Genomic DNA, 114,533 nt, shown 5'->3' with positions numbered 1-114,533 from the left:
TAGCAAGATCCCTTGAAGTAGGAAATGGGAACCCACTCCGGTATTTCATGGACAGAGGAGCCTGACAAGCTACAATCCATGGGCCTGCAAACAGTTGGACACAACCTCACCACTGAGCGCACACACACCTCTCCCATGAGAATTTTTTGCCCCAGCCAGACCGATGCTTCATTATTCACCCTGTCCTGCACTTTATACCTGGTAATACCTCACTGCTTGCAGACATTTGGCTTGGGGGGCACTGCTAAGATGAAGATTGGCCTGTGCTTGGCAGAGCTTTTAATTTGCTGAGATCGCCTCTCATTATCCACAGTTATTATTGAAAACCTCAGGCCCGGCTCCAGTTCCTTTGCTTTCAGCCAATATGCTTCTTAGAGGAAGTAATTTCCCTGCCCAGCCAGCCTTCTACAAATTTTGCGACTTACATAGGAAATTTTTAGAGGAAATGCTATTAGCTCCTCTTATTTATATTGTCAAGCAGTGTTTCTCCTGGCCTCCACTTTTTCTCACTCTGTAAGCAAACTCAAGTATCTCCTTGTCTTAAAAACTTCCCTTGGGAATTCCCTAGCAGTCTAGTGGTTGGCTTCCCTGGTGGCTCAGTTGGTAAAGAATCCGCCTGCAGAGCGGGAAACCTGAGTTCAATCCCTGAGCTGGGAAGACCCTCTGGAGAAGGGAAAGGCTACCCACTCCAGTATTCAGGCCTGGAGAATTCCATGGACAGTATAGTTCTTGGGGTCGCCAAGAATTGGACACGACTGAGCAACTTTCACTTTCCAGTGTTTGGGACTCTGAACTTCTACTGCACGGAGCACAGTTCAATCCCTGGTTGGGAACCTTAAGACCCTACAAACCATGTAGCGGAACAACAACAACAACAAAAAAAAATCTGGCTTTGACCTTGGGTCCATATCTAATTTATGTTCTGCCTTTATCTTAACACAACCTAGTTTCCTGAAAGGCTCTCTCCTTGTGTGTGGTATTAATAGATTGCATTTTGGTTCTCAATTCTTCATCTCTTCCTGAAAATATACATTTCACCATGTGACTACACAGCATTTCCATGGAGGCGAAATATATTTCTCTCACACCACTGATATTGGACTTGGTCTTGTGACTTGCTTTTGCCAATGGAATGTTAGCAGACATGATACAAAACAGGTCTTAAATATGCTGTAACAGTTAACTTGGACTCTAGCCACAACTTTCACCAGGAGAACATCCCAGGTAGTCAGTTGCTTGGCTAAGGAGAGTCAAAGACACATAGAGGTGGCCTGGACCCACTCACAGCTAGAAGTCAGCCCAGCCCAGTAGTTGTTGTTCAGTTGCTAAATCCTGTCCAACTCTTTGCGACCCGTGGACTACAGCATACCAGGCTTCCCTGTCCTTCACCATCACCCGGAGTTTGCTCAAACTCATGTCCATTGAGTCGGTGATGTCATCCAACCATCTCATCCACTGTCACCCCGTGCTCCTCCTGCCCTCAATCTTTCCCAGCATCAGGGTCTTTTGCAATGAAGTCAGCTCTTCGTATCAGGTGGCCAAAGTATTGGAGCATCAGTTTCAGCATCAGTCCTTCCAGTGAATATTCAGGGTTGATTTCCTTTAGGATTGACTGGTTTGATCTCCTTGCTATCCATAAGACTGAAGAGTTTTCTCCAGCACCACAATTCAAAAGCATAAATTCGTTGGCATTCAGCCATCTTTATGGTCTAAGTCTCCCATCTGTACATGACTACTGGAAAAACCATAGCTTTGAATAGATAAACCTTTGTTAGCAAAGTGATACTTTTTAGCATGTCTAGGTTTGTCATAGCTTTCCTTCCAAGGGGCAAGTGTCTTTCATGGCTGCAGTCACCATCGACAGTGATTTTGGAACCCAAGAAAATAAAATCTGTCACTGTTTCCACTTTTCCCCCATTTACTTGCCATGAAGTGATACGACTGGATGTCATGATCTTAGTTTTTTGAATGGTGAGTTTTAAGCCATCTTTTTCAGTCTCCTCTTTCTCCCTCATCAAGAGGCTCTCTAGTTCCTCTTCACTTTATGCCATTAAAGTGGTATCATCTGCATATCTGAGGTTGTTGATATTTCTCCTGGCAATCTTGATTCCAGCTTGGGATTTATCCAGCGTGGCATTTCACATGATGTACTCTGCATAGAAGTTAAATAAGCAGGGTGACAATATACAGCTTTAACATACTCCTTTCCCAATTTGGAACGAGTCTGTTGTTCCATGTCCGGTTCTAACTGTTGCTTCTTGACCTGTATTCAGGTTTCTCAGGAGGCAGGTAAAGTGGTCTGGCATTCCTACCTCTTTCTGAATTTTCCACAGTTTGTTGTGATCCACACAGTCAAAAGCTTCATACATTGAGTATTCATACATTGGTATGAACTGTATGATTCATACAGATTGGGTATCAACTTGTACAGTTTTCTAGACAGCAATTCCATATGCATCAAGGTTTTAAAAAATATGCAGCCTTTGACTCAATAATTCCTTTTTAGCAACCTGCAAAAGATCTGCCCCAAATGTACACAATGATGAGGCTGTCAACAGCCAACAAGTCAGGCAGTAAGGGAAGAGTTAAGGTTCTATGAACCTCTGTGCAGCTTTAAAATGTTTATTTTTTATTCTATTTTGTTTAAAGATGATGTGTGTGTCATCACTTTTCTTTTGTTATTATTATTTATTTCTTTATGTGGCTGTTCCAGGTCTTAGTCGTGGCATGCAGGGTCTTTTTTTTTAAGTTGTGGCATGTGGAATCTAGTTCCCTGACCAGGGATAGAAGCCTGGTCCCCTGCACTGGGAGGGTGGGTTCTTAGCTACTGGACCACCAAAGAAGCCCCTAAAATGGTGTTTATAGTTAGAACCCATGGTATGATTGATCCTGGACCAGAAAAAGAACACTGGGGGACAGCTGCCAAAATTTGAATAATGACTGTAGAGAGGTTCTTAGATTTGTATCAGTGTTAATTTCCTGGTTTTGATTCTAACACTGTAGTTAAAAGTAAGAAGTGAATATTTAGGGAAGCTAGGTGGCAGGTGTATGGGACCGCCTTGTATTTTTTGCAAATATTTTCTAAGCCTGAAATAATTTCAAAATAAAGTTTTGTTTTTTTTTTTAAAGAACAATACACACAAACAGAACAGAGTTCATATGTCAATAAACATCGTTTTTAAAAAACAGTACCGGTGTGGCTGATCCTGCTGCTTGATTGATGCTCATTCTCCAGCCCTCCCTGCTTTCCTTGTTAACCCTGTTGCGCCTGTGACCAGCTAGGGCTTCCATGTGAGCCCCTCCTCCCGACTGGTCCAAGCCAACTGGTGCTCTCATGGCCCTGCCAAGTGATTGCTTAGACTCAGGAATATGAGGCAGTTCTTGCCATTAGATAATAATAGCAAATATTTATAGAGCACAAATCACGTGCCAGGCACTGTTCTAAGTGCTTTACAGAGTTTAACTGTCAGTCTCGCAACAACCCGATGAATCAAACATGGATATAATTCCCATTGGCACAGATAAAACATCAAGGCACCAAAATACCAAGTCAGTCCCTCCAGGTCACATGGTGATTTGCTCCAGGCTGAGACGGGGAGGGAAATAGGCTGGAAAGTGAAGGTGTTAGTCGCTCTGTCATGTCTGACTCTTTTCAATCCCATGGACTGTAGTCCCCCAGGCTTCTCTGTCCCTGGGATTTTCCAGGCAAGAACACTGGAGTGGATTGCCATTCCTTTTCCTTCCCGACCCAGGGATCGAAACCAGGTCTCCCACATTGCAGGCAGATTCTTTATCATCTGAGCCAAATAGGCCTGTCATAGTTGTCAAAATAGAATATGATAGGGCTCCGCTCTTTTCTTTTTCCAGGATGCTGTCACCTGCCTGTGATGCCTGGAACTATGGCAGCCATTCTAGGTCTATGAGGGAGCAGCCCAAGAGGCAATTCCAGCAGCTAAAGACGGCATAGCAAAAGTGTGGAGGGAAACTAGCATCCTTGAAGACAGTACTGAGCCCCTGAATTAACCTGTCTGGATTAGCCCCTGAATTTCTTGTTATGTGAGAAAAATTGTTACCGTCTAAGCCACTTCTAATTTTTTTTTGATACTTGCAGCCAAAACACCCAAACTAGTACTATGGATAAATTTTACATTTTAATCTAAAATGGAGGGGAGGGGAAACAAGATACAAAACTGTAGAAATTTTGTGTAATTGATATGATGGCTATAAACAAAAATGCATGGAAAAGTATTCAAAATGCTATAGTGATGATCTTTGATTGACTGACGGGGTATCACTTGTTTTCTTTTTTTATACTTTAAAAATATTTTCCAAACTTCTATGATAAGAAAGAATTACTACTTTAATTAAAAAGTATTATTTTATTAAAACAAACAAAGTACTCCTCCTTGCTGCCTCATGTTCACTTCCCATCAATTCCTAGGTCCCTCTCCTGAGCCTCTGCCCTCATCATTTGATCCTAATTTGACTCTGACCCCTTGAACCTCCAACAAATTTGTCACTCTTCTGTCCTTGTCACATAACCTCTGAGCAGAGCCTTCAACTTCCCTGTCACAGTGTCCTCTGGGTCTTTTTGTGTGTGTGAAGAAATAAAACATATTTTATTTACCAAAAAAAAAGGATTCTAGGACTTCCCTAGTGATCCAGTGGCTAAGACTCTGAACTGCCAGTGCAGGGGGCCAGGTTCAGAGATGCCCGATCAGGGAACCAGGTCCCACATGCTGCAACTAAGAGTTCGAATGTCACAACTATAGATTCCACACGTCACAACTAAGACCAGGCACAGCCAAATAAATAACATGAATGAATAAAAAAGAATTCTAACAAGGCTTTGCTTTCCAGTCGAAAACAAGTGTCCCATGATGTGTGGAACAGCATGTAAGCAATGAAATAGATTTCCAATGGCCATGATAGTGCCTGGTTCTTTTTTTAAATTGGAGTACAGTTCCTTTACAATGTCGTGTTTGTCCTCTGGTTCCCTTCTCCCACTCCCTACAGCTTCCCCTTCTGCTGTCACCCCTCACATTTACTGCTTCCCCTGACTTCAGCTATCGCTTGCTATCACTTGTTACTCCCAAAGAGAAGTATCCACTCTAGCTTCCCCCTCTAGTTCCAAACCTAAATGCCCATCCTCTTTCTGGTCACTCTAGGTGTGGTGGGGCAGGGGGAGGGGACGGGGGGCGGGGGCTCAGTCTCTTCTCTGTAAAAAGAACTGATACTTTGCACCAAGTATTTGTTAAGGATTAACTATAATTACCCAAGTAAAGGATGTGGTGCCAAGCTTGTTGTGGGTACTCACTAAACGTTCGCTGAAGTTATTGCACCTTGTATCATTCTTGCAACATCAAGGTCTGGTCCCTGTGAGTGCTCCATCATCACCCAAATTTGGGCCCTGAGTCCCAGCACATGGTCCATTGTGGGTACCTTCCGTCCCTGTCCACTTTACATAGGTTATCAGACAAAGGCTTTGAAAGCCCAGGTCTGAATCAGATCTGCCTCCTGCTCAAAGCCAGTATCTACAGCATTACATTCACTTGACTTGGTTTAGCAATACAGTCTCAACACAGTTTTCCAGTGTTCTGTGCTCACATCGCTCCCTTCCATGTCCCTGGCTTTCAGTCAGCCTGCAGCGGTCATTTTCCTGTACTTTTGACCCCTTACCCCTGCGCCACCACCTGGAGAAATCCTTTAAAGCTCACCTTCTGCCCCAGCACACCAGATATGATCGAAAGCTTTCCAGGATAACTGTAACCAATTAAGGGCCAGGTTCTCTTGGTCTGGGAAGTTTTGCAGGTTCTCCCAGGAGGAGGAAGGGAGGAGGCCCTTCCTGAAGGAGAGTTCAGGCCCAGAGAGACTGAGATGCCCCCACCTTTGACTAACAGTTCCTCGAAAGTCCAACATCCTCACTGAAGCCCCTGTGATCACCATAACTCTTTGCAGTGCCTGGTCACTACTCTACCTCCAGACTCTGGAAAATTGTCTGCCACCTGGTAGTCAAAAAGAAATTAATAGTTTGAAATGTAAGCCTTATTGCTTTCCACGTTGAACTGTGGGGAGTCCAGCTCAGGGGTGGTGGTGGCGGGGTGCCACCGTGGCTTCCTTGTGGGCAGAAATGATGCCCTGTGCTTCCTGGTCTGCCCCTCATCCAGCACCTAGCACCTAGTATCGCAGAGGCCTAAGTGTTTTCTTGGGTACAGGGTGAGGAAGACTAGAACCGGTGAGTTTGATTGTCCGTTATGCCCTAGACATGCACCAAGTCCTCACGTGTATTATTTCATCACCCTAACCGTATCCTCAATTAAGGTGAACGAACGCCCTGGCTCAGAGAGGCTGTGGTGTACCTCATCACAGAGCTAATAAGTGACAGAGCCAGATCCGGTCCTGGTTTTATCTGACCCCAGAGTCCAAGCTCTATCCACTGATGCCATGTTGCCAGTCGGGGTAGGGAGTAAGGTAGGGGGTGGTTAGGTCAGATTCAGCCAGGAAACAGATGACTTCCTCAAACTGGTAACCAGAGGAGAGCTTTATGGAAGGACTACTTTACAGGCGATGGGCAGGGGACATGCGGCTCTCCAGGGCTAGGGCCAGTGGGGCTCTGTTACCGCGTGTAGGCCTGACAGGCGAGGGAGGGAGCAGTTATGGAACTTGGAGGGAGAGAATTGCTGGGACAGGGCCACCTGACTGCCATTGTGACCTCTGGTTGTGGAATAAGCCAGTCCTTGGTGACCCTTTGGGAGGAAGAACAAATATCCCAGCTCCACTGGCTCCCAGCCACCCCTCTCCTGTGGGGCTCTCTCCACTGGCCAAACCTAGCTGAGGCTGGAGGTCAAAGGGCCCCCTGCCATGTCCCCCCAGGCCAGCCCTGAGCACAATGAGGAGAGGGTGGAGATGGGTGTGGGGGGCAGATGGACGGGAGCCAGCCAAACGAGGCCAGAGAAGACACATGGGTTTGGGGCGGGTGACTGTGGGTGGGGTGTACTGACCCTTTAGAGGTGAAGGCCAGATGCCACCTTTCATCCACTGACTGAGACAGCTCTGAACTGACCCCTCATCCCATCCTCCACTCAGAACCAGGGGATTTTCTTAAAATACAGCAGAGATCAGGTCCTTCCCCTACTCAAAACCGTTCAGTGGCTTCCCTATACAGTGAAACTCCAAATCCTTAACAAGGCCCCGGAGGTTCTGCAGACCAGGCCCTGCTCCTGTCCTCAGTCAGCCTCCTCTTAGGCCATGCCCAGTGCTCCCTGCTCTTCAGGCACACAGCTCTCCTGGAAGTTTCTGGAATACCCCAAGCTCTTTCAGTTTTGAGTAGCCTCCACCACCTTCACATAGCTTGTCACTTAGAGAATAGTAACAGCATGCCTGCCACTGCACACACAGTCACACATACCACACACCCATATCTATAAGGATGTTATCTGTAGATAAGGGAAATTAGAGTGATTTTAAGGCTTGTTTGACCTTGACTCACAGTAAGAAAGACATTTTACATGAAGACCCATATACAATATGTACAGAAATAAGACTGAATCAAAGTTCCACAATGGGCTTCCCTGGTGGCTCAGAGGTTTAAGCGTCTGCCTCTAATACAGGAAACCTGGGTTCGATCCCTGGGTTGGGAAGATCCCCTGGAGAAGGAAATGGCAACCCACTCCAGTATTCTTGCCTGGAGAATCCCATGGACGGAGGAGCCTGGTGGGCTACAGCCCATTGGGTCGCAAAGAGTCGGACACAACTGAGCAACCTAACTTAAAGTTCCACAAAACAATAACAATGCCTATATTCTCATTTTTTTCTAGTCCTTTTTTTAAAATGTTGGCATTATCCATTGAATTGATGTTACTAATGGGTCACGACCAACAGTATGAAAAACGCTGCATTGTAAACCATCTTCCACCTAGAAAAACGTTGTGGTTCCCTTTCCTTGCCAAGAGATGATAGCCAGATCCTGCCCCCTAGTGGTCGCGTTTGGAAACTGGTCGTGTCTTAAAGGAATAGGTGGGGAATACATCGTTTACCAGTAATAAGTACTGAGTGCAGGCCACGCATCTGAAGCCTTGGGGTCTGAGAAGAATTACAGCATAGACCTCGACCCAAAGAATATTCTCCCAACTGATGACCACATCGTAATTGCTCTAGGTTTGTGCTGTCCAATGTGGCCACCAGCTACATTTGGCTACTAAATATTTCAATACGGCTAGTGCAACTAACAAACTTACTATTAATTTAATTGTATTTTAAATGTTTTCAGTTATTGGAAAATACTCAAATATGTTTGGAACAAACTTGATATGTGAATTCACTTTTTCAACTATACATTTTATAAAAACTAAAGATTCCATATTTTCGATGAAAATTTAACATCCAAATCCAGGTGTGCTGTAAGTATACATGGCGTACTGGATGTCAGAGACTTAGCATGAGGGAATTCCTCGGTGATCCAGTGGTTGGGACCCTGTGTTTCCACTACAGGGGAAGTGACATAGGAAGTAAGATCCTGTGTGCTTTGCACAGACCGAAAAAAGAAAAAAATCAAAGACTTAGCATGGAAAAAATTCCCATTAATAATTTTTATACTGATTAAATGTTGAAATAATATTTTTAGATATGCTGGGTTAAACAAATATATTACTAAAATTAAATGCATGGTTTTTTTTACTTTTTCTTTTATTTTTTGGCCACACTGCACAGTATATGGGATCTTATTTCCCTAACCAGGGATCGAACCTGAGCCCCATATATCCCTGCTCTGGAAGCTTGGATTCTTAACTACTGGACCGCCTGGGAAATCCCTCCTTTCACTTTTTAAATGTGCTTAATGAAAAATTTTGAATTACTCATGTAGCTCACATTATTTCTGTTGGATAGCACTCACAAAGCTGAAGCTCCTTCTCATGTCCCTTCCTCCAGCCCCTCCTGTGCATTTTGCATCCCTGATGGAGAAAGGATGGAGGAAGTTGCAAGAATCCTCATTCAGACGGGGCTTTGGATGGGTGGAGGAATTAGGAATTAAATGGTGGACCTATTAAGGCTGAGATGCCCATGACCTCACTACTAAGAGTGTGGGCCTCCCACCCACAGCCCAGCACAACATGGAACACATTAGAAATGTGGACTCTCAGGCCCCAACCCCCTACTGAAGCAGAATCTGCATTTTAACACTATTTCTACATGAATTATGGGCTTCTGAGGTCAAAGCTATGGTTTTATCAGTAGTCATGTATGGACATGAGAGTTGAACCATAAACAAAGCTGAGCATCGAAGAACTGATGCTTTTGAACTATGGTGTTGGAGAAGACTCTTGAGAGTCCCTTGGACTGCAAGGAGATCAAACCAGTCAACCCTAAAGGAAATTAACCCTCATTGAAATGACTGATGCTGAAGCTCCAATACTTTGGCCACCAGATGCAAAGAGCCAACTCATTGAAAAAGACCCTGATGCTGGGAAAGATTTGAAGGCAGGAGGAGAAGGGGACGACAGAGGATGATATGGTTGGATGGCATCGCTGACTCAATGGATATTAGCTTGAGCAAGGTCCTGGAGATGATGAAGAACAAGGAAGCCTGGTGTGCTAGTCCATGGAGTCCCAAAGTCCTACATGACTGAGTGATTGAACAACAGCAACAACAGGTGGTGCTAGGGGTAAAGAATCCCCCTGCCAATGCAGGAGACATAAGAGACACGGGTTCAATCCCTGGGTCGGGAAGATACCCTGGAGAAGGGAATGGCAAACCACTCCAGTATTCTTGCCTGGAGAATCCCCATGGACAGAGGAGCCTGGCAGGCTACAGTCCATGGGGTCATAAAGTTGGACACAACTGAAGCGACTTAGCACGCACACAACACGTTTTGTTTGCACACAAAAATTTGAGAAGCAGTCACCTATTTGACAGGCAAGTGGAGATACAGAGAGCATTCTCTCTCTCTGTTTTTTTTTTTTGCTCAATGACAAAAGTGTTGCAGTGAAAAGGAAAAAAGAAGAATGAGGCTCTTTTCTTTCCCTTCCCTGATAACAAAGAAGATAAAGAGAACAGTGAGCAGGCCTGAACATTTTTGCTTTAACAGCTCCTAACTCTGCATGTCTGTAACTATCTTTGCTTTTCAGCCCCTAACTCTGCAGGAGCTACATTTCACACCTATTTTCCTTTGACTCTATGCTAAATACATCCTGTATCTGGTGTTTACTCTTACAACATCCTTCCCCTTGTAGTTACATATCAGAAAGAAGGCCAAAGAGGCACTGCCAGATTCAGTTACTAGGCTCCCGTCTTTGAAACAATGCAAGAGGAAGAAATTAAGGTCCTAACTCCTTTGTTCCTCATCACCGACTCCGGACAGAGAGCCCCTAGGAATCAACCCTGAATATTCCTGCACTGGAAGGACTGATGCTGAAGCTTCAATACTTTGGCCACCTGATGCAAAGAGCTGACTCACTGGAAAAAGATTCTGATGCTGGAAAAGATTGGAGGCAAGAGGAAAAGCAGATGAGACAGAGGATGAGATGGCTGGATGGCGTCACCGACTCAATGGACATGAGTTCGAGCAAACTCCAGGAAATAATGAAGGACAGGGAAGCCTGGCGTGCTGCAGTCCATGGGGTCATAAAAAGTCAGACCCGACTTAGTGACGGAACAACAACAGATCCATCTAGCACCAAAGCTGGTTGATAACTGGATTTGCCTTCAGACATTCATTACTACATTCCCTAAAGATTCTGATTAAGAGGTCTAGAAAGAGATATCCCCAAAGGAATCTATATATATATTCATAAGCTCCTCAGGGGATTCTGATAGTCAGGAAAGATTGAAAAACATTTTGCCCTACACCCTAGCTAACCACTGTGGTGCCCCAGGTGGATGTCAGGCTGGTTCTGTAGCCCTTCCTCATATAGCAGCATTTCCTTGTAGGAAGGAGAAGCTCTAATCTAACCTGATGTAAGAAATAAAACTTCAGTACAGTTCAGTTCAGTCGATCAGTTGTGTCTGACTCTTTGCGACCCCATGAATCACAGCACGCCAGGCCTCCCTGTCCATCACCAACTCCCGGAGTTCACTCAAACTCATGTCCATCGAGTTGGTGATGCCATCCAGCCATCTCATCCTCTGTCGTCCCCTTCTCCTCCTGCCCTCAATCCCTTCCAAGCATCAGGGTCTTTTCCAATGAGTCAACTCTTCACATGAGGTGGCCAAAGTACTAGAGTTTCAGCTTCAGCAGCAGTCCTTCCAATGAACACCCAGGACTGATCTCCTTTAGGATGGACTTGTTGGATCTCCTTGCAGTCCAAAGGACTCTCAAGAGTCTTGTCCAACACCACAGTTCAAAAGCATCAATTCTTCGGCGCTAAGGTTTCTTCACAGTCCAACTCTCACATCCATACATGACCACAGGAAAAACCATAGCGTTGACTAGATGGACCTTTGTTGGCAAAGTAATATCTCTGCTTTTCAATATGGAAAAGGTCATATTGAGGGAAGGTCATAACTTTCCTTCCAAGGAGTAAGCATCTTTTCATTTCATGGCTGCAGTCACCATCTGCAGTGATTTTGGAGCCCCAAAAAATAAAGTCTGACACTGTTTCCACTGTTTCCTCATCTATTTCCCATGAAGTGATGGGACCAGATGCCATGATCTTCGTTTTATGAATGTTGAACTTTAAGCCAACTTTTTCACTCTCCTCTTTCACTTTCATCAAGAGGCTTTTTAGTTCTTCTTCACTTTCTGCCATAAGGGTGGTGTCATCTGCATATCTGAGGTTATTGGTATTTCTCCCAGTAATCTTGATTCCAGCTTGTGCTTCTTCCAGCCCAGTGTTTCTCATGATGTACTCTGCATATAAGTTAAATAAGCAGGGTGACAATACACAGCCTTGACGCACTCCTTTTCCTATTCGAAACCAGTCTGTTGTTCCATGTCCAGTTCTAACTGTTGCTTCCTGACCTGCATATAGGTTTCTTAAGAGGCAGGTCAGGTGGTCTGGTATTCCCATCTCTTTCAGAATTTTCCACAGTTTATTGTGGTCAACACAGTCAAAGGCTTTGGCATAGTCAATAAAGCAGAAATAGATGTTTTTTTGGAACTGTCTTGCTTTTTCGATGATCCCGGTGGATGTTGGCAATTTGATCTCTGGTTCCTCTGTCTTTTCTAAAACCAGCTTGAACATATGGAAGTTCATGGTTTATGTATTGCTGAACCCTGGCTTGGAGAATTTTGAGCATTACTTTACTAGCGTGTGAGATGAGTGTAATTGTGTGGTAGTTTGAGCATTCTTTGGCATTGCTTTTCTTTGGAATTGGAATGAAAACTGACCTTTTCCAGTCCTGTGGCCACTGCTGAGTTTTCCAAATTTGCTGGCATATTGAGTGCAGCACTTTGACAGCATGATCTTTCAGGATTTGAAATAGCTCCACTGGAATTCCATCACCTCCACTAGCTTTGTTCATAGTGATGCTTTCTAAGGCCCATTTGACTTCACATTCCAGGATGTCTGGCTCTAGGTGAGTGATCACCATCGTGATTATCTGGGTCGTGAAGCTCTTTTTTTGTACAGTTCTTCTGTGTATTCTTGCCACCTTTTCTTAATATCTTCTGCTTCTGTTAGGTCCCTACCATTTCTGTCTTTTATTGAGCCCATCTTTGCATGAAATGTTCCCTTGGTATCTCTAATTTTCTTGAAGAGATCTCTAGTCTTTCCCATTCTGTTGTTTTCCTCTATTTCTTTGCACTGATCGCTAAGGTGAATAGAAGTTGCTCAGTCGTGTCTGACTCTTTGCGACCCCATGGACTGTAGCCTACTATGCTCCTCCGTCCATGGGATTTTCCAGGCAAGAGTACTGGAGTGAGTTGTTCATTTTCAAGAACAGCCAGCTTTGATGATGTAATAGCGGATAGCTGTAAGAATTACAAATGTGTCCTTGGTGGCTCCATCAATAAAGAATCTGCCTCCAATGCTGGAGACTCAGGTTCAATCCTTGGGTCAGGAAGATCCCCTGTAGAAGGGCATGGCAACCCACTCCAGTATTCTTGCCTGGAGAATTCCGTGGACAGAGGAGCCTGGTGGGCTACATTCCATGGTGTCACAAAGAATGGGACACAGCTGAGTGACTAACACCTTCACTTTCATAAGAGTTAGAAAACTGGAAAATCCAGACAAACAAATGGAGGGTGGGATGCCTAGGATTTTCACACGGGTTCATTCTATTGGTAAATTCAAAACATCAGAACAGGAATAGGTCCGCAGGAAAGGAGGAAAGAAGATGTCAGGGAAGGGCCAGCCCATAAAGAGGGTGGGATCAAACCTAGGTGGTTGTTCACCCCACAGTAGTCAGTCAGGGAGGAACTGGGGGAGGGACCTGCGTGTTAAGGATGAGTGTAACAGCTCTGGGTGTGCTGGCCCACCAGACAGCTGCAAGACTGTCGTTAAAGCTTGCTTCCCGTGGCAACTTGTGTCTCCATTCTTTGAGTTTGGGCTGGTGAGCATGTTTCTCACACCTGATTCCAGTTCTCTTTCATCTAAGAATTGTTGTTCAGTGGCTCAGTCATCTGACTCTCGGAGACTCATCTAGTACAGTCACTAACAACATCACAATGTTAAGTCATAGGAGGCAGGAAAGAGTGGTAGGATTTGACCCATTAAACCCATTATAGGTAAAGAGCTGGGCCCCGGCCTCACAGCCCCTCAGTGGCAAACCTGGGATACACCCTTGCTCCTGGGATGTTGAATCTGCCATTCTTTCTACTCCCTATTTCTTTTTTTTTAAATTGGAGTATAATCGTTTTACAGTGTTGTGTTTCTGCTGTACCACAAAGAGAATCAACTGTATGTACGCATGTATACCTATATCCCTTCCCTCTTGAGCCTCCCTCCTTCCACCCACCCCTCTAGATCATCACAGAGCACCCAGCTGAGCTCCTTGTTATACAGCAGCTTCCAACTAGCTATCTATTCCTATTTCTTTATGAAAGTGCTAAGTACTGTTAAAGTGCTGTACTCAATGTGCCATCAAATTTGGAAAACTCAGAAGTGGCCACAGGAATGAAAAAAGTCAGTTTTCATTCCAATCCCAAAGAAAGGCAATGCCAAAGAATGTTCAAATTATCGTACAATGGCACTCATTTCACATGCTAGCAAGATTATGCTTAAAATCCATCAAGCTAGGCTTCAGCAGTATGTGAACCGAGAACTTCCAAATGTACAAGCTGGATTTAGAAAAGGCAGAGGAATCAGAGATCAAATTGCCAACATATGCTGGATCATAGAAAAGGCAAGGGAATTCCAAAAAAACATCTACTTCTGCTTCATTGACTACGCTAAAGCCTTTGACTGTGTGGATCACAACAAATGTGGAATATTTTTAAAGAGATAAGAATACCAGACCACATTACCTGCCTGCTAGGAAACCTGTAGGCAGGTCAAGAAGCAACAGTTAAAACTGGACATGGAACAACAGACTGGTTCAAAACTGGGGAAGGAGTACGTCAAGGCTGTATATTATCACCCTGCTTATTTAACTTATATGCAGAGTGAGTGAAATTGCTCAGTTGTATTTGACTCTTTGCGACCTCATGGACTGTAGCCCACCAGGCTCCTCCATCCATGGAATTTTCTAGGCAACAGTACTAGAGCGGGTTGCCATTTCCTTCTCCAGGGGATCTTCCTGACTGGGGGATTGAACCTGGGTCTCCCGCATTGCAGGCAGATGCTTTACCATCTGAGCTACCAGGGAAACCCATATGCAGAGTACATTATATGAAGTGCTAGGCTTAATGACTCACAAGCTGGAATCAAGATTGCTGGGAGAAATATCAACAACCTCAGATATGCAGATGATACCACTTTAATGGCATAAAATGAAGAGGAACTAAAGAACCTCTTGGATGAAAGTGAAAGAGGAGAGTGAAAAAATTGGCTTAAAACTCAACATTCAAAAAACTAAGATCATGGCATCTGGTCCCATCACTTCAGGGCAAATAGATGGGCAAAAAGTGGAAATAGTGACTTTATTTTCTTAGTCTCCAAAATCACTGCAGACGATGACTGCAGCCATGAAATTAAAAGAAGCTTGCTCCTTGGAAGAAAAGCTGTGACAAACCAAGACATATTAAAAAGCAGAGACATCACTTTGCCAGCAAACGTCCATATAGTCAAAGCTATGGTTTTTCTGGTAGTCATGTTCGAATGTGAGAGCTGGACCATGAAGAAGACTGAGCACTGAAAAAAATGGATGCTTTTGACCAGTGATGTTGGAGAGGACTAATGAGAGTCCCTGGGACAGCAAGGAGACCAAACCAGTGAATCCTAAAGGAAATCAACCCTGCATACTCACTGGAAGTGAAACAGGAAGGAAGGGGGCAGGGCACAACTTTTAAAAGAATGACATAGTCCAAGGTACAACATAAACCAATTAGAATCAAATGCATCAGGAGTTTCCTGATGGTCCAGTGGCTAAGGGTCTGTGCTCCCAGCTCCCAGTGAAGGGGGCCTGGGTTTGATACCTGGTCTGGGAACTAGATCCCACATGCTACAATCGAGAGTTCACACGCCACAGCAAAGATGAAGAATCCCATACGCTGCGACTGAAACTCAGCCCGGCCAAACAAATAAATATTAAAAAGTAAAAGAATAAAATGGGTCCAAGATGGCAGACAAGTCAGCTTCGACTAGATCTTGATCCTCAACAAACTATATGAGGCACCATGACAGCTCTAAGACACCATCAAAAGACCAAAAAGTGGGTAGGGGCCCAGTTCTTGGAAATCTCCACACCGTCCCAAAAACAGTTGGAATAATCTTCCCATTTATTGGCCTATGAAATCACCCAGCCCATAAAAACTAACCAGGCCACATTTTGGGGCCCCCACACTCGCCCTCCACAGTGCTGTAGGGAGAACTGTTCTCCCTACAGCATTGTGGAGTTGCTTGAATCAGACAATATCTCAGGCAATCTGTCCAATCAGGATGCCACCCAGGAGGTAGAAGCATCGCTGCCTAAATTCCCAATGACTTACTTCATTCTCTGGTCTTAATAGCCTGTTTATCATCCTCCAATTCCAGAATACTCCTTGTTTAAATTATTCCTTCTCTCCCCACTATACACTGTTCTTCTGGAAAATTTTAGACCACACTTATCTGTCCTACCATCTTGTTGGTTTCCAGGAGGGCAGGAAAAAGAAAAGCAATTTGTGCCCAAATAATCCAGGCAATGGCACCCCACTCCAGTACTCTTGCCTGGAAAACCCCAGGGATGGAGGAGCCTGGTGGGCTGCAGTTCATGGGGTTGCTAAGAGTCGGGCACGACTTGAGCGACTTCACTTTCACTTTTCACTTTCACGCATTGGAGAAGGAAATGGCAACCTTCTCCAGTATTCTTGCCTGGAGAATCCCAGGGACCGAGGAGCCTAGTGGGCTGCCGTCTATGGGGTCGCACAGAGTCGGACATGACTGAAGTGACTTAGCAGCACACTCGCCGTCTGTGATGGCCCACTCTGGAGTGTGCTACTCTCTGAATCTGAATAAAGCCACTTCTTACTATCACTTTGTCTCTCACTGAATTCTTTCTGTGATGAGACATCAAGGACCTGACCTTCATTAGGTTCTGAAACCAGGTGCTGTGGGTTTTGGCCGGGTTCGAGCCCAGCCAAGTGGGTTTCAAGTCCCAGTCTGAGGTAAACGGTTTCAGCAGGACTGATGCTAAAGCTGAAGCTCCAATACTTTTGATGGAGGAAACAGAACAGGCTCTATCTTGAAAGCAGGACTCCATCTTGGGCCGCAATGTGGACTTTCAGCTGTATGCCCACTATCTATGGAAACGACATACCAACTGGAAAACCAGGCCTCCGGAAGAAAGAGCCCCAGGGCTCTCCATCGTCTAAAAGAATACCCTAACTATCTGTGTAACTGAATAGAATCATACATTCTATTATGCTTATTGGGGTATGACCACAGGCTTATTGGTAATTGTCCACTGTTAACTACCCAGGCTTAAGGCATATGATCACAGGTTAACTTTGATTGTATCTTGATCACGTGTTAACTTTGATTGTATCTTTATTTTTCCTTTGTTCAGACTAGTTTCATGGAACCTTATACACTTAGGGTATATAAGGTTTTCACAAAAACTAGTAGGGGTCCTTGGCTAAGAAGAGACTGCCTTGTACCCGCTGGTGTAATAAACTGCACTCCACCTTCTGCATTGCCCTTCTGAGTGAGTTTGTTTCCCGGAATGCGTGGCTACAACACTTTGACCACCTGATGTGAAGAGCTGACTCATGGGAAAAGACCCTGATGCTAGGAAAGATTGAGGGCAGGTGGAGAAGCGGGTGACAGAGGATGAGATGGTTGGATGGCATCGCCGACTCAATGGACATGAGTTTGAGCAAACTCAGGAAGATGGTGAAGGACAGGGAAGCCTGGCGTGCTGCAGTCCATGGGATCGCAAAGAGTCGGACATGACTGAGCGACTGAACAACTACGGGGCTGGGCTGACTTCCAGCTGTGAGTGGGTCCAGGTCGCCTCTATGTGTCTTTGACTCTCCTTAGCCTTTGCATGGTGAAAGTTGTGGCTAGAGTCCAAGTTAACCATTATAGCACATTTAAGACCTCTTTTGTATCAGTTCTGCTAACATTCCATTGGTAAAAGTGAGTCACAAGACCAAGTCCAAAATTAGTGGTGTGGGAGAAATATATTTTACCTCCATGGAAATGGTGCATTGGCACATTTGGTCAGACACAACTTAATGAGTGAACAACAAAAACATATGGAACCTGGCGATCCTCCCACCCCAGTGCAGAGTCTTAACCACGGGGCCACCGGGGAATTTCCCCTCAGGAGTCTTTCCTGAAATATCCCCTCACTCCCTCCCCATGCTCCTTTCTCTGGGATTCCATGGATGCAAGTGAGCACTCCTCTATCCCAGCACTGGTAAAACTGGCAAGACTGCAATTACTTGGTCTTTTACTAGTGTTGCAGCGAAGAAGCTAACTCTGACTCCACGTTGAAACTATTTCTTTGACTTGCTTTTTTGTTGCTTTTGTTATTACAATCATACATAACGGCCTGCCTCAGAAGACCCTGCCCTTCTGCCTGATTGTAAACTAAAGGGCCTTTGTTCAACTCCTAGAGAGATAATCTGACTCTGCCCACCTGTGAACAGCTGCAACAAAAAGAAGAGATTAACACCTCCATTCCAAAGGCTGGCCATTCCCTTGTAGATGTTTTGCAAGACTGAAGACCCTTTCACAGTCTAAGGGAGATAGTGTTACAGAGTCCAAGCTCCCTCTGCTCGCTGCACAGCAGGCCAATGAATTGGAGAGAAGTGTTGAGGCAAGGAATACGACTTTATTTGGAAAACCCACTGACAGAGAAGACGCCAGACTAGTGTCTCGGTTGGTGACGTACAGGGAAGCCTGGCGTAGTGCAGTCCATGGAGTTGCAAAGAGCTGGACACGACTGAGTTGGACACAAACTGAAGACCCTTTCACTTTATTTCCCCGCTGCCTCTCCCTCTCTTTTCTGCCTTTGGATTTTAGTTCCTCATTGCTTCTTTCTCTCTGATTCTACAAAAGAAACCGGCATCCAGACTTCGACAAAATGGTTACTCTCAGACAGTAGGGGCTTAATTAATAATCTGCTACGGGTCTTAGAGATAAAGGCCTTTTATCTCTTTTATCCAGGCATAAGATAGGGTCCAGAGGAGAAGACATCACTTATTGAGTACCTATTGTGACTGGTCACCCTGGGCCTGGTTCTGCAGATGTTCTTTCAGAATTACAGTTGTAAAGAAAAAAATGATGCCTGCCATTCTGGTACTACAGGATCAAGGCACTGATCAGTGTAGTCATCCACCAACAGTGTACCCTGAGGGGGCGATGAAGGGAAAAAAAACACCACAATGAGGCATTCTCTGCTTTGGATACAAGAGTTCCTAGATAGTTAAGATACCTATCTAAGGAAGAATTTTAATGACCCCAGATTCTTGCATCGTCCCTTTAAGCACTAAAGTCATTAACTTGACATATCTGCTCTTTGTAATTAACAGTTATCTTTTTCTGCTTAAACAGGGTTTTTTTTTTTTTTTTCTAGCCACCCCCCCCAAAAAAAGATCCTGAATATTCTGGCTCCTCCCTTATCTCTCTGGAAGCAGTTCCTCAGAGCTATCTGAGAGGCTAAGGTCCTCAGTAAGGTACCCTACATAAAACTTAACTCACAACTTTAGTGTTGTGTGTTTTTTCAGTTCACATAATCTTGATTTTGTTGCAGGAAGGCGGACCCCTTCCAGGGCCTGAAACTGGGCTCTTGTCTAACACTAGGAAATGAATTGTCCGAGGAGACACATGTCCTGACAAAGCAAGAGATTTTAAGGGAAAGGGCGCCTGGGTGGAGAGCAGTAGGGTAAGGGAAACCAGGAGAACTGCTCTGCCGCGTGGGCTCGAAGTCTTGGGTTTTATGGTGATGGGATTAGTTTCCGGGTGGTCTTTGGCCAATCATTCTAATTCAGAGTCTTTCCTGGTGGCGCACGCATCGCTCAGCCAAGATGGATGCTAGCGAGAGGGATTCTGGGAGGTGGTTGGACAGGTGGTGTCTCCTTTTGACCTTTCCCGAACTCTTCTGGTTGGTGGTGGCTTATTAGCTCCCTGTTCCTTACCAGGACCTCCTGTGGTAAAACGACTCATGCAAATGGTTACTATGGTTCCTGGCCAGGGTGGACGGTTTCAATCAGCGTGCTTTCCCTAACAATTTCAGGATCAGAAAATAGGCTCAGGAGGGACTTCCCTGATGGTCTGCGTGCGTGCATGCTCAGTCGCTCAGTTGTGTTCGACTCTTTGCAACCCTGTGGACTGTAGCCCGCCAGGCTCCTCTGTCCATGAGATTCTCCAGACAAGAATACTGGAGTGGGTTACCATTTCCTACTCCAGGGGATCTTCCTGACCCAGGGATCAAACCAGGGTCTCTGGAGCCTCCTGCACTGGCAAGCAGAATCTTTACTACTGTACCACTTGGGAAGCCTGGTGGTCCAGTGGTTAGGAATCCACCTGCCAATGCGGGGTACATGGGTTCCATTCCTGTTACAGAAAGATCCCCCCATATGCTTCCAGGCAACTGAGCCTGTGCGCAGTAACTATTGAGCTGTAGGCCCTAGAGCCTGTGCTTCACAAAAGAAGCTACTGCAACAGAAAAAGCCCTTGTAGCAATGGAGACCCAGCACAGCCAAAAATAAATAAATGGGCTTAGGATCGTCAACTACAAATTGGCACTTGCCAAGAGAATTTGCTGGGTTTCCCAGGTGGTTCAGTGGTAAAGAATCTGCCTGCCAAGCAGGAGACACAGGTTCGATCACTGGGTTTGGAAGATCCCCTGGAGAAGGGCATAGTGACCCACTCTAGTATTCTTGCCTGGACAATCCCATGGACAGAGGAGCCTGGTGGGCTACAGTCCATGGGGTCTCAAAAACAACTAACAACTAAACAACAAAGAGGATTTGCCAGCGACTGAGCAACAAGGGCATTTGCCCTCTGCCTTTGCGGAGACTGAACACTGTGACGCTGCAGCTGTTGCTTCAGCACTCGCTGAGGGAGTTCAGGGTGGAGAGTGAAGCACTGTGTGCTCCAGGGAATCTGGTGAAACAGGTCTTTAAATAGTTAAACATTTTCAGGAACTGATTTAATGATCCTAATCCTTGCATCTCCTCATATCTAGAAAATCACTAAACCCTTTCATGGTGACATCAGCTCCTCATGACTAGCAGAAAACCTTTTGTAAAGTAAGCGCTCGACTGCATTGCACTCCCCCTTCACCAAAGTCTTACGTATTGACCTTCCCCCACTGCCTCTCTGGGTTTCCCTGGTGGCTCAGAAGGTAAAAAATCTGCCTGCAATGCAAGAGACCTGGGTTTGATCCCTAGGTTGGGAAGAGCCCCTGGAGGAGGGCATGGCAATCCACTCCAGTATTCTTGCCTGAAGAATCCCATGGACAGAGGAGCCTGGTGGGCTACAGCCCATGTTGCAAAGAGGCAGACACGACTGAGTGACTAAGCAAGGCACTGCCTCTTTGGAGCAGTCTATCTGAGCTATCTGAGGTGCTCTCTTCCAGGCAGCAGTCCTCATTTTGCCCCAAATAAAACTTGACTCGCCACTCTCACTTTGTGCAAATGTGATTGCTAGATGGAAAATGAACCCCCTTGTTTCAGAAAGTGAAGGGTACTCTCTGGCAAAAGGGGCCAAGTGCAAAGAGCATGAAACAATGTCAGGAGACGCAGCCAAATGCTGTAGGGTTTTGTAGCTCATGAGGACTCTGTGATCCAGAGGAAAACTGATATTGACCAAAACTGTCCTTTCCCCATTGCATTCTTGTTCTTGTGCTCACGCTTTGGGAGAGGACATCCTCATGACTTCGGTAGTTGCAGTTCCCGGGCTCTAGAGCACAGGCTCAGTGGTTACAATGCATGGACTTAGTTGCTCTGAGGCATGTGGCAGCTTCCTAGACCAGGGACTGAACCAGTGTCTCCTGCACTGGCAGGTGGATGGATTCTTTACCACTGAGCCATCAGGGAAGCCCTATCCTCATGTTTAGGTCTTCCCCTGCGGCTCAGATGGTAAAGGATCTGCCCATAATGTGGGAGACCTGGGTTTGATCCCTGGGTCAGGAAGATTTGCTGGAGAAGGGAATGGCCACCCACTCCAATATTCTTACCTGGAGAATCCCGTGAACAGAGCAGCCTGGCAGGTTATAGTCCATGGTGTGGCAAAGAGTTGGACAAGACTGAGTGACTAACACTTTCACTTTCCTCAAGTGAGTTCTTTGACCTCACAAGGAACTTGCACTGAAGGTGGCTGGGGGGCGGTTAGCCCTCCATAATGTCTACCAGTCCTAAGTGTTAGGTAGGTGGAACAGGGAAAAGGAGTCCAAAATGGCGGTGGCTACAAGACAAGGAAGGGAAAAGCCCGCGAAAATGAAACAAAAGAAGGTCCGAGGACCGGAGTGAGGACCTCAGGTAAAACAAACAACACTCCTGGCTGGCCCAACTTACATAGGACAGGCCCAGGGAGAGATAAACATATAAATGGAGGAGCCAAAGCCAGCTCTCTCTCCCGCTGGGGCACTCTTCTCCTCGTGTCTTTAGATTGACGTGCCCTCACGCCTCGAAGATGGATTTTCCTGCTATCTTCTAAATAAAATAGAGCTGTAACACTGAGCTGTAACACTGATTAGTCTAAGAGCTATAACATGGTCCATTTGAGACCTGAGAGCTATAACACGGTCGATCCGAGACCTGAGAGCTGTGACACGCCGAGGGGGCTTTAATGTCCGTCACTTCAATTCTTTGTTGTGACAAGACAAAGAATCGAGGAACATACACTCGTGTGACATCAGTAACCTTCTCTTTAAGTTATATACAAATAAATACACGTCAAAGGCAATGGCACCCCACTCCAGTACTCTTGCCTGGAAAATCCCATGGGCAGAGGAGCCTGGTAAGCTGCAGTCCATGGGGTCCCTAGGAGTCGGACACGACTGAGCGACTTCACTTTCACTTTTCACTTTCATGCATTGGAGGAGGAAATGGCAACCCACTCCAATGTTCTTGCCTGGAGAATTCCAAGGATGGTGGAGCTTGGTGGGCTGCCGTCTATGGGGTCGCACAGAGTTGGACACGACTGAAGGAACTTAGCATAGCATAGCATAGTGTGTGTGTGGAGGGGGTGACTTTAAAAACATATTTGAAAAAAACCAAGAAACATCTTTTTCGATTTACCAAGTGGTAACCTTGTTTATTACGCTTTCTAGTAGTAAAAATACTGCTTTCACTAATGCTTAGTATGCAGACGAGCTTCCTTGGGCTCTTGTTTCCTAAGCCTAGCTCTGTGAAAGAGGGGGACTGGCCCTGGAGATCATAAAATGCATCCTGTTGGGTTTGGATTCAGTAGGTGCTCAGGTTGTCCTGGCTGTCTAACTGCATTCATTTCTGTGTTTTGTCAAGTCATCTCACCCCCATTCAGAAAGGAACTGTGTCAACAGGCTGTGAATTATATTCAGTGACAGTGTCAACCTGAAGCTACTAGCTTGAGATAAGCACCTTAAATAAAGTCTACCAGCAGTCTTGGCCTAATGAAAAAAAAAAAAAAAAGGACAAAAACGTGGACTTTGGAACTATGTAATCTCTGGTAATGTTACAAAACTTCCCAGAATCTGTTTCCTTGTCTCTGAAATGGAAGACTAACACATTCTACCATTAGTGGCTGCGAGGTTCAGACTACCAGTGGAAAGCCTCAAACCTAAGGCTGTGCACTGACTTAGTTATCCATAGGACTTCTCACTCTAAAACATCTACTTTGCTGGTTGAAGTAACTTCAGGCAGGAAATGTCTTATTCTCAGGGAATTCTAAGTTCCATCTATCACTATATTCTTTGCAAACAATCTGCCTGCAATATGGGAGACCTGAGTTCAATCCCTGGTTCAGGAAGATCCCTGGAGAAGGGAATGTCTACCCCCTCCAGTATTCTTGCCTGGAGAATTCCATGGACAGAGAAGCCTGGTGGGTTACAGTCCATGAGGTCGAAAAGAGTCGGCACTTTCTTTCTACATTTGCAAATTTTAAACTGGAAAAGTACATCTGGCATAAAAGCATATAATTGTCAAAGATGTTCATCATTGATTTTTGTCTAATAATGAGAAAAATGGGAAACAGCATTTTTAAAATGTCTTTTAAAGTAGGAAACTGATGCAAAACACGGCGCAAAAAAACAAGTAAAATATGTAGATATTTAGGCAAAGAAGCATCACCAGCAAGCGCTGGCCGCTGGGAGTCGGGAGGAGTGGAAAGACGTGGTTTCTTCCCGTAGTTTTGTGTTTCCAATAATGACCACGTATTGCTTTAAAACCCGAAAAGCCTGGTAAGTCCTGGCGGACTTGGGAGGAGCGGGAACAGGCGGATGCGGGCGGGACCGGGGCGGACCCCAGCGCGTCGCGGGGGCCGGCGCGACGGGGCGGGGCACGGAGCCCCAGCCCTGCCCAGGCCGGCGCGGGCAGTGCAGGACTCGCGACACCAGGAGGCCGGCGACGCACCGTCCGGAGCGCCAGGCAAGCCAGGGGCCCCGGGCCCGGCGGGCGTGGGGGCCCTCAGGCCGGCGGGGACCGGACCGGGCCTGGGCGGCGCCCCAAACTTTCTCGGAGTGCGCGGCGGGCCGGAGTGGGGCTCTGTCGCCCTCACTTTTGAGTTTCTCTGTCTCTGTGCGCCCCGGGCGGGCGAGTGGCGCCTGTTTAGCTTTGGGAGTCCAGCCGCGGGGTTGTGGGCGCGGGTGATCAGGGCTGGGGGTCTGAGGGTGTCCCGGGCCCCTGCTTCCTATTGCGGATCTGTCGCCGGGCGTGTCCACAGGGCCAGCCCCAGGGTGGCCAGCTGTGCGTGGGATAAAGGGTGTCAGGGGCCTTCAGCTGGTGGGAGGGAGAGTGGGGCGGCCCGGGACTGGCCTCGGCCGCCTCTGACGCCCTGGTGCCAGCTTGGGTGTAGACAGGTGACCGGGTATTTGAGTGAGGGAGAGAGCCGCTGGGAAGCCCCAGGCAGCTCACATCCTTGGTGTGGGGAACCTGTCACCTCTGCCTCAGTCCCCTCTCCCCCACACTGGTCTGGCCACTGCCCTCAGGCTGGGTTCTGAAAAGGACTGGGAAGTACTCTCTTCCTTGTGGCCTCTTTGGGTGGGAGTGAAAACCAAGCAGGAAAATCGGAGCAGGGAGAACCGTGGAGCCAGCAAGAAGGAAGTAGAGGCAGGCCGTTTGGAGGCTTGGCCCTGATCTTGTGGGTTTTGCTCTAGCTGTTGTCTTCCCCGAGGGGTCACCATCCCCTCTGACCCCACAGTTTCCTCTGGGGTTGGGATTGCCCCGAGGAACCTGGTCATGGGATCGGGGGAGGTGGGAGTCGGCTTGGGAACTAGGGTCAGAGCCAGATGTCACAGAAGGTCCCTCGGGTGTCCAGTTCTCTGGGGCTCTGAAATATTCATCTCACTGGTGAGCTTTGGTTTCAAAGCTGGCGCCTTTGGTTTGGCCAGTGGTGGCAGGAGGAGCCAGGAGCCCTTGGGGCTGCTTTGTCTGGGGCAAAGGCAAGGGGGCAGCCATACTTCCTCCTCACCTGCCTGCTCTGTCTCTCCAGCCACGAGGCCCCAGAGACCCGGGTTATAGCTTAAAAGTGGTCGGACCACACAAGGGGTCAGGGGCCCTGACTTCCTCTCTTCTTGTGCCCTGACCTCAGGGCCTCACCTGTAAAAGTGGGCACGTCAGAGAGGTAATGATGGGGTACACCTCCAGTGTGTGGAGAACCTCACATCATGAGCTGGGGTAATAGCCACCTCAGCTCAGCCTCCTCCCATGGGAATGGCTCAGCTGGAAGAGCATTTACATCCCCAAAACTTGTCACCTTGGACCCTTCAGAAAGAGCAGAAGCCCCAGGGAAGGGACACATACTGTGTGTCTTTAGAGAGCTGCACCGGAAGGGCCAGAGAGTGGAAGCTCATATGGCAACTGGGGGAGAAGGTCTCTGCTAACCGTATGGCTAACCCTCATGTGGGCTTTCTGGAGTATTCTGATGGGAATGCAGAGGAAGGGATGGCCTTGACGGACTCTTCCACCTCTAAGATTCTGGGGATCTGGGCCCAAACCTGGGTCTTGTTTTAAAGTAGAAATGATACCTAGAAGTCCACAGGCCACAGTGCTGGGTACCTGGAGGATAGTCAGTACATTGGTCAGGGAGGAGGATGAGAGGAAGTCCTTGTTCTTATATATGTGAAAGTGACAGTCACGGTCGCTCAGTTGTGTCTGAGTCTTTGCGACCCCATTGACTGTAGCCCACCAGGCTCCTCTGTCCATGGAATTCTCCAGGCCAGAATACTGGAGTGGGCAGCTGTTCCCTTCTCCAGGGGATCTTCCCAACCCAGGGATTGAACCCAGATCTCCTGCACTGCAGGCGGATTCTTTACCAGCTGAGCCATCAGGGAAGCCCATTTGCTTGTATATATAATGATTGGTATTTTTTTCCTATTACGTGAAGGTAATAGGAATGGCAGCCTCCTGGCTCTTTGCTGGTTGGAGATGCTCCCAGCCCTTTGCAGTGAGTTCCACCCTGGAGTTTAGAGCAGCTGTGTGGGGGTGGCAGAGAGGAAGAACCCTTGCAGAGGATCAGGGCATTCAGTTGGCCCTACAAGTGAGGGGGCACAGCTGGTACTGAGTGTGGCTGTTCCGAGGGGCCAGCTAAGGACAGGGGTTTAACAAGGTGATGAGTTAGGACATGAATCATTCCCAGGACTATCTGTAAAACAGAGGTGGCCTGGTCAGCAGCCCCCAGGATGGCAACTAGGTGTGACTGTATAAAAATGTTTCAGGCTTAAGAAAGTTTGAAGGAAACAAAGTTGAATAGCTTTGCTCACTGTAGAACTTGGAAGCTTCCTATGCCATGGTGTCTTGTGAATTTCCAAAAGGGGATATGGATTCTCTGTTTCTGAGCTCATCCATGAACATCTCCTGGGGCAGGAGATCTCCTGGGGAGAACATCTTGTGTTCTTTAGAGCAGCCTGGGAAACACCTGGCTGGATGCTTCTAGCTTTCTAGAGTCCAGAGAGGAAGGAAAGGGAGTTGTGGCCACTCCCACACCCAATTCATACCCTGTGCCTCAGCCTCCTCCAGACGGGATAAGGATGAGGCTGCAGCTGGCAGAGACTCTTTAGGAAGCAAGACATTTCGCCCTGAAGGTTTCTGCTCTGGTCTGTTAGCTGTTCATTCAAAAGCAGATATTCTCAGAGTCTGAATGGACTTTGATAATTTGGTGATGGTAAAGAATCCTCCTGCAATGCAGGAGACCCTGGTTTGATCCCTGGGTCAGGAAGATCCCCTGGAGAAGGGAATGGCAACCGACTCCCAGTATTCTTGCCTGGAAAACCCCATGGACAGAGGAATCTGGCGGGGTACAGTCCATGGGGGTCGCAAAGAGTCGGACATGACACTTGTTTTATGGATGAGGAAACTGAGTCCAGAGATGTGAAAAGACCCATCCTGACTCTCACAGTGGAGTTAGAACCAGAACCAGGACAAGAACTCAGCTCCCTGCGTTGTAAGCCAGGGCTCTGACAAGGACTGACTTTCGGATTAACAAGCGGAAAGGAATTGGTATCAATGAGAGAAAGGTCTTTACTTCCTCAGTCCATCCAGGTGTTGTTGTTGGCTTGTTCACACAGGCGACTGGTGGGGGCCTCAGGGACTTTGCCTCCAGGCAGGTGTAAAAGCAAACAGTACCTTAAGTCAGACTTCAGATCTGGGTTCAAACCTATCTCTGCTGTTTGCCTGCTCCGGGACCTTGGATCAACTTCTCTCTGAATTTCAGTTTTCTCATCTGTAGCGTGGGGATAAGGATTGCACTTCATAGGGCCCTTGTGAGGAGCAGATGTCCTTGGTACCCGATAGTCAGTAGACAGTACTTGCTGCTCTAAGTGGTTCTCTTCCTTGCCTGCCCACTGCAGGAGGGGGGTATATCTCCCTTCTCCACTAGGGGTTGTTAATTATCTGTCTGCCTCTCCTCGCCTCATCTGGGAGTTGAGACTGAACTGAACTGAAAAGGCAGGAGAAGATGAAACACAAAAGAAGGAGGTGGATGGGGCTGTGTTTCTGAAGCTGCATCCAGCTGCGGTTAATGCCGCCTGCTTTCCTTATCTGGGTTTCCTAGCTGTTCTGGCTTGACGGGGGTCTCTGAAATCACCTGCACTGATGATGCTGAAGGGTGATGGGAGTGCTGGGTGCCTGGGTCTTCCCATGGCTTCCCCTTCCTGGGAGACTAGAGCCACCTCAGTTCCCTGGAGACCAGGGCTGGGAGGGAGGTCTTGAGTTGGCAGCCTTATCTGTTTCTGAGCAGGAAGGCCAGGAGAACTGGGGGAGGGGAGCTAGTTGTGGCTCCGCCTCAGGGGTGTGTGTGCTGACGTCTGTTACTCTGAGTTCTCCGACAGTGGGCAGGGCTGGGAATGAAAGTTCCAAACCCATGACCAAGAGGGCCTGTCACTGGCTGGGCAGGAACTTCCTTGGCTTTGGGATTTCCTGGTCTGTCAAATGACCAGATGATTTCTAAAGTTTGTTCCAGCTCTGATGTTTTCAGTTTTCAGATCTTCTCGGCTTCATCCTGTTGACCTCAGAGGCCAGATGGTCAAAAGGTTAAGTTGATTCTGGGCCCTTGGGTCTGTGTGAGTCAGACCTGGTGGTGAGCTCAGCCACTCCTGGATGAATCTTTTTTACTCCTCTGCCCTCCTGGCTCTGTGCTGGGTTAGGAGGGCCAAGTGTTTTCTTGGAGGGGAGTGGAGACCTGGTCGGGGGGGTGGTTTGGGGTAGGGAAAGGGAGAGGAGGCCGTCACGAGAGACCTGGTCACAGTGGGCCAGGGGCTTTGCTGCTGGGTGGGGTTTCCTGAGATACTCACCCTGAGCTATTCTTTCCACTCTGGCCCTGGGCACCCGTTCCTGGCAGAGAGGAGCACGGGTTGCCTGGACCAGTCAGCTGCTCCTTTCCACCCCTCCCTCCAGCACACACAAACAGACACACACACACACCCTTTTGCTGTAACCACAGTAGATCTAGCCTCCTCTTAGCAGATTCCAGAGCCTTAACCCTTCAGATGCCCTCCTTCCAGGGAGCCTGAACCTGAGCCCCAGCTGGCGGGGAGCACATCGGCTACACTGAGACAGCACCAGGGGAAGGAGCTGGCTTCCCCGAGGCTGCCTCTGAAAACCTTGACAGCCAACAAGTCCTGTGTTTGGGCCCTCACACTTCTGATGGCTGGGTCTGGGGATCGTGTAGGAGAAAGGAGAGGTTCTGGCTCCTTCCTGATGGGTCATGAAAATGGGGGTCACAAGAATGGGGAGCAAGGTCAGATCTAAATTGACAAGGGTGCAGTGGAGCCTGAATGCCTTGATAAAAGGCATCGTGAGGAAGCATGTTGTAATGATTCAAGCTCCTTGCCACAAAACAGTCTTGTTTCCTGTTGTGGGAGTGTGTTCAGTAGAAACCGAATGCCTACTGCGTTTTAGGATAATTCAGGCTTCTGATGGGGCGCCTTGAAGGTCCGTTTTAGCCCCTGGAGGCCGAGCCCTCCGTTAGCTGCCGGTGGAGTTCAGTGCCGTGATTCCTGGCTTCCAGTCTCTGGTCATCAAGCATCTGCACTCTGTCTATATCTTCTCCCACTTCTTCCTCCCCTTCCTTTGGACTCCACTTTCTCCTGCAGCTCCCACCTTTAGTCACAGTCATGAAAGTCAGCTCAGGCCACTTCCGCCTTTCCCTGCTCCTGGTCACCTACCAGCCCCAAACGCATCCCTAGCTGAGGCCTTGATGGTGGGGAAAGGGTCAGGGCCTCAGGTAGGTCAGGCCCTGGCCAGGGAGCAGGCTCAGAAGCTGCCCATGCTGGCAGCCCTGGGACCCGAGGTTCCTGCCCATTAGATCCTGCTCAGAGTAGGTGTGACTATGCCTAGCACTCCCCTGACTGGCCTGAACATGCTCCCTGTCTCCTGCGCACCGGCCTCTACACTAGAGAGCTGGGATGTAGTTCTGGGCCCTGGCCCCTGCTTTATGGCCAGGGACAGGTCCCTCTACAACCCCCACCCCCAAACGTGGTGGACTCGCTGCTAAAGGGAGGGGTCAGCTTGCCTTAGATGAGCGAGTTTCCTTTGAGTGCTGACGTTTTAAGAATCTCTATCTCTGACCACCCTCTTCTGGTGGCTGCAGAGAGATTGGGAACCATGGGGATGATGGAAGGGGCTGAATGGTTCATTGTGCACTTGCTGTGTGAGCCCTTTTTTGTCAGTAGAGAGGCTGAGATGGGAAGCTGAGAAGTGATGAGTGGACAGAAAGGGGGATGAGGAGGAAAGCAGAGGGGTTCAGAGCTCTGGAGTCTTTGGGAGCTGAGTCTTGCTTTTATCACACCCTAGCTAAGTCACCTTGGGCAAGTGACTTAATTCTTCTAAGCTTCTATTTTTTTTATTTGTAAACAGGGATAATAATGTATCTACCCTATTGGGGTATCATAAGGATTTAATGGAATAACAACTACAGGTAGTGTTCAGGTACCATTTTAAGTACTCTACACATATTTTCTCTTTTAAATGTTATAACAGCTCTGTGGAGGGTACTATTATAGTGGTAAATCCACTTTCCAGGTGGAAAAACTGAGACACAGTGAGGTAAACTGGTTAGTGCTGGTCTCTGGGGAGCATGGGCTGGTGACTGAGCCCCCAGAGAACTGGACTGTGAGCTGCTGCACCCCCTGCAGAAGGTCTAGCTCCTCTGAAACCAGGAGCATCACAGGGAGGGGCGCGGGAGGGCAGAGGGCATCTCCGTGAGTCAGCGGCCCTCTGTGCCAGGCCTGAACCGTGGCGGCCTGGGGGTCTACCCAAGGCCGGCCTCATGCTCCCTGATTTTCCCACTGGTTTGGGGAGGGACCTGTTTGTCAGGCTTGGCTTGAGGGGGTGGGGCAGCTGGCCGGTTGGGCAAAGGGCAGGCCCCACATAACTGGGCTCCTCAGATAAGTCCCAGGCCCGGAGTCCGTTAGAGCTGGATGTGAGCTCAGGGATCATCTGGGCCTCTCACCCCATTTCACAGAGGGGCACCCTGAGTTGCTGACAGGACCAGATCATGGTGACATCATGGTCAGGCGGCCAGCTGGGGCCTCTGACCACAGGGTCCTCCCTGCCAGTGTCTCGTGGGCTGTTTTGACACTGTTGTCAGCTGGGCCCAGGGCAGTAATGACAGATAACCCTACTCCATGGGTGGCCTGCCCTTCCCGCTTCCTGCACATGGGGCACGGTCTTCCTGGTGGAGTTAAAAGGGTGTTTGGGGAGAGGGGGCAGTGGGGAGAGGAGACTCTTGCTTCAGGGGAGGAGGGTCTGGTTTCTCTTCCTTCCTTTTCTAAGAAGGTCTGTTAAGGAGATATACATATTGTAACTGTTTATGCTACCCTGACATAAACCACAAATGGTTTCAAAAACAGTTGCCCGCCCTGTTTCTTGAACTCACACCACTCAGTGTTGGGTCTTCCTGTCGCCCTCTGCTCCGTTTCGTCAGAGCGCTCTACCCCAAAGTATGGGGCCTCCACCATGGCCCGTGGTTTGCTGCCATACCCTCACTGTCAGGAAGGTCCTTCTTGTTTCTGACCTGACACACTCTTGCTGTCTGATTCGTTCATTCTGGGAAGATGGAGAACGGCTTTCCTCAAAATAACTCTTTGCCTGTTACGTGAGCCCTCTGCCTCACCCTTCCCTACCACCTTCCTCTCTATGTTATCCCAGTCGACAGAGAAGAGTTGGTTAGGACAGTCCTTTATCTGCTCCCTGAACTGTGCAGGTGGCCCTAAAAAGAGGGGTCTGTTTTGCCCTTCCAGCAGAGCCTCTGGGGATGTCTGCTGACCTTGACCTGGGCATGTATCCTCCCTGTGGGGTCCTGAAGGAAGGTGTGCCCTTGGGAGATGCTCTAGGGGGCAGCTGTGGCCCTCTGAAGGGGCCCAGACTCTGTCAGGGCTCGGCCCTTCCAGGGACCTCCTCCTCCACTTTTCCCAAGCCCCCATCTCTGCCACCTCAGAGGGGGATACCAGATCCAGAGGACATTTATCTGGCATAAGAGGCATAGAGAACCCAGCATAGTACAGAGGACACCTAGACTTCCCTGGAGGCTCAGATGGTGAAGAGTCTGCCTGCAATGCGGGAGACCCTGGTTCGATTCCTGGGTCGGGAAGACCCCTGGAGAAGGAAATGGCTACCCACTCCAGTATTCTTGCCTGGAGAATCCCACGACAGAGGAGCCTGGCAGGCTACAGTCCATGGGGTTGCAAATAGTCGGACATGACTAAGCAGCTAACACTTTCACTTTCACCCAGGACCTGGAAGACCTCGGCTCTTGTACTATTAAATGTGCTAGTTTTGTGATCTTGGGAGTCACTTTACTGCTCTGGGCCTCAGTCCCTCAGGGGAACACTTGGGGGCCGTACAGCCTGGGAGTCCCTTTGGGATGTTTCTGGGGTTCCCTTCCCCTCCTTCCTCTGCCCTTCCCCAGCCGTGGGGCTCTCCTACCTCAGAGAGGGCACTGGCTGGCTCTGGCATCACTCCTCAGCAGTCTAACCTTTCTCAGCCGCCAACCCTGGGGGCAAACAGGCAGGAATCCCCGGGCTACCAGGGCCTGGCGTCTTCCCCTCTCCGGGGGTTTGAGGGCCCAGAACTCCCTGGCATTCTGCTCCCTGGCACGGCCCTGAAGCAACTGGTGGCAGCCACAGGCTGTCACATGCCTGAAGCTCCTCCTCAGCTGTAATTTGAAGAAACCAGAAAGTCCTGTCTCCAACCTGCTTTTCTGTGCAGCCTCCCAGCCCCCAGGGCTCAGCCCATGTACCCACATGCTCAGGCCTCTCTGGCGGCCCCTGACTCAGCCTGACACCTTCCCTAGCCCCGTGCCGTCCTGCTGTGGGCCTGGCAGCTCTGGCCCTGGGACCGACTTGTTGACTTCCACTTGAGGCCTTGGCTTCTCCCCAGCTCCGCCTTTCAGGCCTGCAGCTCCTGCCAGCTGTTGTGGGGGCTGGGCTGCCCCCTTCAGTGGGTCCTGGCTGGCTCTGTGACTCACCAGTGGCTTTGCTGGGGTCATTGGGCTCCTTCCTTGGTCACTGGAAGTGATCATTTAAGAGAACCCCCTGCTCTCATACCACCCATGCGACTGCTTACCCCACCTGCTGCCTGCTGCTTTCCAATGGCAGGAAACTGCACAGTGAGGAGGGGCTGGCGTGAGGGCAGAGGGACAGGGCTGAGCTGGTGGGGTGGGTGGGACTGTGGGGGTGGGGACAGTGGCCTGCGGGCAGGGAATGACACTCGGTGCTGGGGAGAGACCGAAGGTGTCCTCTCTGCAGAGGCAGGGTGGACTGGGGCTCAGTGAGCTGGGCCTATGCACTCATGACTACTTTTCTCATCTCGGTTTCAGGTCTCAGCAGCTGGGGTCTCCCCCTCAGCCTTTGAGCCACCATGTCCCATGCCAGTGCCCCTCCACCATATGAGGATCGCAGCCCCCTATACCCTGGCTCTCTGCCCCCAGGGGGCTACGGGCAGCCATCTGTCGTGCCCGGGGGGTACCCTGCCTACCCACAGCCTGGCTACGGTCACCCTGCTGGCTACCCACAGCCTATGCCCCCAGTCCAGCCGATGCCCATGAACTATGGTAAGTCCCTGCAGGGCCGCTGAGGGTGGGTGGGAAGAGGCAATACTATGAGGGCACTTCCTCTCTTTCTTTCTTAACTTCCTTCATCTCCTTTTTCATCTTCTCTTTAGCTCTCTCCTTCTGTTTCCCCATCTCTGTTACCTCTCTGCCTTTTCCTTCAGCTCCTAGCTCCCCAACCCCCAGGCCACCTGCCAGCCCCTTTATTCAGCAAGGAGACTGAGTCTGTGAGACATACACCAGAACTTACACATCAGATGAGAAGTTGGCTATTGAAGGAATTACTTCAGGAGGCCATGTCTGTTTCCCTGCTAGGCAGTTGCCACCCACCCACAGCCCTCTCTTTAGGAACTGCCACTAAGAAGGAAATGGCAACCCACTCCAGTATTCTTGCCTGAAGAATCCCATGGACAGAGGAGCCTGGCAGGCTACAGTCCATGGGGTTGCAAAGTGTCGGACATGACTGAGCGACTAACACTTTTCACCGGAACCTGAAGCACTTTTTTTTTTTTTTTAATTAAATATTCTCAGTGCTGACGGATCCTCATCTTTTAAGGTAACACCTGACTTGCAAACATCCAGAACTCGTTTGGATGTTTGATAAACATCATGGCTGGTAAATCTGGTCAGAAATGATATTAGAATGTGGTGAGATTTTCCTATGTGGCTCGCCTGCGGATTTTGAAAGCAGTTCCCAGGGAGGCACTCGAGGAATGCTTTGAGCCCCTGCAGCATCTCTGGAACCCTGGAGCGCAGCCAGCTCTCATCAGGCCGTTCGTGTTTTGGTGTGAATACCGGCCCACCAGTCACGTTTACCATGATGCTTTGTCCTGTGCACAGATAGCCCTGACGTTTCTGTTTTCCCAGAATCCTAGCGCTTGCCTGATGGAGACCACAGGCTGCACACTCTGTCCTTCATCCTCCACACGCATGTGCTGTTTCTGTCTCCCTTTCCCTCCTTCGATCCCTGAGTCCCTGCTCTGACCCTACCAGCTCCTCTGACCCACACCTGCCTGCTTTCCTTAAGATTTTGTGTTCCCTTGACGGCAGGGGTGGCGGGTGTTCACACCCCTCAGTGGAATCATGCCGATGGAGTGCTTACACCTCAGGCCCCTCTCGGCCAGGGACCTACCGCTCCCCACGGTATCCACTCAGGTTGCTCCGGGGGCACCTGGCGGACCTGCTGGGTAGAGGAATTCCTGAGTTTTGGCTGGAGATCCCTGAGACTGTTGAGATAGTGTTCCAGAGGTTTGGGGATTGAGCCCACAGGTCCCGGATCCCCAGTTGGTCATGTGTGATCTGTCCCCAGGCCCAGGCCATGGCTATGATGGTGGGGAGAGAGCAGTGAGTGACACTTTTGGATCTGGAGACTGGGATGACAGGAAAGTCCGACATGCCTTCATCCGAAAGGTGAGATATGGGCTGGTGGGCAGGTGAATCTGGGCCACTGGGGTTGTGATTTGGCCCATTGATAAGAAGAGGGGCGAAAGTGGAGTCCTGCCCCAAGCCAGAGGTGGGAGGCTTTGCACCAAGGCCACAGAAGTGGAGCCCAGAACCAAGGTTACCTCCAAAACTAATTGAGCCCCAATGCCAAAAGCCCCCCGATCATTACTAACAAGCTTCCTGACTCCCAATTAGGCAAAGATGCCAACTGCAGTAAACACCCTATAGTGCCTCAACCAGTCACCTAATGCCAACCTTCCAGGAATTTTGTCTTGAGGCTATAAAAATTGTCTATTAACCCACGAAAACTGTCGATTCTCCCTGGCTTTTCAGGAGTTGTTGCCCGCTTAGCTTGCAGTGCCCAGAGCTTATCTGTGCTCTTCGTTCTTAATAAACTCACTCCTTTCTGCAATATTCTATGTCTGGAAATTCTTTTCCATCCTGCGCTGGGACTGCCTCAACAGGAATGGTGGTCCTCTGGTCCTCTCTAGCCTCGCGCTCTCCTCTGAGGGAACCCCAGCTCCTCTAAGCTGTGTTCACCCACTTTTGCTTCTCTCTTCCTTGCCCTCGTTTGGGGGGCAGGTTCAATCTGAACAGCCCTGCTGAAGCGTTCTGCCCTCTGCAAACTTCTTTCTCCTGTTACACTGCAGCAATTTGAAGCCAGAATTGATCGCATGCACTCGCAGGCCCCTGCCCGCCATCTCACCTCGCCCCAGCACCTGCTCAGGGTAGAGAGATACCTGGTCAACATTCAGGCTGAATTGCTGCAGGCACAGAGGCCATACCCAGTAGTGTGGTGGGGCAGGGCAGAGGCAGGGCAGTGAATGTCAGTGAAGGCCAGGTATTGGGCCAGGAAGGGGAGATGTCAGGAGCAGCGGGGTGGGGTCAGCCCTGCAGGTTTGCACAGCATCTCAGCCAGACTCAGCATCTGAGCCGGACTCGTCACTGGGCTGGCATCTCTGGCAGGCTGCAGTGCAGCTAGGGCGGGCTCTCAGGTGGCAAGGAAGAGTAAATCCTTCAAAATGAAGAAGGAACCAACTCCCTACCTCTGGAAGATGGGAGCAGACCTAGGGTGGTAAGGTCTTTTGGGCTCCTTGGTCTTGGGGCTGGCTGCTTCCGGGGGAAGGCTGGGAGCGGAGGGTGGTGACCATGCTGTCCCCGGTGTCTGTATTCCAGGTTTACACCATCATCTCCATCCAGCTGCTTGTCACGGTGGCCATCATCGCTGTCTTCACCTTCGTGTGAGTCTCTGGGCCTCTCTGCACAGCTGAAGGTGGCTCTGGGGTCCTGCACTCTGGGTCCCCTGCTGGGAGCATGGCTGGGGTGGGCCCTCGACCCATGGACAGGGAGATGGGGTTGGCTGCAGGTGCTGAGAGAGGATGGGGTAGGGCCTTGGCAGGAGGTGGACAGCCTTGGCATGACTCTCCTTGTGTCTTCTCTGCTCCACAGGAAGCCGGTCGGTGACTTCGTGAGGGCAAACTTGGCCATCTACTACGCATCCTAGTGAGTGTGTGCTCTTCTCTGCTTGGGGGCCGGGAGATGAGGGGTGATAGCTGACTAGCAGGGATCAGAATCCTTTTGGAGGGAGGGGTGTCCCAGTTGCCAGCTGTGCTGGGCTGTGTGGTATGTGCCACCGAGTTGTGAGTGTCAGGGGACTCCTGAGAGCGGGGGTGGGGGAGACCCATGGCCGCGTGCATCCTGTAGGACAGGCCTCTGCTCTGGCCGCTTCTCACTGCAGCCTCCTCCCAGGCCAGGCCCCCGCTCCGGCCACCTCCCTCTGTGGCTCCTGCGGCCTCCTCCCAGGCCAGGCCCACGCTTTGGCCGCCTCTCTCTCTGGCAGCTCCTCCTCCGCCTCCCAGGCCTAGCCTCCCGTTACCGATGGCCTCAGGGCCCGTGGCCAGGGTGATCCTGTCCTGCTGGGCAGCTTCCCCTTAGACTTCCAGACGCCTCTCTGGGCCTCCAGCCTGCCGGGCTGGTGAGTGCCACCAGGCTGGGCCGGGGGTGCTGAGGGGCACAGTGGGCCTGAGACTACTTCCGTCTCTTTCTCCCCAGTGCTGTCTTCCTGGCCACATACCTGACCCTCATCTGCTGCCAGGGACCCAGGTGAGTCCCAGAGACTTAGACCATGGGAAGGGATGGCGAGGGGGCAAGGACGTGCATGTGTGCTATGTCGCTTCAGTCGTGTCCCACTCTTTGCGACCCTGTGGACTATAGCCTGTCAGGCTCCTCTGTCCATGGGATTCTCCAGGCAAGGATACTGGAGTAGGTTGCCATGCCCCCCTCCAAGGGATCTTCCCCACCCAGGGATCGAACCTGAGCCCCTTATTAGACGTCTGCCTGCCTTGGCAGGCGGGCTCTTTACTACTGGCGCCACCTGGGAAGCCCCCTTGTAGCATCTGAGTGATGATGATGATGATGAAGGTGAAGATGGTGGAGGCAGCTACTGGCTACTGCTCAGCTGGGCGCCAAGTGCCTTGTGTGTGTGGGATCTGTTTAGCTATCTAGCTGTTATTCTTACAGCTACCCTACAAGATACGTGGCATTTTAACCCTTTAACAAATAGGAAGAACCCAGGGCTCAGAGAGGCCAAGGAACTTTCTCACAGTCACACAAGTAGTCAAAGAGCTGCAGACGAATCCAGGTCTCTGTGGCTCCACAGCCCAGGTCTGTCCTGTTGGCGCTGCTGTCTCTGCACAGAACCACCAGCAGGTCCCGAGGGCCATGCCAGCCTCCCCTCCCTCGAGTCCAGGCCTCATTCTCCAGGTGCACAAGCCAGGACCTTACTTCTGAGACCTGGCCGGCCACACGCCACTAAGTCATGGTTTCTTTCCCTTCAGACGCCGTTTCCCATGGAACATCATCCTGCTGATTCTCCTTGTGAGTCACAGGGTCGGGGGAGGGGGTGGAGCTGGTGAGGGAGGGCTGGGCCCAGGGAAGGAACGGGACCCTGTGGGGGAAGATGGCCCTGGCTCTCTCCCGACCTGACTCTGCCCTCGGTTTCCTTGTGGCTGCCATTTTCATATGAGGTGACACGTAGTGTCCCCACCATGCCTCCAGGGCTCTGTCTGCCCCTCTCTTTTTAAAATTGATTTTAATTTTGTTACTCTTTATTTATTTGGCTGCACCAAGTCTCAGTTGCGGCATGTGGGATCTAGTTCCCTGACCAGGGATCAAATCTGGGCCCCTGCATTGGGAGTAAAGAGTCCCAACTGCTAGACCGCTAGGGAAGTCCCTCTTTTTTTAAAAAAATTTATTTTTGGCCACACCACAGGGCATGTGGGATCTTAGTTCCCTGACTAGGGGACAAACCGGCACCCCCTGCCTTAGAAGCTTGGAGTCTTAACCACTGAGCCACTAGGGATGTCCCACAGGCTCTGTTAAGTGTCTCACTCGTCTCTGTTCTTCCCTCAGACTCTTGCCATGGCCTACATGACTGGCACCATCTCCAGGTGTGTTCAGGGGCAGTCAGTACACGGTGGTGTGTTTTATAGGGGATTGGGGCACCCCTGGGCTGGCAGCCGCCTGTATGGCTGCACGCTGGGCATGGTACTTCCAGAAAGCTGTAGTTTTGAAGTCATTTGTGCATGGCCTCTAGCTTCTCTTAATTCTTTCCCTGCAGTGTGTATAAAACCAAAGCCGTCATCATCGCAATGATCATCACTGCTGTGGTGTCCATTTCAGTCACCATCTTCTGCTTCCAGACCAAGGTGAGGGCACTGGAGGGCCAGCCCCTCCCTGGCCACCCCATCCCCCTTTCTTATACAGACCTGACCTTCTGGGCCTGGCACTCGAGCAGGCCTGGGAGGGCCCAGATCCTTATACTAGGGGTCTCCCTCAGAGACCCGAAGCCCATTCCCTTCACATTTACATCCACAACTCTGCTTCCTGTGTCTGTGCTTAGAATGCCATGGTCACTCCCGAGTGCCCCAGGAGGCAGCACTGAGCCCCCGGAGGAGGCAGGGCCTGGCTGGCCGGGCTGCTAGTTGTGGCCTGTCTGACACGTGCCTCCCTCTCTCTTCCTGGCAGGTGGACTTCACCTCGTGCACAGGCCTCTTCTGTGTCCTGGCAATAGTGATGGTAGTGACTGGGATTATCACTGCCATTGTGCTGGCCTTCAAATACGTGAGTGTCCCGGCAGAGCTGGGGTCGGTGAACCCAGTGCTCAGGGCAGACTTTCTGTATATCTCAGTGTGGCAGGCCCCATGGGCCTCTGGACGGCTCTGGGTTCCAGAACCTCTCAACTGTGCTGAGGCGCCATCCTTTGGACTGGGGTATCACTGGAGACCCGGGTCCTGGGAGCCGTAGCACCTGAGGCCCCAGACAGCATCATGGGACTCCTATGAGAAGCTGCAGTGTGATCTGTCTGACAGCTGAGACCAGGCTTTTGGAGGCAGGTTGGCAGAGGAATCCAGAGGGGAGAGAAGATGGGCTCAGCTGGAAGGGCCCTTAGGGACCACTGTCTCTCCTCTTTGTTTCCAGGCAGCAGGGGGCAGCATGTGAGGCCCTAGGCTGAAGGGAGCTTTGCGGTGGGAAGGGGAAGCACATGAACAGCAGGGTGAACGTGACCGGAGCCTACCCATGTGACCATGGCTGGCCTTGCCCTTGTGCTCAGGTCCCTGGAGGACTGTTGAACAAGGCTGCCCTGGGGGTGCCCCCTGACTCTGCCATTCATCTGTTGGTTAGGGGGTGTCCCTCTTAGGCTGGGCTGCAGCAACACGGTCTAGTGACTGCTGACATGACTAAGGGTAAAGTGCATGGCTGGGCCTGCCCCTCCCAGAGCCATAACTCAACCACTTTCTTCCAGAAGCAGAGTGGACACCTCTGTACCTTGACTAACTAGAAAATGGTTTGGCTAAAAGATGCTGTGATTGATTTCATATAGCCACTGGACGATGGCCCCTGTTTTCTCTGCCAAACATGTTAGCATTTTTAATTTCTCCCAGGATCTGGAAGGGAGAGGTAGTTCTCTCATGGATCTTCCCACTTGGCCAGAATCCGAGGGGGGAAGATGGTCCTGAGGGCCTGCCTCAGTCTGGGCTTTGCCAAGTTCTCTAATGTCATCCCTGTCCTCTCTCCCCAGGTTTACTGGCTGCACATGGTCTATGCCGCTGTGGGGGCCATATGCTTCACTTTGGTAAGACCCTGCCCACTCTAGGAAGGGGAGTGGGAGGTATGGGACCAGGTGGGTGCTGAATGTAGGCTGCTTGAGAGGCAGGGAGAGGGGCCACAGCTGCCTTTCCCTACTGTCTGGAGGTTCCTCTGATTTCCTGGGCATTCCTGTCTTTAATTCACATCGCTTGCTTTGAGAATTCTTAGTAAGCCGTATTCCAGAGACGACACTTTTCCAGTGTCCCTCTCCCTTTCTGGACCGTGAACTGCTTAAAAACAGAGACCATGCCTTCTGCTGTTTGTTAAAGTGTTCCCTGAGCACACCTCATGGTCCTGAGGCTCCCTGGACAGGTCTGTGGACCACTGAGCCCCTGGATCCTCATGTGTGGCTTCTTGTCCCTGCAGTTCCTGGCCTATGACACACAGATGGTCCTGGGGAACCGGAGGCACTCCATCAGCCCGGAGGACTACATCACCGGTGCCCTGCAGATCTACACAGATATCGTCCACATCTTCACCTTTGTGTTGCAGCTCGTGGGGAGGCAAGATTAAGGAGCACCTCTGGGCTTTCCCTTCCCTAGAGGGCTGGGCCCTGTGACCCTGGTCTGGGCCTACACTCATTTCCTTCTCAAGTAATACACCCATATTTCTTTCTGTCCGGGGATGGGCAGCTTCTCTTGCTGATGTATAGGTACCTGGTGGGGCTGGAGGAAAGTCAAAGTGAAGTCACTCAGTCATGTCCGACTCTTTGCTACCCCATGGACTGTAGCCTATCAGGCTCCTCCATCCATGGGATTTTCCAGGCAAGAGTGCTGGAGTGGATTGCCATTTCCTTCTCCAGGGGACCTTCCCAACCCAGGAATCGAACCCAGGTCTCCCGCATTGCAGGCAGACGCTTTCCCGTGGGAGCCACCAGGGACTAACTCTTGCCCTTAGTGGACAGAGCTGGGCCAAAGATGTGTGTTTTCCCTCCACCCCACTACAGGGCACCAAAGCCTTAACAGCTGGGGTTGGAGTGGGGTGGGGTGAAAAGAGCCTATTCTGTAGCTAAAAGGGAACATGAGAAGGAGAAGGGACTTCCTGGTGATAAGGTTTCTCCTCCCACTCCTGCCATGGGCTTCTGGGCTTGACAGCTGGAACATTTTTCCGCTCTCAATCCCAGCAAAGCTGGAGAGCTGTCCCCTGCCTCCTGGACTCATATCTTGTACTTTTTGGCAACCCTTAGCACCTTTCGACACAGGAAGGTAGAGGGGGTTTCTCTCCCCTGCTTCAACCCCTTCTTTTGGTAGCATATATATATAATGATCTTCTGGGTCAGGGGTGGGGAGGAAGAGAGAGAACCAGGTCAAGCACTGTGGCCAATTGAGACCAGCATCTGTCCAAGGCTTCCTCAGGGCTTGTGTGGTAGAGAGCAGGCCCCCTGGCAGTCACCTGGTTCTCTGAAGCTGCCTGGGGCCTCTCTGGTACTTCTGAGATCTCTATAGTCTGTGGGACCACTTGCTTCCTGTGCTCAGGCTGCTCAGAGTAGAAAGTGAGGGCAGAAGTCAGGAGATGGGGTGGTGTGTAGGATTACTATGGCCAGGAAGTAACTAGGGTGAAGAGAGCCTAGGGTGTGGGCAGGGTCCCCCATCCTGTTGGAGAGATATGGAAGCCTACGTGGTACCCAACGGGCTTCCCTTCTGCTAACTGGGGAGGGCCCTGAGAGGAAGGAGAAGCCCCTCTTAGTCTGTGAACTCAGGCTGAGGGGATTTAAGATGCCCCGGCTCTCTAGCCAACTACCGCTTTCTTCATGACACCAAGTGCCTCAAGCTGCAGTGGGGAAGTGGGACAAGGGTCACTCTACGGGGTGGGGGTGGAAACCAAATCAGCCCAAGGATACAATTAGGACTTCTTTATTAAGTATTTGGTCCTAAATATATCCCACAAAGGGACATAACTGAAATAAAGTTTTATGTTTAGAAGGTAAAACCCTGTTTGGCTCTGGTTTTCTCCACTTTAAGGGGTCAGTGCTCGGAGAACTAGTCTGGCTCTGCCCAAAACATCCATATCCTATCTTTGCATTCTGTCTTGGTACCTTCTACGATAACCAAATATACTTTGTCCCAGCGCTTCCTGGTGATGGATGGCTCAACCCCAGGTCTGGCAGGCACTGCTCAGATTCATAGCACATGACCTTCTGCGAATCCCGGACCCTTTAGAAAAGCACACGAGAGATATAACTGGTCTTCCCCTCAAAGCTCCGTATGTACACACAATTTTGCATGTGGGGGTGGGGGTGGGAATGGACCACACTGTTAAGGTTTAGAACTCCTACCTTAGAAATCACTAGTTCAATCCCTCTTACAAACAAGGAAACTGAGGCCCAGAGAGGTTGAGTCATTTGGACTCAGCTGAGAAGAATAAGTGTTTTTTAAAAACTCCACACCCTGAACACCCTCTTTGATTCTCTTTATTATCTGTTTAGGCTGAGTGGAACCCCACCCTCCTGGCCAGCAGCTCTGAGGGCTCACTCCCCGGGGCCTGAGCCTAGGCTTGTACTTAAGTCTCTGTGGTTTCCCCAACTATTCAGCCTAGAACACTGAGGCTTCTGTGAGAGGGAGTACGCAGGAGTAACCAACCCCACCCTGTGCCCCTCCCATCCCAGGGGACTCACAAACCCAGTCCTGGTTCCTTTCCACTCAGAAACTTGGTAACTTTATTTGCCTTTGGCTGGCTTTTCAGGAGGAATGGGACTGGCAGGAGCCTAGGCTTCGTGCGCCCTCTGGTGGGCCTCAGAGGCAAGGACCAGAAAGGATTGGACAGTCTGGAGGCCACAGTCAGTAGAGTTTAGGGGAGGGCTGCAGTGCTCCTCAGGACTGCACCCCCGACCCAGCTTCAGGAGATGGGGAATGACGGGAGGAGGCCCTGAACCTCTGGCTCTCATACTCGCCCGTGTTGGATGCCCGCATGTTCTGCCGAGCCTTCATCTGCTTCAAACGGTCCTTGTCCACTTCCCGCTTGGTGAGGATGAAGAGGAGGATACCACAGGGGAAGCCGATGGCCCTAGGGGTGGGGAGATGTGCACGGGATTTGGGGAGGGGCCGAGCCTCAGCCAGAGGAGCTGGGCAGAACCTCATTCCAGCTTCATCAACTGCACCAACACTGTAATACTCCTCGCATCTATTCAGCCTCAGTGCTGGCTGCTGGAAGGCCCCGCATGAATCGGATCTTGCCACTGCCCCGCTCAGAACTCCGCAACAGTTCTCCATCACTTCCTGGCCGAGTTCAAACTCCCAGGCACGGCACAAAAGGCCTTGTGGTTGGGTCTTTGCCCACCTGTCACTCCTTTTCCCTTTAGTCTGACACTCCCTACCATGAACCCTGCCAGCCTGCCGTAACAACTGTGCAGGGTTCTCCAGAAAGCCCAACCTCTTTCCCTCTCCAAGTCCTGGCAAAAGTTCCCTCTGCCTAAACCGCCCCACACCCCATCCCTGACTCTCCTTAACCTGAGCAACTGCTATGTGGGAGGCACTTCAGCATGGAGAAAGGGCGTGGAGTTATAACACCTGGTGAAAACCCAGCTCTGAGCCTCAGTTCCCTCCTCTGTAAAATAGGGATGTCCTATTTATCTCAGAAAGACTAAAACAATACACAGTAAAGGACTGGCACACCTCAGGTGCTGGAAAAAAATATTAATTTCTCCCTGCTTTTAATATTGCTCAAGCCTGGCATGCTCCAGTCCATGGGGTCGCAAAGAGTCAGACACGACTGAGCAACTGAACAACAGTATTAAGATCAGAATCAAATCCAAATAACAATACACTGAACATCTTACTTATAGGTGCTGCTGCTAACTCGCTTTAGTCGTGTCTGACTCTGTGCGACCCCATAGATGGCAGCCCACCAGGCGCCTCCCTCTCTGGGATTCTCCAGGCAAGAACACTGGAGTGGGTTGCCATTTCCTTCTCCAATGCATAAAAGTGAAAAGTGAAAGTGAAGTCGCTCAGTCGTGTCCGACTCCTAGTGACCCCATGGACTGCAGCCTACCAGGCTCCTCCGTCCATGGGATTTGCCAGGCAAAAGTACTGGAGTGCGTTGCCATGGCATTCTCCGACTTATAGGTGCTACTACTGTATAACTAACATAATCTTGCATGATCTCAATTAAAACCTCAACTGGGTCCTGCCCCAAGCTCCCAAAAGAGAGGATGAGGCCATAGACACAAATCTGAATCAGATTAGCTCAGCTCAATGCACAGAAAACCCACTCTTCTCTCCAGTTTCACAGACTTTGCCACCTCCCTCCCCTGCTCCAGTCCTCTGAGATTCCAGTCCTCACACCCAGCCATTCTGTCCCGGCAACCCTGGATTCAGTTCATCACCTAAAACTTGGAGAAGTTTCTGGGTCCCACCCGCCCCTGGTGCCACTCCCCATTGGTGGGCAAAGAGTTAGTTAAAACTTACCAGGCTAGTCCCACAGCTTTCATGGGGTTCTTGCCCCTCTTTCTGGGGATGTATTCCAGCTCAGGTGAGAGGGGCTCAGGCTTCTCCTTGCACTCTGGGGAGCTGTGGCTTTGCAGTGCCCGGCTCCTGTTCTGGGAAGCCTTGTTAGCAGTGGCTCCTGAGAGAATCCCTGTGAATGGAGGCAAGGAAGGTCAGTTAAGAGATGAGGAGAAGAAAGCCTAGGGAGGACTGGTTGAGATCTGAGGAAGGGGAGTGACTGCAATTTGGAGTAACAGGTGCCTGAGAGAGTCCAGAGGGAAATGGGAAAATCGCCATCGAGGTGGCACCTTTGAAAGCCGCTTCCACGTCACTGCAGGCTCATCACCCTAGTGCCGGGAGAGCGAGCTTCGCTGTTCTTCATCTCCTCAGACCTCAGGATGTGAAGGGACTGCAGTGGGGCTCGCGTGAGACGTATGAAAGAAAATCCGAGAAATGGCTTGCAAACTGCAGAATGTTAGCACTGGAGGGGGAGCTTAAAGGTAGCCTACTCCATCCCCTCATTTTATAGAAGAGGAAACTGAAGCCCCAAGAGACGAACTGCTTCGCCCAAGGTCAAACTGCTAATTATCCGGGGCTAGAACCCAAGCCTCCAGAAGCCCAGGGCCCTTTTCCTCTGCACTGCGGTGAGTGTGAACTACCTGGAGCGCGGGGGTCTAAAAGGCTTCCTTGAGGCTCCCTTTCCGTGCAAGACCCGAGAGGTGTCGTAGGCTGAGGGATGGACTGGTTGACTTTTAAAGAGCACCTTTTAGCCCCCAGACTCTTTAAAATCCTGCAGAGGGATGTGGGCAGCAATCGACAACCCTGAACTCCTGCTACAGCTTAGCGGGATGTGAAAAAAAAGGGTATCCCCTCCAGTCCTGCCCTCCCCGGGGTCCCTCTCCTTACCCCGGAGAACGCGGGCATTTCTCGCCCCTCGGCCCTTCAGCGCCGTAGCAGCTACCACCGCCGCCATGTTCAGATCCCACCCCCCCCTTCACCGCAGTCCCCGCTGGGAATTGTAGTTTGCGTAAGGGGCCTCCCCCGCTGTATCCGTCCGGACTACAGATCAGAAACTACAACTCCCAGAAGCCCAAGCAGCGGACCCAAGAGAACTACTCTTCCCAGGAGAGCCCGGAAGCGCGCACACTCGCTTGTTTCCCTCCTGTTGGGGGCGGAGTCAGGTCGGGCAGAGTTTGGGTTCTCCTCGCCACGCCTCGGCCTCGTCTCCCGCTTCTGCCCTGTGATTGGTGACTCAGCCGGTCCACCCCTTTCGCTATTGGTCAAGAGGCCGTCGCTCTCCCTGCCGGGGAGTCGCCTACGCCTACTTCCTCCCGGGAGGAGGGGCCCGAGTTCCGCGTCGTCGCGCAGAGCTGACTCTGGGAGGCGTTTGGGCCCAGAGAAGTGGGTCCGCTGCTTGCGCCGCATGGAGTCCGAATCGGAGAGCGGGGCCGCTGCTGACACCCCCCCGTTGGAGACTCTAAGCTTCCATGGTGACGAAGAGATTATCGAGGTGGTAGAACTGGACCCTGGTCCTCCGGACCCGGGTAAGAGCTGCGGATCCTCAGGCCATGGGACAAGAAGCTCTTACCCCTGGCCTTTGACCCCGGCTTTTCCCCCCTCTGCTCCCCACCCCACCCCACCTGTCATTCCTGCTTACCTCCTTCGCCCTTCCCCTTTCCCCCAGCCCCACACTTAGTTCTCAGGCCTGGCCCGGGGTGGGGGTTCCCCTGACGCCTCCCCTGGCCCTTCCCCTCACACACCCCCTTCCCATCATTCCTTCGGTCCTCCCTTCCCACACGGTCTCTGGCCAACCCCAGATCCTCAGAGCTCTCCGGTCCTCCGTTCCGCACGCCCCCTCCTCCCTGCCGCCTCTCACCCCCTCCCCGCTTCACCTCTCCTGTCTGACCTCACCTTGCCCTCTCGCCACATGACCACCCCAGCCTCGGGCCTCCCCTCACTTGCCATCCGTCTTCCCGCCTGCCGCACACCGTCTGTTAACCCTCTCCCCAAAGCAGACGATCTGGTCCAGGAGATGGAAGATGTGGACTTCGAGGAAGAAGAAGAAGAAGAGGGCAATGAGGAGGGCTGGGTCCTGGAACCCCAGGAAGGGGTGGTCGGCAGCATGGAGGGCCCCGACGACAGCGAGGTCACTTTTGCATTGCATTCTGGTAGGTCCCTGGGGAGAGCTGTCCTAAGTTCAGTCCAGGTGGACATTTGAACATCATCCGCTGTGTAGCGGTGGGAAAATGTTGCCTTTGTGGTGGAGGAGCTGTTGGCTCCTGGAGTCGGTTGAGACACACTTGGGTTCAAATCCTGTCTCTGCTATTTGGTTGTTTATGATCTTTATTGACGTCTCTGGGCTTTAGTTTCCTTTTAAAAAGTTGTCATTGATAAAAGTTCCTTTACTCTGAATTAGGGATAATAGTACCTTTTGGATCATCTTTTGGATAAACCTCTAAAATATTAACTCTTGATAAGGAACCAGTAACACATGCTTTCCTGACTCAGCCCCCAACCTGGTGGCATCCCACTCTGAGAACTGTAAGCCCTACACACGTCCCCTCCTCTTGTCCACCACGGAAGTGTGGGGTGAAGGGAAGAGCGCAGGAGGGTGATGTGTCCTGGGGAGGGACTTAGAATTTGGCAAGCTTGGGGAGGGACTTCTCCAACAACTGAATGCTTGAAACTTAGAAGAGCTTGGATGCACTCTTCTTTTCTAGGAAGAAAGACATGTTGCTTTAGGTGGAACGGGGTGGGCTCCCCAAAGGTCCTGAAGGACAGGACTCTAGGTGGGATCCCCACTTCCTTACTCTTGGAATATCTCTTGGGACAGCATCAGTGTTCTGTGTGAGCCTGGACCCCAAGACCAACACCTTGGCAGTGACAGGAGGCGAAGACGACAAAGCCTTTGTGTGGAGGCTCAGTGATGGGGAACTGCTCTTTGAGTGTGCAGGTGAGGGGGCTCGGTGAAGTCCTGCCTCTTTGGAGGTCTTAGGGGGCTGGCCTGCAGTGGTTGTACATCCAACAGCCATTTATTGACCTCTGTTTTGCCAGCTCTATGCTTATCCCAAGAGCCCCAAGAAATAGCCTAGTCTTTTGTGGGCGTGGGGGAGGGAGACGCTGATTGGCCAAGGGAGTCAGGGAAAGAGCTGGAGGAGGCGGCACTAGTGATGGAGAATGGGGGTGGGAAGGAGGCTGTGGATATTTCAGGCAGAGGTGTGATGTGGACAGAATGGGGAAGACATAAGTCTGGACTACACACGGTCAAGTGGGGGCCCAGCAGTGTCTTGCCTGGGGAGAGCTGGGGGTGTTGGCCTCTGCAGCAGCTCTGAGTTTGGTTACCTGTTCTGTGGGGACTCATCCTGTTTTTCCAAGCTGGTACTTTCTGGGGGCCGGACACCTGGGTCCTGTATCCCCAGCACCAGGTATCCCGACATTCTCTTCTCTTTCTGCTCACTCTCTGCAGGCCATAAAGACTCCGTGACTTGTGCTGGTTTCAGCCATGACTCTACCCTAGTGGCCACAGGAGACATGAGTGGTCTCTTAAAAGTGTGGCAGGTGGACACAAAGGAGGAGGTCTGGTCGTTTGAAGCGGGAGATCTAGAGGTGAGATTGTCACAGTAGGATTCAACTCTGAGGGCCGAGTGGAGTGGGGAGAGCTCAGGGGCCCATGCCACCTTGAACGGGTCAAGCCAGCTCTGAGCCATTGCTCTCCCAGAGGATAGCAGGAGTGTCTGGGCCCGTCCCCTGGGATGTCCCCACTGACTCGGAAGCAGGGAGAGCTTGGTGGAGTTCCCGGGGCAGGCTTCTAGGCAAGATGGGGTAAGGGGTACCCCTGTTGAGCCTTTGTCTCTGCCCAGTGGATGGAGTGGCACCCTCGGGCACCTGTCCTCCTGGCGGGCACAGCTGATGGCAACACCTGGATGTGGAAGGTTCCGACTGGTGACTGCAAGACCTTCCAGGGCCCCAACTGCCCGGCCACGTGTGGCCGAGTCCTCCCTGATGGTGAGAGCGGCATTCCTGAGTGTGGACAGGTGGGGTCTGGGTTCCATACCTGCCTGGCACCCTCCTGGGCCATGGTCAGCAAACTCCGAGGTCTGCTGTTGGGAGCAGGGACCTCCCAGGACCAGAGCAAACAGCTCCCCCTTTCTCACCCGGAACTGGGCCTTCCTTGGGGCACTGTCTGTTCCCTCGCTTCCTTGTCTGCCTCCCTCTTCTCTTGCCTGATGTGCTGATGTGTCTGTGCTGGTTGTCGACTCTTCACTTGCATCTCTGATCCTTTAGGGAAGCGTGCTGTAGTTGGCTATGAAGATGGCACCATCAGGATTTGGGACCTGAAGCAGGGAAACTCTATCCACGTACTAAAAGGTATCGGAGGTGGGGAAGGTGTCAGCCTAGGCCTTTGTGGGGAAAGGCCGAGACCTGGGTCAAGAGGAAGCCTGCCTTTTCCTCCCTGCTTCATCCTAGGGACCGAGGGTCACCAGGGCCCTCTGACCTGTGTCGCCACCAACCAGGACGGCAGCCTGATCCTCACTGGCTCTGTGGACTGCCAGGCCAAGCTGGTCAGTGCCACCACTGGCAAGGTGAGTGGAACCTGGAAGTCTGGCTGTGGGGCCCTCTGCTTTCCGCGTCTCCGTTTCTTCTTTTTCTTCACTCAGCCTCCTCGCCCCAGTGCTTTTCTTCTCTTACTGGCGAATCACGTTTCCAGGCCCTCTTCTGATCCTCTCCTCTGGCTCATAGGTGGTGGGCGTTTTCAGACCCGAGACTGTGGCCTCCCAGCCGAGCCTGGGAGAAGGGGAGGAGAGTGAGTCCAACTCTGTGGAGTCCTTGGGCTTCTGCAGTGTGTGAGTGTGAGCGCGGCCTCAGCCTGGGCACACGGGCTTGGGGGAGGCGGGTGGAGGGCCAGAGAGGACAGAGGCACCGAGTGCAGGTCCCCCCACAAGCCTTCGTGATGCTCTCTTCTGCCCAGGATGCCTCTGGCAGCTGTTGGCTACCTGGATGGGACCTTGGCCATCTATGACTTGTCTACACAGACCCTTAGGCACCAATGTCAGCACCAGGTACAGGCTGTGGGGCAGCCCAGGTCCTCTGGGAGCATCTGCCCCAGACCTGGCTCCTGTCCAGTCCTCCCTATGGTCCATCATCCCTCCCTCCCTCCCTGAGAGTTGGGAGCAGATGCCCCTGATGCACCCCGCTTCTGTGTACCGTTCTGCAGTCGGGCATCGTGCAGCTGCTGTGGGAGGCAGGCACTGCCGTGGTTTACACTTGCAGCCTGGACGGCATTGTGCGCCTCTGGGATGCTCGGACTGGCCGCCTGCTCACTGACTACCGGGGCCACACAGCTGAGATCCTGGACTTTGCCCTTAGCAAGTAAGTGAATTTGGCAAGGGCTAGGGTCTCTGCGTATTTGAAAGGTGAGAGTAGCCTGTGGGGGGTCTTAAAGTGTGGGAGGGTTGCTAAAGGAAGCTGGGACCCAAGGCCTGGGCCTGCCTAGGCAGCCGTGCTGGGGGCCTGCAGGAGTCGTCCTCTGTTGATGGTGTGATCTCTCATCTCACTCTTGGGCTCAGGGGCTGGAACTGCCTCCCCCATGCGGGCAGCTCTCCCCTGATCCCTAGACTGATGGCTGGCTTCAGGAGTGTTCACCAGATGTGGGCTGGTCAGCCTAGCACCAGGCACTAGGGGTCTAGAGTTGGGGATACACTGGAAGAGCCTCGGAAAGTGCCCCTGGGTGGTGGGCTTAGGGTGGGCCTTAGGTTCTCCAGTCCTTTCCAACCGTGCTTTCTGTCCACAGAGATGCCTCCTTGGTGGTGACCACGTCAGGAGACCACAAAGCAAAAGTATTTTGTGTCCAGAGACCTGACCGCTAACAGCTGCAGCGTCTGCTTTGTGTCTGGTGTGGAGGGGATGCAAGGAGACCCCCCACAGCAGAGGCGGTCGGGTAGGAGGGAAGAGGAGGGGAGGGGCCTCGGACTACTTTCCAACCCCTTCAAACTGACTTGCTCCCTCTCTGTCTCTTCCTTTTCTTAAGAAACCCACCCCTCGGGCCCCTTCTTCCCCCGCCCCCCTCCCCCAGACCCGGCGGATACTTCAGAGGGAGGTTCAGACCTCTTTCTCTTTCACTTCCTTTGCTGGTGTGAGCCATGGGGGTGTGTGTTTGTATGTGGGGAGTAGGTCTTTGAAGTTCCCGTTCTTTCCCTTCCCAAGTCTCTGGGGGTGGAAAGGAGGAAGAGATGTTAGTTAACAGATTTTAAAAATGTAAATAAAATATACTTCCCAGAGACGTGTCTGTGTGGATTTTGTGGCTGGATGTGAGGAGGAACCAGTGAGGGGTATGTCAGGGTGTTGCTGCCCTCCCCCTCTGCTGGATTTCAGGGTTCCTCAACTCACCGCCCTCACCTACAACTGCCTGCCTATCAGGAATCTCCCTGGATATATATCCTCTAGGTTCTTTCCGCAGCTGTTCACCTGTCCCTTCCTGGCTGAGACATGGAATCTCCCTGGATCCTCTAGGTTCTTTGCCCAGCTGTTCACCTGTTCCTCCCTGGCTGAGACACAAAATGAGATAACCATCACCTGGGCCAAGGGAGCTTTATTCAGTCAGAATGGGGTCATACAGGGACACTCTCTGATCCATGATCCAGATCCGTGGGGACATGTAGAGACGGGCTTGGCAGCCAAGATGGATGGATGCTTCTAACTGGAATGAGCAGAGGCCCTCCCTCTAGTTCAAGTCAAGGTCCACGCTGCTTTGGCTGCTGGTATGGTAGGCGGTGCTGGGGCCAGGACTGCCCTGGGGTCTGCCCCGCAGCATCCGGAGCCACCTCTGGGCGGCCACCCTCCAGGGGGCCGTGTAGCGCTGATCACCCAGCCCCATGGCCACGGGCACAGCCGCCGCACTGGCGCTGCCCAGTGAGATGAGGGACAGCAGAGTTCCAGGCCCCAGTGGCGGGCGCTGCTCAAAAGCCAGGACAGAGAGCAGCAGGGTGGCCACGTAGGGGCCCCAGCACAGCCCAAAGAGCAGCGTGGCCCCGGCCTGCGCCCTGGCCTGCCGCCAGGTGAGGGCCCGGGCCAGAGCTGAGGGCGCCCCACGGCACACGGCCCGCTCCAGCCGGCGGATGTCCTGCAGCTGGCGGTGCGCAGTGACCAGCACACGGACCGAGAGGAGGGCGGCTGCACCCACAGCCGGCAGCAGGAGCCCATAGATTTCGAGGTAGAGGTAGGGGGCTGGGAAGACGGCCTGGGAGCTACAGTTGCCACCAGGCGCCCAGTGGTTCCAGCCCAGGGCAGGCAGGCTGGCAAAGAGCAAGGGGGCAGCCCAGGTGAGGAGCAGGGCCAGCCGCATGCTCCCGCGGGGCCGCAGGGGCCGCAGCACGGCCATGTAGCGCTCCCCGTGCACCAGCAGGAGGTTGGCGAGCAGGGAGAGGAAGCAGAAGTTGGGAGCCAAGTAGAGGAAGAGGCAGGACCAGTAGCCCCGGCGGCTCTGGCTCCACAGGACGGGCAGCGCGGGCAGCGCCAGCCCGGTGAGCAGCCCTGCCAGCAGCAGGCTCAGGAAGAAGCAGCCAGCGGGCGGGCTGCGCAGGCGGCGGTCCCCGGCGATGCCCAGGGCCAGGAGCAGGTTGGCAGCGACGATGAGGCTTGCCAGGGCCAGGGAGAGCCCCAGGGCCCCTGCAGGAACGGGGCTGGGCACCTCCCTGGTGCTGTTGGGTGTCATCTTGGGCCTGGGGACGGGGGAGACCTGGAGCAGCAGCAGGCATGCCTGGACGGAAGATGGGGTGGCTGGAGTTAGGATGGGGCTGCGGATCACTGTCCTCTCTAGGCAGGTTGTTGTTGTTTAGTCGCTAAGTCATGTCGGACTCTGTGACCCCAGAGACTGTAGGTCACCAGGCTTCTCTGTCAATGGGATTTCCCAGGCCAGAATACTGGAGTGGGTAGCTAGCCCCTTCTCGACTGAACTACTGAGCTATTCCCCAGCCAGGGACTGAACCCGCGTCTCCTGCATTGGCAGGCGGATTTCTTTACCTCTGAACCACCAGGGAAGCTATCCAGAGGTTGCAGACCAATGGACTGTGGACCATATCCTGTTTGCTGATACACATTTTTCCTCCAATGAATTGCCAATTAAAATTTACATAAAAATTCATATTTTTGGTTAAAAAAAAATCAGGGCCTATGTAGTAGCAACCAGCTAGAGTTGTGCTGTCATTGCTTTCAGAAAGCTCTCCACAGTCCCCACCCAGCCCTTTCACCCATTCTGTTACCTGCCTGACCCTCTCTGGGCAGCTGTGTTTGTCTCTGGTTAGACACACCCATCCCCACAGCATTTGGACCATCCCTGCCTCCACCAGGTGAGGCCTCTAAATCAGCTAAAGGGATAGGATGGAATCTGGCTGGTGTGTAGTGGTCCTCTGGCCAGCCAACAGCTGACAGCCTCCTTTGGGCCATGGGCGGGCCCTGGACCAGAGGCTAGGGCTGGGGTTGGCGGGGGAGGGACGGTGGATATAAATGGAGAGTGGTCCGTGTCTTCAGATGCTTGCAGGCTGGTTGGCACCAGTGTCTTTTAAAAGGTGGTAGGTTACTAAGGATTGGAGGTGGGGGTGGGGGGGGGTGGGGGAGGGCAGAAGTCAGTCTGAGGCAGGGCTCACTGAGTTAGCACCAAGGGGTTGCCCTGTCCCCAGCACCTCCCTTCCATCCACCTTGTGGTTGGTTACACTTCAGTGAGCAGCCTCCGGGTAGGACTTCCAGCCCATAAACTTGACGTCCGCACCAGGCTAGCAGCTAGCAACGGGGCTTTTCCTGGGAACTGGAGGAGGGGAAGAGTTGCTGAGGGAGGAGGAGGGTTGGCAGTGTGGAGGGCAAGGGGGCTGAAGTGAGCCCAGAGATGGAGGGGGAGCCGCTGGGCACGGCCTGGCCTCTCTGTGACTCTGACCTTTCCCAGTCCTCCCATGCCCTGGCCCTGTCGCCACATCATGGGGATGAGGGAGGGGGTGTCCTGCCTGGGCCCTGTGGGAAACTCCTGCTTCTGTCAACAGGGGAGCAGCTGCTGTTGCTAGGATCAAAGTCAACAAGGGAAGGATTCCTACCTGCCCCCTCACCGGGGTCAGAGGGTCAAAGGGCCTCAAGACCACCCTGAGCACAGGAGATACTATCCCTTCTATTCCCAGCTCCCCCAGTTCCCCCAGGCCGTTGCACCCCTTTACCCTCAGCCTGGTTCCTCTTTCTCAGTGTCCCCCAGTGCCCTCTGCTGGGAACATCTTTCCCTTCCAGCTGCCCTTTGGTTTCTGTTCCCCTTCATCCCCGCACTGTTAACTTGTTCAAACCCCGGAAGATCTCAGGGACCTGAGACACTTCAAACCTGGACTCTGGAGTCGCGGGCTGGAGCTCTTCGCTGGGAGTGAGTCTCCCAGCCCACCTACACCAGAGTATCGAGAAAGGCAGGGTCAGCCCTGGGGGTGGGGGGACTTCTCAGCAGTTACAACCTGGAGGCTCCGGTGGCTTGGGGTGGGTGCAAGGCCTCTTCAGGCTCTGAGGCTGAGGTCTCCAGGTGTGGCCCGGGGGCCGGGTGGGGGCTAGGGTTAGGGTTAGGTAGCTACTCACATGACTGTAGGTGACAAGTGTGGCTTGCCCAGCCTGGGCTCCCCTTCGAGTGTCAGAGAGTTGTCCCAGCCAGCGCTGCAGGGCTTCTGGTGACGTCTGGTGTCCTGACCTTTGAGGTCATGGTATCTCCACTGTGTGGAGACAGCAGGGCCCCCAGCTCTCTGCTGCCCTGGCTCTGCCTTCGCCTGGGATGGAGCTGAGGCTGGTGGGACCCAGCCTGGCCCCGCCTCTGGGGGTGGGGCCTGACACACCCTGAACTGCTGTGCTGGGAAGGCTTCCTCCCCTTTCCCCCAGGCCCCCTCCACGTCCTCCTCCCATACGAGTGGCCGTGTCTCCAGCCACTGGACATAGCTTGCCACCAAGGAGGCAGCTTGGAATTCTCTGGCCTGCTACTGAGAAATGTATTCCAGTTAGTGAACAATGATTTAGTCCATCCTCCCCACCTCCCGGCTGATATATTTACATTTTATAAATATATCAGTGGCCAGCCAGCTGATAGCGCATCCAGCTCTGTAATTCTGCCACTCTGCTGAGTACAGTCTGATGGTGGCGGTGGTGGGGGCCTTTGAAACACGAGAATCCTCGCTATCTCCCATTCCTATCACCTGATGGGAACTTTCAGCTTATAAAGCCAGCCTTGCCTTCTAGAATCTGGGGTCATTCCACACTTTTCTCAATTACTTTGTAAGTCACATTTTGGGCTCAGAGGCACGAATGGCTCTTGGGCAAGCTATCTCTGGGCTTCTATTTTCTCACCTGTAAAATAGGAACAAGACAAACCATCAGTCAGTGTTGCCAGGAGTCTTATGGGATAATATATGTAACTGCATACACCCTACTGCCAGACACCTAACATGGGGAGGGGTCTCAACAAATGACATCCTTCTTCTCTCCTCCATGAAGACTAAGAAACAGCCAGTGCTTGAATCAGAAGGCCTGGGTTTAAATCTCAGAATCTTACTTGGATCCTATTTTACTAGCTGTGTAAACTTGAACAAATTATTAAATTCTCTTACCTCAGTTTCCTCATCTATAAAATGGGGGCTCATACCATTTTCATCTATTGTGAGACTAAATGAGAAAATGTGGGGAGACTTCCCTGGAGGTCCAGGGGTTAAGACTCCACCCTTCAACTACAGGGGCACAGATTCAATCCTTAGTTGGGGTATATCCCACATGCCACGTGGTGTGGCCAAAAAAAAGTGTAATAAGGACTTGGGTCAGTGGTTGGCACAGAAGCAGTCAATGAGAGGAACTTCTGGCCTTCTCTGCACATCCCCTCTGAGAATTCCACTGAAATAAGCGGATGAAGAGCTTGTGAATAGCAAGAGGGTAATGACACTTTCACTCCACAGGGAAACACAGGAAGCTGAGTGAGAGGAAGGGCAAGTTCAAGGCCAGGAAGCCCTGATTTCCACCTTGTGTTAAGTGTAACTTTGGGGAGAGGGAGAGAAGCAGTTACATTTTCTTGAGACCTGAAATGAGAGGAAACAGGCTAAATCTCCAGCAAAAAAGCTGGAGGTTAGACATTAGGAAAAGCTTTCTTGTTTAAGAGCACACGAAGATGGAGCAAGGGGTCCTCTGCCCTCTCCCAAGAAGACCTGGGCCTGAAGGGCTGGAGGCCTGAGAGGTCTGGCTCTGCCAGTCAGGGGTCCTGGAGAGAAGGGTCTCTGGACAAAAAGTGGGAGAAGCATCCAGTCTCAGGCCTGTCCTCAAGGGAGCTGGGGGCTGGGAGGACGCAGCGTTCCAGGGGATGGCTCCCAGGCCCACGCTCTCTGGTTGGGCAGAAGTCAAGAGGCTCTGGGAGAGTTCAGACTGGGGTCTGGACAGAAGTGGGAGTGGGGCCCCTTGGATACTGGACTGTCAAGGATAAACAGACCTCCTTCTGTTCCCAGCCCTGGCCTCCTCCCGGCAGCCTCCAGGATGTCTGTTTTTTCTCTGTGGCTCTGTCTAAACAGTGTGTGGGATGACGTGTAAAGAACAACTCTGGGAGCAGGAGCCAGGCAGCCTGGGTTCTATCCTCCGCTCAGCTGTTTCATCCTGACTTGATCGTCTGGTTCCTCTGTTCCATCAATCCCTGGGACTGACTCATCCACAGCCTTCTCTCCTTTGCTCACAGGGCTCTGATGCAGTCTTCAGATGCTCCCATCAGCTGACTCTACGGGCCCTAGAGTCCCCACCCCAGTCCCCCCTCTCTCCTTAGGTCCAGCCTGTTATCACAATGCCCGATGTGGACAGGGGCAGGAAATGCCCCTGGTCTCCTTTGTCACTCTGTTCTCCTGGGTATTTAACTTTTCTGTTGACCCTGGGTGTCTGGGACTGGGTGGTGAGGGTCGGGGGGTACTCACTGACTGGATGAACAGAGGCAAAGGGGTGATGAGTGGCTATTGAACTGTTCAACCCTTCCCAGATGCAACAGCAGACGAGCCCCTGGGGGTCTCTGGGGGGTTGTGGGCACAATACTGTGACCAAGCCTGAGGAAGCCCTAAGTCAGCTCTATGAGCAGAAGAAACTGGTCCTTCCCATTAGGGATAAATGACAGATCTCACAGAAATTTAACAGTGCTTTTAGCAATCCCCGGAAGGGGCAGCATTGCTTGAACTCAGCCTAGCCCCCAGAATGGACCCAGGCTTGGGTCTAGGGCCTCTGTGGCTGCTGGGCTGAGGCTGAGGGTCCATCAGGCCTACTTTGAATGAGGCTGAAGTAACTGAAATGGTAACATAGAAGCAGCAGCTCGGGGTATGTGGGCTGACACAGTAGCTGGTGTTACTTCCTCTTCCTGGTTTCAATTTCCTGCCCTCTGGTTCCACACTTCCCCTTCCTGTTACCAGCTCCGTCTTCCTTCCAAGCTCCTGGTTTTTAGCTTCCCCAGGTCCTACTTTCTCCAGACTTGGAGATACCCACCAACACCTTCCTCACCTCAAACTGCAGTATGAGGGCCATCAGCAAAAAATATCACCATCTTCGGGGAGGACCTGAAAAACCCCAAAGCAGAATAACCTTGATTTATGCTGCCCCTTCTGATCCCCTTGGGAGAGTAAGAATGTAGCTAAGATTTATTAGAAAGCATTATCAACTATAATTATAGGCATTATCAGTCAGTTTAGTTCAGTTCAGTTGCTCAGCAGTGTTCAACTCTTTGCAACCCCATGGACTGCAGCACGCCAGGCCTCCCTGTCCATCACCAATTCCTGGAGTTTACTCAAACTTATCTCCATCTTCCCTGGTGGCTCAGAGGTTAAAGCGTCTGCCTCCAATGCAGGAGACCCGGGTTCGATCCCTGGGTCGGGAAGATCCCCTGGAGAAGGAAAAGGCAACCCATTCCAGTATTCTTGCCTGGGGAATCCCATGGAATGAGGAGCCTGGTGGGCTGCAGTCCATGGGGTCACAGAGTCGGACACGACGGAGTGACTTGACTTTATCTCCACTGAGTCAGTGATACCATCCAACCATCTCATCCTGTCATCCCTTTCTCCTCCCGCCTTCAACCTTTCCCAGGATCAGGGTCTTTTCCAATGAGTCAGTTCTTCGCATCAGGTGACCAAAGTATTGGAGTTTCAGCTTCAGCATCAGTCCTTCCAAAGAATAATCTGCAGTGACTTCATTTAGCATGGACTGGTTGGATCCCCTTGGTGTCCAAGGGACTCTCAAGAGTCTTCTCCAAAACCACAGCTCAAAAGCATCACTTCCTCAGTGCTTACCTTTTAGTCCCTCTCTCACATCCATACATGACTACTAGAAAAACCATATCTTTGACTAGATGGACCTTTGTTGGCAAAGTAATGCCTCTGCTTTTTAATATGATGTCTAGGTTGGTCATAACTTTTCTTCCAAGGAGCAAGCGTCTTAATTTCATGGCTGCAGTCACCATTTTGGAGCCCCCCAAAATAAAGTCTGTCACTGTTTCCCCATCTATTTGCCATGAAGTGATGGGACCAGATGCCATGATCTTTTCTGAATGTTGAGTTTTAAGCCAACTTTTTCACTCATTATAAATGCCTACTATGTAATAGGTACTTATCTGTTGTTTATTCCTTTTAAGAACCTGGTGAGATAGGTGGAGTCATGTCCAACCAAAGATGAGGCCATTGATGCTCGGATTAAGAAATCTACCCAGTCACATTGCTATTAAGTGGAACCTGGATTCAAACCCAGGTCTGTCTAAAAAACATTTTTGCAACTCTCCAGTTTACATCCCAGCTCATTTACACCTCCCAGGTATGGACCTTTGGGCAAAGGAGCAAGTCAGCACTGAGATTAGATCCCATTTTTCCAAGCCCACATCCTCAGTGTGCCGAAGTCCTCCTACAATGGGCTTTGGCTGAAGTTACAGTGGGCCTTTGTCCATAACGGTGAAGGCGGGCCCTGAAAGTGTTGTGTGCCCTGGAAACATGTACACAAAGGAGCCAGTTTGGAGGGGGTTTTCATCAGTATGAGTTTTTATGCTGATGCAGTCTTGGAATTAAGACAATTCCTTGCGGTTTACTGCTGTAAAAAATACTTAATGCCTCTTCTTCTCCTAACTCCATATCTTCTAAGCAATTTTGGTTTGGCCATTTACAGCACTTTTCAGGAATCCGATCCCCATTACTGGCAAAATATAGTTGAGTTCCAACTTACTAAGGAGGTGTTCTAAACTCAGTGGGATGGCAAACACAGCTTCTAGCAAAATTACCTTCACAAACCCCTTACACAGGGGTACAGAAAACATCTATGTCACTGTCTCCTAACAGATCTGACTTAGCCCAGTTTTCCATCTACCAGCAGTAGGTGATGAGGGGCCACATCCCAGAAGAACACGGGGCAGACTTGGCAGTGAACTCTCTCCACTGCAGGTCATGGTTGGCCTCACCAAGGGGATAGCACTCTCCAGGGCACTTGTTTGTTGAGGGCATGGGAACATAACTGATCCTGAGCTTTCCAGGATATCATTTACAAAGAGTAAAGTGAAGTTTTGATGACTAAACGACCTGTCCTTTCAAATCTGACCATGACCCACAGTAAAGACGTTTTTATAACCTAGTCAGTATGTCCACAATTAAGACATATTTCAGAATCAGCACTTACCTATAATAGGAGTGATGTACTCAGCATATGTGACACAACAGCACCTACTATTCCATTTTAAAACATTGAAGGTGAAGTCACGTATGTGGAAAACACACACACACAGATAAGTCGCATGTACAACTGGGGAAATAGGAGTAAGGTTGTGATCGTGTCAACATCAGCTCCCTCCTGGCAATTCTATTGTATTACAGGATTTCAGCACTGTTTCTTACAACGGCACTTAATCTACAAATACCTCATAATTGTTGAGGAAATGTCAGATTTCACAATTCATTTACAGTTTCAAACCAGTCTGAAACAATGAACTGGATGGAGACAAAATAAAAGCTTTACAGTGAATGTTCAAGTTTACTTAGAAATGCCAACCAAGAGCTTACCAGTGAGCCTCTCTCTCCTCTACAGGGAGGGTGGGGGTGGGGTTACTGAACCTGAACCTAAGCCTCTCCAGCACACGTTTGTAGGTTCAAGGGCAGTACTGATGTATCCTTCATCCCTCCTTTTCTTTTGGACTCCCAGTCCAAAACCAAGTGAATTCTCATGTAAGATAGAAAGATTTTCTTTATTAATGACCCCAACCGTATTTCTTTAGATACAGGAGTTTTGAACTCAAATACTTAGAGAAAACAAGTTAAGATTGCATTATCCTGCAACTCATTACCAGTAACATATTGCAAAGCAAAACAGCTTGGAAAAGAAGGGGCGGGAAAGGGGAGTGAGGGAGGGAAGATAAAGAAAAGGAATTAAGTTGATCAAGTGGAATTCTTTTTTTTTTAATTCTTGGGAACCATGAAGTCCTTGCAAGCACAGCTCGTTTTTGCAGATTATTTTCCAAACGTGTACAAAATGGAACCAAAACGGAGAATCCCTTAAGAACCTGAAGAGGTGCAACATTAAAAGCTACGATTATCCAGTAGCAAGTGTTCCAGCCTGCAGTTGCCAGACGCTTCCTCTTCCTGTTCCCAAGAGTTAGCGGGATGAAAACGTCTTCCCCCTTCAAAAGCAGAGATTAAGTCTGAAGGTTAGTTTCTGCTCACCTTCCCATCCACCCCACGCTCTGCACTAGAGATGGGGTCAATGTTTTCCAAGCAGAGGTATGTGGGAACTCCAGGCAAGGGTTACGGTCCAGCTTTCACAGAAACAACCCGTCAGCTCTTTCTTCCTATTGAATACTTCAGGGTACCAAGTAATAAGCCCATGAGGACAGTAAATATACCAAGTTAGACAGGAGAATCACCTGCCCCAATTTCTGCATGGCCTAGATCTACCTGCATTTTAGACTGGTCTCAACCCTCTTCTGAGTAAAAGAATTTGGGGTCCTCCTAACACAGCTTATGCCTTTTCAGGCTAGCAGAGAGCAGTTCCTTAAATTTTCCCCCATGGGGCCAAAATGTCACAAGAAGCAACCCCCCAAACTTTCCAAGCTTAAGCGTGTTTTGTGTTGTCATATGGTGACTACACTCAGTCACAAAACACTTGCCTCGCTTAAGGCTCCTGAGCCGGGGTGTCCTGTCCTACCCAGCATTCTAAGAATGGCCAACTTTGGGGACGGTTCCCAAAGATGGAGAGTACCTATCTGGCACAGAAGCCTGGAAGCCAGAGCGGAGGACTCCGGGAACTAAGATTTTCCTCTCTGGAATGTCTTACCCTACCACAGATGAAGCTAAAATATTTTGTTATCCATTCCCTAATAGAAAGCTCAATTCCAGCAGAGCTCTATGGAGTGCTGATGGCTGGCTTCTGATCACAGAAGAGTTGCTACCCTCCTTCATGCTGCTCCAGGTTCTAAGAACCCAGAGCAGAAGAAGGGTCCTGGCTTCTCCTGCTTAGCTTTGGGAACTCAATCTGGTTTTCAGGGTTGTTTACCTCCTGCTTCTCCTTTCTGGGGCTCACCTCTGCCAAACAGAGGTCACAGGATGGAAAAACGCAAAGCTGTTCTTCCTAAGTTCCAGGAAGGAAGTTTATGGACGACTGGCTCATTTCAAGGACTCATCTTTTCTTAGTCCCCCATCAGGACAGGGAGTTGTTCCTGCCCTTCCACTGCACCTGCTTTGCAGTAACCCCACACTCCAAGGCTGCCGGGCTGTGTGACGGAACCAGGGGAGAAGCCCTGTGGGGAGACACTGGGTAGTGGCTGTCTGGTGGGCGCTTCTCCTGAATGGACAGGCAGTTACAGGGCTGAAGGCGACAGAAGTTCATGACTGTTATGACGCCCAGCCCCTCGTTTGGTGTGCGACAGGCTGGCGGGTCAGGCTGCCTTCTGCTGTACTGGCTGCTGGCTCACCTCCTGGCCTCTACTGAACGGGGCTCTGAAAGTGGCACAAAATTGGCTGCTTCACACTCAGGGTCACCAAAATGGTGTGAGTGAGAGAAGCAAGCAGGGAAAGGAAAGGGAGAGTTGTCAACTCCATGATGGACACACCCTCCCCGCCTCCCTACCTTTCGAGTTCTGCCCATTGTAGGCTGTGCCATAAAGCTGCACAGTAGAAGGAACGATGCTGCCATTGTGTTGCCATGGCTTGTGGGCACTTCTCTCTAAGCAGAGGATCCAGCTGTGGACTGAACACTGCTGGCTCTGGGCAGTGGGAAGAGCTATTCTAGAGAAAGGTCTTTGGGATCAATTCCCTAGTGAGACAGGCAGCCTCTCAAGTATAGAAGGCAGGGGTGACTTACACTGCTCTGTATAAATGTCTGATGCTTCTGAGATTATAAGCACTCTGCTCAGGCACCCAAGAGTCAGACCCTCTCTCACCCTGTTAAATGGCAGCAAAAACTAGCTTGGTAGAAGAGGCCAAGGGAAGGAGCCTGAAGGCACAGGCACAACATACCTATAGAAGGTTATCCCAAGAGTGTGGGGTGCTGGAAATGGCTGTGTGGGTTGTGGGGAGGCTTATTTCACCTCAAGACATTTAATTCAATGGGAACAGGTGACAGGAGACCAGCACCCATTGCTCTACTTGGAGAACAGGATGGCCTAAACCTTACCAGAGGGGGTTCCAAGATTTGGCACCTGGCACAGAACCAAACCCCCAGGCCCCCGACCATGCTGCTCTACTGAGGACAGTGTCTTGCACCCTTTAGGATCTCCTCATCATCTCTATCTCAGATAAAGCCGACGTCCTCTTTAGGCAAAATTCCTGCCAAGACTTGGACCAGGAAAAAGAATGCTTTGGAATAGTTCCAGGCGTATTTATGCAACTAAATGTCCTCAAGCAGATTATTCCATTTCTACAAGAAGATATCAAGACAGTTAAGATAGGCCTGTCAACTCAGACCCAAAGAGAACATAGTTCATCTTGGCAAAAAGGCCTGTTTGTTTCTAGCAGCCACTATCCTCGATCACAGAGATGTGGAAACAAGGAGGCCCATTCAGACGTGAAAACCTGTTTGTCCCATCTTTAGTCTGCCAGGCAGCTATAGGCGCCCCGCTGCCTGTCTCACCTGCAGCCACTGCCCAGACACCTGGGTCACCGACACCCATGACCTCCTTGGTAAGCTTAGGAGAGGAAGGCAGTCCTGCTGAAGGATGGTGCTACTCACGTGATTGTTTTCATTTCCTTTTTCTCGGCATCTGGGCGTGCACGGTTCAGCACCTTGAGGAAGTCTGATGTTTTTGCCCGCATACGTGTGTGAATATAGGCCTGGAGGCAAACACAATGGGTACTGAAGCAGAGTCATGTTCCAGAAAGACAGCTTTGCTCTAAGTAGCAGAAATTATCAGAAAGGTCTGGGAACATCCACCCTGGGGCTGACACAGGGCTGTGCAAGCAAGCATATATTCACCTCTCTGCTATGGAGTGAGAGAGATGGAGAAAGGTTATGATTCAAAGCCTCTAGAACCATCTCTGTAGAGTTCCTAGCAACAGCCTGTACCAGAGAGGACTTTATGCCATGAGCTCTGGTGGAGAGAATGGCGCAGAGCGCTGGTGCTGAGGCTGCTCTCACTCACCTTCGAGCACTTGATGTGGTAGTGCAGGTAGTCCCGGAACGTGTGGATCAGGTTGATGGTGTTGTCTCGAGCACTGGCGTTGGTATGGCGAGGGAACAGCACTGAGTGGGGGCACAGATAGGGTGTCAAGGTCTAATTACACCAATGCCAAAGGGTGGAAAGACCAGCAGCCTACTGTCAGCTCCCATCTCGCCCTGCTTTGGGACCGTCCACTTGTTTCATTAGGGTTTTCTGCCAGTAAGTGCAAATGGAGGAGACCATGGCCGAAAACCAGGGCTCCCTTGGCAAAGGGCTTGGTCCTGGCGTTCATTCCGGGTCTGGATTCTCTGGCCGTGCACTGTGAAATCTACTAGCTTCTGCCTCTCAGAAGTCTCTCTAGAAAACGACACAACTGGCTACCTGGGTGGACTCTGGCGCAATGGGGATTAGAGAACAAAGCCTGCCTGTTGCAGGACCTTGGTGCTGAAGCAGAGTAAGCTTTCAGAGAAACTAGATCCATAGAGGATCATGTAGTCTGTGGTGAACACCAAACAGGAAGGGACAAGAACCTGAGCACTCCTGAGGAGGAATGGCAGGACGAGTTGCTTTGGCTGGGGGCTGAGAAAAGCCCCTGCCACTGCCTGACCCCATGAAGTCCTGTGCAGTCAGTCACTCAGCTTCACACCTGGGCAGACCTGCATGCCTCTCCCTCTGGCTTCTGGGAATCCCCTCTATCTTCTGCATCTATCCTACTCAGTGACCTCGGCATCAGCAAAGTTCTTGAGTATCAAGTTTTGTTGAAACGAAAAGAAATGCCACCTAAGAAAGGGTGGGACCACTGTGGGTCAACTTGCCCTCAAGAGAAAAGAGCACCAGGCCAGGAGATAACTATACTGCAGAGGTTCTGAGATGCTAATGACTGTAAGTTCACCATCAGTTTATGTACCACAAAGAGAGACATTGCTAATTAAACTGTTAACAGGCTGTCCCAACCTCAGAGAGTGTAACGTGCCAAAAAAAAAAAAAAACATGCAGACTAGACTTAAGGAAACCTGGTTAATCAACCCGCTTATTTCCGATAAACTGATGCGTCTTCAGCACTCTGGTGGCTTAAAGAACTCCAGCAAAGGGGACATTTTAGTGCTGTCAAGGTCAGTGTGTGTGTAAGCTGCGATTCTAAACTGTCAGCTGTTACCAATGAACCAGCTCACTAGGCTGAAGCAAACTGTGAGAGGGGTGGATGTGAATCTTTCCAGAGGGAAAGTGGGTAAGTAAATCACAGCTGGAGCTCTGGTCTAATGAGCAAAAAAACCCAACAGGCGCCAACGGACAGAGAACCCCAACTAGCTGCTTAGCAGGGCTTATGTGGCCCTAACCCCTCCTACTTCACTCCAGGGGCTATCCATTTTTTTTCCCTGAGGATTTAGATAAAACAGGGAAAAAAGGAAAATGATTACTGTATAAAAATAAAACAGCACATGACTTGTATTAGTTCCCCACGACATGCCTCCTACAGTCATGGCACCGGCAACAGGAACACTCTGGCACACCTGCTTTTGCCACTCAGCCCCATTTCAACTGCAGCATGAACCCACCAAGGTGTGCAAAGGCGGCAACCCCGCCCAGCTCACCGAAGGTAATGTAGCCGATGTTGTCACCCACGGCAGCATCGGTATCTTTCAGCTCTAGGGGAGGTTCCCGGTGGCTGAAGAGGACCTGTGGGGCTGTGTGGCTGGCTCTGCGTCCTTCTTTGAACTCCTGCCAGGATGAAGCAAAAAGCAACCAGAAGAGAATCTGGTGTGAGATGAACAGCAAGAACAGCAACCTATGCTCTGGGGTTTGCCCTGTGGATGTGACCTCTGAGCCCTCTGACCGGCAGAGGCTAAAAATAAATGACACCTAGTATGAAGTACTGGTCTTCCCTGGTAGCTCAGCTGGTAAAGAATCCACCTGCAATGCAGGAGACCCTGGTTCGATTCCAGGCTCGGGAAGATCCCCTGGAGAAGGGATAGGCTACCCACTCCAGTATTTTTGGGCTTCCCTGGTGGCTCAGACGGTAAAGAATCCACCAGCAATGCGGGAGACCTGGGTTCAGTCCCTGGGTTGGGAAGATTCCACTGGAGGAGGTCATGGCAACCCACTCCAGTATTCTTGCCTGGAGAAGCCCCATGGACAGAGGAGCCCGGTGGGGTACAGTCCATGGGGTCGCAGAGGGTCAGACATGACTGAGCGACTCAGCACAGCACAACGTGAAATATTACCAGTGTTGGCTGCCATCAGTGTACTTCAGATTCAAAGAGGGGAGATCACAAAGTACTTAACAAGTCCGATCTTCAAAGAGCAAAGAGAAGCACTGTTAATCCTCTTCTTTTGTTTTGGAAAAATATGCATGATAAAACTACTTCTGAGGCTAAATAGACAACAAATTGCAAAGCACTCAGAGAACCAGATTACGTTCAGGATAAGGATGACAGTTTATTAGTTTCTTTTGATTTAATATGAAAGGAGGTTATATTTTTCAGGAAATTTGATTAAGATGTCAAGTGGAGCTCAAGTAAGAGCTCACCCTTGACAAAATGTATCCACCCTCAGCAAACTACAGAAAAATGCCTAAGGATGTCAAAACCAAGCTATTCTTCCCCGTCCTAACCTCCACATCTCAAGCTTTCCTAATTCATACATTCCTGGATAAACAGGTAAGTGATACAAGGCATCCCCATTTCAACCCAGATCTGTAGTAACAGGACTGGACTTTCCAGCAATGCCAGTAAAACCTACGGTTTAAACTCTCTGAAGGACAGAAGGATGGAACCAAAAGTTTTCCAAGGTCCCTGAGTTTTCTGAGAGTACTGAGAGCAAGTTATACAGCCCTTCAGTAAACAACTTTCTTTCTACTGCTGCCCAGATATAACGCTCTCTCCAACAGCCTGGGCACAGCTAGTTGCTCTCCTGTGGGAGTTCCCATGGCTTTTCTGCAAACCTCTACTGTAATATTTCACTAGTCATTAATGCATCTGGCTTCCCTACCAGGTTTTAAGCTCAAGTCAAGGATTCTTTTATTCACTGCTGTATCTAGTCCTCTGCCCTTCAAAGAGACTGTCTAGCACAAGAATGAGAAAGAAAGTACCACTTCCCTAGCTGACAGTGTCAGCACACTGTAAAGGAAGGAGCCAGGGACTGCACTTCACCCGCAGCAGGAGGATACAGACGGACGGGCAAGCCCTCAGTAGCAGGTATGTGAAGGAAGGATACCACCTGAGGAGGTCTAATGCCCAGTCGGGGAGCTCGTCTGTTTCACCCCCCGCCTTCTGAACTCCTTGTGTAGCTTCCAAAGGTTGGTGGGAAATAACATCACTGGGTTAGGTGAGCTCCCCTCTGAACTTTGATCCCCAAAGGAAAAACATCTGAAGAGGGAGGAAAGGATCCAAGAATTCAAAACAAAAATCCTTAAAGCAAAGCTGCTGAAATTGCCTTTCTCTAGAAAATCCCTTTCATTCTGCAACTGGGTTGGGACGTTCTCTAACTTCTATCAGTCTCCCTCTTTTAGTCCCCGGTGGGGAGAACAGATAAAAACTGCCTGCCAGCACTTTCTTGTGCTTCATAAGTTTCTTGAACGCTCCAGTTCACTGGTACATGTGGCGTTCACAAACAGATGGAGTATCTGTAAACCTGTGGTGATTTCTCAGTTTTGTACATGGAGAGTGATACATTTCAGAGTTGGTTAACAATATACTGACTCGGGGCTGTAATTTAGGCAATCTCCTGCCTTTGTTTCTCCTTGGTTTTTCTCTCTCACACAACACTTAAAAGGCAGTAAACCCACCAACCCAGCAGCTTTTTGCCTTAGAGTCTTTGTTACATATGTATCAGCAATACTGCCTCTTTTTTCTTCCCTTTTTTCTCTTTGAGGCATCACAATATCATTTCTTTCTTCCATCAAAGCACAACTAACCACAGAAGCGCAGAATAAACCCAAATACATACAGAAATTAAGTCTATGATAAAGGTAGCATCTTAAACCAGTAATGTAGCTGCCACTGGGACAGGCAGTAGTCACTTAGAAAAAAAGATGGCTCTACCTTTCATATCATGCACCAAGAGAAACTACATACAAGTCGTAAGATTTATACATAAAATATGAAGCTATAAAAACACCAGGAAAATAATGCAGCTAGATTTCTTTACAACCTTTCAGTAGGGAAGGTGTTTCTAATTATGACTCAAAAATCTAGAAGCCATAGAGGTTGATCAATTTCACTACATGAAAATAAAGTTCTACGTGAGGGAAAACCAAACAACAAAAACAACCCAAGAAGTCTAATGACGAACTGGAAAAAAAACTCTGCAACTCTTATCACAGAAAAAGGGCCAGTCTCCCAAGTACATGAAGAAACTGAGAAGACCAATAACCCAACAGAAAAATGGGTAGGGGCCATCAAGAGACATCTCACAAGAAAAGACAAAAAAATTGCCTTCAGCATTAAAAAAAAAAAAGATGTTTGACTTTGTTCATAAGAGAAAGTAGACACCATTTTTAACCTGTCAGACTGGCAGAAATCCAAAAGCTCAACACCACTTTGGGAAAATGAACACTCACGTACTGGAGGTGGGAGGGAAATGGCATAACCTCTATGGAGAAGGGGTTGGCAATGCTACCAAAATTACTTACTCTGCCTCAGGGTCCTCAGTTCAGGAAAATATCCTACAGGTATAATCCCACATATATACAGGCAGCAAGGATCCTCAAAATGACATCTTTACTAGTGCCTACGAGGCAAATTGCTTTTGTCTTGTCCCTGAACATACAGTAACCAGTGGCTTCCACTTAATTTCTCTTACCTACTGAACTAACTTAAAGATCTAGTAACATAAACAATTCTAGTTCACCAAATCTCCAAAAAGGGTAACTATTGCTTTTCATGTAATGAGGGTTGAAACGATGACATCTACCAGGTTTTCTCTGATGCTCACAGGTCATATGCCTTCAAAGCCGAGCACTAGCACATCCGTAAGAGTGGGGAATGGCCCCTCCCTGTCTTTTTCCAAATGACAGCAATAAGCATCCCTCCAAGTCAGCCTGCCAAATGACAAGGGAGGGATGGTGTTCTGATTAGGCTGGAGGTGCATGTTGGCATGGGAAACGAGGACCCACAGCAGGCACACAGGTGACCACAACCAGCCTCCCACGTCACAGCACTCTAGGCTAGGCATCCACCGTCCTCATTTTTCCTAGAAATTAAAATAACTAGGCCTAGGACAGTGCTTGATTTATTTTGGAGGGGAAAACCAGCAAAGTAAGTCCACATTACTAAGGTCATTTCGAGTTAAATTACCACTGCCTCTGAGTCTGGAGAGGGAGGAAGGGCTCCTGGGCATTGCCTTTTCACATGGGACCAGGCCTGTCACTCACTGGAGACGCTGTCGGTACAAAAATGCAGACGTTCTTTTCCCTTATAGACAAGTGTCCCACCACATGGACTCTGAGGGAGAGCATTTAAGTTCACATGCAAAAAAGAATACTCAAAATTCTCCTAAGGAACAAATCTCCAGTATACTCTCCAAGACAAGATCTGTTCAAAGTATAAAAATAAGTTAAGATGTTGTCTGGAATTAAATGGAAGACTGGTAAAAAACCCAGCCAAATCTAAATATATACTTCATAGGTTTTAAAATTGGGTGTCAGTCTGGATTTAGCCCAATTTCTGAGCTACTGCATTTAACTCCCCTGTCAATTCTGCATAAAAACACATGAAATGCCTGTCTGAGGTTTACATTTAGGACCTAAGACATACATATCTATGTGTGCACAACCATACACTTTTGAAAGTTTAGTACTCTCAAATGCTTTGTCAATATTCCAATTTTTCTGCATGGGGACTACAAAATTAGTTTTTGATTAATTAGCTTAACACAAAAAGCCACTACAGATGGTCAAATGGAGAACATCCTTTTTGAAGATTTCCCTAGCCACTTAGAATGCCTACACATAAAGTATTCTCACTATATTAAGCACAATTATTTTTCAACTCAACCTGGCAAAAAAGGTTGTCCTGGAATTCTTAAACTTCATTACCTTGCCAAAGAACAGAATGAACATACAAAGTTTTTTTTTTTTTTTTAATTTAACCTCTGTACTAGACTTTGAATGCTGAGCTGTCTCATAAGAAACCAGCCAGAATAGCACTTCACCAGTGAGCGCTCATGTCCTAAAGCCAGCAACTGGTTAGCAGACAGCATGACAAAGCCACAGTGGTTGTACTGTGTCAGACCTGAGTCCAACCACACCAGAAATCCAATTACAAAACGTCCTCCTAACCGCTACTACTCTTCTAGTGGATGAGCTGCCTCTGAGGGAGGAGCTCCACGGGGAGGAGCTCCTCAGCCAAACTCAGGCCCATTCTCTTCACTGCCAGTTTGACAACTCTACGCTATTAATGCATTACCTACCACCTAAGAATTTTCTCTAGACTCCATTCTGAAAAGACTTTAGGACTAATAAGTCAAGCCAACAGACCTTGCTACAAGCTTGAAGAAAACTTAAGCGGGCAGGAAACAGGACCAAGCTTTAAATCAAAGACCTCATGGCACGAAGCATACTTCATATTCAGTCATTTTGTTACTATGTGCTATGCTCAGTTGCTCAGTCATGTCTGATTCTTTGTGACCCCCTTTCTGTAGCCCACCAGGCTCCTCTGTCCAAGGGGATTCTCCAGTCAAGAATACTAGAATGGGCTACCAGTCCAGGGCATCCTCTTTCAGGGGATCTTCCCAACCCGGGGATTGAACCCAGGTCCCCACACCACAGGTAGATTCTTTACTGTCTGAACCAACTCTAGTTCAGTCCTGCAAAAGGGCTAAAACCACTTAGAAGGGTTCTAGGGCTGCCAGTTCTTATCTTTTTAAAAAAATGTTGACTTATTTATTATTTAGCTGTGCTGGGTCTTAGTTGTGGCATGTGGGATCTAGCTCCCTGACCAGGGATCGAACCTGGGCCCCCTTGCATTGGGAGTGAGTAACCTTAGCCGCTGGACCACAAGGGAAGTCTCTTTGATGCCAAGGTATAAGTCACTAGGCCATGGTCCCCCTATTCTCTGCCCCAAGATGTCTGCTCCATACCTGCATGAACACCTTTCCAATGACCACATCGTCGTCATCCTTAAACACTGTGCTGAAGACTACTGTGACTCTGTCTTTTTTTGACTCAACGTACCTGAGGGGAACAAAACTCATGAGTAAGTACAGAATCAGAACAGGGTTTTGTCAAGAACTTGATCTACAAGTGAAGCAGGAAGGTAAAGCCATCATAAACCTTTTAATTCATCAAACAAGGTGTGCCAGTGAGACTGAATAATTATGGCCACGAAGTCAGTACAATAAATGTAAACTTTACGTGAGGCAAGAGATGAAAATCACCCAAAGTGGATGTTATGAACTTGTCTATATGGTATGGAGTCCAGAGTTAGTTGATTATCAGAACCCCACTTTAAAAAATATTTCTTAGAACCTACAGTCACCCTCTGCCTCCTGATTACCTAGCTAAATTACAGAAGGGGACCCAAAATATTAATGCCTTAAAGGAAGTGCTGGATTCTCTTTTTATCTTTTGCCAACTTCCTGTAGATAAGGAGAAGTGGCCTTCTCCTTCGCCAAACCATCTACATCCTGGGTTTAAGAATTTTATGAGAAAGACACTTTGGGGGGCTTCACACAATATAGTTTAAGGTCTGACTTAGCTGAATATCTTTTGGTAAGCATATGTGATAGCCACAATCAAGTTTTAGGACCAAATTCTATCTATACTCACATGGTCTCATCATCCCTATAATGGATAACTGCCCTGTTCTCTCCTTCCTTGCCCTCTTCTTGGAACTGGAAGTATTTCTCAAAGACAGAGGCAAAACAGTTTCGTTTCAACATGCCAGCCTGATGCACGATGGAATCCTTGGATGCAGGCAGATTTTCAAGGTCGTATAGCAAAGAGACATTGTATCCTGGAGGGGGGGGAAAAAACACCCAATAGTTATATTTAAAAAAATAAAATAAAAAGCTTTTTGGGTTCAAATGACATTTGATTTTGTCTCAGTGTCCATACTTTTAACCTAAGGAGAATGCAGTCCACTCCCATCTTCCTCAAAGGGCAAATGATGTGAAATAAAACCTTAATTCTTGTAAAATTACTGTAAATATATATAGCTAATTAACAGATACCATGCAAAAATCTAAATCAGTATCAAAGATGACTGATTACAAATAAGGAATGGGAGGAAGTCATAATCCTGGAACTTTCAGAAATTTAATGTTCCAGACACAATCGTGAAAGCAGGCTGAATATGCTATCAACCTATTAATGAGTTTCATATTTTTCTCTGACAGTTTATCATGCCAAGTGCCAACATGGTGAGCAGCTTGGATGCTTTTTGATAAAAAATATACCCGCCTGCATGCCATTGTAAACCCTGAGAATGGAAACAGGGCAAAAACCTCAACAGGAAAAAAAAAATCTGTATACACCCCAAAAGATTTGTGTACACTGTAAATTTTTCCAAGTGTTTTAAAACATTTTACTTCATTTGATCTCCATATGAGTTGTATGAAATAGGCCAGATATAGTTATTTTCACTTTAGAAGGAAAAAAACGTTCAAAAAGCCAAGTGCCTAGGATGCTTAATTATGTAACTGAATGACATACCTGCCCAAAAGCCTGTAAATGATTTTGCAAGAATATCACTGAGGATCATTTCATATTCTAAACAGATGACGGGAATAATTTTATCAGAACTGTATAGACTTCACATTTCTGAGTTTCTTAGACCTTTATACTTTGTTACCATTTAGTATTTTTCCAAGAGCATTCCTGAGGTCTGTGTTTTGCTGGATCTAGCCTCACTGAGAGCATCGACTGGCTATCTAAATCTCTGTTCTAGACAGGGTTTAGCACATTCTTGGCACTCCAATATTAAATAATATCAATCACCCTTCCATTTTGGGTACCTGAAAACCAGATAAACAAATGGACCAGAAGATTAGATTAAAAAAAAAAAGAAAATATTTCAAGCTGGGGTTTGTTAGTTTTAAGAAGCCAAATAAAACAAACTAAATAAAAGTATAACTGAAGCCAGACTTAAGTATGGCTTCCAATATGATGAAGAAAACATGATGTGAATAAAGAAAAGTAAAGTCTAGTATGGTCAGCCGAGTTTTCCAAACTTGTCTAGATAAACCCACAGAGAAAAATCCAGGTTACACTCTGCTTGTTCTGATAAATTTTAGGATCTGAGTGGTGACAAGCACATCCAAGGGTTCCTTTATGCTTTTTCCGCTCTAGTTATTTTTCTTTCTGAAATTCCCTGATTCCTCTTAGAGCCTACACTGTTATTTATCTTTTGGCTTTTATTTCTGAGATATGTTTACACCATCAATTTTGGAAATAATAAATTTCAGTATTCTTTATGGAGTACCAAGTTCTCACAGACAAACACTCCAAGTAACAAGTTACATTCTGAAGGCACTTTTCTTTATTAGATACTTTGTTTCCAGAACAGCAGATAAGAGTCAAGGGAAGGTATTCTAATGAGGAGGTTAGGTGCCTTTTTTTTTTTTTTTAAAGTAACTGCTGTTAAAAAGAGACAGATACACTTTCCTTTTTAGAAAGATTTAAGTCAAGGTACCAGTCATAGGATCTGAGTAACAAATATTACATTCAAGCAGTCTTACAACTTGGTCCTCACTATGGGGCCTGGCTATAGATGCCTCAGAATTTGAAACTACTACTTAATCACAGGGATAAAAATACTGTTCAGTTTTTTTCCTCTTATTTAAGCTTCCTTTAAAGCTGTGTAACATAGCTCTTCTAATCAAGGAGGCACAGATCACTGATTAGAAGAATGGATTACAGGGGCTGAAATTTCTAATTGAAAAATGTGAAAATAGCTGTGAATATTCCTTTTCCTTCTCCAAATGTGCAGTGTACAAAGGTGGTTACTGGGGGCTGGGAGGGAGAATCAATGCTGGCTTAATCTTCTCAAAAGGCATGTTAATCACTATGGGCAAACAAAGGTGGCCCTCTGGCTGAAACATTAACAAAGAGTCATTAGATCTTACCCAATAAATGTTAAAAACAGCATACATCAACTCTGTGTGACTACACCAGTAACGTGTATCCATTACTGGACAATGCAAAGCCCCTTAAAAGCTATGTTTATGGAGACAGCTGAAGTGGGACCTGAACTCATGCAGAAATATTCATAAATAAGTAACATTTAAACAAAATCCGCTGGCTAAAAAAAGCATAGCACAAACAGGACGAATCTCTTTCCAAGTCATTCCACAGCCATTCACATTACTACATACCTGATTCTGGATTTACCAAGTAACTTCCATACACCCTCTTTAATAACTAGAAAATAGAAAAACAAGTATGTTATACAAACACATGTTAATTCAAAGACCATGAGAATTTCACTATTTTCAAAGCACTGTGCATGCCATTTTTCCTAAGCCAGCATTCTTCCTAACTTTCAAAAGGTGAATGGGAAATAGGATACAGGGAGGGAAGAAGATTTATCTGAGTTATCAAGCAAATTACTCACAGAAGTTTGATTAAGTCCAAAAGGTTAGCACTTGGTCACCCCCTTTATATGGTCTGTTCTCCAGATCTTATATTGCACATAATTACCCTTTTTTCCCTCCAAGAGAGTAAAAGAATGCTGATCTCAAGTGAGAATAGATCATGTTAGTTATCAACCAAGTACAGGCCAAACCACTAACTCAGGTGAATGAAATGGTAAAACCAGAACTGTCAGGAACTGATTCCGGTTAGCCTGCTTATCTTGAATGCTTTAAAAAGCAATGGGTAATTCAATCTTAGCCAGTTATTTATACTGTGGGGGTCCACAGAAGGGTGTACTCTCTAAATGTTTTTTTCTCAAAACCAATCCTTACAGCTGGCTATTTTCCAGCTTTTTTGGAGTAAATGATAAAACAAGAGTCCCTTTTACACCTTATTTTTTCTCTGATGGGTGTGATTGCTCTTCTTGGTAGGAACTGCTCTGAGGCTGGCATGGTTTAAGAATCAATCTTTTTATTTGGGAAGGAACAGTTCTGACTTAAATGTTATTGACAAGTTAAGCAGGAGAAAGGCAGTTATTTGGAGAGAGAGAAAAATTAAAATCACTAGAATTCAATAACCTCTTGGTATTTAATAGTTTTTATTATGTTTTAGAGGTAAGACACAGACAGGTCTTATTATTTGTCTCATTAAAATCTTGAACTTAGGGAGGGAAGGAGTCAGCATTATTCCACAGGAAGGCAGAATTGAGGCCAAAATATCAATACTAACCCCCAGTCGTATAACAGGCTGTGGGATTTTGTCTCTATGCATCCAATTTCTAACAGTGTCACCACAAATATACTAATCATGACCCTCTTGCATTTTCTGGGATACCAAAAATAAGGGGTACTCAAATCTAAGATAAGATACCAAGTTAAAAGAGAACAAGAGCACAAACTTGCTTTAATTTTAAGAGTGGTGTGTGTGTTTTAAAGAATCTCACTAGCCAGAGAAAAGCACTAAGAACAGACAGCACTGGAGTGGAGGCCCATGTGAGCAGGGCCACCGTCTGGTCCACTCCTGCAGTCTCAGAGCCCGTCTCCAGCATCTGGGGACTCAGATAACAGATCTGAGCAAATGTCAATGCTGTTCTTCTCATCTTACTTTCAGTGTTCTCTCCAGGTTTTTAAAAAACACATATGCTACACAAACCAGGAGCAAACCATTTATTTCATGTCCCATTTTAAAGAATTATCATATAATGCATTCTTTCTCCTCATTCTTAAATATTTTTTAGTACTCCACATATTTATTTAACCATTATCCTATAGCTGGAAGAAAGCCTCAACATGCAAAACCTGGACAGCAGGGTGGACTTCGCAGCATGTATCAGTGATCACACTTGTTTATGTAACGTCAAACGGTAAGTAATGCCACACCTTGTTTCTCTTTGGTGACCACACACCCACTGTGAGGTATCTCTTACAGAAGAGGAACCGAAGGGAGAGGTTCAAGGTCACAGAATCTATTGGTGGCACAGAGATCTGACTTCAGGTGTCCCATATACTACTTCTCCTATATCATTTCAGGGAGAAAAAAGCAGCACCCATGTCCCATTAATAATTTTAACTATCTACAATTCTGTACTATGTGTACTTGGAGGAAGGGAAAATCAGATGTGGGAGAAACCACAGCTCCTAGTTTAGGTTCCAAGTTATTCAGTTTAAGCCCAAGATACTAAGTTAATATTCTGAGATCTAAGCGGTTCTTAGAACCAAAATTATACCAAGTTCAACTCCTCTGCTCCCTCCTCTTGGCAAAACCAGCCAACGCTTCCTAGTTCACTTCACTTTGCACCCCCTCTTCCAACCTGACACCAGGAAATCAGACCTTCCCACCTGGCAGCTGAGGCTTTCTGCTTTGAAAAAAGGCCTGTGACAAAGTAACAAGCTTCCTGCAGTTATCACAGGCTGGTCACTGTTTAACCAACTCAGGGAGCCATATACCCTGCACTCTGCTGCAACACAGCCAATGTTACCTATTCCACCCACTTGAGTGGGCTGGTTCTCTGACCCTTGTGATAGCTACAAGAATAGCAATGTATTCTGGAGTTCACTGTAAGGAAAGCACAGACTGGAATAGAGATTTAAGAAATCTAGCTTAACACTTTCTCTCCCTCCCAAGGAGTGTTCTTACTGCACCAACGCCTTTAAAGAGAAGGGAAGGTCTAGGGGGAATGATCACACAGTTTTTCAGTTATCTGTTCAAATGTTCAACAGTTCTTTCTAGGTAGTTGTCTTCTACTTCATCTAAAACAGGGCCACCTTAACTGCCATTTACTTCCTCTTGATCTTCATCTGGTAAAGAGTTAGCCGGTCTCACTTACATTAGTAATCTTTCAAATGCGTTAAAAGACTTAAGTCTTTCTCCTGAGGCTCTTTCTTTTCAGGTATAATAACCCTGAATGCAAATTCTCTAAACCATTCTTCTTCTCTTGAACTTGAGGCAAAATCAGAGAAGGTTTTAGCTGTTCCTTTGAACTTACAGGGCAAACCAACTGCATATGAAGAAGTAAGGGAAGTGACCGTGTATGGCTCTTGGTATCTGGCTTGGCTAACATTAATTTTAGTTTTTAGTATCAAGATTTTGATCATATGCTTTTGTTAAACAGCTCTTTCATGACATAAATTTTAAATAAGTTAAAAGCTACTACTTTCAGTAGCATGGAAACATATACACTACTGTATATAAAATAGACAGCCAATGGGAATTTGCTGTATGACTCAGGGAACACAAAATAGGGCTCTGCAACAACAAAGAAGGGTGGGAAGGGGTAAGGGGTGGGAGGGAGGTTCAACAGGGGACATGTGTATACCTACGGCTAATTCATGCTGATGTATGGCAGAAACCAACACAATATTGTAAGACAATTATCATTCAATTAAAAATAAACTTAAAAAAATAACAAACTACTATTACTCTCAATCAGAAAGAAAATAGAAATGGCTGTATCTTCATTCACCACATTAAGGAGAACCTACTCTGTTAAAACTAGAAGATACTTGAAAACTGATTCAGGAACTGAGTCATACTTCCTGCTTTGAGACCCAACCACAACGTGCACACACTGGTGTAATAACATTTTCTTTCTTCCATAAATGGCTCTCCCCAGAGCAAATATAGTTCAACAGGAACCAAACCTATTGAAAGAAGTCAGTGAATAAAGCATGGCCACCAAGAGTTTCTCAACACATGGACACCCTTTCTTATTTCCCCTAAGGTAGTCATAAGGAAGAAGAGATACAGAGGCCAGTTCTAAAGAGCATTATATTAAAAAGCGTAAAGGGCAGATTTGTTCCTAAATTTCTAGAATGAGAAATTAAGCCTGTAAACTTTAAACAGACCAGAGGTTATATACCTGCTTCACAATGTAACAGAAACAGAACTGACTCCATCTTAGTCTTGCCACAGCTATTTTTGTATTGGTCAAGGAAAAGTATTCTTTGCTACATTTTTTGAGAACTAAATCAGTTTTTGTTTTCACTTGTTAGAGAACATCTTTATTTCTTCAGCGTAAAAAGCAGTCAAGCAGAGAACCAAAACCCTTTCTGAGAAACACCCTTCTTTATGACTAATGGAAATGAAGTCAAGAGCCCCTGGTTAGGTGAGCAAGCCTTCCAGAGTGGCCAGTGCCAGCATGGATGACTCAGTGCCGTGCATCTTCTAGGAGTGGCAAATTGCCAGGAAAAGGTGAGGAGGAAACAAGACTCCCAAGGAAAAGTGATGGGGAACTTACCTCATCAGCACCATGTGCCTGAAGTTCCTTGTAGAATTTCAAAGAAATACTGACCATCACTTTTGTTTTATCTCCATTAGGATTTGAAATATGATAGAGGACTCCATCAAAATCTGCCAGGAGAAGCAAATAATCTTGCTTAACTTGGGAATGAGGAGTAACATCTCAAAGTGCCTGCCTACCTGTTGCAGGGCACAAGGTCTCCCTTACAAGTAGGCATGTAAGTAAAATGTTCATTTAAAATCCATGTGGAAAATCAGTAGAAACACTGAGATAAGAATTATCGAGTACTCATCTCTTTTCTCTAAAATTACAAAGGTATTTTTACTTTAATCATCACTTTGTGCTGAAAGAATTAAAAAAACAAACAAACCTTTATTGCGATGTATTTGAAACATGTATAAAAATATATACAACGAACCCCTATTCTCATCATGGCTTCAACAATTAATCAACATATGTCCATATGGCCAACCTTGTTTTCACTCAGACACAGCCCTTCCCAATGATTTATTCTGAAGCAAATCTTACACATCACGTCACTTCACCCATAAATATTTCAGAATACATCTCTAAAATAAACATAACCCCAATTCCACTGTCATGCCTAAATAAAACAACAACAACAACAACATTAAATATCCAGTCAAGCACTGAAATATTATCTCAAGAATTAAAAAAAAATATTGTCTTATTTGAATTAGGATTCACACAAGGCTCACATAGTGTGTTTGGCTAGCTCTTAAATTCTTGAAACCTGGGGCTGAATGTCATTATAGGGAGCTCTGGCATTGCTAGTTAGCAGAAGAGGGAGGGGATGATGCCTGGCCTCCAAGTCAGAGCTCTTCAGAGATGCAAAAAGTTTTCCAAGATCACCTGGTCAAGCATTCCCATTTTATTAATAAGCAGCGTGACCAACGCCTCAAAGTTCACAGAGCAAGTGAGTAGTGTCAATACCCAATTCTTTCTAGGGAAAAGAAAGCAGTAACCTCTCTCTCTGACTTGCTGAACAAGTCTCGAGTATTTTTGTAATTCTCTACTCCTCTAAGTGCTAGGCAAACTAAGATGATGGCTAAAGATAATAACATAATATTTCCAAATTTAAAAAACCTTAGTTTGTACCACAAAATTAAACCCAAACTTTTAAAATATCAGCAGGCAACTTTATATAGCTCACTAAATCCATGAATAATGATCTAAAATAAAAGCCAGGAAAAAAAAATCTGACAAGATAGGAGCCCAAACGTCAAAGCTTATTTTAGGAACAATTTTCTTTTCTATCTTTTAATATTATGCCTTCTCTTAATAGGTGAGATAAAGGATACTTACCTGCAAATGTTACTTCTACAGCTTCTGGTTTGTTTCTGCAAAATGAAATAAAATTCCTTTAGTTAGCTAACTATATTGCTGGGACTTCCCTGGTGGTCCAGTGGTTAAGACTCCATGCTTCCAATGCAGGGAGCACAGGTTCAAACCTTGGTCAGGGAACTAAGATCCTGCGTGCTGTGCAACACAGCCAAAAAAAGGGTAATGACATTGCTGCTTGCCTTCAGGGAGACTTGCAAAAGGCTCCTGAGCTTTATTTAAGATCAGACCACCTTGATCCAGATACACAATTCATTTTTTCATGCACCTGAATCTCTACTCACTAATGGTAGAAGTCTGAAAAAAGGAAGGACAGATAAAGCTTGTTTTGCAGCTCGAATCTCTGCTGTGGTTGGTGCTCACCTTCAATTCTTAACTCCTTAAGACCATGACAGACACGTTTGTATATATGACCCACAAAATGCCCTCTTTTGGCTGCACTCTCAGCAGGAAAACTGCTAAACAGAGAGCAGAACAGTTTAAATTTACATAAAGTGAAAGCATGAGTTCAGGCCACAGAATGATGCAGTCCTGTTCCATTTCAAAGACAATCTGAAAGTCTTCCTACACTGTTTCCCTCTTCCTTACAGCACCTAAGTACCCACCATTCTCCTTTGTGAAGCCCTCTTTGGTTCTACTCTTTTTTGGGGGGTGGGGGTGGGGGTGGTTGTTTTTAAATTTCAGTGTTGCACTTTCATACAAAGTGTAGCACAAAGTAACAGCAAAATCACTGAGAACAGTCAAGACACCTGTTTTCCAACTTTAGCCTTCTCTTCAAGACCACCTTTTCAGACAAATTAATGCCTGCATTTCTTTATTTTCTCACCTACTCATCTTTAAAATGGGAGAACACAAATGATCCTACCTACTTTACACAACTGCTAAAGATAAAACAAGAGAACAGACACAGAAAAACTTTTCCTGGGAGGCACTGACGGTCTGCCACTTTCAATGTGATTCCCAGCTGAGCCTGGTACGTGGACTTCTGTTAGATAAATGCTGCTGAGTTATTAACCCAGAAAGCATGACATATATCCAGTTAAAAACAATAATGGTCAATTAACCTCCAGTGAAAAGCTACTTCAAGTGCTTTCCTCACTTCTCCTCAAAACTCAATGGTAGGAAACCAATGAAGACTCCATAGTTTTATTAGCTAACACCCTATAACTCAAATGATTCCACTTTGTTTTATGGGCCAGCAGACAAGATATACACACTTTCACATTTATTCTTGCCTAACTTGCTCAACACCTCACCATCAAATGTGTATCTCTTTTACTATCTCCGCTCCCTCATCTGCAGAAGGAACCAAGACTGAGCTGCCCTCCAGAGTTGCTGGGAAATAACGGAATAAATAACATGGTTTATGACTGTTAAAACGCTGCTGCAAAGCTAAACCATACCTCTCAAGGAAACTGGTTTCTATTTAACATATGTTAGCCCCATTGTAAAACCAACCTATACAAATCACATATTGAGTTCCACCCTGCTTCTTCAAAGCCACCCATATGTGACTTAGGAAAAGTACTTTGGGTGTCTGAGAATTGAAGCATCAAGTGGGTTTATGGACAAGGAGTGAGTTCAGGATATGATGAAAAGAACTGGATAAAAATTAAAAGTGGTTTCTGATCTTTCATTTGAAACTGTAGCCTGGTGACTAAGGCGATGAATGACCAACCACCATTTCTCACGTCTAGAAAAAACAAGAGCAAAGGAAGAAGTAGAAACATTAATCTATGGCCCATCTGAATGAGACATTAAGAGGCTGCACAACGGAGGGAAGCATTGGAACACATTTTCCTGAGGAAGGCTGGCTGTGCCAAAGAGGCAGGGTGGAGGCTTCTAAAAGCCCATGTTGTATCACTTAGTAGGAGGCTGTTCTTTTTTTTAACCTTTAGGTTTAAGTCAGCCACGGAAGGACTGAGTTCCTCACTTTCTCACTTCATCAACCGACCAAAAAAAGATCAACTGTAGATAAAAAACCTTAGGGTTCCAAAATTTTGACTCTGAAATTTTGCATTTCTCTAGGTCATAAAGTTCCCTGAGCACTGACTCCACTGGGAGAAGCTGCTAAGATCTATACTAAGTGGTTTGCTGCCTGACTTGGGAATATTTGTCATATCATTCCCATTAATATTTTAGTTTGCTATTTATGGCTGCACAGAGGTCGCAGAGAAGAGAGTCAGGCTGTTGAGGAGAGCACTGGGCTGAAGGACTCAGTCACCTGGGGGTTAGACTTCTTGTCTAACTCTGTCCCCAACAAGGGGACTGCGCTGAGTGGGAAATATACCATGACAGGGCCGTGGCTCAAGTCCAAGACTAAGTGTTTTGTGGTTTAAAAATCACGGAGCTATTGGGGAATGAAGGGCTTCCCTGGTGGCTCAGCTAGTGAAGAGTCTGCCTGCAATGCAGGAGACTACATGTAGCACAGGAGACTGGGGTTTGATTCCTGTGTCTGGAAGATCCCCCTAAGTAGGAAATGGCAACTTACTCCAGCATTCTTGCCTGGAAAATCTCATGGACAGAAGCGCCTGTACGTTACAGTCCGTGGAGTTGCAAGAGTCAGACATGACTTAGCGACTAAACCACAAGCAACCACAGACAGGAATAAGATTGGTCTGGGAGCAAGTGTACTCTTAACTGGCCAAAAGAATGTTAGTCACTCAGTTGTGTCTGACTCTTTGGGACCCCATGGACTGTAGCCCACCAGACTCCTCTGTCTATTGAACTCTCTAGGCAAGAATACTGGAGTGGGTTGCCATGCCCTTCTCCAGGGGATCTTCCCAACCCAGGCATCGAACCGGGCCTCCTGCATTGGATTCTTTACCATCTGAGCTACCACAGAAGTCGCTAGGCCAAAAGGGCAAATAGTTATTTCAGGCAGTGAGAGTAAGTTTAATCACAAAAAAAGCATGTCTTTCAGAGCTGACTCTTTACCTCAGGTTCTGTCGCTTACTGTAGCCACAGCAATGATACTTGTCAGCAAGCCAAAGGTTCCTTTTCTAGAAAATGGAGATTAAAAGCCTCTACCACACGAAGCTGCTGTGAAGACTAACTGAGAAGCTACACGCACGGCAAAGTTTCCCAACAAAGGTCTTATGACTCAGCTACAGATATGCTGAGATACCACAGCCCTTAGGGCAGCCCAGTGGCAGGATCTCCAGGCTAGACCATTCACCCAGATGTGACCAGGGAAGGGTGCCTATGCAATGGTGAATCTCTCTACTCCCTCAGCAACTCCCAAGAGCCCCAGTTTTGTCAACTGTAAATCAGAGCTGCTATCTGTAACCCAGGCACATTTGAAATGGAAGGAAACCATGTCAAACAATTGGGAATTGGTCACCAAAACAAGGAGAAACAGAACCATATTAGTGTCAGACTGCTGCAATGTCTGGAATTCTAGAGTAAGCCAGGTGGCTATGTCCTCAGGGTTACTGACAGGACAGCACAAGACACTAAAACATAGTCAATTCCTTTAGAAAAAATTTCTTCCTCTCCTTTTTCTAAGGAAGTTTCTGGAATGTCACTAAACAACTCTTGGTAACTGTTACTATCAAATCTTCTTTTCTCATTAAGGATTTTGGAGTTTTTACTCCTGAACACATCCAGTTCCTTGTTGTGCATTTATGTCCCTCTTCTTGTTACTGTTTCTATGAGCTGAATTAGAAAAATTATTGAATTCTGCTCATTATCTCATCATAAAGTTTTTGATTAATCTCCTATAAGTCCTCTCTCAGGCTCCCATCATCCTTTTTGAGCAAAGCCTACAAAAATGGATCATATTAGGTAAGAGGCGGTCCTACTCTCCTAAGGCATGTCTCAAAATAACAAACAGGGTCTAAAAGCTGATTCACACAATGTCAGAAGGATAAACTCCTAAAGAAACCAAGAACCATTCTATTTGGCTTCATCAAACGTGTACTAAGCTGACTATACACACAGTAAGAATTCTGGGAAAACAAAGATGATAGAACCATAGACCCTGCCACTAAGAGTTGGAGGTTTGGTACACACAAAAGGAACACAGCGCTGGGGCCTCATGCCCAAAGTAGTTCCAAGGCAGCCAGAGTGGGCAGCAGTGTGACTACAGTGACCGGTAAAAAGACCAACCAGATCATCTCAGCAAGTCAGCCACTATATCCAGTTTCTCCTAAATGCTTAAACAATGTCCTAATTCCAAATCACTTCTCAGCAGTCTGCCTCCCTGAGGACATATGCAGCATATTTGGGAATGAGAAGGTATCAGCAAGATTTAATTTATTCCTCGCTTAAATTTCTCCTCCCACAGTCCTTGCCCACCCCAACTGGCATGGCTTGCCTACTGAGCTTCACTCCCCCTCACAGAAGCACAGCTCCCCACAATATGCACAGCTGTGGCAAGGAGCCAGCACGCACTTAAAATCAACAGCAATTCGCATCTGGCAGCATTTCCTCAATGTTGCACTCCAGACTAGAGTGAAGTTGACAAGCCTAGCTTTGGAGGCTATAAAGGTTCTTGGTGTGGATATAGTAACAAAAGAATTAAATTAATTTGCCAGAATACTTAATTGCGAGCTTAAGTAAGAATTCCTAAATGGTTGGAAAAAAGAAAGACAAACCAAAAAACTGTGACAAGACCTGCACATGAGGTTATCTGCAGTGTTGTGCACAGCTTCTTAATCAGTGACAGTCTCTCAGTTTGGAGGGTGTCGAGAAGACAATTTACCAATAATTATCACTTTGTGGGGCTACAGGAATCATTTCAATAAGCCACCTTCCCAGGAGTGTGGTGGGAAAAAAAAGAAAAAGTAATTTGCCTGGAATGGCTCTCAGGCTTTGTCAAAACTGCCTCCAAGTTAAAAGATCTTCATGACTAAATATATTTTTAAGCAATTTATGACAGAATTGCTTTACTTGAAGGAAATTTAGACTTTTAGAAGGATGTCACAGGCAAGAAGATCCAGCAAGATAATCTGAGAGGCATCATTTTTTTTTCTTTCTTGTTTCACGCTGTACAACCCCCTTCAGTGCTCACAGCCCACAAGTAAGGAGGCTGGGCAATGGTTCGAGGCTGCAATTTACTCTGGCATGGGTACACTATGAGAGGCCCACAGAGGAGGACCTGCCATAAATCCATTACCATGCTCCGAGATGCATCACTTAAAATAAGATCAACTTCAAAAGGAAAATTACTCTGTGTTCTGAAATATATACCGCAAAACTATTTTTAAGACTACCTCATGCTCACGTTTTCAGTAGCTGCAACAGGGCTGTCCAAGGGACTTTCTGCAATAATGGAAATGTCCTACATCTGGCTGTCCACATCTGGCTGCTTCTAACCACGTGTGGCAACTGAGCCCCCGAACTGTGGCTAGTGTGACTGAGGAGCTTTATTTTAATTCACTTTTTTATTTCAACCTGACTAGCCATATGTAGTTATTGGCTATCACCGGGCATTGTGGAGCTGGAGGATTCACTCTGGGGAAGGCTGCGCAGAACCTCATTTCCCCAACTGGGAAAAGCAGGGCGGAGCTGACCTCTCCCAGCAGGTTCCCACAACGGCCAAGCCTTTCCAATCTCAAAGGTTTCTCCTTAGAGCTACTGCCTTTCTTTAATCTTTCTCTGATCTCTACCCCAAAATGTGTCCCCCCTTAGGTCCTCTGTAATGCTGCCATACTCTTAGAAAGGTCCCCCTTTCCTGTTCCTGTTTGGGGCTGAGCACTGAGAGAACCCTGTAAATGTTCATGATTATCACACCAGTTATTATTCTCTAAAAGTTCTGGCTAGGCATGCACCTTGATAAATAGTTAACTACTTGATAAATACTTAAAGACTTTACTGCTGCCTCACCTTACTAGTATGCCTAGAAACTTCTAGGCTTCTTCTAGGTGTTACATTTGCAATGCCAGGCAAACCCTACCTGTTAGGCTGAATATCACGGTCTCTTTTCAAAGTGATTTTCAGCAGAGTATGTTCTGAATCAACTTTAAGTCACATCTCAACTGGAAGACAGGCCAGAAAAAAAAACAACAACAAAATTTGCTGCCATGCCCTAAGATTCAACATTGTTACAGCATATACTTTGTAAAAAAAAAAATGTGGAGAAGTTCTAAATTATGCCTTCCAGACTTGTGTGACTACTTACTCCCAGATGAAATAGTTAGTAGCTCTTTTTAAGAGTAATGTTCTAAAAGGAAAAGAGCTGAAGCTATGAATAATGGGCTACATTTCAGAGTCACAAGTTATTAATAAACAAGCAGATGTGAACGTACTCCTACACTACAAGGCGTGCTTCTACTTGAAATGCACAGGCATTTATCTTGTAGATCAGCTTATAACCACTCAGGTCTCATTTTTCGCTAGTCTAAACCTGAGAATTCACTTGAGACAAGCTGTGAAAATGCAGAAGTTAATTTAACTTCCTCCTATGTGCTACACTGCTCAAAAAAGTACACAGCAATCACCCAAAATAAGCCACTAAGCTGATTCGCTTGAACATTTAAAATGCAAAGGAACTGGTAAGTGAGGCGGAAGACAAGCAGCAACTCAGCCTAAAATATAAGCAACTGCAGCCCCTGGCAGGAAACAGTCACTACTGCTCACTGTGTTGCTTCAAGGAAAGCTGTGCTTTGTACTACAGATAAAACCTGTGGCCTTAGAAATAGGAGACAATATATTCAATTTAAGAGGCAGGTAATAAGTATTTTTTTTAAATGCCTCCAAGCCACAAGTTCATCATGTCCACTTAGAAATTCCCTCCACCAATCTTCTCCCATCGGTGACTCTCCAAGCACTTACTTTATTATTAGTTCCCAGTTCACCAGAAACGGTTTGCACTATTTCCTCAACTGTGTAACCAAGATGTGAAGTTCCCATCCTCACACATGGGGAAATGAGGCAAAGGGACTGGCCACAAGCTATCAAAAATTAGAAGTTAAAACCGATTCTTTGGTTCATGTATTAAATATTATATTAGAAAAGCAAAGCAGCTTTGGGGGAGGAGGTCGTCTTCTATTGATTCTTGTGTCTGACACCGAAGGCTGCCTTAGAAACATGTCCTAAAGCCCACTTTTAAAAAGGCCAATGGTTAACAAACAGGTCTTATCTGAGAACTTTATTATAGACTCTGGAGGCTTTTAAGTGTGTATCTGGGCCGGAATGACTACAGAAGAAATCACAGACCCGGGGTATGGTACAAAGATTTAAAAGATATCCAGATAGAGGGCAGTGAGTGGGGAAAAAAGAATCAGGACCTCAGAAGAGCGATAAGAAAGGAGTATGGATATGGGGGGGACTATTAACTTTGCTCGAGAAATGTAACAAAATGACCAGTCTCTCTCACAGTAGGGTTCGGGGAAGTAAAACTAGAGAGATCAACGGGTTTTCCGGCTGCAAGGCAGGGCCTGCCTTCGGTCTTCTGCTCCTTTAGAAGAGAAGATGGGGGTGGGGAGCGAGAAGGTGGGTGGTGAATCTGGGCCTGCCACCTTCTTTCCTCCTCCAGTGATGGGAATTCCTGAAAACTCCTTCCAACCGAATCCCAAATCCCAGAGAAATAGGCTTTCTCTGGGTTCTGAACAATGACGGGGAATACAGAGGGAAGTGGTCCCCAGCTCGCTCCAGAGGGCAATGAGATCCTCCAGCGGAGAGTTCCGGCCCAAGCTCCCCTCACGTCCCACAGGTCTCCTGACCTTTGGCACGCGCACTCCTGTCCACTCTGCTTCCGCATCCCTCCTGAGCCTCTCCCCACGCATCTCTGCCCCTCACCCCACCGCGCCCAATCACCTCCCACGTCTAACCCCGCCGGGGCAGTCCCCACACCCGGCCAGGTCTCCCACCTCCCTCCTATGGGTCTGGAGGACTGAACGATCATCAGGGGTCAACTCTTGCCTCCCCCGCCACCCACCGGCCCCAGGCGCGCGCTCACCCGGCGGCCGCGTTCTCGAACTTGAGCGCGAGCGTCTCCTCGATGATGCGGTTGTTCACCTCCAGCAGGATCATGGCGGCGGCTGCCCCGGACAGGGGAAGGAGAAACAAGGGCGGGTGAGGGTGGGTAAGGGAGGAAAGGACAGAGGGAGCGGCCCTGCTGCCCCTTGAGGAGGGGGGCTGGGTGGGGTAGGAGGTTAGGGAAGAAGGGGAAAGGGACCGGGGTGGGAGAAGGGGAAAACCTGCGCGCTGGCCCGCGCACGCACTGACTGCGGAGACACCCACCCACCCGACCGACCTGGCCCCTGAAGCCTGAACCCGCCTGCCGAGCCGCCGCCGCCGCTGCCGCCTCACCGACAAGCCTGGTCCCCGCCCAGCCCCCGGCTCTAGCCGGCCACTTCCGCTCTCACACCCACTTCCGCTCGCCGCCCGGACGCGCGGCCCCGCGGCGCCATTTCCGCTCCGACCCCTCGTGCACGCGCACGCAATCGCGCCGGGCAGGGGGCGGGGTGGAGATGTGGTGGGGGGAGGTGGTGGTGGTGCTGCCGCGCTTGCGCACGTGCGATGCCGGTAGTCCCAGCTCCTCTTGGCTAGTTATCCCTACCGTCTCCCGGCCTGCTATCGTTCCCCGAGGTCCACCTGGCGGTCCGGTCCCGTACTCCCCAAAGGTTTACTTCCACTCTTCCGGTCTTGTAATTTCAGAGGCCCTGCAAGAAGCTCGCACTTGTCATCTCCCAGCCAGCTTCTTTGCTCTCAGCTTGTCAGTGACCCTTCCTCGTGCCACACCAATGGCTGTCCAGAGGCACCGTCGCTCATTCATTTCACCAAATGTGTAGTGGGCTCCTGCTCTGCGCTGGGGATACAGTGGAACATATGAGGTCCCGCCCTCGAGGAGCTTATAGTCTGGTGAAGGAAACGGACAAATTCTCAGTTTATCTAACTACAGATTGTTAGCAAGGTCAAGGAAGAAAAGGAATGAGAAGTCACCGAAGTGAATGAGCCTACCTAGATTCCTGTCATGCCTCCATTTCTGTGCCTAGAGTTGCCTCCAGGTGCCCCGAACATGATTTTTCTCTGCCTTTGAAACCCCTTCATTCCAGTACCTCTGCCAGAGACATATATATATTTAAACTTATCTGCATGTGGAAAATGAACTCATTTTTGTGCTGCGTCTGTGTCTTATGCCTATGCGTCTTGTTTTGTCTTTTTCTCCAAGGAGAATCGAACAAATGTAGTTGAGTTTTCTTTACATGTATTGATTTACTTTCTGCTACGTGCTCTTGGTAAAGGGAGGGATGGGGAATGCAAAAATGAACAAATAACTAGCTCTTGTCATGAAGGCCCAGATAGCCCTTCAAAATGGATTTCTTCGCTTACCGACCATGGATAAACTTCCATTTGAAACTACTCCCAAATTATATGCTAATGTTTTAACATAGTTTATTGAACTAAAATAATGCAGATACATAGCTTTAAAATACATACATATACTAGAAGGCTTGTAATGAAAAAAGTTGTTCCCTGGCCTACTCTTTAGAGGCAATAGTCTCAACTCTATTACATATTCATCCAGATTCGATCCATATGTCCAAATAAATCCATATACTTCTAATTCTTGATTTATTCATTTTAAGGGTTATTTGTTGACTTCCTGCCATGACAGTTAAAAACATGAGTCTATCACTTCTGTTCCCCACCTCCCTTATTTATGTAAAAATTTTAGTTAAACCAATAATCAGCATTTAAATTATGTATGCAAATACTGTTTACCAATGAGCCAATGGGTACTACAGCCGTGCCTTATAATTTATACAGCCCTTCATTTTTCTTAGAATTAATTATTGCCTTTTTCCCCCTCTCTTGTTAGTTTTTTTTATTATCTACAGTTGGTTGCCCCCACCCCTGAAAGTGCTCTTAAGACTCTGTCCAAAAGTCTGGCAGTATTTTCTGTATACTCAAATGCATAAGTTCTATTTTTGCTCTAGAATCTTTGTCCCAGAGTCTCCTTCCTCTTGTTTCAATCGGAACTGACTGCTCTCTAGACTTCCTGAACAGTTGTCATTCTGGGATTTTCCTGGGCTGGTTTTACCCATTTCACGGATCCCATGCCGTCCTTTTTCTTCATTTACTTCCTTGTTTTGCTGAAGCACCGCCTCTGGTAACTTCGAAAGGAAAAGGCATAGGGGGATATATTGGAATCTTTGGATATTTTAAAATCTATTTTATCTTAATACTTGATTTGTAGTTGAATTTATAGTTGGGCTGGTTATTGAATTTAAGTTTTGAAAATAATTTCCTGTCATAATTTTGAGGGTATTATTCATTTTCTTCTACCTTCCAGGTTGCTATTGTGAAAAGCCTGATTCCTATTCATATTCCTGATCCTTTGTATGTTACATCTTCTCCGCCTCTGGAGGCTTTAGGATTTTCTCTTTAGGCTGTGGGTTGGAAATTTTATAATGATTTCCTTGGCTGTGACTTAATTTTTTTGAACTGAGCACTCATTCAAAATGGAAGCTCATGTACTTTAGCTTTGGAGGCAGTTTTCTTTATTTCCTTGATAATTTCTTCTCCATTTTCCTTGTTCACTTTCTGGAATGCCTATTATTTAAAAGTTAGATTTCTGGATTGATACTTTCATTTTTTTTTCTTCTGTTTTCTGTTGCTTTGGGTTGCTGTATTTTATTTTCATTTTCAATTGTAAATATACAGAATGTGAAATTTCTCATCTTAAGCATTTTTAAGTGTACAGTTCAGTCAGTTAAGTCATTTATTGGGAATTTAATGCAACAGTCTCAAAACTCTTTTCATTTTGCAAAGTTGAAACTCTGTACCCATTGTTTGTTTGTTTTTGTTGTTCTGTTTTTCTGAGATATTTCCTTGTCATTATCTTCAACCATTTTAAGTTTCAGGTTTTTTTATTTTTAATCCCCAAGATGTTTTTTCCCCACCTCCCCTTCCCATATTACTTTGTCCTTCTTTTCTTTTATATATTTATTTATTTGACTGATCTGAGTCTTAATTGCAGCATGTGGGACGTAGTTCCCTGACTAGGGAATGAAACTGGGAGTCACCAAACCACTGGGGAAGTTCCTATCCTTGTTTTATTTGACGGGAGTATCTTCTATCTTTCAGAGGATATTGTATGTTTTATGGACAGGAATATCTTATCTCTAAGCATACTATAGTGTGTTTCTTTTAGTTTTTCTTCTTCTCTTTGATTTGATCTATTTCTTTGTTGTTGTTTTTCTTTTTGCTTGTTTATTTTTGTTTTGTCTCATTTATGTTAATGAATCAAAAGTCTGATTTCTTTAGCAGCCTGTTTATATTTAGGGATTAGATTCCAAAAAGCTGAGTGGAGGCTGAGTGTGTGGGCAAGAAGCGTTGACAAGCACCTTACTACTCAAAAGGGACTAGCAGCGTTGGCTTCCTTTGGAAGCTTTTTGGAAATACAGAATCTCTGGTCCCACCATAAACTACAGATTTAGAATCTGCACTTTAACAAGATTGCTACATGACTCAAATGCATCTTATGTTGTGAGAAGCACTGGATGAGTGGGCTTATTATGAGGTGTACCAGTGGTATGCTGGGCTTCCCTGGTAGCTCAGCTGGTAAAGAATCTACCTGCAATGTGGGAGATCCCAGTTCGATTCCTGCTGCAGAAGGGATAGGCTACCTACTCTAGTATTCATGGGCTTCCCTGGTGGCTCAGATGGTAAAGAATCTGCCTGCAATGTGGGAGACCTGGGTTCAATCCCTGGGTTGGGAAGATCTCCCAGAGGAGGGCTTGGGAACCCACTCCAGTATCTTTGCCTGGAAAATCCCATGGACAGAGGAGTCTGGTTGGCTACATTCCATGGGGTTGCAAAGAGTTGGACACAACTGAGCAACTAAGCACAGCATTGATGTGCCAGATTTCTTAGAGGGCCCACAAATGTCAGTATTGGGAGATCTTTTCTCCAGAGAAGCATCCTCTAGTTTCTTGGGACTTATAAACTTGGCTATGAGTGTTCCCAGAGTCTTAAGAATGCATTCTAAGTTCCAAGCCACTTCCACTTAATCCCATTGTAAGCCCTGTGCCTCCCCACTGCCTTCCCCAGGGCTAGAGTGTATAGCAAATGAATCTTTGTTGGTGGAGATGGAGGAACGGGTGGAAATGGATGGGTCAGATGGAAACAGGGGTAATCACATGACTGTTTGGGAAGCTAGAGAGCCAAAGGCTTTTTATTACACAGATTTTTCAACCAATCTTTCCATTTTCTTCATCTGGCTTTTGGTTCATTTAAACTTATGACTGATTGAACAAACATCTTTGTCCCACCACCCAGCTTTCTGGAATCTTAACGTTTTATAATTAAACGTGCATGAGTGCTTTTTCTAAAAGAAGAAATACAGTTGAAACTTTCTGTGAAGCCCACCCAACTCTATTCCCTTTTCTCCTTCTTCCCCCTCCTCCTCAAAGGTACCCATCACCTTGCATTTGGTGTTTATTATTCCCATGGCATGTTTTCACACTTTTATTACATATGCTGCTGGTGCTGCTGCTAAGTTGCTTCAGTCATGTCCGACTCTGTGCGACCCCATAGATGGCAGCCCACCAGGCTCCCCCGTCCCTGGGATTCTCCAGGCGAGAACACTGGAGTGGGTTATTACATATGCATGTATCCATAAACAATGTGTAGCCAATTTGCATGATTTAAAACTTTTTTTATTAGTATCATACTGTATATCTCCTTTAGAAACTTGTTTCTTTTAGTCAGCAATATGTTTTTGAGATTTACCCATGTTCTTACATGAAGCTAATTTAATTGTGATGTAGCATTCCAGTGCTGATGTTGAAGCTCCAGTACTGCCGGAGTCCAGCTCCAGCAGCCAGGGAATCAGCCTGAAGGGATGAGCGGTGTCGGCAGGGAATGTTGTAGCCTCTGACTCGAGGTACGGGACTACATGTTTATGTCAAGCATCAGGTCTCCTTTTATACTTTTTCAAAAGCATTAGGTCAGAGGTTTTACATTTTCAGCTCCCCATCACCCGGATTTATTATCTCCTTGTTGCCCTTCAAACAGAGTTCCTGCTTCAGCGATTCTCTCAGAGTCGCGTTGACTTGTGATCACATTGTAACTCATGCTTACATCTGGGCTGCATTCCACATCCCTCAGTTTATTTCTTATCTTTCTAACTCCTACTTGCCCCTGGTATCCTAAGCTCACTATCTCCTAAAAAGGCTTCTAACTATTATTAATTATTCCTAAACCCTAAACTCAGCAAACTTCCTTTGCCATAAACATCTCCCTCACAAACAGGTCTCAGATAACAATCCTTCCCATGGCCTCAAGCTGCAGCCTACATGCTCATCCTGGGACATTCTTTGTAAAAATCCTTGAACAAATGTCAATGGTTACTTTATAGATTATTTTCTGGGCACAACTGCAGAAGGCTTTGTGCTTTCTCATGCTTCTCTCAAGAACAATAAGCACCTTAGCATTCTTTCCAGCCAACTCAACCGAAGAAAGGAAAGAACAAGTAAGAATCACAAAACTTAACTCCTTCATCCCAGGACCGTGCCTGCAGAATGAGGAGAGGGGGTTGGGGCCGTGCCTCCGTTTCATCAGTAATGCCTAACTTGGCTCCTGACACAGGACTTTGGCCACCTGATGGGAAGAGCTGACTCATTGGAAAAGGCTCTGATGCCGGGCAAGATTGAAAGCAAAAGGAGAAGAGTGCAGCAGAGGATGAGATGGTTAGCATCACTGATTCAACGAACATGAATTTGAGCAAACTCCAGGAGATAATGAAGGACAGCAAAGCCTGGAATGCTGCAGTCCATGTGATCGCAAAGAGTCAGACACGACTTAGCAACTGAACAACAACAGCAGCATTCCAGTATATGATTGTATGTTATGATCACCAGGGTATTTATCTACTCTCCTGTTGAAGGACACTAAAGTTCTTTCCAGTATTTTTGCTATAAAAAGCAATGCTGTATGGAACATTCTCACATATTTCCTGTGTACAGGTGTGAAAGTTTCTTTAACGTATATCCCTAGGAGTGTAGCTATTGAGATGCAGATTATGGGTACCTTTAACTTTTCCAGCTCTTGCCAAATTGCTCTCCAAAAATTGTACCAATTTATACTTCCACTTGCAACATACAAGGGTTCTTATTACTCCCTGTCCTTGGCATTGTCAAACTTCAAATGGATGGATATGAAAAAACATCTGACTGTTTTAGAAATAAGAATTAGCCAAGTAGATAAAGAGGCATACATGAAGGCCTAGAGGCAAGAGAACATGACATCTTGCAGAAAGTAAAAGCAGACTGGTAAGTTGTGGGGTAGAGCTGAAGGGGGAGGGAGGGAAATGCCAGGAGGCAGACAGCTGAAAACACAGTAATGGTTAACATTTATTCAGGTTGAAGATTTATTCTGTATTAGGTGCTGGTGCTATTTTAAGAACTTTACATGTATCTCATTGAATTCCTGTGACAACTGTAAGAGGTAGGAACTACAATTAGTTCATTTTATAGATGATGAAACTGAGATGCCTTTAGGCTAAGAATGTATCCAAAGGTATCCAAATGTATCCAAATGTAGCTGATCATTGAAGCTATATGTGTAGCTACATGTGGCTGATCATTGAACTGGGATTTAGACTCCGGATGTCATGCTCTTGACATGCAATACAGATATCCAATACTGAACTGGATAGTTCTGCATTTTAGTTTCAAGTATAATAAAATCAAAGTATAAAAAAACTGTAGCTAAGACTGCATTTAAAAGTAAAGACAGTAGCTTCTTGACTGAACCTTCATCCTGCTGAACCCCAATGGCCAAAATAAGGAAGGTGACTGTTTTAAAACAGCCATAAATTTGCTGCTTTCAGTCTTAAAGATAGAAGCTAGAGGTCATATTGGGGTTGGGGGGCTGGATTCAATTCAACCTAGATTTTTATAAACCTAGGATGTCTGTTGTAACCCCCAGGGTCAGTTCAGTTCAGTTCAGTCGCTCAGTCATGTCTGACTCTTTGCGACCCCATGAATCGCAGCACACCAGGCCTCCCTGTCCATCACCAACTCCTGGAGTTCACTCAAACTCACGTCCATTGAGTCACTGATGCCATCCAGCCATCTCATCCTCTGTCGTCCCCTTTTCCTCCTGCCCCGAATCCCTCCCAGCATCAGAGTCTTTTCCAATGAGTCAACTCTTCACATGAGGTGGCCAAAGTACTGGAGTTTCAGCTTTAGCATCATTCCTTCCAAAGAACACCCAGGGCTGATCTCCTTTAGAATGGACTGGTTAGATCTCCTTGCAGTCCAAGGGACTCTAAAGAGTCTTCTCCAACACCACAGTTCAAAAGCATCAATTCTTCAGTGCTCAGCCTTCTTCACAGTCCAACTCTCACATCCATACATGACCACTGGAAAAACCATACCCTTTACTAGACAGACCTCTGTTGGCAAAGTAATGTCTCTACTTTTCAATATGCTATCTACGTTGGTCATAACTTTCCTTCCAAGGAGTAAGTGTCTTTTAATTTCATGGCTGCAATCACCATCTGCAGTGATTTTGGAGCCCCCCAAAATAAAGTCTGACACTGTTTCTACTGTTTCCCCATCTATTTCCCATGAGGTGATGGGACCAGATGCCATGATCTTCATTTTCTGAATGTTGAGCTTTGAGCCAACTTTTTCATTCTCCTCTCTCACTTTCATCAGAGGCTTTTTAGTTCCTCTTCACTTTCTGCCATAAGGGTGGTGTCATTTGCTTATCTGAGGTTATTGATATTTCTCCTGGCAATCTTGATTCCAGCTTGTGGTTCTTCCAGCCCAGCATTTCTCATGATGTACTCTGCATATAAGTTAAATAAGCAGCGTGACAGTATACAGCCTTGACGTACTCCTTTTCCTATTTGGCACCAGTCTGTTGTTCCATGTCCAGTTCTAACTGTTGCCTCCTGACCTAAACCCCCAGGGTAACCTCTGATAACAACTAAAAAAAATGTATGGAAAAGAAAATGAAGGAAGGACCAAAATTGTACACTAGAAAAATCAGTCATACACAGAAGTAGAGTGTGTTCAAGGAAATAAAGGAGAAAAAAGATTTAAGATACTAAGAAAAGAAATAGCACAATGGTAGAAGTAAGTCCTTTATTATCAGAAATCATTTTAAATGTAAATTGATAGGTTCACTTTATTAAAAGATGGAGATTGGCAGAACATATAAAAACTTGTGAAAAAAAACCAAAACTTGTGATCCAGCTATACACTGCTTAAGAGAAACATAAGAAGAAAAGACACAAATAGGTTGAAAGGATTGGAAAAATATATTCTATGCAAATAGCAAGCACAAGAGAGGTGGGGTGGTTATACTAGCACCAGAAAATATATATTTTAAGTTAAAAGTTGTTATAAGAGATGAAGAAGAATGCTATATATTGATAAAAGGATCAATTCATTGAGAAAATAACAGTCATTACAAACATGCACACCAGAGTCCCAAAATATAAGAAGTAAATACTGACAGAATTAAAGGGAGAAATAGATAATTCTACAATGACAGTTGCAGTTGGCCTTCAATATCTCACTTTAAACAGTAGATTGAATATCTAGGCAGAAGATCAGTAAGGAAACAGAGGACTTGAAGAATATTATAAATCAACTAAACCTAACACGTACAGAACATCCCACCCAACAACAGCAGACACACATTCTCCTCAAGTGTACATGCAGCATTCTCTAGGATAAGCCATACATTAGGCCATAAAAAACTCAATGAATTTTAAAAGATCAAAATCATACAAAACACTTTCTTCAACCACTTGAGAATGAAACTAGAAATCAGTAACAGAAGAAAACTGAAAAATTCACAAATGCATGGAAATTGAGCAACATACTCTAACTACAAATACATCAAAGAAGCAGCCGCTAGGGAAATTAGAAAATACCAGGACTTCCCTGGTGGCTCAGACGGTAAAGTACCTGTCTACAATGCGGGAGACCTGGGTTCGATCCCTGGGTCGGGAAGATCCCCTGGAGAAGGAAATGGCAATCCACTCCAGTACTATTGCCTGGAAAATCCCATGGACAGAGGAGCCTGGTAGGCTATAGTCCATGGGGTTGCAAAGAGTCGGACACGACTGAGCGACTTCACTCACTTGATATGAATGAAAATTAAAATATACCAGAACTATGGGATGCAGTGAAAGCAGTCCTCAGGGGGATATTTACAGATCAACACCCTGACTACATATCTTAAGAAACTAGAAAACAGCAAACTAAACCCAAAGCTGGCAAAGAAAGGAAAGCCCATGATAAAGTTTAGAGCATAGCTAGAGGACAGAGACACAATACAGAATACCAACAAAACCAAAAGGAGAATTCTTTTCTTTAAAAAGATCCAACAAAATTGAAAACCTTTTAACTCAACTAAGAGAAAAAAGAGAAGATGCAAGTAACTAAAATCAGATGAATGAAGCCCTTACAGAAATTAACAGGATTGTAAGAGAATGTTATGAATAATTGTATGCCCATTAATTAGACAATGTAGATGAAGAATTTTTAGATATGTGAAAATGACCAAAACTTCAGAAGGAATGGAAAATATCAACAGACTTCTAACCAGAAAAACATATTAAATCAATAATCAAAAACCTCCCAAGAAAGAAATGTCCTGGACCAGGTGGCTTAACTAGTGAATTATACTAACCATGTAAAGAATGTGTGTGTGTGTATAGTTGCTTCAGTTGTATCCAACTCTGCGACTCGATGGACTGTAGCCTGTCAGGATCCTCTATTCGTGGATTCATGCAGTATTTATTTGTATGAAGCATGCAATTCTTGCAGTATTCATGTAAGAATACTGGAGTGGGTTGCCATGCCCTCCTTCATGGGATCTCCTGACCCAGGGATCAAACACACGTCTCCTGCATTGCAGGTGGATTCTTTACTAGTGAGCTACTTGGGAAGCCCCCTGTGTAAAGAATAATTAATACCAACTCTATCCAAACTCTTCCAAGAAACAGAAGAGGAAGAGAAAACTTCCTAACACATTCTGTGAAGCCAGCATTGCCTTGATACCAAAGCCAGACACAGATACTTCAAGAAAAGCAAACTATTCTTATCTTTTCTGAATATATATAAAAAAATCTTGAACAAAATGGTAGCAAGCCAAGCCAAACAGCACATTAAAAAGAGTGTGTACCACAACTGAGGCTTCCCTGGTGGCTCAGTGATAAATGATCTGCCTGCCAATGCAGAAGATGTGGGTTCCACCCCTGGGTTTGGAAGATCTCCTGGAGGAGGAAATGGCAACCCACTCCAGTATTCTTACCTGGATATCCCATGGACCGAGAAGCCTGGCAGGCTACAGTCCAGGGGTCACAAAAGAGTCGGACTTGACTTACTGAATAAAGAATATCATGACTGAGTGGAGTTTACTGCAAGAATGCAGGGTGGTTCAATGTAAAAAAATCAATCAATGTGATACATCACATTAACAGAACGAAAGAAAAGAATAAAGAACATCTCAATAGATGCAGAAAAGGCATTTGACGTAATGCAGCACTTTTTCTTAGAACACTTTTTAATGATACAAATACTCAGGAAGCTAGGAACAAAAGGGGATTTCCTTAACATAATAATGGACATTTATGAAAAAACCCACAACTAACATCATTCACAATTTTAAAAGACTGAAAACATTGTCCCTCAAATCAGGAACAAGACAAAGATGTCTACCTTCACCATTGTTTTTGGCATTGTATTGGAAGTCCTAGCAGAGTAATTAGGCAATAAAGAAAAAGGAAAAACATCCACACTGAAACACAAGAATTAAACTATCCCTATTTGTGAATGACATGATTCTATATAAAGAAAATCACATAGAATACACACATACACATACACACGCACACCTGCTAGAGCTAACTGAAGAATTCAGCAAAATTTGGGGGAACAATATCAACACAAAAATCAGTTGCATTTCTATACACAATCTGAAAAGGAAGTTAAGAAAACAGTTTTACTTCCAATAGCATCTAAAAGAATCAATCACCCAGGAATAAGAATAACCAAGGAGGTGAAAGACTCATACCCTAAAAACTACAAAGCATGACTAAAAGAAGAATTTAAAGAAGACCTGAATTAATGAAAAGACATCCCAGTGTTCACAAACTGAAAGACCTAATATTGTTAAGCTGACAATATTCTCCAAAGCAACCTACAGATTCAGTGTAATCCCTAGCAAAATCACAGTAGCCTTTCCGCCTAAATGAAGTTGATCTTCAAATTTAGAGAGAACTGCCAGGGCCTCTAAATAGCCAAAATGATAGTTTTAAAAAACAGAATTGGAGGACTCACACTTTCAGGTTTCAAAACTTACTACAAAATGGGACTTTGCTAGTGCTCCAGTGGTTAAGATTCCTCACCTCCACTACAGGCAGCACAGCTTTGATCTCTGGTTGGGGAACTAAGATCCTTTACGCCAGGCAGTATGACCAAAAGCAAACAAAAACAAAAATTTTCTACAAAGCTACAGCAATGAAAACAGTGTGGTACTGACATAAAGACAGACATATATAGACCAATGGAATAGAACTGAGAATTCACCAATAAACCCACCACCTATGGCCAACTAATTTTTGACAAGGGGGCCAAGACTATTCAATGGGGGAAAGAAGAGTCTCTTTAACAAATTATGCTGGGACAACTGGATAACCTTATGCAAAATAAGGGAGTTGTACCCTTATCTCACTATTTATACAAAAATTAATTCAAACTGGATCAACAACCTAAATATAAATGTCAAAACTTTAAAACTATTAGAGGAAAACAGGGATAAAACCTTTATGACCTCAGATTTGTGAATAGATTCTTAGACTTGACACTAAAAGCAGAAGCAACAAAGGGAAAATAAATTGTTCATAAAAATTAAAAACTTGTGATAGACATATACAAGCCATACCTCTAAACCTGAGGTAAGTCAGCCAAGGACTGTCATTTAAGTAAAGTCAGCTGAATGGCTAAATATGAATAATGCAATAGGTTGTGCTATTCACAGGAAATTAGTGATTTATTTAAATTTTGAGTGGTTTCATATGCCTCCCAAGAAGTTATTTGCTTTAAAAAATCACATGTATTGAGGCTCTCATTTCAGCATAAAAAGAGAGACATACTACTTTTATTAATAGACAATTTCTCCTCATCTCTGGTGAATAAAGGTTGACTTGAAGGAAAGCCAAATTATTCACTTGCCTTGGATGCTCTCATGTCTTGGCCCTGTTTTGATAGGATGCACAAATGTGACAGGGGAGATCAGGAGGCTATTCTATTTGTCTGGGCTGGAAAGGATGACAGTCTGCTCTGGGTGGAGTAGGGAAGATGGAGAGTTAGATATTTTTAGAATTATTGCAGTGAAGGAATCAAAAAGTTCTGGTGGTGGATTGAATAGATGCTGCATTCTTTTTTTTCATGCTGAGTATCAAGCTACCAGAAACTTAGCAAGCTAAAATAACACCCATTTATTAGCTCACAGTTCCTATAGGTCAGAAGTCCAGGCATAGTTTGACTTGGTCGTCTGCTCAGGATCTCAGCAGACTTCAGTCCAGGTGCTGACTGGGACTGTGGTCTCATCAGAGATTCAGCTGGGAAAAGATCCACTTCCAAAGTTATTGGCAGAATTCATCTCCTAACAACTGTAGCACTGAGGTCCCCATTTTCTTTCTTTCATTTTTTTTTTTTAATAAATAATTCACTAAATTAAAAAAATTTTTTGTATGTTTATTTTTGGCTGTGCTGGGTCTTTGTTGGTGCATTGGCCTTTCTCTAGCTGTGGCAAGTGGGGGCTACTCTCTAATTGCAGTGTGCAGGCATGCAGGCTTCTCATTGTGGTGGCTTCCCTTGCTGCAAGGCGCAGGCTCAATAGTAGTAGCTCACAGGCTTTGTTGCTCCGCAGCATGTGGGATCTTCCTGGACCAGGGATTGAACCCATGTCTCCTGCATTGACAGATGGATTCTTTACCATTGAGCCCACCAGGGAAACCCCCCATTTTCTTTCTGGCCATCAAAACCATCCCACCCCCACAACTCCCTTGACAAATATGACAGCTTAATTCTTTAAAACCAGGAAGGATGCCTTTCTCACCTCAGCGTGCAAGATGGAGTCTTGGAATGTAACTATGGAGCTGACATCCTGTCACCCTTGCTATATAACACAACCTAAACGAGAGGCTGACATCAGTCACCTTGGCTATACTCTACTGACTAGAAAGCACGTCACAGATTTTGCCTCAAGGAGAAGGGATTATACAAAAACATAACTCTGTGGAGGGGGGTTATCAGTTTAGAGTGCATCCCCCACAGGAAGGATAAGGGAAAGCAAAGTGTCAAACCTAACTTTCAGATTTCTGCTTGAGCAGGTGGATGGCTACTCTGCTGTTTATTGGGATGAAACATGGAGGAACAAGGTGGTTGAGGGCAGTTCCTGAGCTCAGCTGTTGACGTGTCAGCTGCTCAAGGGCGTGAAGCATGCCTATTCTGTTCTTTTATCCAGTACCTCACGTAGTTCCTAACATATAGTCAGTGCTGAATACAATGAGTGGATGGACAAATGCCTCTATGAGATGTCCAAATGTAGACAGCGATGAGCCAATGTCTCCTGGAGGTCACTGGTGCTTGTACACTGATTAACACACCACCTTGGATGAGACCGCCTCTAAAAGAGGGTAGATGAGAGAAAGGCCAGGGTTTCAAAACTGAGTGCTGGGAGCCACAGCACCAACAGGTCAGGCTGAGAGGAAATGTTGCCAAAGGGTACCAAGAAAGGACAGGCATAAGAGGCTGTTGTCAAACGCTCCTGAGAATCCGAGTCGGTACTGAGAGGGGTCTGTGGGGAGAACTGGTTTTGGCGGAGTGGCGGGGCTAAGGAGCGGACAGGAGGTAAGGAAAAGGCAGGCAAGCCAACCCTTTTTTTCTAGAAATCTGGCCGTAGGGGAGGAAAGACTGAGTGATACCTGGAGACAGATGAGTCATCCACTGTAGAGATCAGCCAGGTTCTGATGCCGAGAGAGGGCAGCTTGAGACAGGAACTAGGACGGGACCAGCCTTTTTGGTCAAAAGGGACGAGAACATCTTCTCTGCTGATTTCTTGATCGTGCCTTTATACTGCTTTCTCTATCATGTTTTTATTATAGTCAAGCTAACACATTTCTTTAAAAGACGCTTACTCCTTGGAAGGAAAGTTATGACCAACTTAGATAGCATATTCAAAAGCAGAGACATTACTTTGCTAACAAAGGTCCGTCTAGTCAAGGCTATGGTTTTTCCAGTGGTCATGTATGGATGTGAAAGTTGGACTGTGAAGAAAGCTGAGTGCCAAAGAATTGATGCTTTTGAACTGTGGTGTTGGAGAAGACTCTTGAGAATCCCTTGGAGTGCAAGGAGATCCAACAAGTCCATCCTAAAGGAGATCAGTCTTGGGTGTTCTTTGGAAGGACTGATGCTAAAGCTGAAACTCCAATACTTTGACCACCTGATGCGAAGAGTTGACTCATTGGAAAAGACCCTGATAATGGGAGGGATCGGGGGCAGGAGGAGGAGGGGACGACAGAGGATGAGATGGCTGGATGGCATCACCGACTTGATGGACATGAGTTTGAGTGGACTCTGGGAGTTGGTGATGGACAGGGAGGCCTGGTGTGGTGCAATTTATGGGGTTGCAAAGAGTCGGACACAACTGAGCAACTGAACTGAACTGAACACATTTCTTTAAGAATGTTAAGGTTGGAAAATACACTTAAGAAGTCTCTTTTCTCTCCTTTTCTCCTCTTCCCTTTCTCTTCCTCCTCCTAAATCATTCTGTCCAGAATGTATTTCCTTCCTCCCTCCCTCCCTTCCGAAATTAGTATGGAAGAGACCAGTTTTATTGAGGACAAGTAGACTGCAAGTGAGAAGGAGAAGGTGAAAATAAAACAAAGATGGTAATTAGTGGTGTGAGGCTTCTGAGAAAATGATGGCGAAATGGACTCCAGGGCACAGACTGGCTTTGAGTTGGCTGAGGATACAAATACTCTGAGGCACAAGCAAGGAGGAAGGTGTGCAGGGGGCCCAGTTAGAGTATTGGTTTGGTGTCAGGAAGTAGAGGGAGGTTTCCAGGGTTCAGGTCCAAGTATCTTTTGTGTCCACCCCTATCCCTGAGACACTAGTTTTTCATATAATAAACTTAATATTTGTTGCATAAAAGAATAGGTGCAGAAATCCTTTAAAGGACAGCATAAATAGTGTATGTCTTCCTTGATTTTTCAAAACGAAATACTTATTGACTTTAGTTATCATATGAGTAACACATGCTCCTTATAAAAAATGTAAATAATACAGAAAATTTCCCTTGAAATTCTCCCCCACAGAGATAACAACTGCAAATGGTGAGCATCCACCTTGCTCCAGTGGGTTACATATTAACCAAAGGTCACCTTATACCTGGAACTGTGTAAGTTGTTTTTCTCACTTTAACATTGTATACTTTGTGTCAATATGTAAAGAATTTTCTTATCTTTCATAACACCTGCTTCGTATCCATGACCCCTTTGAGTCTTGTACATTTATTAACAAAAACCTCTTTTGATAATTATTTAGGTTGTTGCTAATTTTTCAATACAGCTTTGCACACCTGTACCATTATTTTATTAAAACAAATTTAAGGACTTCCCTGGTGTTCCAGTGATTCAGACTCTGCCCTTCCATTGCAGGGGGCATGGGTTTGATCCCTGATGTGGGAACTAAGATCCCACCTGCTGTGTGGAGTGGCTCCCTACCCCACAAAAATAAATAAAATAAAATAAATTTAAAGGAGGGCAGCACATACGTACATTTTAAATTTTGGTACCTGTCTCCAAATTGCCCTCCAAAGGACTGTGCCAATTTAAGCTTCCATCAACAGGACATCAGGTTCGTTACCTGTCTCCACATACACTTGTCAACAACTGGCTATTAGAAATCTTTTTAATCCTGTCCATCTAAGGAAAAAATGAATCTTGTTTTAATCTGCTTGTCTGTAATTATTAGTGAGGTTCTACATCTTAAATATGAATTTTGGCTATTTTCAAGTCTTCTTTTATAGAGTGCTTCTTTGTGCCATTCACTCACTTTCTATCTGACTTGTTAATTAACTAAATTAACAAGTCAGATAGACAGTGAGTAAACATTGAATGGTCTATCAGCAAAAACCTTCATAACTGGGAATAAGCCTTCCCAGCAACTCGGGACAAAATGGGCATGAAATGCCCCCCAAAGTATGATTGGATTTATGACCACAAGGGGGCCCTGCCAAATACAACTTGGTGCTTGCCAAGAGCATTTGCCAGTTACTAAACAGCAATAACAAGAAGGATATTTGTCATCTACTTCTGCAGAGATTGAGTTTTCCTGGTAGCTCAGCTGGTGAAGAATCCGTCTACAATCTAGGAAACCTCAGTTCAGTTCCTGGGTTGGGAAGATCCCCTGGAGGAAGGATAGGCTACCCACTCCAGTATTCTTGCCTGGAGATCCCCACGGACAGAGGAGCCTGGCAGGCTACAGTCCATAGGGTCACGAAGAGTCGGACATGACTGAATGATTAAGCACAATCCATACTTTAATAATAATGTGACTTCCCTGGTGGCTCAGATGGTAAAGCGTCTGCCTACAATGCAGGAGACCCAGGTTCCATCCCTGGGTTGGGAAGATAGATCCTCTGGGGAAGGAAATGGCAACCCATTCCAGTATTCTTGCCTGGAAAATCCCACGGACAGAGAAATGTGGTAGGCTACAGTCCATGGGGTTGCAAAGAGTCGGACACGACTGAGTGACTTCACTTTCACTTTTCATACTTTAATAATACTATTCTTTTTCCAGCATGTTACAAATACTTCTTTTCCATTTTGTTGTTTGGCTCTGCTGTTGATTTGCTTTGTGATATACCAATTTTGCATTTTTTAAAAGTTTATTTCTAATTGGAGGATAATTGCTTTACAATGTTGTGTTGGTTTCTGCTGCTCAACATGAATCAGCTCTAAGTATACATATATTCCCTCCCTCTTGAGCCTCCTTCCCACATACTTCAGAGAGTTTACAGTTTCATGTCAGTTTTCTCAATCTTTTTTTTTTTTAATGGTTTTTGTCATTGGCACAGTTCTCTATGTCTTTGAGGTTTATCATTTTTTAGTTAAAATTTTATTTGTTTCTGCTTGTTTTTAATCAGAAGAGCAATATGTGATTACAATCTAGTAACTTCCTTGGAAATAATCACTGCTGTTTGATTAAGGGCTATCCTTTTAGACTCTCACATGTCCATGTGAAGATACCCACACATATTCAGCCCAAATAGCACCATTTACATGTGTTATTTGTAACTTGTTTTCTCATTGAACAGTGGTTAAACATTTCCTTGGCAGTACCTATGTATTGATTTCTTTCTTTTCTTATTGCTGAATGATAGTTTACTGTATGAGTTTATTGTATGAATGTACCATAAATTGTGGTCTGTTAAAATATTTGTCTTCATCTGAAAATGTGTGGTTGTGTAGTGATTAGAGATATAACTTAATTTTTCCCAAAAATTTTCCGACTATCTTAACACCATCCGTTGAATAACCCATCTTTCCTCTACTGACTTGAAATGTTACTTTATAGTTATTGTTTACAAAAATTATTTTTTAATTTAGGCCTCACTGTGCAGCATGTGGGGTCTTAGTTCCCCAACCAGGGATCAAACCCATATCCCCTGCATTGAGAACTCAGAGTCTTAACCACTGGACCACTGGGGAAGTCCTAAAATGTTATTTTATATATGTTGAATGAACACCAGATTGAGAATTTTGAGAGACGGGCATAGTTAAGTGTTCAGGGGCATTTGAAGGCCTTCCTGTTTCTGATGTACCAGCTGTACCAGCTGGCCTGTATTCTTATTTCTCCCCTGGCATATAGTTTGCTCTGCAAAGACATACAGGGCTAACCAATATTCCCTAGTTGTTTTATCCCTGTGTACAGAGAAATCTTAGCTCAGTAGCCATTTTTCCTTCTTCATCATCATCCTGTTTAAGGTTGTGGTAGACCTGCCACTTATTTCCATCTCCCCTGAGTGACTTCAGGTGTGTAAGGCCTTATGTACCATGCAGCTCAGGGGAAGACCCTTATCTGTAACATTCCCTCCTGTATATCCAGAACAGGAATGTCAAGACAGCTGACTTTACTTTCACAAAATGCTCCATTGGTAAAACAAAACAAACAAAAAACAAAAACGAGATGATTTGGGGTGAATTTGTTTTCAGTTCAGTTCAGTTCAGTCGTTCAGTCGTGTCCGACTCTTTGCGACCCCATGAATCGCAGCACGCCAGGCCTCCCTGTCCATCAGCAACTCCCAGAGTTCACTCAGACTCGCGTCCATCGAGTCAGTGATGCCATCCAGCCATCTCATCCTCTGTCGTCCCCTTCTTCTCCTGCCCCCAATCCCTCCCAGCAACAAAGTCTTTTCCAATGAGTCAACTCTTCGCTAAAATTTAAAATTACTATTCTTTTTTTACTTACCTTGTAAAGGATATAAATGAACAGCCAGATGATCAGGCAACTTCTAGAAGGATCCTGAGAGCAGGAGCTTCCCTGTGGAGTTGGGGTGCACCACCCTCATGGCAGTGGAATGTATTCAGCATTCGGGAAACTGCTTTAATTATAATTGTTACATTTATTTATTTATTTTAATCAGTATTAGAAAAAAATGAGACACACATGAGAGTGCAAGGCTTAAAATAGGTATGTAGGTTAACATAAGTGAATCAGTCTAAAGAATACTGTATTTGAGGAGATGTGATAAAATGCTATAGAAGCTTTGAGGATGATTGAAGGTTTGGAAAATCTCAAGTTAGAGGACAGTGTTATCAGTCAAGAGTGCCCTCAGGCGCTCTTCCCTGGCAGTCCAGTGGCTATGACTCGGTTCTTTTACTGCCAAGGGCCAGGTTTTGATCCCTGGTCCAGAAGCTAAGATCCAACAAGCCAAGTGAAGTCGCTCAGTCGTGTCTGACTCTTTTCGGCCACATGGACTATAGCCTACTAGACTCCTCCATCCGTGAGATTTTCCAGGCAAGAGTACTGGAGTGGGTTGCCATTTCCTTCTCCAGGGGATCCTCCCAACCCAGGGATTGAATCCAAATCTCCCGCATTGTAGGCAGACAGCTTGCCATCTGAGTCACCAGGAAAGCCCCAGTGACGTGGCAACAACAACAAAAAAAAGAGCGCCCTCAGATGGAGGTGAAGTGAAAGTCATTCAGTCGTATCCGACTCTTTGTGACCCCATGGATAATCCATGGAATTCTCCAGGCCAAAATGCTGGAGTGGGTAGCCTTTCCCTTCTCCAGGGGATCTTCCCAACCCAGGGATCAAACCCAAGTCTCCTGCATTGCAGGTGGATTCCTTACCAGTTGAGCTACCCGGGAAGCCCTCAGATGCAAGTAACAACAACCTATAAATAACTCATAGTGGCTTAAAAGCAAGGGGGTGAAGGTTTTTTTGTTGTTGTTGTTGTGTTTTTTTGGTTTTGTTATTTTACATGTAATGTTCACTTGTTGGACTATGTTGGTTCAGGCACTCAGTGATGTCCAAGGGTGAAAGACCTCTTTGTGATTCTTTTGGCCTTTTTCTCGTGGTCCCATGATGGCTGCTGCTGCTCTGGCTATCACAATCAAAAGGAAGAAAAAGGAAGGTGGGACCAAGCAGTGTCTTTGACCTTTGTCAGGAAAAGTAAGAGCTTTTCCAGAGTTCCCAGCAGTCTTCTCTTTCAGCCTCATTTGCCTGAATATATATGGTCACTGTGAGGTGTAAAGGAGGCTGGGAAAGTGGACCATAGATTGTTGTAATTGGCTTAGAACATCCTCATCAAACTGAGGTCCTCTTGGTGAGGAAGGAAGGGGGAACGGGTAGGTAGAAAATTGCAGTGTCTGCCATGTATGGATGCGTGGACCTGCAGAGAGACACAGAAACGGGACACCATCTGGCCCCAAAGAGATGCTGCAGTGGGAGTAATATCAGGCTCTCAGCTCCAATCTCTAAGTAACAAACTGTACTTCATTTCATGTTCTTGCAAGTTGGCAAGATTGCCTGTTGTATCATTTCCATAAACCATCCTTTGACTTGAGCTAGTGGGAGTGGGTTTCTATTCATTCTAGCCCCAAGCAGAAATTTTTCTTTTCTTTTCTTTTTTTTTAACTGAAGTACCCTGGTGGCTCAGAGGATAAAGAATCTGCCTGCAATGCAGGAGATGCAGGTTTGATCCTTGAGTTGGGAAGATCCCCTGGAGGAGGAAATGGCAACCCACTCCAGTATTCTTGTCTGGGAAATCCCACAGACAGAGGAGCCTGGTGAGCAACAATCTATGGGGTTGCAAGAGTCAGACATGACTTGGCAACTAAACAACAGCAGTTAAATTTACAACATTATGTTACTTTCAAGTGTACAGCAGAGTGATTCAGTTATATATATATATATATATTTTCTTTTCCATTATAGTTTATTATAAGATACTGAGTATAGTTTCTTGTGCTCCAAGCAGAGTTTCTGACATGTGTTAAAGTGTATGTGTTCTCGTTTGTTCTTTACAGCAGCTATTAGAATCCTTATTTTACACAAGAGGAAAAAGAAACTCGGGTTAAGTTGCTCAACTTCACATGACTTTAACCTAGGTTTTCTGACAACTAACATATTCTTTATGCCATCTCTGTATTTTTTGGAGGGCCATCTTTAGAGGGAAGTATTTATTCCTTAAGTAGTATCAAGAGGACGAAAGAATAAAATACATGAGTGATGGAGTTTCCTTTGGGGCTGTTCAGTATTACCCATCAGGTCTATCCATGGCTTAAGTCAGAAGGCAGGAGGCAGGAGGCAGGAGGCAGCCTGACCCTGTCACACACCTGGGTTTCAGAGACCTAGGGGATGTTTAGCTTTCTGCTCATCTATTTCCAAACTTTATGCATGTAATTTTTTGTCCTGGTTGTAATTTAACATGTGCGAGGATGTTGGGCATTTAAGTTCCAGATCTGTGTGAAGAGCACAAGAGAAAGCAAGTGTGTTTGGGAGGTACATGCGTGATCTTAACCGACCATGACTTTAACCACCACCAAGACAAAGGGGCTTCCCTGGTGGCTCAGACGGTAAAGTGTCTGCCTGCAATGTGGGAGACCCGGGTTTGATTCCTGGGTCGGGAAGATCTCCTGGAGAATCCCACGATAGGCTACAGTCCATGGGGTCGCAAAGAGTTGGACACGACTGAGCGACTTCACTCACTCACTCACACACAAAGGTGGCTCTCAAGATCCTGATTCAGCCTGGTCAAGCATAAATCATTACCTCCTCCCCTAGACTTGATGTTTTTCTTGCATTCCCTGTCTTGGTAAATGGTAGAGCCATCTACACAGTCATGCCAGGAAGTCATCATCCCCACATGCAAACCCTTGCCACATTATGCAGATTCTTTCCTCTGAATCACACTGTAATACACCCCCTCTTTCCTTCCCTGAATGTCTCAGTTCTGACCTTCTTCATTCCCTTTCAGAGGATGGTGGCTGCCATCTCCTGGGTTTGGTATTTCCCAAGCTCTTTGGAAAATCTGGGGTGCTTGCTAATTAGCTAAATGCTTGGGCCTTTCCCCTAGACTCTGAGTCAATAGGCCTGGAATCTGTATGCTTAACAGACATTCCTGGCAATTTTTCCAAGCAATGAGCGGCACTGGGACCATGCTGGTCTCCTTGCCTCAGATCTCTCCCTTATCAATCTAGCCATGCTCTGCTGCAGAAGTGTCTTCTTGAAATGTACCAGAGTCTCTTATGTCACACAGAACTCAAACTCTGTAACATCATAAACAGGGTGTGGTGTGGTCACTACCCCCTGCTCTATCTAGTTTCATTTCCTGTCTTCCTGAGCTCTAATAATACAAACTATTCATCGAATTTGAGGATCCCATTGTTTTTTTTACTGCTCAGTCCCGCCTTCGTTTATGCTGTTCTTTCTGCCTGGACAGCCTTTCTTCCCCAGGTCTACCTAGAAAACTCCTATCCATCCTGCAAGACCCGACTCAACTGTTCTCCCTTCCCTGAAGCTTTCCTTGCCCTCTTTAGAACTTGAGCATATGTTTATTATTGCAGTTAACTCACTGAAATCTCTGTGGCAGAATCTGTGGTTAGCTCACAGCTACAGATAGTATTTGTAGTAGTTGTAGTTTCTTGGTAGACAACTACTGAATAGGTAGCTTTTCCTCTGTGAGAGGAACTTTTGTGAAAACAAATAAGGCTATTTCCATGAAAATAGTCTTCCCATTCTTTCTTCTGTAAGTTTAAACTCAATAGTGTTTTTTATTGTGAAAAACAGTCCTTATTCTGTTTACATTTACAAAGTCAAACATTAAACATGTAATAATAATCAACATTTACCTGGTGCCCACTGTGTTCTAGAAACTTTCACTTCACTTATCCTACAGTTGAAAAAACTGAGGCTTAAGAGGTGAATTAATTTGCCCAAGATTGCAAAACCGGTAAGTGGTGGGATTGGTACAATGCTATTCTGCCTCTTTCAGGAACGTATGTAATAACCGCATCCCTGGATATGCCATATATGTCTAGGATAAAACATCCATGTATCGTGCAGGTAGTATCAGTGAGTGAAGCCGTATGGGCATGAGGCAATAAAGAGGGGTGAGGAGTGTGGCAGGTTGGAGGGTGTTCACTCTGAATAAAGGGGTAGCTGAGACCGAGTGCCAGCTGATTTGACTATCCAACATTTTATTGTGAAAAATTTCAAACATATAGCAAAGTTGAAAATTTTTTAGTGTATGTCTGTCCACCTACTACCTAGCTTCTACCAGGAGCATTTTACTTGTTTTATCTCGTACCTATCCATTTGACTATCCTTATATTCATTAATGCATTTTATTTTTTTAAAATGTATTTAAAAATAAATTACAGATAGCAGTACATATCTTTCTAAATATGAATACATCAGTATGTATGTACAACATTAACTAGAGATCAATATAGTTTTTCTTTTGATGTAATATTTATATATCAATACAATGAAATGCACAGATCTTCAGTGTATATTCACTAAGTTTTGACAAAATATGTGCTCCTCTCATCTCAATTTCCACTGTGGAATAAATCCCCAGTCTAGAAAATATCACCATTATCCCTTAAACTCCCCACGTTCCTCCTAACTGTCTCTGCTTCCATCTCCCATGAGGTAACAACAGTTCTGATTATTTTTCAGTACAGATTCAGTTCAATTCAGTCACTCAGTTGTGTCTGATTCTTTGCAACCCCATGGACTGCAGCATGCCAGGCTTCCCTGTCCGTCACTAACTCCTGGAGCTTGCTCAAACTCATATCCATCGAGTCAGTGATGCCATCCAACCATCTCATCCTCTGTTGTCCCCTTCTCCTGCCTTCAATCTTTCCCAGCATCAGAGTCTTTTCCAATGAGTCAGTTCTTCCCATCAACTGGCCAAAGTATTGCACCAGGGCAGATTAGTTGTGCCTATTTTAGAACTTTCTAAAAACTGAATTATACAGTATATACTCTTTTGTACAAGTCTTCTTTCCACTCATCATAAAGTTTTAAAGATACATCCATGTTGTTGAGTGTATAAGCAGCTCTTTCCTTTTTGTTGCTGAGAGGTGTTCCATTGTATTTGACTGTATGAATATATCACATTTTGTTTATCCATCCTCCTATGGATGGACACCTGGGCTGTTGCTAGTTTTTGTCTATTATGAATAAAGCTAATAATATTTTTAGACAAATATGTTTGTGGACATATATTTTTATCTCTCTTGGGTATATTCTTAGGAGGGGAAGAGTATGTTGAGTTTTACAAGAAACTGCCAGGCCATTTACCAAAACAGTTGTGCCACTTTACATTACAACCTATGAGAATTCCAGTTGCTTTACATCCTCACCAGCACTTGATGTGAGCATGATCAGTCACTCAGCTGTGTCGGACTCTACGTGACCCTATGGACTGTAGCCAGCCAGGCTCCTCTGTTCATGGGATTTCCCAGGCAAGAATACATTTCCTATGTCTTTCTCAAGGGGATCTTCCAGACCCAGGAAGATCTCCTGTGGCTCCTGGATTAGTAGGTGGATTCTTTACCACTGAACCATCTAGGAAGACCCACTAGGACTTGATATTATCATTAAAAATTTTTTTTGAGTCATTTTGGTGATTGCATAATGGTATTTCCATTGTGGTTATAATCTGCATTTTCTTGATAACACTTTTTTGTGTATATTTCATGTATTTGTATATTTTCTTGCCATTTAGGACGGGTTATTTTTGGAATTCTTTGTATATCCTCAATGCCAGTACTATGCGATATATATGTTTTACAATTATTTTCAACCAGGCTGTGGCTTGTTTATTACTTTTTTATAACAATGTCTTTTTGAAGAACTTAAATTTAAAATTTTGATGAAGTCATGTATTTTAAGGGTTACTGCTATCTTTTATTTATAACAAATAGTTTGCTTACTCCCAAGTCATGATATTCATCCACATTTTTCTCTAAAAGCTCTGCAGTTTTAGCTTTTACATTTAGACCAATGAGTCATCAACATAATGTTTGTGTGTAAGGTATGGGTCAAAGTTCATCTTTTTCCTATATCTAGTTATTTCACCACCATTTTACGGATGGAATTTTCCTTTTCCCATTTGATTGCTTTGGCACTTTCGATGGAATCAAGTGATGGTGGTAGCATGGTTCTATTTCTAGCATCTCTTTTATGTACCAACTTCAGCTGATGTTTACCATCGGCTCAGTATTGCCCCATCTTCCAAATGTTAGGAGAGAGGATGGAAATCCAGATTTCTTTTAATGTGAAAAGTTTACATTTTAAGAAGTTGAAAATCAAGTCTACTTTAAATGAACAAACAAGTAAACCAAACCTAGGTAGTCAAGGAAAGTCATCTGCAGGCTGATTGGGTCTGTGGCATGTGGACTGGGAGAGGTAATTTCAGTAGCAAGCTGGTTCTCCTATTTATGCTCAAATATAAATCAAGGGCCTTATTTATTTATTTATTTTTTGGGGGAGTTGATTATATTTTGAATAAATCAAGGAAGTATAAGTTTGTGTGACTATTATTTCTTTAAGATATTAATAATTATTTATTATAATATTTAAAGTTTAAATATGGAAATATGCTATTATGAAATTTGTATATCATGATATTTATTTAATTTTCTGAAAAATTTTCCTTCAAATATTATTTAAAAATTTTTTGTTTATTTATTTTTTAAAAGATCTTTTTGATGTGGACCATTTTAAAAATCTTTATTGAGTTTGCTGCAATTTTGTTTCTGTTCTATGTTTTGGTTTTTGGGGCATGAAGCATGCAGAATCTCGGAGAAGCCACCCCACTCCAGTACTCTTGCCTGGAAAATCCCATGGACAGAGGAACCTGGTAGGCTGCTGTCCATGGGGTCGCTAAGAGTCAGACATGACTGAGTGACTTCACTTTCACTTTTCACTTTCATACATTGGAAAAGGAAATGGCAACCCACTCCAGGGATGGGGGAGCCTGGTGGGCTGCCGTCTGTGGGGTCATACAGAGTCAGACACGACTGAAGCGACTCAGCAGCAGCAGCATGCAGAATCCTAGCTCCCTGACCAGGAATCAAACTTGCTCCCCAGCCCCCTGCACTGGGACAAAGCCCCAACAATTGGTTTGCCAGAGAAGTCTCAAGGGCCTTGTTTTAAGTGAAAGAAAATGGGAATGTTGCCAGAGTAAGTACGTGGATTTCAATAGACCGGGGAAGTCAATGAAAATTTACTGCCAGAGTGAGTTTAAGACCCAGGTCCTGAAACAACAAGGTCCTACTCTACAGCACAGAGAACCATATTCAATATCCTATGATAAACCACAATGGAAGAGAATATTGAAAAAAAAGAATGTATAGATATATATCACTGAGTCACTTTGCTGTACAGCAGGAACTGACACAATAGTGTAAATCAACTATATTTTAATAAAACAAAGTCCCAAGGCCTGAGGTTTCTTTGGGGTCCAGGAGAGCCAGGAAGGACAATACAGACTGAGAGGGCCTAGTGGGAGATGTGGAGAGGCCAGGACGTCCTGGGCTGCAACCGAGGAGAGAGCATAGGCAGCCAGACAGGCGGGACAGGAAATAGACAGGGACTGAGAGAGTCCAGGGTGACCTGACTGGAAGTAAGGGGTCTGAAGTGACTTAGAGAAATGACAAGCGGCTAGGCCGGGACCCAGAAAAATGCTTCCTGGAGCTGTCTGAGGCTTCAGCTTGTCAGGTGGAAGGTGAGCCAGCAGCCTGAAGACAGTACAACTGTGGGCCCTAGAGATTCAGAGATGGCTCCTGGCAGCACCACGTGCTTCCCACCCCCATGGTGAGGCTATTCGTTTTAAACATGGTAAGACTATATTTCTGGAGAAGGCAGTGGCACCCCACTCCAGTACTCTTGCCTGGAAAATCCCATGGATGGAGGAGCCTGGTAGGCTGCAGTCCATGCTAAGGGTCGGACACGACTGAGCGACTTCCCTTTCACTTTTCACTTTCCTGCATTGGAGAAGGAAATGGCACCCCACTCCAGTGTTCTTGCCTGGAGAATCCCAGGGACGGGGGAGGCTGGTGGGCTGCTGTCTATGGGGTCGCACAGAGTCAGACATGACTGAAGTGACTTAGCAGTAGCAGCAAGACTATATTTCACATCTAAAACATAATGGGAACCATGTCACATGTTTCAAAAATAAAAAAAAATATTAAAAGCTATTAATGAAGAGTTTTCTTCCCAACTGCCTCCCATCTGCCCAATTCCGATCTCCAACTCCTCCACTCCCAGGTAAACATTTGTGCTGTTTATTTGTACTGCAACCAAGGATACCACTTTGGCAGCCCCGTCTGTCAGGCAAAATGTTGATTATGCTAACTGAGCCATACCAGGGAGAGTTTGGGGTGGCGGGCTGCATGTAAGAGAAAACGAGCCAGGCTGCATGAAAGACAGAAGTTCATTAGCACTTGCTAGAACCTTGTCTCATGAATATGTAAGAGAGTGCTATTGGGGAGGGAGGTCATTCTCCTTAAACTGGGATGTGGTGCTTGTTATGGGCTGAATAATGTCTGTATCCCTGCAAAATTCTTTTTTTTTTGGAAGAAAATCCCCAAATCCCTGCAATGGGGATCACTTCCTATGATTACATTTTAGTAGAAGTAGAAAAAAATAACAAAAGGAGGTTCCTAAGAAACCAGGAGGTCCTCCCCAGACCCAGAATCTCTCAGGACCATCAAAATTCGTGGGCTGGGGCTTCCTTGGTGGCTCAGTGGTAAAGAATCTGCCTCCCAATGCAGGAGACACGGGTTCCATCCCCAGTCCGAAACTATTGTGCCGCAACTATTGAGCCTGCGCTCTAGGGCCTATGAACCTCAACTACTGAAGCCTGAGGGCCACCACAATAAAGAAGCTTGAGCACCTCAACAAAGAGTAGCCCCTGCTCACCGCAGCTGGAGAAAGTCCGTGCAGCAGCAAAGACCCAGCACAGCCAAACATAAAAAAATAAATTTATTAAAAAAAAATTCACTGGCTGAAGCCCTGATTTCCAATGTGATGGTATTTTGGGGGTGGGAGGGAGTTAGGTTTTACATGAGGCCTCCGCATGGTGGGACTAGCATCCTCATAAGGACAGGGAAGCCTGGTGTGCTGCAGTCCATGGGGTCGCAAAGGGTCGGCCATGACTGAGCGACTGAACTGAACTGAAGGAGAGGAAGAAGCCAGAGCTCTTTACCTCTCTGCACAGAAGGCAGCGGTCTGCAAGCCAGAAAGACAGCTCTCACAGAGAACCCATGCAACCAGCTCCCTGATCTCAGACTTCCAGTCTCCAAAACTGTGAGAAATAAATAATCTGTCGTTTAAACCACTGAGTCCACAGTATTTTGTGATGTAAGCCTGAACTAACATAAATTTGGAGGACAAAAAAGTGAGCTGTAAGGAATCTGGGATAAGATTTCCAGTTCTCTGAAATATACCTTTTAATTGTCTTGCCAAGTGCATCCCAACGTGCTGTGTTTAAAAGTGT

General features: G+C 46.8%; 5 protein-coding genes and 2 non-coding genes across 9 annotated transcripts; 3 read left to right on the top strand and 4 right to left on the bottom strand.

The window, feature by feature from the left end:
- The first annotated feature begins 24,045 nt into the window (after positions 1 to 24,045).
- On the top strand, positions 24,046 to 41,712 carry TMBIM1 (transmembrane BAX inhibitor motif containing 1). Its single transcript, XM_068969325.1, has 12 exons — positions 24,046 to 24,095; positions 32,983 to 33,216; positions 34,523 to 34,623; positions 35,833 to 35,897; positions 36,106 to 36,159; positions 36,709 to 36,759; positions 37,494 to 37,533; positions 38,068 to 38,105; positions 38,276 to 38,363; positions 38,683 to 38,778; positions 39,737 to 39,790; positions 40,171 to 41,712. Exons 2-12 carry the CDS (start codon positions 33,024 to 33,026, stop codon positions 40,315 to 40,317), a joined length of 927 nt encoding a protein of 308 aa, XP_068825426.1. The 5' UTR covers positions 24,046 to 24,095; positions 32,983 to 33,023; the 3' UTR covers positions 40,318 to 41,712.
- A 723-nt stretch (positions 41,713 to 42,435) lies between these two features.
- Positions 42,436 to 45,198, bottom strand: LOC138076974 (probable hydrolase PNKD). Its single transcript, XM_068969326.1, has 3 exons — positions 45,132 to 45,198; positions 44,208 to 44,376; positions 42,436 to 42,807 (listed from the first exon to the last, which is right to left on the bottom strand). Exons 1-3 carry the CDS (start codon positions 45,196 to 45,198, stop codon positions 42,615 to 42,617), a joined length of 429 nt encoding a protein of 142 aa, XP_068825427.1. The 3' UTR covers positions 42,436 to 42,614.
- Positions 45,199 to 45,586: 388 nt separating this feature from the next.
- Positions 45,587 to 50,476, top strand: AAMP (angio associated migratory cell protein). Of its 2 annotated transcripts, none has more exons than XM_068967830.1 (11): positions 45,587 to 45,769; positions 46,241 to 46,393; positions 47,059 to 47,178; positions 47,692 to 47,831; positions 48,086 to 48,230; positions 48,510 to 48,593; positions 48,693 to 48,808; positions 48,966 to 49,069; positions 49,195 to 49,285; positions 49,441 to 49,595; positions 50,017 to 50,476. In XM_068967830.1, the coding sequence occupies exons 1-11, from the start codon at positions 45,649 to 45,651 to the stop codon at positions 50,090 to 50,092; spliced, it is 1,305 nt and encodes a 434-aa protein (XP_068823931.1). In that variant the 5' UTR covers positions 45,587 to 45,648; the 3' UTR covers positions 50,093 to 50,476. The 2 variants fall into 2 exon arrangements, with proteins under 2 accessions (XP_068823931.1, XP_068823930.1); XM_068967829.1 differs by having other exon boundaries at positions 46,238 to 46,393.
- Positions 50,477 to 50,900: 424 nt separating this feature from the next.
- On the bottom strand, positions 50,901 to 53,972 carry GPBAR1 (G protein-coupled bile acid receptor 1). Of its 2 annotated transcripts, XM_068969177.1 has the most exons (3): positions 53,820 to 53,972; positions 52,919 to 53,025; positions 50,901 to 51,981 (listed from the first exon to the last, which is right to left on the bottom strand). In XM_068969177.1, exon 3 carries the CDS (start codon positions 51,934 to 51,936, stop codon positions 50,947 to 50,949), a length of 990 nt encoding a protein of 329 aa, XP_068825278.1. In that variant the 5' UTR covers positions 51,937 to 51,981; positions 52,919 to 53,025; positions 53,820 to 53,972; the 3' UTR covers positions 50,901 to 50,946. The 2 variants fall into 2 exon arrangements, with proteins under 2 accessions (XP_068825278.1, XP_068825277.1); XM_068969176.1 differs by lacking the exon at positions 52,919 to 53,025.
- A 3,067-nt stretch (positions 53,973 to 57,039) lies between these two features.
- TRNAW-CCA (transfer RNA tryptophan (anticodon CCA)) lies at positions 57,040 to 57,111 on the top strand. The gene has a single exon. It is a non-coding gene; the product is annotated as a tRNA-Trp (tRNA).
- A 2,224-nt stretch (positions 57,112 to 59,335) lies between these two features.
- ARPC2 (actin related protein 2/3 complex subunit 2) lies at positions 59,336 to 86,822 on the bottom strand. Its single transcript, XM_068967158.1, has 11 exons — positions 86,725 to 86,822; positions 86,428 to 86,509; positions 78,489 to 78,523; positions 77,160 to 77,272; positions 73,165 to 73,210; positions 70,619 to 70,805; positions 69,931 to 70,024; positions 64,446 to 64,572; positions 62,836 to 62,936; positions 62,427 to 62,527; positions 59,336 to 59,880 (listed from the first exon to the last, which is right to left on the bottom strand). The coding sequence occupies exons 2-11, from the start codon at positions 86,499 to 86,501 to the stop codon at positions 59,856 to 59,858; spliced, it is 903 nt and encodes a 300-aa protein (XP_068823259.1). The 5' UTR covers positions 86,502 to 86,509; positions 86,725 to 86,822; the 3' UTR covers positions 59,336 to 59,855.
- Positions 83,512 to 83,648, bottom strand: LOC138077308 (small nucleolar RNA SNORA42/SNORA80 family). Its single transcript, XR_011144756.1, has one exon. It is a non-coding gene; the product is annotated as a small nucleolar RNA SNORA42/SNORA80 family (small nucleolar RNA).
- Positions 86,823 to 114,533: the final 27,711 nt, after the last annotated feature.

Source organism: Capricornis sumatraensis, chromosome 3 (genome assembly GCF_032405125.1).
Source record: "Capricornis sumatraensis isolate serow.1 chromosome 3, serow.2, whole genome shotgun sequence".
NCBI lineage: Eukaryota > Metazoa > Chordata > Mammalia > Artiodactyla > Bovidae > Capricornis > Capricornis sumatraensis.
The sequence above is the reverse complement of the archived record's forward strand: the minus strand, read 5'-3'. Positions and strand labels throughout refer to the sequence as shown.

Bases quoted from the DNA above. Each gene is read 5' to 3' on its own strand.
- TMBIM1 (XM_068969325.1), top strand. From the start codon at position 33,024: ATGTCCCATGCCAGTGCCCCTCCACCATATGAGGATCGCAGCCCCCTA. The intron at 33,217-34,522 runs GTAAGTCCCTGC...ATCTGTCCCCAG, and splicing joins GCCGATGCCCATGAACTATG to GCCCAGGCCATGGCTATGAT. The intron at 36,160-36,708 runs GTGAGTGTGTGC...CTTTCTCCCCAG, and splicing joins GCCATCTACTACGCATCCTA to TGCTGTCTTCCTGGCCACAT.
- LOC138076974 (XM_068969326.1), bottom strand. From the start codon at position 45,198: ATGGCGGCGGTGGTAGCTGCTACGGCGCTGAAGGGCCGAGGGGCGAGA. The intron at 44,377-45,131 runs GTAAGGAGAGGG...CTCCATTCACAG, and splicing joins AAATGCCCGCGTTCTCCGGG to GGATTCTCTCAGGAGCCACT. The intron at 42,808-44,207 runs GTAAGTTTTAAC...CCCCACCCCTAG, and splicing joins AAAGCTGTGGGACTAGCCTG to GGCCATCGGCTTCCCCTGTG.
- AAMP (XM_068967829.1), top strand. From the start codon at position 45,649: ATGGAGTCCGAATCGGAGAGCGGGGCCGCTGCTGACACCCCCCCGTTG. The intron at 46,394-47,058 runs GTAGGTCCCTGG...CTCTTGGGACAG, and splicing joins CACTTTTGCATTGCATTCTG to CATCAGTGTTCTGTGTGAGC. The intron at 48,809-48,965 runs GTGAGTGGAACC...TCTGGCTCATAG, and splicing joins TCAGTGCCACCACTGGCAAG to GTGGTGGGCGTTTTCAGACC.
- GPBAR1 (XM_068969177.1), bottom strand. From the start codon at position 51,936: ATGACACCCAACAGCACCAGGGAGGTGCCCAGCCCCGTTCCTGCAGGG.
- ARPC2 (XM_068967158.1), bottom strand. From the start codon at position 86,501: ATGATCCTGCTGGAGGTGAACAACCGCATCATCGAGGAGACGCTCGCG. The intron at 73,211-77,159 runs GTAAGTTCCCCA...TCTATTTTCTAG, and splicing joins AGGCACATGGTGCTGATGAG to TTATTAAAGAGGGTGTATGG. The intron at 59,881-62,426 runs GTGAGTAGCACC...CTGCTTTTGAAG, and splicing joins AAGGAAATGAAAACAATCAC to GGGGAAGACGTTTTCATCCC.